Source organism: Equus asinus, chromosome 12 (genome assembly GCF_041296235.1).
Source record: "Equus asinus isolate D_3611 breed Donkey chromosome 12, EquAss-T2T_v2, whole genome shotgun sequence".
Lineage (NCBI taxonomy): Eukaryota > Metazoa > Chordata > Mammalia > Perissodactyla > Equidae > Equus > Equus asinus.
Genome location: NC_091801.1, coordinates 23,749,922 through 23,894,100, shown reverse-complemented (window position 1 = coordinate 23,894,100; position 144,179 = coordinate 23,749,922). Strand labels below are relative to the sequence as shown.

At 38.8% G+C, this 144,179-nt stretch overlaps 1 protein-coding gene across 1 annotated transcript; it reads left to right on the top strand.

Annotated features, from left to right (window-relative positions):
• Positions 1-41,888: 41,888 nt before the first annotated feature.
• On the top strand, positions 41,889-137,784 carry RAB2A (RAB2A, member RAS oncogene family). The gene is made up of 8 exons (XM_044780192.2): positions 41,889-42,025; positions 76,551-76,622; positions 86,220-86,287; positions 95,126-95,208; positions 95,641-95,733; positions 103,995-104,106; positions 134,117-134,185; positions 136,452-137,784. The coding sequence occupies exons 1-8, from the start codon at positions 41,980-41,982 to the stop codon at positions 136,545-136,547; spliced, it is 639 nt and encodes a 212-aa protein (XP_044636127.1). The 5' UTR covers positions 41,889-41,979; the 3' UTR covers positions 136,548-137,784.
• The last annotated feature ends 6,395 nt before the right edge of the window (positions 137,785-144,179 follow it).

Below are 144,179 nucleotides of genomic sequence, written 5' to 3'. Positions count from 1 at the left end.
CCTGTAGTACTGGCTCTCAGTCAGGGGCTGCATGGCACCTTCTCTCCAAGGGGACATTTAAAAATGTGTTGCATAATTTCAGTTGTCAGATGTCTTAGTTCATTTGTGCCGTCATAACAAAATACCACAGAATGAGTAGCTTGCAAACAACAGAAATTCATTTCTTATAGTTCCGAAAACTGGAAGTCCAAGATCAGAGTGACAGTGTGGCCAGGTGGCGGCCCTCTCCCAGTTGCAGACTTCTCACCATGTCTTCACATGGCAAAAGGGGCTGGGGAGTTCTGTGGGGCCTCCTTTGTAAGAGCACTAATCCCATTCATGAGGGCTCCACTCCCACGACCTAATCAGCTCCCAAAGGCCCCACCTTCTAACACTCACATTGGGCATCAGGATCCCAATATGTGAATTTGGGGGGCACAAATACTCAGACCATAGCATTAGATGACAAGGGGATCCTGCGGGCATGTTATGACTGAGGGTAAAGAATGCTAAATGTCCTGCAATCAGTGGAGCAATCCCACTCAAAATGCCAACAGCTGGGGCTGGCCCCGTGGCCAAGTGGTTGAGTTCGCGTGCTCTGCTGCAGGTGGCCCAGTGCTTCGTTGGTTCAAATCCTGGGCGTGGACATGGCACTGTTCATCAAACCACGCTGAGGCAGCGTCCCACATGCCGCAACTAGAAGGACCCACAACGAAGAATATACAACTATGTACTGGGGGGCTTTGGGGAGAAAAAGGAAAAAATAAAATCTTAAAAAAAAAAAATTCCCGACAGCTCCCTCGTTGAGAAAATTCTCTTGCAACACCATTCCAGCAATTCCTTGAGCCCACTGAGACCCCCAAGCTATTGACTCTACCACTTTGACATTCAATAGATACTTATTGAACACCCAATGTATAGGCCAGACTAGATGCAGATAGGCTGCATCCTGGCCATCACGGAATTTACATGGCAGTAGGGGAGGTAAAAATAGACCAGTAAACATAAATAAACAATATAACATCACATGGTGGGAAGTGCTTTGAAGAAAAATAAAGTAGGGTAAGGGGGCAGAGAATGATTTAGGAGAGGGGTGACTATTTTAGATAGGATGGTCATAGAAAACCTCTCTATAGACATTTGAATAAAGACTTGCATTGAGTAGGAGAGTGAACCACATAAAAATCAGTGAGAAGGGCATTTCAGGCAGAAGGAACAGCAGGTGCAAAGTCTCTGACTCTGAAGTTTGTCTGGCAAGTTGTAGGAACAAGGAGGCTGGAGCAGAATGAGCAAGGGGAAGAACGATAGGAAGTGAACATGGAGAATTAGCCAGTAGTTGGTCATGTAGAAACTTGTAGGTCACAATAAAGACTGAATTCGATATTAAATATGATGGAAAGGCCTTAGAAGACTTTAAGCAGGGAGTGACACAATCCCACTTAAATGTTTAAACAAGCAGTCTGTGGAAAAGAAACGGAAGGGACAAGGGTAGAAGTGGAAACCAAATTTAAAATGCCAAAGAGAGCACCTGATTAGCGGAATACATGTCATGTGCCTGCACCACAGCAGCCAGGGATGGAGAGAGCAAGAACCTGGCTTCCAAAGTGGAGGGTGAGTCGTGACTCTGCCAAATCTCACATGATGGCAGAATGTCCCCCAAACAGGAAGTGGGATCAGATCCTGAAATGACAAATGTCCACAACACGATAGACTTAAAAGGACTTGGTGACTAGATAAGGCAGAAAAGAGACAGAGAAGTGTACGGTGACAGCCAGGGTTCTGGCATTGGGGGTTGGGTAGATGGTGGTATTATTTATTCATCAAGGTAAGCAACACAGGAAGTAGAGCAGTTTTGAGGGCAAAAGTGTGAAGTTCCCTTTCAGTCATGTTAAGTAAGTTCAGAAGGGATGACACACATCTGGAACTCAGGGTATGGCTTAAGTGAGAGATACAGATGTGGAATCCTTGGTATTTAGGTGATAATTAAAGCTGTAAAAGTGAAGAAGACCTCAGGGAGAGTGTGAAGAAAGAGAATAGGAGATTTCTGAGTTCGGATGCTAGAAAACACCAAAGTTTAAGGGGTAGGCAAAGGAAATGAGAAGAAATAGTCAGAAGAACAGGAGACCGGAGAAAAAAAGAACCAGGGCCTTGTCAATAATGACAAATGCTCTGGAGAGAGCACCCCAGGAAGTCTGCCACAGTGCCTTGTATTTCCCGTAATAGAACACTTAACATGCTGTGTTTGAAGTACTTGCCTGAACCTCCCCCAGTAGCCTGTAAGCACCGTGAGGCCAGGAACTGTGTCAATTTTGGTCCACCGTTATGAACCAAAGGGCCCAACATTACGCTTGACTTATAGTGTCATTAAATAAATATTTGTTAAATTACCAAATGGATGACTGACCTGCGACTAAGCAGTCATTTATGGTCTTTGCCAGAGCATTTGCAGTGAAATGGTGAGATCAAGTCTAATCACAATAGGCTAAAACGTGAATGAAAAACGAGAAAATGGGGAAATCAAGCATGGAACTTTCTTCAAAGGAGGATAGGTAATTACAAGGTGCTCTAGTGTTTAGGTTGGTTCATTGTTTGTTTTCGTTTCTCTTTTTTAAAAAGAAGGGTGGACTTGAGCATATTCCTTCAGTGAGTAAAAGACTGGAGACGGGGAGGGGTTAAAAAGGAAGAAAGGGAAAATCATGGAGCAAGCTGTCTGAAAAGGTGAGAGGGTGGGATGGAGAGACAAGACAGAAGGGATAGTGGTGAACTAAAGAAAACGCAACTCTGATGCTTGAGGGAGAGAGTTTGCGTGGAAAAAGACAAAGGTAAGTTGATAGCTGTGGGGTCCAAAAATAGCAGGAATTTATGTTATCTATACTTAATTTTATCTATACTCTAGAAGACAAGGTGCAGGAGTTGAGGCCAACTACCAAGTTTAGAGAGACCAGTCCCCACAAGAGACCACTCTCACTTCTGACACTAATTACAAATATGGGAGGTTCCCCAAACCTCAGTCTCAATAATTCACTAGAAGGACTCGCAGAACTCACTGAAAGCTGTTGTACTCATGGTTACAGTTTATTACAATGAAAGACTACAGATTAAAATCAGCCAAGGGAAGAGACACATAGGGCAGAGGCCAGGAGGGTTCAAAGAGGGGACTTTAGTTGTCCTCTTCCCATTGAGGCATTGGACACATTTCCCTCCCAGCATAGATGTGTGACAGTACGCACAGAGTAAGGCCAACCAGGGAAGCTCACCCAAGCCGCTGGTGTTCAGTTTTATTGGGGGTCCATCACATACCGCCCATGTTGCTGACCTTTGGTCCAGCCCTTCCTGGAGGTCAGGCTATTACTGTCAGTCTGCAGTCCCTTCCAGAGACGAAACTGATATGCTGTGGTCCCAAGCCCCCAACACAAATCACGTTGTTAGACTTTTGGTGGCTTAAGCCCCCAGGAAAACAAAGACACTCCTATCAGGTATGACATTCTGAGCGCCTAGAGGTCACCTCCCAATAGCCGAGGGTGAAGGCCAGACCTCTCTTGGGGTAAAGTTAATTCTTCACTGCACACAGGTAATATGCTGATAAAGTGTGGAATGAAAAGAAGGACAGGAAGCTTGAGAAGAGTAAGGTCTCAAATAGTTAGGGAACAAAAAGAGAGTCAGAGACGGGAGTGCTATGTGACAACAGCATGGAGGCCAGCGGAGATCATTCAGCTTGGTCAGGAAGGAGTATTGACATGGTTGCTGTTCAGACGAGGTTCTCAGAATACAGCCAACCAGCTGTGCATTGCACTTTCTCACACTGTAATACAGATGAGATCCCTGGAGTTGTACCACACAGCGGTGCTGGTGCCTTTAGGTGGCTCATATAACAGGATACCACCTATTCCATAAGCACACCTGCTCCATAAGTCCACCTATTTCATAAGAAACATGGTTTATGGCTTGTCTGCTATAAATGGCAGGTTTAGCCAATTAAGTCCCAAATCACACCAACAGAGACTGACTCAGATCTACGAGCATTTCTTCAGAACCTACCAGGAGCAGCACAGGTGCTAGGCTCGGATTACAAAGATGAAAATTATAGGCTACCCACCTCAAATAGTTCACAGTCTAGCTAGGAAGATAGCACATAAACAACTTGGGGTTTTATAAAGGGAGCACAAAGTTTAACTAAAGAGAGAAAAAATTCACTATGGGATGAGGCATATATGATAAGGTTCAGAAAGCCATTCTTAAGACTGTTTTATTCACTACCATATCGCCAGCTCCAAGCCAAAACTGGCACATACCAGGCATGAATTGTGTGCATTTGTTAAGTGATTGAATGAATGAGCGAAATATTGCTAAACAATTAAATACATACACACATCGAAAATACAAGTAACAAAGACGTATAATTTAAATGTGGTAACATGGTCCATTTCCAGTGTCTGTGCCCAGTCCTCCCTCCCTAAAGAGTGTTAAAGTTCTTAGCCAGGGCTGGTTACATAAGAGTCTGTTCTGATGTGGGACCAGATCTTCCTCCTCCCAAGTCTGGTTTCCCGCTCTCTAATTTACAACTGAGTTCCGCGCTACTCTATTTCTGCTCTGTTATTATTGTTGCACAAGTCTGTACCAGGCAACAAACCGTGGACATGAAACTTCACTCAGACAAGAGGGTTCTGAACAAAGCCCCACTCCAGACAAATATCTTTTGCAAATGTTTTATGTAGCTTATATGAGAGATTTATAAGACACCCTAGATTTTAAGGAAATGAAATACTTTCTCACTTTGCATATCACCTAAAAAGACAGTTCCGAATGCGTACAAATCTTTTTCTGTGGCTGCGCAGTATACTCTAATGTTGATGTGCAAGGGATTGGGATCAGATAGATTTGGCCTAAAATCTTAAATTTGCCACTAAAATAAGGGTAACTTTGGAGATGTTACTAAGTTTTTAAATACGTGCTATAATGATATCTGTCTTAGGCTTGTGTTCTGCCTTCTAAGATTAGAAGGAAAGTAAGGAAAGGCCACCACTCCCACTAAAACAATGAGAAAACATTCTCCAAAAAAAAAGGGAAAAGAGGGGCCAGCCCAGTGGTCTAGGGGTTAAGTTCACACACTCCACTTCAATGGCCCAGGGTTCACCGGTTCAGATCCTGGGTGTGGACCTATGCACCGCTTATCAAGCCATGCTGTGGCAGGCACCTTACATATAAAATAGAGGAAGATGGGCACAGATGTTAGCTCAGGGCCAGACTTCCTCAGCAAAAAGAGGAGGATTGGCAGTGGATGTTAGCTCAGGGCTAATCTTCCTCAAAGAAAAACATGTATTTTTCTTTAAGACTACTGAAGAGCTGTGAATGCAGCAAAGTATAAAATAAATAAATTCCAGAGTTGGATGACCATTCTTAGGTGAGCAGGCATCGGCTGCTTTCATCCTTGGGTGCAATTGTCTAGTCTGGACAGGGATGAGCACAGGAGGGGCGGGTGGAGGTTGCTGCTGGGACAAGGAGAACTGAGGTGGACTAGAATCTGGAAGAGCCCAAAACTAAGATCTAGTCCTCCTTACTTTCTAATTCTCTCACAACAGACTTTGTTTGTGTTAACAGTGGTGTTGGAGGTGGAGGGCTAAGCTGGAAAGCAGAGAGAGAGAGATCTTGTACTCCTACAGCACTGAGATTCCAAAGCCTGCAGGGGGTGTAGGCTGGATCTCATTCTCAAAATAACTGAAAGCAGAGGTGAACAGAAACCAACTAAGGCAGCTAAACACCCCAACCCAGCAAAGTTCCTGATTAAATGATAGAGATCAGCCTCTCACCCAGGATGTCTGAAAGAGGAAAGAAGCAGCCCTTTGAGGGGGACGATATTATCTATTTTAAGCTTTCCTAGTTTTTTATATGCAATGTCTGGCACACAATAAAAAATGTTGAGACATGCAGAAAAATGTAAGCCATTATCAAGAGAAAAAAGTGGTAAATAGAAGCAGACCCACAGTTAAGCTAGGTGTTGGAATTAGCAGATAGAAACTTTAAAATAGCTACTATAAATACACTAAAGAATTAAAAGAAAAATATTGACAATATAAGAGAATTTTAAAATATAAACAGGGGGCCGGCCTGGTGGCAGAGTGGTTAAGTTCACATGCTCCGCTTTGGCAGCCCAGGGTTGGCAGGTTGAGATCCTGGGCACAGACCTATTCACTGCTCATCAAGCCAAGCTATGGCAGCATCCCATATACAAAATAGAGGAAGATTGGTTCAGATGTTAGCTCAGGGCCAATCTTCCTCAAGCAAAAAGGGGAAGATTGGCTCAGATGTTAGCTCAGGGCTGATCTTCCTCACATGCACACACACACATTATATATATATATATATGTATATATATATATATATATAAATGGAAACTATGAAAAATAATCAAATGGAAATCTAGTACTGAAAAATACAATATCGGAAATGAAGGCTTCGTTATACACACTTAAAAATAGAAAAGGCACAACAGAAGAAAGGGTTAGTGGAAATGAGACATGTCATTAGAAATTATCCAAGCTGAAAAAATGGGCAAAAATAACTAAATTTAAAAGAGCAGAGTGTTACAGGCCTGTGGGACAATATTAAACAGTCTACATAGAATTGAGATGACAGAAAGAGAAGATAGAAAGGATGAGGAAGGAGAAATGTCTGAATAAATAATGGCTGAAAATTTTCCAATATTGATGACGTCACTCACAAATCCAATAAACTCAGTGAATCCAAAGCAGAATAAATTAACAAACTATATCTATGCACATGAGTTAAATCAATGAGAATCAAAGACAAAGAGAAAATCTTGAAATCAGACAGAAAAGGAGACACATTACTTTCAGGAAAATAAAAATGAATACTCAACCATGCTAACCCTAGTCAAAAGAAAGCAAAAGTGGCTATTTTAATACCAAAGCAGAATTCAGAACAAAAAAGATTATTTGGGATAAAGAAGGTCAATTCATAATGATGAAGGGGTCAATTAAATAAGACAAATAACAATTCTAAACATGCATTTCCCTAATTATAGACAGCTTCAAAATACAAGAAGTAAAACTTATAGAAAAAAATAGAGAAACTGTACATTATTAAAATGAAAAGTTTTGTGCTCCAAAGGATACCATCACGTGAAAAGATAACCCATGGGATGGGAGAAAATATTTGCAAATTACATATCTCATAAGAGACTAGTATCAAGAATATATAGGGTCCAACTTGATGGCGCAGCGGTTAAGTTTGCAGTTCCGCTTTGGCGGCCCAGGGTTCGTCGGTTCGGATCCCGGGTGAGGACATGGCACCACTTGGCACACCATGCTGTGGCAGGCATCCCACATATAAAGTAGAGGAAGATGGGCATGGATGTTAGCTCAGGGCCAGTCTTCTTCAGCAAAAATGAGGAGGATTGGCAGCACTTAGCTCAGGGCTAATCTTCCTCAAAAAAAAAAAAGAATATATAAAGAACCCTTACAATTCAATAATAAAAAGACAAATAATCTGATTAAAATATGGGTAAATTATTTGAATAAACATTTCTCCAAAGAAGATATATAAAGGCCGATAAATACATTAAAAGATGCTTAACATCATTAGTTACTGAGGAAATGCAAATCAAAACCAAAATGAGATACTGCTTAATTCCCACTAGGATGGCTATAATCAAAATGGCAGATGATTACAAGTGTAGGAAAGGATGTGGAGAAATTGCTAGTGAGAATTTAGAATGGTACAGCCACTTTGGAAAATAGTTTGACAGTTTCTTAAAAAGTTAAACATAAAGTTACCATATGACCCAGCAATTCCACTCCTAGATATATACCCAAGAGATTTGAAAATATATGTCCACACAAAAACTAACACTTGACTGCTCATAGCAGCATTATTCATACTAGCCCAAAAGTGGAAGCAATCCAAATGTCCATCAACTGGTGAATAGATAAACAAAATGCGGTATATCCATACAATAAGTGTATTATTCAGGCAGAAAAATGATGAAGTACTGATATGTGCTACAATGCGGATGAACTTTGAAAGTGTTATGCTAAGTGAAAGAAAGCAGACACAAAATGCCACCTTTTATAGGATTTAATTTACATGAAATGTCCAGAATAGTGAATCCATGGAGACCAAAAGTAGATTAATGGTTGAAAGGTTCGGAGAGAATGGGGCAGGGAGAATAGAAGCGACTGCTAATGCATAATGAAAATGTTCTGGAATTAGATAGTGGATGCTTGCACACTTTGTGAGTATATTAAAATCCACTGAGTTGTACACTTTTTTTTTCTTTTTTAAGGATCGGCACCTGAGCTAACATCTGTTGCCAATCTTTTTTTTTCTCTTCGTCTTCTCCCCAAAGCACCTGCAGTACACAGTTGTATATTCTAGTTGTAGGTCCCTCTGGCTGTGCTTGAACTGTACACTTTAAAAGGGTAAACTTTACAGTCTGTAAATTACATCTCAATTTTAAAAAATGATAGAATTGTGAGGCGAATTAGAGAATCCACAATGGTAGTCAGACATTTCAATCTCCCTCACTCAATAGTTGATAGAACGAGCTGATAAAGAAGCAGCAAGATTAGAGCAGCCTGGAGCAACAGTGTCAAACAACTTAACCTCACTGACATTTATGGAGCACTGCAATCAAAAATAGCAAAATATCATATTTGAAAAGAAAAAGAGTCTCAATGACCTCAGTGTCCACCTTAAGAAACTATAAAAAGAAGAGCAAATGAAACCCAAAGAAAGCAGAAGAAAATAAATATTAAGATTAAAGCAGAAATCAATGAAACAATACCCATGGGATGGGAGAAAAACAATACACAAAAGTCAGTGAAATCAAAAGCTAGTTCTTTGAGATGAATAAAATTGATAAATCCAGACTGATCAGAAAAAAAGAAAAGACAAATTACTAATATTAGGAATGAGAGCGATTATATCATTATAGATTCTACAAATATTAAAAGGATAAAAGGGAATATTATGAAAATCTTATGCTAAAATTCAACAAATGAGATGAAATAGACAAATTGCTTGGATGACACAAACTACAAAACCCCTCTCAAGAAGAAATTGATGACCTGAGTGGATCTCTGTCTACTAAAGAAATTGCATTCATAGGTTAAAATCTGCCCACAAATCAAACTCCAGGCCCAGATAACTTCACTGGTGAATTCTATTAAACATTTAAGGAAAAAATGGTACCAATTCCACAGAAACGCTTCCAGAAAATTTAAGTGGAGGAAATCCTTGCTGTATGTGGCCAGCATTACCTTGATAACAAAATCAGACAAAGACATTACCAAAAAAAGAAAACTATAGGCCAATATCCCTCATGATATATGTGTAAAAATCCTTAACAAAATGTTAACAAATTGAATCCAACAATGTAAAAAAAAGTGCAACTGTCTTTATTCACAGATGCCTTCATCTATATAGAGCATTCAATAAAATCTACTAGAAAAGCTACTAGAACTAATAAGTGAATGTAGCAAGGTAGCAGAATATAAGATCAATATACAAAGATCAATGGTATATATTAGCAATAATTAGAAATTGAATTTTTAAAACACCATTTAAAAAACATCAAAAAATGTGAAATATTTAGGGGTAAAAGATATGAAAGACCTACACAACGAAAACTACAAATCATTACAGAGAGAAATTACAGAAAACCTAAATAAACGGTGAAAGATATCTTGTTTATGAATTGGAAAAATAAATGTTATTAGGATGCCAATTCTCCCCAAACTGATCCATACATTCAAACAATCTCAATCAAAGTCCAACCAGGCTTTTTTGGGATACAAATTGACAAGCTGATTCTAAAATTCACAAGGAAATGCAAAGAACTTAAAATAGCAAAAACAACCTTGAAAAAGAAAAGAAAATTTAGAGGACTAACCCAAGTCATTTCAAGACTTATTATAAAGCTCTATTAGTCAAGACAATGTGGTATTGTCATAAAGATCAACAAATAGATCAATAAAATAAAATAGAGATTCAAGAAATAGATCCACACATATATGAACAACTGATTTTTCACAAAGGCGCAAATGCATTGTTTCAAAGTAAATTTTCAATAAACATTTGTAATAGTAACAGTATCTTGCACTTCTTAATATCACCTCGAAAGAAACAAAGAGAGAGAGAGAGTAAGAGGCACACAGTTGGAAAGAAAAAAGTGAAACTGTCTTTATTTGCAGATAACATGATTGTGTACATAGACAACCATAAGGAATCAAAAATAAACTACTAGAACTAATCAGGAAATTTAACAAAGTCACAGAAGGCAAGGCCAATACTTAAAAATCTATTGGATTGCTATACACTAGAAAAATTTGGAAATTAAAAATACCTTTAAGAGGGCATAAAACACAAAACGCCTGGGAATAAATTTAAAGGAAGACATGCAAAATTTCTATGTTGAAAACAGTGCTAAGGGATGTACCAACTTCATGGATTGGAAGACTCGGTATTAAGATACCAACTCTTCTCAAATTGGTTTATAAATTCAACAAAGTCTCCATCAAAATACCGGCAGGTTTTTGTGTGCAAACTGACAAGATGATTCTAAAATTTATATGGCAATGAAAGGTACCTAGAATAGACAAAAACATGTTAAAGAAGGACAAAGTTGGAGAATTTCAAGATTTACTCTAAAGAAGCAGTAACTCAAAAATTTGGTGTTGAAATACAGATGAACAAGCAGATCAAAGGAACAGAAAGGAGAGTCCAGAAATAGACCCATTTACTGTCACTTGATGTTTGACGCTGATGTCAATACAGATCAACAGGTTAAGGAAGGAGTTTTCAATAAATGTAACTAGAGCAACTGAATTATCTGTATGGGGAAGAAAATGAGCCATGGACATTTACCTTCCACTACACACAAAAATTAAACAAATGAATCGCAGACCTAAATTTGAAAGATAAAAACTCTAACGGTTCTAGAACAAAATATCTACACAATCTTAAAGATCTACACAACCATAAAGATTACTTAGACAGGATACAAAGGCACTTGTCATATAAGAAAAAATTGTACATTGGATTTCATTAAAATTTAAAATTTTTCATCAAAAGACACCATTAACAAAATTACATGACAAGCCACATAGGAGAAAATATTTGCAATAAATAATATGATACATATAATATTAGCAAATATAATATATAAATATTATATATATACATAGACTCACACCCAGAATATATAAAGAACTCCTACAAATCAATAAAAAAGAAAACAACCAATCAAAAAGATAATGTGCAAAAGTCTGCTATAGACATTGCCCAAAGAAGATACCTGAATGGCCAATAGACATAATGAAAGGTCGTCAACAACATTAGTCACTAGGGAAATGCAAATTAAAGCCACCATGAGATGCTACTATATCCTCACCAGAAAGGCTCAAATGAAAAAGATTGAAAACGCCAAGAGTCGGCTAGGATGTGGAAGAACTGGAACTCTCACACATTGTTGATGAGAGTAAAATAACATAACCTCTTGGGAAAATTGAAAGTTTCTAATAAAGTTAAATACCCACTATCCTATCTCATAGGCTTATTGGGAAAACTAATAAATGACATGATGATGTAAGCACTTGGTTCACGGTAAATTTTCAATAAGCATTTGCAGTAGTAGCAGTATCTTGCATTTGTAAATATCTCCTCCAATGATAACTAAAACTTTTCTGACTGCCCAGAGTGTTGCTGTTTAACTGTTTCCTGACCACCACAGGTCGTTATACCGGCAGAGTGGGAAATTTGAGATCCTAAGTCAGTCTGCATTTGGGTAGACAATTATGGAAACTGGAACATCTAAATAAGTAGAACCAGTGTCATGACAACAGTTAATCAGTGAATTCGATGTATAAAGAAGAATGCATGTTTTTCTGTTAATTTTGATGCAGTTGTTTTGGTGGATATCAAGCATCTAACTTTTAGAGTGTTTTTACTTACCAAAACTTGTGTCAAGGACCCACTCCCCAGAGTATGCTCAAGAATGGGACGAAGGCGTAAAAGTCAGTGATATTTGGGGGCAGGGGCGGCCCTGTCGCCGAGTGGTTAAGCTCGCGTGCTCCACTTCGGCAGCCCAGGGTTTCACCGGTTCGGATCCTGGGTGCAGACATGGCACCTCTCATCAGGCCATGTTGAGGCGGCACCCACATAGCACAACCAGAAGGGCCTAAAACTAGAATGTACGACTATGTACTGGGGGGCTTCAGGGAGAAGAAGAAGAAGAAAAGAAGAGTGGCAACAGATGTTAGCTCATGTGCCTCTTTAAAAAAAAGTCAGTGATATTTGCTTCACATGTTACTTGGTAAAAAAAAAAAAAAAATTCACATTTTGACGCATTCAGATGGTCCCCCATGTCAACATATCTGCATCAAAATTTGTGCTTCCGTTCCAAAAGTATGCTGATAAGCCTCCACGGAGATTTACACTTTGTTACACTGTCCTGGTACTTAATAGAAATGCTTCTGCTGAATTGTGCTTGTCCAGTCCCTCTGCCTTGCCTAGAGAGATCCTTCAAGAAGCAGTTATTCAGATTCTCCCTATGTGTTTATCAGGGATGTTAGTGGAATGTTGTCCACTTTAGGAGGCACTGTTGGTACCCCACCCAGAGCTGTTCTCCAGGCTAGGGCACCCACCCGGGCAATCCATCCTTAGCTACCATGCATGTCCAAGCTGTACCCTTCTCCAGAAAACTGCTCTCACCGGCAAGAGTCTCCTCATCTGGAGCTGTCTGGGGGACAGCAGACCGCACCCTACCCCAGTGGCAGGACATAGCCAATGACCGCCAGATGTAAAGATGCAAAGGCCAGCCTCCTTGCCCCCAGGCAGGACAACTCTCAGGCTGCCGAGCCCCTCATGGGACCAGGCTGCCTTCAGCTGAAACCACCTCTTTGCTGGGTTCCTCCTCTGCTCCATCCTACTTCCCTCACTTCCTTCCAGCTTTCTTCTGAGAATTCTCCTTCACTAAATCATTTGTGCAGGAAACTCCATCTTAGACTCCACTTCTAGGGACCCGAACCTGAGACAGCCACTATATCATACAGTAATATCATACGCTAGGAGTGAGAGGATGGCGTTTTCCTCCTAGGTTTCAGTGCCGGGAAAAATTATGCTCCTTCAAAGTAGATTCTTTGTTTTTATCATTAACCCTCTGAATCTCCTAACTGAAAGTACTGTTTTTTTCTATTTTGGTTGCCATGAATCTTAGAACCACGTTTTCAACCCATTTCTATTATAGACCTGTCCTATACTATGTATTTCTGAGTAGCAACTTTAGATCTCAGCTTTATTTTACTGCTTCATGTTTTTTTCCTCTTTGTCATAATCCATCGATCGATATATGCTTTGGAACTAGATGGAATATAAACTTTAAAAGAAGTCACAGTCAGTTCCCTGATTCTTGTTTTGCACTCTGTATGAGACATCGCTGTTCCAGGCCTGCCCAGCTGTCAGTTCCCCTTCTTCCAGGTACAGCACTCTCAATTTTCCTTTTGGAATTGCAATATCTGAATTCAGTTCTTGTGGTTCAGCTATGCTCATTCCAATCCCTTATTCCAGGAGGCGGCCTGGCCTGACCAATCACGGATTCAAGCATCACAGTTCCCTGATTCCTAAGGGGGTCTGGGAACAGGAAAGTATAGGATCCAATTTAAGCCATGAGGTTCAATTCTGGGACTTCTGATGAGTTAATGGGGAGAGAACACCTTTCTTTTCCCTCAGTTCCCTCCTGCGGGTGCTGAGAAAATACAGCGTCAGCTTGAGGTGATTGTCAGCCTTCCATCCTTTCCCTACAAGGGTGAGCTGCATGAGATGGGGCTGAGGCTGAGAAAAGCAGAGAAGAGGGAAGGAGAGAGGTCTAAATGATGTCAGTTGGGCCCTCCTTCTTTTCAGTTACATGCTCTATTTCCTAAATCCAACAAATTGGATTTCTCTTACTTGCAACCAAAAGATTCCTGACCAATACACTAGCCATTGTGTATAATAACAAAGGCATGGAATTATAAAGTTATTTTGACCGTTAAAATCTACAAGGGACAATGGCTTTTTCTTGTGTAACTTGTTCTAACCTTCAAAAGGTCCAGGGATAAAAAGTTGTTTACAACCTACGTTTTAAGGCTTTGTGTGTGTCTCTCTTCCTTGTTACACAAATTTGAGAGCTGTGCTATACACTTCCTGGGAAAGTAGAATTCTTACAGCAATTGTTCCAGTTAGAATTGATTTTACAGCGTTCAAAATTTTAACAACAGTTTTCTGAGAGAAGAGTGACTTTGGGTACAATAGAGGATGTAGTTGAAAACTTCAACTAATGGGCCCAAGGGCATATCTTGGTGAAGAGAAGCATACATTTAAGGAGGGGTGATGACTGCTCCAGTCTCGATTTTCAAGGAGGACTAACGCATGGTGTTTCACCATCATGTTACACAGTCTCCATGGCTGCTTTGAATGGTACTAAAAGCTTTACCATTTCTATATTTTGTGTTCTCTGCTCATAAAGCCTTTATAGCCTGAGAATCAGAACCAAACACTTGGGCACTTTTTAAGGCTTTTTTCAGCTCATTCTTTAGGTGCTTGACCTCAAACTCGGATGGCCTGGGTTTCAAATCCATCACTACTATCCACTAATCCTGCGACCTTAGGAAAGGTATGTGGTCTCATCACGCTTAAATTTCCTTCTCTGTAAAATGTGGATAATCATGGCACCTGTCTCATAAGACTAAATGAGTTACTCTATCCAAAATGCTAAGAACAGTGCATAGCACACAGAAAGCACACAATAAATGTTAACTTTGAAAAGTATTAGTAAACTCAACACTGGCTTAAGGAAAACATAGCGGATTTTCACACAATTGAGAAGTCTTTGGCACAGCTGGATTCAGGAGGTGTAATGACATCATCAGAACCCGCTGTCTCCCCACCTCTTGGTTCTACTTTCTTCCATCTTCAGTGTCTGGCAGGCTTTGCTCCAGTCAGCCCCATACAGCTCCAGGCTCACCTCCTACCCGCACAGGGTAAACACACCAGCTGTCTTCCATGCAGCTCAAAAGAAGGGCCCAGAATTGAATCACATTAGGCCACTTCGGGTTACATGCCCATCGCTGTAGCCAGAGAGGATGGATATGATGCTCTGATTAACCCCTAGGTGATCCTTGAACCTGGGGTGGAATCAACTTACCTGGAACACATGTGCAGGAAGGGCAAGTGGGTGTATCCCCAAAGAATATATGGATTCTGTTACCAGAAGAAGGGAATGGATACTGGGCAGGTACAACTACACATGCCAATTCATCATTCGTGTACGTTTTTCTTGATTGATGTCTAATCACTGGAGTGGGAGGCTGCTTGGCTCCAATCAGCAGTGCTACCCTCATGCGTGAGGCAGAGTTTGATACTGGGGCCTGTCGTGGGTTGGGTTACCAGGATGGTGATTAGGGAATGCCTAAGGGATCAACACTGTGGAAGGGAGAAGATGGAAGCAGGTTAAGGCAAAGGGAGACGTCAGGAGTCTGAGTGGCAGCCTGAGCTGACACCCACCACCACAACCACAGGGAGCTCTGGAGCCATGGTGGCCCTTCACAGTAGTCCCAAGTTGGGGCGAGAGAGCCTGCCGTTATATCTGCCATCTATTAGTCACTAGATGCGTGCCACACTGGGACGGGGTGAGATCTTGGGCAAGGCAGCTCTCCTCAGCTGAGACAACTCCTAAAGGGGCTGATGGGGAGGGCTGGCTGAAGACATTACTCCCAGAAGCAGGGGCACAAACCCATTCTTCCTGAACGGGACTGGGGCAGTACATCAGAGACCACCACGGGGACACACAAGCAATGGTGGAGTGACAAAACTTTGTCCAGTTCCCCCAGATGTAGAGGGTACACTACATTAATAATGACTTTGTAAATGTTATCACCTAACGGTAAGAATGACCAGTTAAAATTACAAAGTTGACCAGAGGAAAATTTTGTTCTTTTGGCCCCTAGTGCCAAAACTTCTAGCCAGGGCTCTGCTTGGGGGCAATTTTTGTGGTGGGATCCTGTGGAATTCTGAGTCAGTCATAGATGGCAGCTATCTGGAACCTGGCTACCAATTTCAAGGGAATAAACATGAGCCAAGAGCGTCTGCAACCTGGAGGTATTTGATTCCTAAGGCTGGGGAGTGATGATCGGCTCTCAGGGCTTATGAGTAGAGCCAGCTCTCTGACTGAATTGTCTCTATCTCGACTGACACAGTATTTAGACAGAAAAGAAGCTTAATCTTTCCCTGTAACTCACAGATCTCTTGATTTCAACAGAAAACAATCAGGAACCCTCACAGCACACACACGGGTGTAGAGGGAAGCGATGAGACCTTAAGGCCGCGTTGGAACAACCACACCAAGGTGAAAATAAGCCTGTCTTCCCTTCAGCGTCCAGGTTTGTCATTACCTATGAATCACAGCAGGTGGCAGTGAAATTAATCACAAGAACAATTTTTTAAAGAAGCACTTGGTAAGAGACAGGGCTCGGAAGAAATGAACTTGTATGAGTAAGGAATGAACACCATTATCACTGGCAATGTAACACATTTGAAGCAGTGACTGGTCAGAAGGATAAGTGGGAAAAACATTCAGCGGATGAGCAAGTAAGACATAGAGTGACTAATCCTTAAGACTTTCAGGGTTCATGCATGAAGGTCTATAATAAGGCATTTGCAAATGGACTGCACTTTAGAGGTGAAAAATGATTCAACAGATGACTCACAAATCAATGAACCTGTGGCTTTACCAATATTTAGAATGCATTTTTGTTTAGGACAACGTTTCTCACTCAAGAGGTTTTTGTTGGTTGGTGAGTCTTTTTGTAATCAGAACAATTTAAGGACCTATATTTTCAAGTTGTCATAAATGTTCTTATAATTGCACATGACTGTGCACATAAATCTGCTCAATCAATTCAAAGCCTTGAATTTAAGGAATATAAACTCACCAGCACCAATTTTGAGTGTATGCTATTGAATCAGGATGGTTCAGGAGACATAGAGAAGACTGTAGTTAAAAGGAATTTGGAATCAGACAGACAGGTTCATTTCTCGGCTCTGCCACTTGCTAGCTATGTGGTTTGGGCACATTCCTTAATCTGTCTGAGCTTGTTGACCCATCTGTAAATGGAGATGACAGGAGTACCTATTATACAGATTATCACGTGTATTTAACGAGATAATGTGAGCCAAATGGTAGCACAGAGCCTGGAACATGGTAGCTGTCTGCTACACAGTAGCTCCTACAACTGACACTGCTGTTTTGCTGTCCTTGTTGTTGTTATGTTGTTGTGTTCTTTAACTTTTAACCTTTCACTTTTCAGGAAAATTGTCCCATCAGGGAAAGGAATTAAAACAAAGATCAGTTGTGAATCCTACTTTTTCTCTTTCTTTGCTTTCCCCCAGTGGTTGAGTGAAAGGAAGCTTGAGCACAGGGTCCTTCTCACCCAACAGATCTATCCTAAAGCCTAGGATAGATTCAGGAAACCCAACTGCCACCCAGGGTTTCTGATTAAATACCAGTGATGGGGTAGCCTCATCGTCATGTACCATGTGTGGGAGGCAAAGGGAAGTCCCTTCTCAGTCCTGTACCAGTTGCCAGATTGTGTGGTATAGAGGCTCATGGGCGCTCCACCACCAGCTGGACACCACTCCCTGACCGCTGTTTACCCAGGATTTTTCCTTTCATACACTCCAGATCGGCAGGAAGGAGATCTGTGTGACTTTTGCAGTGTGAGTTACTCTTCACCTCATTTCTTTTAGGACTCCAAACCTTCTGACATCAGCACAACATGGATTATGGGTACCATAAAACAAGTATTGACAACAAATAAATTTTAGAGTGGCTCATGGCAGTCACAGCATGATCTGCATGCCAATTCTGTCATCATTTACTATTTTCGCTGCTTCCTTTCCAGCAAATCCCAAAGCTACCTGTACTGCACGAGTGCTAAAGACTTGTCCAAGGTAAATTAACAAGTAAGTGGCTGAGCCAGGACTAGGCTCATGTAACTGAACAGCTAAAACAATGTTCATTTTTTTAAATCTAGCTTTATTGAGTTATAATTGACAAATGAAATTGTAAGATAGTTAAATTGATCTGATATACATATACATTGTGAAAGGATTCCTCCCATCTCATTAATACATCCGTCACCTCACATATTTGTATATATATATTTGCATGTAAGAGAGAGAACATTTAATTTCTACTCTCCTAGCAAATTTCAATTATACAAGACAGTGTTATCAACTGTAGTCACCATGATACTTTAGAGCCTCAGACCTTATATAGAACAATGTTCTTTCCACCATAGTTAGTTCATTTATTTATTTGACAGGCACAAACATACATCTGTGCTATATGTCAGACCCTGTGCTAGGAACTCAGGATATAAAAGTGAAAAATTAGTTCCCAATCTAGTAGGGAATTATTTGCCCTTTGTTTACTGCCACATATGTAAATAAATAAGTGCAATAAAGTATTTCAGATGCTATGATCAGAGTAAGACTGGGAAATTTGATTTTACCTGGAACATCAGAAAAGGCTTGGTAACAGAGGTGATTCTTGAGTCTTGAAGGATGAGTAAATGATCACTGGATGGATATTTTGTGTGAGGATGACAGAGAACACGTTCTAAGCAGACAGATCAGTTTCACAGTATCATGAGTATGCCCCAAACAGCCTCATGTGTCTAAGCAGCTGCAAACAGCTGGGTATAGCTATAGCCTATATGCGAAGGGAGACATTACATCAAAGCAGAGCAGGGCTAGAGATGGAGGGCTTTTAGTCATCCTGGGAATTTAGACTTTATCCTGTGGGCAGTCAGAGCAATTAAAGGATTTAAGCATTATCAGATTTGCATTTTAGAAGATGGATCTGGCAAAGCAGTAGAGATTGGACTGGGAGGGTAGGGGACAAGAGACAGAGGGTGGAGTTAATTACAACTGCCCAGACTCCAAATGGTGGGGTGGTTCAGACCATGGCAATCGCAGTGTGGTGGAAAAGTAGAGGAGACGCGAAAGATACTAGGAAGTGGAGACGTGGGAGGGAGGGGTACAGTATGGCTTCCAGCATTCTCCTTCGAGGGAATGGATAGAAGTTGGTATCCATTCACTGAAATGCGACTAAAAAAGATGACAGGGGAAATAATGAGATCAATTGCTTAAGGAATAAGTCAATGAAATGTTTAGCAGATAGTTATAAGGATCTGGAACTCAGGGGAGTTCTAGCCTGGAGCTACAGAATTGGGAATAATCATCTTGTAGATAATAGTTAGAGACAGGAGAATTGATGAGATCATCCAGAAAGGGCCTGCAGACCAATGTTTCTCAAAGCGTGATTCTCTCACCACACGCATGAGAATCATCTGCGGAGCCTGTGGAAATGAATTCCCAAGTTCAGTTCCAGACTTACTGAAGTCAAATTGTGAGGAAGAGACTCACTTGGTCTTCTGCATTATGAACAAAACGCCTCCAGAGATTCTAATGCACCTGGAGCTTACAGTTAAACACTGACATACAATGGTGTATTAATTAGTCAAGGTTGTCCAGAGAAAATGGAACCAGTGGGATATGTGTGCGTGTGTGTACACACATACAGATAGATGGGTAGACAGGTTATCTATCTATCTATAGAGATAGAGATAGTAATTATATAGATAGAGAGAGATGTATTTTAAGGAATTAGCATACGTGATAGTGAAGACTGGCAAGTCCAAAATCTGCAGGCTAGGCTGGTAGGCTAGAGATCCAGGGAAGAATTGGTGATGCAGCTTGAGTTCAAAGGCACTCTGCTGGCATAATTCTCTCTTCCTTGGGTAAGATGGATCTTTTTCTATTATGGCCTTCAACTGATTGGATAAGGCCCACCTACATTATGAAGGTAATCAATCTGCTTTAGTCAAAGTCTACTGATTTAAAAGTCAATCTCATCTAAAAAAAAATACCTCCACAGAAACATCTAGAATTACATTTGACCAAATCTCTGGGTACTGTGGCCTAGTTAAATTGGCACATGAAATTAACCATAGCAGGTGAGAAGGGAAAGAAGGGAAAAGGAAGAGAGTCAAAGAAAGAATGCTAATGGGCAACAACACTGAAGGCCAAGCAAAGCAAGAGAGAGCCAAGGCAGAGAAGGGCAAGGAGAGTGACCACAGAGATGCCAGGAGAACTAAAGAAACGGTGCTGCCAAAGCCACACACACACACAGACTAAGAGGTTAAACTGGCCAACAACGTTAAATGACTGAGAAAAATCAAGAAGATGAAAAGTGAAAAAACTCACTGGATTTGGGAAACAGGTATTTGGTGACATGCCAAGCAATTTCAGTGACGCAGTGAAGGTAAAAATTTGACTAAAGTTAAATGAAGAAGAAATCATTAAAAAGCAAACGCAAAGGTTACAACTAGAACTGGTGAGTGGAGAGGATTCTCATAGACTATTAGAAGAAGTATAAACAGCGTGAAATTTTACATCAAAAGTTTTTAATATGATCATACCATTTGACAGACCCATTGTACTTCTAGAAAATTATCCCAAGGAATTTTTTTTTTTTTTTGAGGAAGATTAGCCCTGAGCTAACTATTGCCAATCCTCCTCTTTTTGCTGAGGAAGACTGGCCCTGAGCTAACATCCGTGCCTATCTTCCTCTACTTTATATGTGGGACGCCTACCACAGCATGGTGTGCCAAGCGGTTCCATGTCCACACCCAGTCTCCGAACCAGCGAACACTGGGCTGCCGAAGCAGAACGTATGCACTTAACCACTGCGCCACCCAGCCGGCCCCCCAAGGAATTTTTTTTAAGTGGATTTTTGTTGATGGTGATGGAGTTGAGGGGTTCTTTTTTCTTTTTTTATATTATTTATTTACTTATTTATTCATTATTTATTTTGAGGAAGATTAGTCCTGAGTTAACATCTGCTGCCAATCCTCCTCTCTTTTGCTGAGGAAGACTGGCCCTGAGCTAACAGCCGTGCCCATATTCCTCTACTTATATGTGGGATGCCTGCCACAGCATGGCTTGACAAGCAGTGCATAGGTCTGCACCCGGGATCCGAACCAGAAAAGAGTAACGTGCGAACTTAACCACTGTGCCCCAGGCTGGCCCCAAGTTGAGGGTTTTTAAGAATGTATCAGAAGTGGGGCATCCAGACACAGAGATTGTGTTCTGGCAGGCTTGGCTGTTTAGGGAGAAAGTTATTAGAAAGCGACTCAGTTCAAGGACAGGGTTTTTTGTTTTGTTTGCTTTGCTTTTTATTTTAAAATGAGTCTTTCTGTCTGAGAAGAGTGAAAACAAGACGCCCATGTAATCAAGCACTGACATGATACTCCCTGAGAGACACCGTCAGGGAGCAGTGCGCGGAGCAAGTCCCAATTATGCTCAAAAGCCTTGATGACTCACCTCTCTCTGAACGACGCTTTCCATGATGCCGCCCCAATCTTTTGTTCAGTCGTTTTCCTCGGTACCCACCCACACATGCTCTGTGCTCTAGACAACAGTTACTCATCATCATTCCCAATCGCAGCCTGAACTCCTGCGCCACGCCTCTGCTCTGTTCCTTCCCTCTGGAACGCTTTCCCCATCCGTCTCTCTCCTCAAGTGAGAAGCATCGGTTAATCCCCTGCACTTTACAACAAGCCTGCACCTCTGTGACACTGTCATCTGGCTATACTGCCTTACAGTTGTCTCTGACTCCTCTCTCTCTCATTAATCTTGACTTCTTAGGCTCTTTATAGCCTCATAGCATGGAGCACAGTGCCTTACACATGTTTGTTGAATTTCACGGAAGATTGCATTGGATTGAGGGTGCCAAATCGTGGTACATGCATACGCTGGAATACGTGTACAGTGCACTGATTACTAAGATCATCTCTGTGGCCAAGCCTTTTCTGATGTTCCCAGATAAAGTCAAATTTTCCCAGTCTTACTCTGATCATAGCATCTGAAATACTTTATTGCACTTATTTATTTACATGTGTGGCAGTAAACAAATGGCAAATAATTCCCTACTAGATTGGGAACTAATTTTTCACTTTTATATCCTGAGTTCCTAGCACAGGGTCTGACATATAGTACAGACGTATGTTTGTGCCTGTTGAATAAACAAATGAATTAATTATGGTGGAAAGAACATTGTTCTATATAAGGTCTGAGGATCTAAAGTATAACATGGTGACTCTAGTTAATAACACTGTCTCATATAATTGAAATTTGCTAGGAGAGTCTAACTTAAATGTTCTCTCTCTCACACACAAATATATATATACATATGTGAAGTGATGGATGTGTTAGTTAACTAGATCAAAGGAATCCTTTCACAACATATACATATATCAAATCATCACAATGTATACTTCAAATATCTTACAATTTTATTTGTCAGTTATATCTCAATAAAGCTAGAGAAAAAAAAGAAAATTGTTCTAGGAATTGTTACATTAGTCTACATAATGGAAAAGCACAGAGACACAGCAAAAAATTGCCAAGAGAGTTGAATAATATTTACATTTTATCTTGAACAATCAGCAGGACTTCATCGGGTGGAGAAGTCAGGGAAGCATAATGCCAACCATCTAGGAAGTGTGAAAACACTGAGTAAGTAAAGAAGATGGAATATTCTGGGACTAGTGAAAAGTTGGGTATTGCTGAAGCATTATCCAGAAGGCAGGGGGTCAGCGATGGGAGGCTGAGAATGAGGGAGGACTGATTAGCAGCAGAAACTTGTAAATACAGTTTAAGATCTGATCCTGATAGGTTTCATGGACCATGATAAGAAATTTAGACTTATAGCTAATGTGTAGCAATCACAGATTTTTTTATTGTGATAAAAGACACGTCACATAAAATTTACTATTTTAACTAGCAGTCAGATTTTAAATATAGGAGTCACACGGTCAAATCTGATAAGCTACTAAAAGAATCTCAAGATAATATTATTAAAATATGAATTATAATATAGTATAATTTCTAAGTCAAAAAATAAAAATATCAAAAGTAAAATGAATAGCTCAGAGGTGTACCAGAAATGGGGGCGTGCTGCCAAGAGCCCTTCAAGGAAGGATGCACTGCCCAGCTGCAGGGTGCGCAGTCAGCAGACAGCCCACAGCTGTCAGCCACTTTGGAGTTGGCCTCAGCTACAGAGAGCCAACCTGCCTGAGGACATGCACTTCCCGGGTATGTTAGTTAGAGTTAGTCATATATATATATATATCATATATGACTACATATATATGTATATATGATCATATATATGTATCATATATGTATATGATATATGATATATAGAGACAGAGAGAGAGATTTATTATGAGGAATTGGCTCACATGATTATTGAGGCTGAGAAGTCCCATGATATGCCATCTGCAAGCTGGAGGCCCAGGAAAACCAGTGGTGTAAATTCCAGTCCAAATCAGAAGTCCTGAGAACCAGAGAAACTGATAACATAAGTCCCAGACCAAGTGCAAAAGACCAACGTCTGGGGCCGGCCCGGTGGCGCAGCAGTTAAGTTCACACATTCCACTTCAGTGGCCCAGGGTTCGCCGGTTCGGATCCCGGGTGCAGACATGGCACCGCTTGTCAAGCCATGCTGTGGTAGGCATCCCACATAGAAAGTAGAGGAAGATGGGCACGGATGTTAGCTCAGGGCCACTCTTCCTCAGCGAAAAAGAGGAGGATTGGCAGCAGATGTTAGCTCAGGGCTGATCTTCCTCAAAAAAAAAGACCAACGCCCCAACTCATCCAATCAGGCAAAAAGAGTGAATTCTCCCTTCCTCCAAATTTTTGGTCTGTTCAGGCCCTCAGCCGATGGGGTGATGCCCACCCGCATTGGGGAGGGCCATCTGCTTCACTCACTCCACCAATTCAAATGCTAATCTCACTCAGAAACACCCCCACAGACACACTAGAAATAATGTTTAGCCGAATATCTGGGCAACCCATGTCCCAGTCAAGTTGGTATAAAAAATTAACCATCACACTGGGGCAATGTCTCAGTCACTGGGGCTTCTTCAAAATCTTTAAATTGCATTTAAGATTCTGTTCCATAATGATTAGCAACAAACAAAAAGTCCTTGCTTTCATGAATCTTAGAGTCTATCGAGACAGAGAAAATAACACATACAAATATATAATTGCAAACAATGATGAGTACTGTGAAGGGACAGCTCACTGGACATGGCAGACTTTGGTGGCCCCAATGAACCACACCTCCTGGTATTTTGCCCTTGTGTAATCCCCTTCCACGTTGACACTGATTTGGCCATATGATTAATTTTGGCTATTGGGACATCACATACATGGTGCAAGCAGAGGTTTGATGAGTTCTTACTCAGTGGGACTAGACCTTTTGGAATGTACTTTCTTAGAATCTACTTGCCATTCTGTGAAGAAGCTCATCAACCACATGGTCCACGTGGAGGATAACCAAGGGCCCCAGCCAACCACCCCAGCTGAGCTCCCAGTAGGTAGCCAGTATGACAAACCAGCCTTGTGACTTTCCAGCTATCCCAACACCTCAGTCAAGACCACATGAAGCAGGAGAACCACCAGATCAACCAAAAGAATCATGGGACATAATGCCCTGTTAGTGTTTAAACCACCAAATATTGGGGTGGTTTCTAACACAGCAATAGATAACAAAAACGCAAGGCTATGAGAACAAAAATGGAAGGTCTTTTCCAGTCTGGAAAATCAGTAGGCCTTTCCAGAGGAATTGATGATTTACATGGACTCTGAAAGAAAAGTAAGAGTTATCTTCCAGACAGAGAGAGCAGTATGCAAAAAGGCCTGGAAGAAGATACATTCAAAACCAGAATGAAGGTCATTTTCTTACACATCTTCACCTAATTATGGAACATATAGGAAAGCAAACATATGTGTACACACATATTCTATTTATTTTATACAGCAATAGTACATTTAAGGAGATGAAAACCCAAAACTAAAACTGATATGTCTATTCTTATTACTACAGCCTTGCTATTATGAGCCATCTGTGACATGGACACATGGTGCTGGGACCATCTGTAATGTTCCTAATCTAATGGTTTAGACGGTGACTCACACTCTCATTAGGAGATATTAACACCTCAAAAAACATTTGTTGGAAATAGCAAAGTACTGATCCCTTCAGATACTATCAAGTGGCTATACTTTACGGCACATAAGAATAGGAAGAAAGGAAGCTAACACTCATTGAGTCTGTTCTATGGACCAGGACATTTATACATTCTTTGGATACCTTCTCTCATTAATCATCTCAGTAATCTCATGAAGTAGGTATTATTCCATTTTACTTATTAAAGAAAATACGGCTTTTAAAGTTTCATTAACTTACTCAAGATCACACAGCTCCAAAGCAGCAGAGCCAGCATTTAACCCCAGGCTCTGTTTCTAACCTCTATGATACCTACAGTAGCTGTTGTTGGTTGCCTCCCCTGCACCTACTTTCCCCTTCCTTCCAGATTTTTGTTCAGACGTCCATATCCTCCTGGCGTGTTTTGCCACACTGCCAAGCAATTTTCCAGTGCTCAGTGCACATTAACTGAGACACCTGGAGATAGCATCAGATCCCGCAGGTTAAGGACTCAGTCCCACCAGACTGCCCGCACTTCAGATGCCAATCAGAAGTTCCAGGGGCCACCTGTACTGCTGACTGACATGCCATAAATTGAAGTTCCCAGGACCCTCTTCTTGGATCTGATAATTTGCTAGAAGGGCTCACAAAGCTCAGGGAAACACTTAGAATTACCCTTTTATTTTAAAAGGATACTGCTCAAGAACAACCAAAGGGAACAGATGCACCCTCGGGGTGCATCACCTTCCCAGCACCTCCATGTGTTCACCAACCCAGAAGCTCATCAAATCTGTCGTTGTTGAGGGTAAAACTGATACATCTATTCTTGTAATAGAGCTTAATCTGCAGCACCTCCTCCCATTCCTAGAGGCTGGTGGCTGGGCCTGAAGTTCCAACTTTTTAATCAATAGACTTTCTGGTGACCAGCCCCATTCTGAGGCTATGTATGGACTCCACCTTAGGTCTCCTCATTAGCATAAACTACAATGTGGTCAAAAAGAGGCTCCTTATAAATAACAAAAGACACTCCTATCACTCAGGAAATTCCAAGCGTTTTTGGAGTTCTGTGCCAGGAACAGGGACAAAGACCAAATGTATTTCTTATTGTACCACACCTCCTCATGAAGCCAGTGAGATTCAAGGGCGGGCCTCTTTGTCTACAGCAGTATTTCTTAGCGGGAGGAGTAACTGCCAATTGGGGCTGGCCAGTTCTTTGCTCGGCAGGACTGTCCCATGCATCTTAGGATGTTTCGCATCCCTGATTTCTTCTGCAATCATTCTAACAACGCAAAATGCGCAGCACGCACCTGCATGCCAACGCTCTGCTTAAGAATGACTGGTCCTTAGGAAGTGAAGAGCCTCCTGCCAGTGACGGGTCGGGAACTTACCCAGTAGTTAGTAAGCCAACCATTGATGGAATTTCTCTGCCATACGGAACAGTCCAGGAATGGGAATGCAGCTTGGGTCAATGAGATGAAAGGGGAAGTGTGCTAGGCAGTTCTCTGAAGCGAGTATACCTGGAAGAAACAGCTTGTTTGCCCTGGACTTTTCTTGTATACTAGTGAGAACTGTCACTGCCAGCCTGAAGATCAAGCCCAACCCTGGAGCTAGGCAGAGCTGAAAAGCTCTTAGAAAGGCAGCTATGAACAACTGATCGCTCACTCATCTCTAGTTTTTCAGTTGAATAAGCCAATAAATCACCTTTATTCCTTAAGTCAATGAAGTTAAATAGTAAATCCCAAATGTTGGGCTTTCTGTTGTTTACTGAGACAAATATCCTATCCGATGATGCGGGGTCGGTGAGCTGAGGAGTCAAAAGAAAGATTTCTTGGACCCTCAAGCTCTGGCAGTAGTGCTCTTTTATTTAGACCATAGTGTGGAATAGCATGGGGACAGGACCCATGGGCAGTAAAGAGCTGCTGCCGCTGCTGCCATGAGGACAGGACCCATGGGCAGGAGGAGCTGCTGCTGCAAACATGGGTGGAGAGTAAGGCTAAATTTAAGGCATAGGTATGTGAGTTATCTCTTTACAAAACAAAGGAAAGAATATGGAAAAAGAGTTGGTAAAATGGTATCAGTGCCGGTAAGGTCTGGTTATTGGGTGGTCCTATAACTTTTGGCTAAGAATCAAACTGGATTAAGTAAATGGCAGAAGCCACTTCTTAAATATTATCTTTAGCTAAAGACAAAGGAGGATCTTGGGGGAGGGGGTCAGTTACGTGAGGCTGCCAGACAGTAAACAACTTAAGCCCTTGCCTTCCCCGTTAAGAGTTTCCAGAGATAAGGCCATCCCGCCTTCCTCCTGGTGCAGAGAGGGAGACACCCCCAACAGATGGAGACTTCCTTCACAAATGCAAATGTCTCTCATCAAAGGGCAAGCAAATTCCACTCCTCTGAGCCTCCTTCTCATCTGCAGTTTTCAAAAGTAACCAGCCCAAAATAATCCTCATCATCCGATATGGTATCTATTTTTAGGCTTTTACGTCCTACTATCTCTACTTAGAGTAAAGAACATGCCCATTTGGCTAGTGGCAGCAAAGGGCAGCACAAAGGCACAGATTTCAATTTCAATACTTTCCCAATTTTTTGTTCTCTACTTCAGCTTTTTTTCTGCATCTGCCTTCCTGTTCCTCCCTCTTCTCAATAGAAGAGACATTCGTTTTTCAGTCCAGGGTGAATTCTGTCACTTGCTCTCTTGGTACCTCCTCAGAGGTCTCTCTCCATCGTGCATCCTCCCTCTGTCTTGACTCTCCAGTCTCTCTCTGTCTACAGCTCTACACCCAAAGCACATACTATGCCCAGACCTCTTCCCTCAGTAACTCAGCCCTCACCTAGACGAACACACTTCTTTTCTTAATTAATTTTTATTCTTTTTAATTGAAGTATAAGTAACTTACAATATCCTATTAGTTTCAGGTGTATATCATGGCAATTCAGTATTTATATACATCACAAAATGCTCACCATGATAAGTCTAGTCACCATCTGTCACCATACAAAATTATTACAATATTATTAACTATATTCCCTTTGCTGTGCATTACATGCCCGTGACTTATTTATTTTATAAATGAAAGTTTGCATCTTTTAATCTCCTTCACCAGTTTCACCCACCCCTCCCAAACCCTCCCCACTCTGGTAACCACCAGTTTGTTTCCTGTATGTATGAGTCCATTTCTGTTTTGTTTTTTAGATTCCACATATACGTGAAATCATACAGAATTTTTCTTTCTCTGTCTGACTTATCTCACTTATCATAATACCCTCTAGGTCCATCCATGTTGTCGCAACCTAGGCAGTCAGCTCTTTGACATCAGTCCCAGGAATATTTTTTTGGCCCAATCTCCTCAGGCAAAGGTAATAAAAGCAAAAATAAATAAATGGGATTATAGCAAACTAAAAAGCTTTTGTAGGAAACCATCAAGAAAACAAAAAGGTAATCTATTGAATAGGAGAAGATATTTGCAAATTATACATCCTGTAAGAGGTTAATATCCAAAATATATAAAGAACTTACACAACTTAATATCGAAAAAACAAACAACCCAATTAGAAAATGGGCAGAGGACTTGAATAGACGATTTTTCAAAGAAGACATACAGATGGCCAACAGGAACATGAAAAATGCTCAGCATCACTAATGCGCTTCCTATCGTCTGTGGCACTTCCTTCACAGTGCTTCACTCCTTAAAAGTGCTGTCTTCCTCTCCTCCTCCACTTCCTCATGTTTGCACTTCCCTCCCCCGATTAATCCTTAAATGATTAATATCTGATTTGTGCCCCCAAATTCTCTAAAGAAACTGCACTGGTCATGTTCACTGATTAACTCCTAAATGATAAACCCAATAAGCATTTTCATCTTTCTGGTTTCTAACATTTCTCCTAAATAGATTAATTAATTCCTCCTTCAAATATTGCCCCTTCTTTGTGTCTGTTCTAGCACCCTCTGACACATAGGTTCTCAATCTGGGGTCCATGGATCACACAGATATGGATGGGGGGAACAACTGCATCTTTATTTTCATTAACTCTAACTGAAATTTAACATTTTCTTCAGTTATGATTGTTATCAACAAACCACAGTGGTATGAGCAGTGCTTATGGCTTTGTCACTAATAGAAATACGGATGCTTTCATCATACATACAATTGGTACAAATATCTTGTCATATCATTGATACTCATCCCAACTGCTAACTTATGGTCATTAGTAGACCTCTTGTTAGATCCTGATATTTAATATGTTAATAAAGGAGCACATACATTACTGTAACACAAATTTATTTTTGGAATATTTTAACAACAATTCTAATATAATTTAATTTTTCTGAAATCCCCTGTATTTCATTTTGTACTTTAAAATCATTATTCTGAGAAGGCATCATGAGGTTTACCAGATTGCTAAAGGGGTCTATTGCTAAAAGAAAACACCACTTAATATTTCCTGCCTAATTTTTTTTTAATCTCTCTGATTACTTCTTCTCAGTTCAATTTTGAAGCTCGTGTTACAGGACCCATGGTCTCATTTTTTTGGTAGCCTCAAAGCCACATGTGACTGACATTGTAGTAATGGTTTTTCCATCAAGGGTTCACATAACAACTTGGGCATGAGTTTGTACCCTAAGAGGTAATGCTGAAATTCAGCATATAATGATGACAGGCATGTGGTGACAATAGATGACATATGAGAGATTTGCATATCCTAGGCACTGCACCATAGCCCTATGACTTTGATATTATTTTCCCTATTTTACAGACTAAGAAACTGAAGTGCAGATGGAATCAATGGCTTGGCTAGGTCATATGGTCAGTAATTAATGAGACAGTGGGCTTAATATACTGCAAAATGAAGTTATAGGAGAAACTTAAAGATCCAGATGGGATCTCGGGGCCAGAACTTGATGGTAATTTGATTAAATTTGTTAAGGTATCCGAAGTGACTGTCCATCTGAAGGAGGTTTGGTCAGCCTCAGAGGTTTGAAAAGGAAGATCTCAGAGATAAAATTGGTGTTCTCTGTTGCAGTACTACTCAGGGGAGTTTTTCACTCGTCAAAGTCATCAGTACTTGGTTAAGGCCATTGCCCTCAGAGGCCAAACAGATATGCTATGCAGCTCAAAGTGAGACAAGAAGATGTGGTCAGACTGATGAAATGAGAGAGCAATGGAGCTGACGAAAGGCATTAATTAGGAGTCACAGGTTTTCTTCCCTGGAAAGATGGTCCCAAAAGTGAGATGGATGCCTAGTGTTCTCTTAGCTTAAAGTCATTAAATATTTCCGTACACTTTACTCTTTGTCCAGGATAAGAAAAAGCTAGTTGCATGGACTTTACATATTCCCGTCTCTGGGCCAGTGATTTCTCATTGCAATTAGACATTCTGCTTTTAAAAATCAGACTCATAAACTAGGTTAATATGAGTCCATTCCTGAAAGATGGATTCACTCTTGCTGTGCAGAGAAACCAGGTTTCTAAGCCTGATTTACTATATACACCATCCTGTGTGTTCCCTTGGGAGACTCAATATATCCCTTCTTCACGAACATAAAGCGTTCATCACTTCCTTGTGGAGGACAAATACGTTTTTCCTATATATTATATGCTGATGACTCTTAAATTTGTATGTGGAGGTCAGAACTCTCACCAGACCCATATAACCAGCTTCCAGCACTGCCACTTATCTGCTGTCACGACATGAGAAATTATTTAATCTCTTTAAGCCTCAGTCTCTTTCTCTATAAAACAAAGATTTTAAAATTTTTTTAAAAACTATCAGATTTGTTGTGAAGATTAGATGATTTAGGGTGGTTCGTTACACATTTCCAGTTCTATTAAACTTATAGGGAATTTAAACAATAACTGTCAGAGATTCAACAGATAAGCAGGTAGAGGGCATAAATATGTAACCTACAATAGAGGAACCACAAATGACTATCAGACACTTGAAACAGCCTTTGGCCCCAACAACAATACCAGCTATATTGTATTTCCATCTCTAGCTCACATCACCCCCCAAGCTTCAGACTCAAATGTCCAATTGCTCATTTGACGTCTCGACTTGGATGTCTCTGGCATCTCAGTGCAACATGTCCAAAACAGAATCTCTGATTCTCTCCCCTCTTTCCCACACACCTGCTCTTCTCCTACCTCAAGTGCAGTACCCTGTTCTTTAGGCAAAATACCTAGGAATTGTGCTTGATTGTTCTCCTTCCTGTCCTTCCATATACGCTACATCAGTGAGCTGGGCCTGGCTAGACCCTGGGGTCTTGGGTGGTGCCTGAACCCTCCCGGAAGCCAGAAGGGGAGTGACCTGGTGAAGTTCCTCAGGGAGTCAGGGTGGACGCATACTCTCCCTCTTGCCTCACAAAAAAATCCCACCCTTTCTGGCAATTCACGTCTCAAAACTACACCAGCAGAGCAGAAGAGAGAAAAGAACAAGTGTCTTGGGACCCTGATCTGCCCAGATACCCACCTGGATGATTTGGGGTGTCATTCTCTGGTTTCCACGGGCTGGGTGGCATTTTCCTCCTAACCCCACACACGCTCTTAGGCTCTCAGTCGTCCTCTTCTGGCTTCTGGGCCAGCCCTCCTTACACGCCTCCTCTCATAATTTCTGGTCCTCCACTTGTTACCAAATTTCAGGAGCCTCTCCTACGAGGTCAAAAAAGAAACCTAACCATCTCTGTACTTCAGCATTTGTGATATGCAAAGTGCTTTAAAGCACAGGAATCAGGGCAGGGCTCTCCTCTGAGTCCAAGACAGGCTCTGGGCCTGCTTCCTACTTCTTTTCAAAATGCATTCCTTCCCTGTAAGGAGTAGCTGCTTTTGGTGTGTTCTGTAAAGATTTTTTTACAGTTTAGTCCTCTATGACAGGATAATTTTTATTAATTTTATCAATCATCTTTATTGCTTTTCTTGCATATTCTGCTAATTTTTTATGAACTCTTTTTTTTTTTGTCTTTTTGGGTTTTTTTTTTTTTTTTTTGAGGAAGATTAGCCCTGAGCTAACTGCTGCCAATTTTCCTCTTTTTTCTGAGGAAGACTGGCCCAGAGCTAACATCCATGCCCATCTTCCTTTACTCTACATGTGGGATGCCTGTCACAGCATGGCATGACAAGCAGTGCTACGTCCGCACCTGGGATCCGAACCGGCAAACCCTGGGCTGCCAAAGCAGAACATACACGCTTAACCGCTGTGCCACAGGGCTGGCCCCAAGCTCTTTGATTTAATAAATAAGAATCTCTAGGTTTTTAATAAATAAATTAGGAGTCTGTAATTTCTTCTTAGCTTTAATTGAAGCATGACAGTTAAAATGGTGTATTAGAGCTGTGTCAAGTTTTTGAATAAACTTTCATTTTATTTATGTTTGAATTTTTCTTCCAAATCTTTTAAGATATATATTCTGAGTTGAAAAGCTCTATAGTAGGTACACCTTCCACTAACCTACATCATGTTCAGTGCTATCAGGCAGAAATCTAACGTGGTAGGTGGAAACCTAAAATTGTCCCCAAGATCTCCACTCCCTGGTGCACACACACCTTCTCCTAGTTGTTCATTCAAACGCTAACTTAGGTGCTGCTGTGAAGGGATTTTGCAGATGCAGTGAATGTCTCAAATTAACTGACTTCAAGATAGAGGTTGTCTTGGGTGGGCCGGACCTAATCAGTTGAGTCTTTAAAAGGGATGGGGCCATTCCTGACAAAGAGATTCAAAGCCCGAGAGATTAAAAATGAAGAGGATTCTCTATTGTTAGCTTTGAATAGGTAGTCAGCCATGTGGCAAAGAATGTAGGCAGCTTCTAGTTGCTGAGAGCATCTCCTGGCTGATAGACAGCAAGGAAACAGGGACCTCAGTTCTATATCTGCAAGAAACTGAATCCTGCTCCATCACGTGAGCTTGGAACAGGCCCCTAGCTCCAGATGAGAAGGCAGCTAAGCTGACGCCTTGATTTTAGCTGTGTGAGACCCTGAGTAGAGGACTCATACACACCACTCCCAGACTTCTGCCCTGCAGAATTGTAAGATGATAAATGGGCATTTTTTTGGCCACTAAATTTGTGGCATTTTATTACTCAGCAACAGAAAACTAATCCAGTAGGAAACGCTTATGTTGAGACAGGACCTCTGCGCCACAGGACGTGGTGTAAGTCAGCACAGTAGGAATTGTAGTATTCCTGGAAGCCTTTTCTACACTGGACAACTTGCAATAACTCAGCTACACACACGAGTGACTGAATAAATACATCCTGTGAAGCTAAATGTGCCCCCAACTCAACCAAAAAAAAATACCACAAGGGGAGGTCTGACAGATAGGAGGTCTGAGTAAAGAGAAAAAACAGAATTCACTAATTAAGGTTTAGATATCTTACTTTTGCAAATTTTACCAAAAAAAAAAAAAGGAAGTTGACCATGTGAGCACATTTGCCTTGGAAGGGGTTCATGCACATGAGGGACCCTGAGTTTAAGCTTCATTAGCTTCATGGGAAATCTCTTCATATATATATATATATACATGTATGTATCCCTATATATATATATACATATATACATATATGTATGTATCCCTAGCACCTGGCCTAGTACCAGGCATAGGAATGGCAGGTCTCAATTCTTTCTTATATGGCTACATTAAATTAATCTTTGAACAGTTGTTTACTTCAGTGACTTAGTGACTTCAAAATTTTCTTAAGTTGGGGCCAGCCTGTGGCCGAGTGGTTAAAGTTCCACGCACTCTGCTTTGGCAGCCCAGGACTCGCTGGTTCAGATCCTGGGTGCAGACCTATTCCACTCATCAGCCATGCTGTGCAGGCGTCCCACATACAAAATAGAGGAAGACTGGCACAGATGTTAGCTCAAGGCTAATCTTCTTCAAGCAAAAAGAGGAAGATTGCCAAAGGATGTTAGCTCAGGGCAAAAATTCCTCTCACAAAAAAAAAAAAAAAATTCTTAAATGAATTAATGTTAATTGAGGGATGCTGGCACACTGAGTCCACTTTCAATTTCTCATATCCAGGGTCACTTAGAATAAAACATATTGTATCGTTACTTCCTCATCTCTGCTTGTTTCCAAGAAAGAAAAGGTAAATAATTCAGCTTTTGTGTTTCAATTAGTAATTCAAGAACCTCAGTCTGTTCTTTTATAAATAAGCCAAATAGCTCATGGCAACGGCTCAGGTGAGTGAGACAAGCTCACATTTGGTGTTTGGATTTAGTGTCTTTTGGGGTAAAGTGAAAGGAGAACCTTCCAGAAATGCATTCAGTCAAGTCAAAGAGAGGAAGCAGGATCTTGTTGAAAGAGGTTTTGTCTATAATTGATTTTTCTAACGGAAAAATTAACAAAAAGTACAGTATATTAATGCTAACTAATCTTCTCTTTCTAACAGATGATTTTGTGTTAGTTTGTATCAAACGCAGTACAAAAAAATTAAAATATCCATTTACTAAGAGTGAAAAATGTCCTCCATTAAGTCTAGTAATGAAAACTTCAAGATAAGATTCCAAAATGACATAAGCCTACAGTTTTTCTAATAAAGACTACTAAATTACAGTACCAGAAAATACTGCTTTGAGGGAATAAGACGATCGGCAAACTTCTCCATGTTTACACCTTAAACTTGCTTAACCAAAAGCAGCGCTTCCCTATCTCTATTTAACATAGATTTTTTTAACCAGAAACTTAAAATGCATAATCAACTGCTATAATATCTGTATATAAGAGTTTTCACAGGTAGGAAAATATTGAGTTCCCATAAAATTATTCAGTGGAGAAAGCGGAAATAAATTGTCTACTCCATGGAACCAAATGAATCCTTACCGTCTTAGGATGGAAGCAAACAGCAACTCTTTCAAAATGCTTCTGGGAGGTGTTGTCATTGTATCCTATCCTCAAAACAATTGCTTTGAAATATATTTTTGAAAACTGAAAAATAGGTTTTCTCTTCCTTTGCCAACAGTAAAATAATTATTTTTCAGATTCTTTATCTGAAATACTGTTAAAAGTGCATACAACCAAAACCACAATAAACTTCTTTACAGACTAATCTATTTATAGTGAAATTTTCTTATAGATAGTCAGGCTGCATGAACCTGATTTGACCCTAAATACGTCTGATTTTAGACAATTATAAGATCCCTATTTTCACTTTTTGATCTCTTCCATTTGTTGTAGCCAGCTTCTAAGACGACTCCCAGACATCCCTCCCTCTTGTATTAATGCCCGTGTGTAGTCCCTTCCTACATTTCATCATAGTGGATACGTGGGACCAGCTGAATACAGCAGAAGTGATGGCAGGTGGCTTCCAAGGCTGGGTCATAAAAGTTGGTGAGGTTTTGGCCTGTGCTCTCTCTCTCATATCGCTCACCCTGGGAGAAATCAGCTCCTGTGTCATAAGGATACTCAAGCCGTCCAACGGGAGGTTTGTGTGGTAAAGAACTAAGGCCTCCTGCCAACAGCCATGGGAATGAACCATCTTGGAAGTAAATCCTCCGGCCCCTTCAGATGACAGCAACCCTGGCTGAAGGATTAACTGCAATCCCATGAGACACCTCAAGCCAGAACCACCCAGCTGAGCTGCTCCCAGATTTCTGATGCACAAAAATCATGTGAGAATATTTATTCCTGTTTTAAAGTTGTGCTGTACTTCCTCAGAACCTGTTTATTTGAAGAGCTTCTTGAGAATTGATCCTCAGATTCCTTAAATTGAGAAATCTAAAAGTGCAGTGACAATTCTTGGCACAAATCTAAATTAGACTTGTATGTTTTTAAGTGTGAGCCCTTAGATGTAATCTCAATTTTTGAAAAAGATTTAGTCTTTTAATAACAGCTTTTATTTTTAAAAATAAGAAAGTTTGGAAAAATTGACTCCTATTTTCTCCAGATTAGAAGCGAAATGTGATTCTGTGGTGGTAATTTTCCTCTCTCTCACTCCATATGTTGAAAATTCTGATAAGGAGGTTGTTAGAAGCAGAGATAGAGATTATGTGGGAGGGAGGGGAGGCAGAAGAAGTTGAAATGTGATCTCACAATTTGCTGCACCACTTATTTTCTAAGATCCCATCTCACACAAAAGACATCAGTGACAGAAGGTTTTCTCTGTCCATACCTTCCATTGGGACAGAGCTAACTTATCATTTTCTCAAAAATGGAGAGAAAACAGATTTCTCTTTATCAAAATTTAAAGACCTTTAGGGGTAAAAATTAAAATAAATTGAAGCACTTATGGGAGTAGTAAATGGTTCTGTCTTCAGCTCAATGTGAGGTATACTCCTCATGCATCCCCATTCTCATTCCAATTCCGACTTTCCCAAAACAGGAACACCTACCAATTAACACAAGGTGTAGAATATATTAAAGATAAATGGAGAGCACAGTTTAAAGCAATGGCATAGTCTAGTCTCTGTTGACAGAAAACCAACAATGCAGATAATAAAATATTATTAATATTTTAAACATTACTAGTATTACTAATATTATACGGTTCTGTAGGAGTTAGCCTTTTAATATACTTAGATTCTTTTGCAGAAAATCATTCACCCGCAATTTGGTACATGTGCGCCTTCCTAGTAATAATTTACTTTTCAGAGTGCGCTCACATCCACCTCCCAGCAATTCTATTATGTAAGCAACCAGAATTATTATCTCTATTGAACATATGACAAAAAATTTGAAGAGGACTTTCTCAAGGTCAGCTAGTTAGTGGGAGGGAAGAAACCACAACTCGGGTCTCCTGGAATCCAATAGTGGGCCTCTCTCCAGACCACTTTCTCTGCTGAAAACACTAGGCAAATTTTAAGGACTTAGAAAATTAGTTAATTTAAGAACTCTGTTCTGGCTTTTAACTCACTTTAAGTTTTTTATTAATTATTAATTCAAAACATTTTATGCAGCTATCTTTTTTAATCCACTATTTTATAAAATGAGCTTATTATTATTCCAATATTCACTGTTTCTCTGGTCCCTACACTTATGTAGGTCCCTTCTATTACTAATGATCAGTCCATTGGTAAAAAGAATAGCCTCCATATAAGAGAAAGCTTCTTCACCCACCTACGCAGACACCAAGTAAGGATGTGAGTGTGTGATCATTTGATTTTCTCTTCAAGTAAGCTTTTGAAAAATGAAGAGAAAGGAATGGAAGAAAGAAAACAGTCATTCTGCCTTTGACAAATGGTCAGAAATAGGTCATGAGTAGAAAAGTAAAACAGGGAATACTAAGTGCATTACCCAACTAGAGGATAAACGGCAGATCAGGTGGATAAGGCGAACAAAGTACAATGGAGAGGGCTGTTGAAGCATCTGAAATGACTAGGTTAAAGCAACAACTACGAAAGATAAGGCCCTTTAAGGCTCAGCTTAAATGGCTCTCCTTCCGTAAAATCTACCTAAAATCTACAAAATTTTGTCCTCTAAAATAACAGTCCCTCTCCTGTAGCCTTCAGCAGGCCAAAGCTCCTCATGACTTAGCACAAGGAGACTCTAATCTCCTTCAAGGCAGGGTCTTTGTTGGGCTCATTTAACTCCTACAGTTCTTAGTGGCAGGTTTGAGGTGGAGGACAGGGAGAGGACGAAGAGAAGGGGAAAGTGACTTTAATATTTATTTAACGTCCACTGTGAGCTTGACATTGTGCTAGACGCTTATGTCATCTCCTGAGGAAACTACGGCTTAGAGAGTTGAGTAATTTATCCAAGATCGCTCAATTCAGGATTTGAACCTAGTTCTTTCTTCCTCCAAAACTAGTCCTGAGCTTATCAGTAGTTGCTGGAAAATTAGTTCTGTCATAGTATTTAGAAATGGCTGAAAGAAGGCATTTCACAGTGGTTCTTAATTATTTGTGGGTCATGGACTCACGCAAGAATGTCTCCTATAAAATTACATATATGCAAATGCGTACAACATTTTGTATACCATTTCTGGAGGAGCACAGCGCCCCCAGAGTGCATTCAAGGACTGGCTATGGAAACCAAAATAAGGACCTATTTTACAGTATCCCAAGCTTCCCTTCTCCCATCCCATCCCACCCTTCCTCTCTTCCCACAGGCTGAGAGCAACCAAAACCAGAGAAAATTTAAACACATGAAAAGTTTGGTTGGGCGCAGTAAATGCAAATTTCCAACATAATACTGTAGTTAAAAATATCATGGAGAACTTAAATAAGGAGATTTTGGAGAATGTAGTCTTCCCATCTTTAAATTTCACAGTTATGACCTTCAGACCATATATGATGTAAGACTGAGAGATGAGGTTATCGGAATTCATTCCCAAGGGAGTGAAATAGCTGAAAACCAAACCGAATGGAAAAACCCCAGGATGTATCCTACCACTTAAGGGAAAAGAGGTTTCTTTCTGTCATTTTGTCTGAGGGATTTTTCTTGAAAAATGTTTTTGGATTTTGGGGGCTAAAAAAAATATTTAAAATGAAGTTTGTTTGGTTTTTATTTACACCCTGCATTGTTTCAAAGAGGATTTAAGACAGTATATAGGCTTAGAGAAAATATAACAATATATTATGAACTACATGTAGAAAAAAATAGGAGTCGGCTCCGTGACCGAGTGGTTAAGTTCCCGCGCTCTGCTTTGGCGGCCCAGGGTTTCACCAGTTTGGATCTTGGGTGTGAACATGGCACCACTCATCAAGCCACGCTGAGGCAGGGTCCCACATGCCACAACTAGAAGGACCCATAACTAAAAATATACAACTATATACTGGGGGGCTTTGGGGAGAAAAAGGAAAAATAAAATCTTTAAAAAAATAAACAATGAAAGTAGAGACACAAAATGGAGACAGGAATGGAGCTGATTTTTTTTTTTTTTTTTAAGGATTGGCACCTGGGCTAACAACTGTTGCCAACCTTTATTTTTTTTTTTCTGCTTTATTTCCCAAACTGTCCCCCGGTACATAGTTGTATATCTTAGTTGCAGGTCCTTCTAGTTGTGGGATGTGGGAGGCCGCCTCAACGTGGCCTGACAAGCGGCGCCATGTCCGCGCCCAGGATCCGAACCCTGGGCCGCCGCAGCGGAGCTCGCGAACTTAACCACTCGCCGGCCCCCTGGAGCTGATTTTAAAGCATAAATTTACATAATGATTAGGCCTGTACTCCCTCAAGGTAATTTAAACCAAATTATGCAGCACTAAGAGTTTTATGTATTAAGCATATATTTTTCATAACTTACAAAATATCTTCACATCCATTGGCTCATTTGATCCTAAATTGACTTTGTGAGTCAGTTATTATCTATATTTTCCAGATAAGGAAACGCAGGCTTGGAGAAGGACTTGAAAGTTGAATGCCTGCTCTTTTCATTAGATTATACTGCTATGCAGCAGCTGATCACTCCAATTCCTCTGCACGAATAAGTAAGACATCTCAGTTTTGTGCAAGGACAAATACATCTGACTCCTGTCATGGGAGAAGGATTAACACCTACATTACAGGTGCCTTTAGATCTGGAGGTTGGATAGACACAAAATCAAAGAACTTCAGACTTGGAACAGTCCCTTTAGGTAACGCTTAGCTCCTTCACTATATAGACGAGCGACCTGAAGCTCTAAGAGGCCAAATGATTTGTCAAAATCATCCAATCAGTTAGAGGTAGGGCCAAGAGCCAAAGCCAGGTTCCCTAAGTTCTTTTTTTACACACGTTGCCTCTGTAGCTTTACATCCATTTCTGTGATTTTTCACATACCCAATTCTGACCTTTCTCTTCAGTTTCCCTTGTGTCCACTGGGAAAAGTTCTATATGCATGTTGACATGGCTACAAGACCTTGTATGACCTGGCACCAGTGACTTTTTTCAGCTACTCACGTCCTCTAACAGGATGGGGATGCTCCTAACTTGTAAGGACGCTAGGCTTTTGTGTAACATCTTGAAAGAATTGTCTTGTTGAGGCTATGGGTAAAGGCCATACCTCTGAGAGTAGTAAGGAATTGAGTTTTTCCTCGAAGGAAGGGGCATCCTAGACATCTATCATTAGGAAAGACTTGAGTGAAGGTATTCAGATGGGAGGGACAAAATGGCCTCTAGAACCTGGAGACCTGGAGCAAGGACCTCCCCTCCTCCAAATGCAGAGTGGACCAGAATATGCAATTCCAGGTAAGTTTTCACCTCAAATTCTTGTGTACTATCCCTGAACCTTTAGTAAAATCCCTTCCAAATAGTCCAGAAAGAACCTGTGAATTAACACTTGGCAAGGCCATTCAAACCATGTAGCAACCAACCACAGCCAGCCAGGCATGAGGGTGTCAGCAGAACTACAGGGGAGATTACATGACAGAGAAGATTAGGCAACAGGAACCAGGATCAGTAAATCAGTCACTTTTCCCTTAGCAATGACTCTCCTTCCACTGACTCTCCTTCCATGGCCAAGATTAGAAGATATGAGTTAGTAAATGAGCTTCCTTATGTAACTGTAAATTCCCTGAACAGATCCACGAACTTTGCACATTGTTGCTCGTGCCTAAACTTCAGTTCCCTCCCCCAAACTTTGTCCTTTTGACAAACTCTTACTCATCATTCATATTCCTGGTTCAGATATCATCTTCTCTAGGTCACCCATCCTGACACTTAAACTAGCTCTGTCCTCTATCCCCTCTTCCAAAATCTGTGCTTCTTTACAGGGTCGGCCTTTAGCTGCAATGCCTAGGAACCCAGGAAACAGTACAAACTCAGTAAGCTTAGCTGAATGAACAAAAAAGTTACTTTGTTTTATTCTTTAAATATATTTTTCAACAGGTAATTCACGAACACTGCAAAAAATTTCAAACTGCACACGAAAAATTCGGTGAAAAGTAGGTCTTTCCTCCAACCCCATCCCCCTCCCTTGGTGCCAGTTGTCTCCTTTCAGATTGACTATGTACATACAGGTATCTAAGTGTATTCCTGTTGTTTTTATACATAACGGTAAAAAATATATTTTATATTTATATAATAAAATATAATTTATATATGTTATACATTACAGATACATTTCAGATCTTATATATAAAAATGCAAAATATAATAAATATAAACATATTTAAATATAAAAACATAAATATATATATAAATACATATTTATACACTGAGTCCTGTGCCTTGTTTTCGCTTAACATAAGCCAGGCTTTTCTCTGTTTCTAATTAAGAGCCCCGTAGTATTCCACTGTAGGGGGCACACCATGATGTACTTCACATCCCCTGCTTTATGGTTGCGAATTTACTAACAGTTCCACGTTCACTGCCAGGCCCGCGTGCCCAAACATAGAAACACATCGCCCTCCAACCCATCCCGTGTGGCTCCTGCTTTTGCAAACATCTTTCCAGGGGCCCAGGGCCGGGACCTGCGCCGGACGCGACCTCCGCCTTCCCTCTAGGGGCCCGCACCCCCACCGCAGGGCGGGAGGATGCGACCCCTCGAGGGTCCCGGCGACGGAAGCGAACCCTCCCGGCCCTCCGCCAGCATCTCGCGGCCGCCGGGGTCGCCCAGTCAAACGCGTCGGAACCACCGGCGCGCGGCCTCCCCAGGATTGGGGCAGACCTGCGGACGGGGCACGGCCGGCTCGGCGCGGGGCGGGGCTCTGGCCGGCGGGGCGCGGCCGGCGTGCGGGGCCCCTCCCCTTTCCGCCGGCGGTGCCGGCGGCCGCAGCACTTCCGGGTCGGTGCGGAGGCGGGGCGGCGGCGCCGCGGCGGCTGTTATTGTTCGACTGAACTGGGCCGGGCGCTGTCTCCGTCGGCTCTGCTGGTGTCAGTTTGTCCGGCTTCCTCTCTGTCCCTCATTCCCAGCGGCTGACGGCGACGGCGGCGGCGGGCGGGGCCTGGCGTTTCGAGGTCGAGCGGCGCCGGGGTGAGGGGCGCGGAGGAGGAGGAGCAGTAGCAGGAGGAGGAGCCGTGTGCCCTGGCACCGAGCGGCCGCGGCCATGGCGTACGCCTATCTCTTCAAGTACATCATCATCGGCGACACAGGTGAGGGCCCCGCGCGCGGCCCGGCGACTGTCGGCGGCCTCCGCGCCCGGGCTGAGGGGCAAACGGCGTCCGGCCGCGCCGCGGGCGCCGCCGCAGCCCGGCGCCTCCCTCCCGGCCGCGCCGCTCCATTTCCGCAGTGCTGGAGCTGGTGACGTGGGCACTGCGAGCGGCCGCGGCCTGGCCAGGCCGTCCGCCGCCCCCGCCCGGGCCGGCCCTGCAGCTGGGGGCCGCGCAGCCGTTTGCGACGCCCGATCTGGGACGCGTGTGACCCGAGGGGCGGCCCAGCCCAGGGCCAGCGGGGCCCGACGCAGATGATTGCGCTCCCTCGCCAGGGCCCCTCTCATGCGCCTCTCCCCTCTCGGCCGCCCCCGAGAGAGAGAAAAGGAGGCAGAGGAGCGCAGGAGGTGGGGGGGAGGAGGGTCCTAGGTGTCCTCAGCAGTCCCACCTTCTCCGATCTGCGCGCATCTGCCAAGGCCTGGGCAAAGCGCTGCCTGGTATGGGACAGCCAGCTCAGAAGGACAGAAGGAAACCTTAAAAAAAACACTATTATTTTTAACACCCTCGACTGCCAAGTCGGAAGAAGTCACATGCCATTAGTTGACGGCTGGGGAATCCTTTTCGAGGTCATTAAAGCATGAAAGAGTTCTGTCGGCTTTGCCACGTGTAAACTGCGGCTCTTTGATAGTAATGCAAGGCCGTTCAGTGCTCTGGGTGTGTGCTTGTGCGTGTGTTGGGCACACGATGTTTCAATGTGTCAAATCCGGGGTCACAACTGCCCATTTTCAGGTGACCTGATGTTCATTTGAAGTAGAAAGAACTTCAGTTATTCTTATTTAAAATAACACCCGAGTATTTTTCATAGATGAGTAAAACAAACTCATTGTAAAATATTTTTTAATACTTGTGATTTGGGCATGACTTTGAATCTAATAATAAAACTAAGGCTTGTTCAGGTGTTGCAACTATTAATATGCCGGAGTCTGATTTCAGTGAGGGCTCTTGCACAACTTCGGACCCTTTGCACAACTTTGGAAATGTAAGCAGCAGCTTGTGGTCGCACTAGTATTGCAGCAGATTCAATAAGTAACATGAGAAGCATGTTGATTGCTGCCTAAAAGAAAAACTTCCTGCTATAAATTCGGTTTTTCAGCAAGGTGTTTTTTTTCGTGTATGTCTAGGTGGAAACTGGATGGTTTTCTATGTAAAATTCTGGGTAAAGCAGTGCTTTGCAAGTGTTCAGTAGCAAATTTATATACTTTTTTAAATGCTGTGGCATATTTTGAAAGAAAGGAAGTAGGGTTCTAAAAGCTACTGGCAAATTTAGTTTTAAGCTGTAAAATCGAGATTGGAAAGGGAATTCACGTTAACTGTAGTATGAATGGGTTTGGGAAGTAGAGAGGAGTGATTATGAGCATTTCGCTGTAGTGAAGATTCAAGTTGTCCTTTGCAGGTTGCCTGCTTTCGGCTTCCGTATTGAGCATCTACTATAGGGAAAGTATTGTGCTGGGAGTGGTGGGTATTAACAAGTTGGTGCTCTGTTCTTTTGGAATTTGGCTCTTCCCGAAACATGGCTGTTAGGACGCTGTTCCTCTGCTCATGGTCTTTAGTTTAACCTTCAGGGAACTCCATTAGTTCAGCTCCTCTTTACTTTTCTAGCCTTCTTTCCCAGTATTAACTGTTCCCTACCTTGCTTCTCCCAGTGAGGCCCAGTGGCTGCTGTCTGTGCTTTTTCCTGGTCCCTGCTGCTCGCTCTGCTTGGAGTGCCTTCTCTGTGGAAATGCTGTCAGTCCTTCGGAGTCTGACCCAGTCGGCGGAAATGCTTTCAGAGTCAGCATACATTAAGCTCTTTTGATGTGTCAGGCTTTTCCTGGTGTCCTGGCTGGAACAGACTCCTCCTCCTCATCTGGATGTGTCTCACTTTGTATCATTCTTCTGGTATTGGTCCCGGCTGTTTTATAGATACTTGTGTAGGCCTCTCTGTCTGATTCTATACGTCTTGAGGGCAGAAAAAGTGTTTTGTATGTCTTTGTATTTTAGGAAGAGTCTAGTAGAAGGTAGGCCCTATACAGTTAATTAAATTAATGAAAGAAAAGCCAAACAGGCCACTATGTTCCTATTAATATACATTAATAACTTGACAGCACGATTTTTTTTTAGCCCAGTTCTGCCACTTGCTTACTGTTGACTTTGGCCAAAATTCTGTACCACGTTTCCTTGATTCAAAGTATACCCCTGCTTGTAAGATACACTTAATGTGGCCCTCCCCACAAAAGATGATATTAAATCATTAATGTATTTTATATTCTGATCTTTGAAAAAGTCCTAGTGTGAAAAATATGCATCTTAGAATGAAGGAAATCCCTACTTTTTCTGGTTCTCGCTTTCCCAGCCTATAAAAAAATCATTTGTAGCCTTTCATTTTCTCAGTAGAGAGATATAATGAGGACAAATGTGAAAATATCATGCACATTTTCCTTTTTGGAGTTTCCTCTTTCATAGAAGAGATTTTTTAAAACTTTTTACATGATCATGATGATACTATTGAAATATTTATTTTCTTACTGTATGACCAAATACAGTTAAAATATAGCTTTTAAATTTTTCATTGGTAGTGTCTTGTTCCTGAAAAATAATTTAGGAAAATGTGTCATTTAAATCTTGATATAAAGTGGAAATTGGTTTTTAACAAACCTGGCCTAATATCACGAGCAGATAATTATCAAGTGTAGAGGGAGACAAAAAATTGTAATAAACCTATAATTGTTGTTCCTAAAATTCTAGCATCTGCTTACCATTTTAATCTTAACACTGCCCCCGCGCGCCCCCCCCCCCCCCCCCCGTCACTCAACTAGGTACATAAAAGCACAAACCCTGTTGTATTCTATCTGAAATACCCCTTCTTGTCATGCCCCCCACCCCCTCAGAAAAATGAAAAGAAAGATTAGGTCAAAACTTTTTCACCTGACCAACTCTTATCTATCCATTCTTTTAAGATGGTAACAAACACTGCCACTCCTTATTGCGTTATACCCATCCCCTCTTCCTTCATTCTCTGATCCCCCTCTTCTCCCCACTTCCACACACATTTTTTTTTTTGCTTAAAATGTTTTGAGGATAAGCACTGTATAAGAAAATAAACAAGATCACCCTGGTTACGTTAGTTACATACTACTGTATCACCCAAATGTATTTTTTTACATTTTGTGTTTTGTTTTTTACTGAGGAAGATTTGCTCTGAACTAACATCTGTTGCCAATACTCTGCTTTCTTTTTTGGTTGAGGAAGATTCGCCATGAGCTAACCTGTGCCCATCTTCCTCTGATTTGTATGTGGGTTGCTGCCACAGCATGTCTGCCCAGTGATGTTGGTCTGCACCTGGGATCTGAACTTGCGAACCTGTGCTCCCAAAGAGGAGCACGCTGAACTTAACCACTCCGCCATGGGGCCAGCCCCTGAATGTATTTTTTTTATTGAGATATAATTGACATATAACATTGTGTTAGTTTTAGGTGTGCAATATCAGGGTTTGATATATGTATATACTGTGAAATGATTACCACAATAAGTTTAGTTAACATCCATCACCACAAATAGTTACACATTATTTTTCTTGTGATGAGAACTTTTTAGATTTACTCTCTTAGCAACTGTCAGCTATATAATATGGTATAGTTAACTATACTTGTTGTGCTGTACATTATATCCCCAGGACTTATTTTTCTTGTAACTGGAAGTTTGTACCTTTGACCACCTTCACCACATGCATTTTAAATGATCTTTTTGTTTGTTTATTTGGAAAGCTTTTGACTTTGTCCTAAATATAAAGGTAGGCCACTCAGTGTCAGAAAATTTTTTTTTTTTGGTGAGGAAGATTCACTCTGAGTTAACATGTGTTGCCAGTCTTCCTCATTTTTTTGCTTGAGAAAGATTAGCGCTGAGCTAACATCTTTGTCAGTCTTCCTCTAGTTTGTATGTGGATCACCACCACAGCATGGCTTAAGGAGCAGTGTAGGTCTGCACCCAGGAGCTGAACCCGCAACCCCAGGCTGTGGAGTGGAGCATGCCAAATTTAATCACTACACCATGGGGCCAGCCCCCAGGAATTTTTAATGGATGAGTGTGTGGGCCCTTGGGGGAGGTACTGCAAGGCTTTACCTGGAAGGTGATATTTGTGCTGAAATCAGAATGAACAGGAATTTGCCAGGTGGGCAAGGGGGAATGTCTGGTAGGTAGTTGGAAGTACATGTTTGCAACTCAATCCATCAATCTCACATATACTACTAGAGGTTTTAAAAAGAGAGAGAGAGATTGGGAAGTTAAAAATAGAGCCATAGTGTGGGCCATTTTATTGAAGACTTTGAGTGTAAAAGAGGAGGAAAGAGTGAGTGAGACCTTTAGAGTTGGTTGCAAGATCAGGTTGGCTGGTGTATGGGTGGGTGTTTATTAAGATGGGGAGACTTGAGGCTGGAAGGTTGAAAATACAAGAGAGAGGGCAGGAGCAACATCCTAGAAACCTGGGCAAGGAATGGCATTAGATTCTCTAGAGCTTTAGAGCTGTGACAGAAGGAAGACCTCTTCCTGTGGGACTCAAACAAGTTTCTTTAGGTTCTTGTGAATCACTTAGGGTATTTGTTTAAAAAAAAAAAATTCCATGGGCCAGCTTCCAGATATTTTGATTCACTAGATCTGAGGTGGAGCTCCTTGTTGTAAAACCTGAGGCCAGAAATACTAATCATTTTATTTAATTCTATAAGCAAGTTTGTTAGACTAGCTTCAGAAAACAAACAGTGGGAAAACAAACTGGGAAATTTGGGGGTAGACAAATTCCACTGAAGTTTTTGTATGGTTGGTTTTGGTGAGAGAGAGTGGCCCTGAGCTAACGTCTGTTGCCAATCTTCCTCTTTTTGCTTGAGCAAGATTGTCCCTGAGCTAACACCTGTGCCAATCTTCCTCTGTTTTGTGTGTGGGATGTCACCACAGCATGGCTTTATGAGCGGTGTGTAGGTCCACACCTGGGATCCAAACCTGCGATCCCCAGGCTGCCAAAGCTGAGTGCCTGAACCTAACCACTACGCCACTGGGCCGGCCCCTGAAGTTTTTTAAATTATGAAATATATCGTGCATATAAAAAACATATATATACAGTTGTGCGCCACGTAACGTTTTCGTTGATGACAGACCATGTGTACGGTGGTGGTCCCATAAGATTAGTACCACATAGGCTAGGTGTTAGTAAGTTTGTGTAAGTACGCTCTGTGATGTTTGCACGACGACAGAATTACCTTACAACGCATTTCCCAGAACCTGTCCCTGTCGTTAAGTGACACATGACTGTATATGATATGTATGCATAGGTTAATAGTATTATGGAACAGAAATCAATCAGACACCCTTGCTAAATGAATACAGATCGTCATCACATATGTCTCCCTCTTACCCAGGCTTCCACTAGCCTGAATTCTATATTAATCCTTCCTTTGCTTTTTTTCACAGTTCTGTCACTTATGCATCCCTAAATTGTATTGTTTAGTTTGCCTGTTTTTAGATGTATTTAGTTGTTTTATTAAAAGAGCTAAAAAATGTCTGAAACATACCTTTTAACATCATGTAAAATTTAGACAATATACTTCTGTTAAATTTAAATTTTTGCTTTATCATGTTATTTGTAGTCTTTCAACATTTTTGACTAGCCCTTCCTTTTTTCTTTCTCTCGTAACTGGTTTATTTGCTACTTGCTTCCCCTAATATTTCCATTGCCCCTGAGGCTTTATGTTGAACCAGAGAGGCCATGGCCCTGTTCTCATTCCTTTTTCCCTTTCTTAATCTCTCCTGGTGAACCTGCCTCCTCCTTGTCTCAAATAATGCCCCTCTCTTCTTTCTTAGTGCTCTTGTCCTTTTGTCCCCACTCCATTCCTGCTCCTGCTCCAACATGAAATTAATTTTCTTCACCTCCCTTACTTCTCCCCTCCCCCCTTTTATCTCACTAGCTCTCCTTCTCTTGCAGTAGCCAGTAATTTTGCTGTTTTATTTGAGCAGATCCTAATTTTACCAGCTCGGGTATTTCTCCCTCTCTCTGGCCCAGCTGTGCTTGCTCCATTTTGTTATTCTCTGCTCATCCTCAGTCTGTGAGGCTGTGTCCTTTGCTGCAAATGATGCAGCCACATGCTGACCTCCCTTGTCCCCTTTTCTAACTTTTCGTTTTCTACATGAAACTTTCCCGTTTGATTTCATCAGCCTTGTTTATTTGCAAGTTTTAAAATATTCTGCATTTTGGCTGTTATTCACTTGTAAGTAAAGGATGTGTGGCAAAAAAATGCTAGATTCCCTCTGCTATCCTACTCACATAGTAACATCCTTTTAATTCAACTCAGATGACTTGGGTCTCCTCCTAGGAGATGCTGTCTCAGTAGATCTGCAGTGAGTCCTGGACATCTATATGTTTTAAAAGCATTATTTGTAGTGACAGTACTAATACCAGTAGAGGCATTCCTCTGCTGGTCAGTCATGGGCCTTTTTTGCCTGATTATTTTTCTAAAATTGATTTTTTACTATTATCAGACTTTCTGCTGTCTGGGATTTTATTTAGGTAATCCCTAAGGTATATCCAGGCTGGATTTATATGAATTCTCTATCGCATTAACTTTTGGCACTATGTCTGTGTAGTAGATTCTCATGAAGAATTCTCCATACTTTTTCTAGTTCGCACACAGTATCAAAAGCTCTTTATCTTTTAATCCTTTAATAGATATGTGAGGTTACCGTTTTATAAATGAAGAAACTGAGCTGTGTCATTTGGGGCAAATTATTTATTTCTTCCCTCACCCCCACCACTTAATAAATGTTCTTTTTTTGTGTGTGTGCAAGGAGGATTGGCCCTGTACTGACATCTGTTGCCCAGGCCACCGAAGAAGAGTTCACGAACTTAACCACTGTGCTACCAGGCCAGCCCCGATAAGTGGTTTTTAGATGTATTTAGTTGTTTTGTTAAAAGAGCTAAAAAATGTTTTTCATAGCTGTGATGTAGCTCTTTAAGTTTCTCCCAGTTCTCTCTTCAAAATGTTCCCATTTTCAGGTGTAGCTGACAGTTACTGTGTTTCTGGTCAAATCTGAGGGAGAAAGGAAGAAAATAAGTATTGATGGATGTGTGCTGCATTGAAGTTCTTCAAGGCGAGACTGTGCCTGGCACAGTTAGCGCTTCAGAAAATGAAGAATCTGTGCTAAGTAGCCTCTGTTGTTGGCCAGTTTATTTCTCCTTATTTCAAAAAGGACATAAGGGCACTTACATTAAATTTTTTATAGTTTTTTAAATGCAAATAAGAGTATATTAATTTTGTATTGCTACCATAATAAACTGCCACACACTCAGCAGCTCAAATAGCACAAATTTATCATCTTCTAGCTCTTAAGTTCTATGTAAGTTTCTGTACGTGTCAGAAGTCTGGCATGTGTCTTGCTGGGCTAACATCAAGGTTTTAGCAGGGCTGGGTTCCCTTCTAGAGGATCCTTGCTCTTTCAGGTTGTTCGTAGAATATGGTTCCTTGCAGCTGTAGGGCTGAGATCTCCATTTTCTTGCTGGCTCTCATCTGAGGGCTGTTCCCACCTTCTAGAGTCCACCTACATACATTCCTTGGCCCATGGCCCCCTTTCTGCATCTTCAAAACCAGCACCCGTGGATCAAGTCCTTCTGGTGTTGCATCTTTCTGACTCTACTTGGGTCATCCCTTCTCTCTGCCTGACGCTGGGAAATGTTTTCTGCTTTTAAGGACTCCTGTGATTAGATTGGGTTTACCTGGATAATCCAGGATAATCTCCTCATCTCTAGGTCTGTAGTTTTAATCACATCTGCAAAGTCCCCTTTGCCACAAAGAGTAACATAGTCACAGGTTGCGGTGATCACGGTCTGTATGTCTTTGTGTGTGGGGAGGGTGTTATTCTGCCTACCATAGAGGGCTAAGGAGAAACAGTAAGATAGAAACAGTGAGTTGAAACAGTGCATTGAAACAGTAAGTTGAAGTCAGAAGCAACATTAATACTCCACCTTGTATACACCTTTTTGAAGTGGGCACTGTATTTAGCACTAAGCAGTGCAAAGAGAAAACCCCGCTCGTTTTCCTTAATTATAGTATCCATTACTTCTTTAAAAAGGGTATGCATACCGTATACTTAATTTTTCCTGATGCTGCATCTTGAAAGGCATTTTTCTTCTGATTCTTTTTTAAAAAGAATACAGTGTAATGTAGTGAAGGATGTGAATATACAAGTGGTGTATTTATACATGTAGGCCCTTTTCTAATAGTATATCTCCTTGAATCTGAACAGTAATATCCACGAGGAAGGCTCCATTTTACAGGTGAGGAAAGGGAGACCAATTGTCACATCACACAGCTAGTAACTGACCAAGCTGAAATTTGAACCCAGGTCTTTCTGACTCCAAAGTCCATGCTCTCTCTTCCATATCATACATATTTCTTTCTTTCTTTCTTTTTTTTTTTTTTTTTTGAGGAAGACTGGCCCTGAGCTAACATCCGTGCCTATCTTCCTCTACTTTATATGTGGGACGCTTACCACAGCATGGCTTGACAAGTGGTGCTTAGGTCCGCACCTGGGATCCTAACTGACGAACCCCAGGCTGCTGAAGCAGAATGTGCAAACTTAACCACTGTGCCACCGGGCCAGCCCCTGTATGATACATACTTCTTGATTCCCACAAATTCTATATCAGTCATCTTGTGTTGGCTTACCAACTGCTTGGTCTGTTGAGTTGCTGTGGGAGTACATAGGCTCTCAGTTTCCTTTACTAAACAAATACCACCTCCATTCATGCAAAAGAGGGCAGAACTACCCTATATAAAATAAGAATAAAGTCCTTGCTCTGCTTCTTACCAGCTATGTGACCTTAGGCAACCTCTTTCATCTCCCTGAGTCTCAGTGTCCTCATGTATAAAATGGAATGAATAGATGAGATAATTTGTGTAACGCTGACTTGAATAAGAAATGGTTAATATGTCACTTTTTATCCTACTTTTTGAATGTTTCTGTAATTTCCCTGTATGCACTTGAAAAGCTAACCCAGACTTGATCAGTGCTGAAAAGTGTTTGAGTAATGCTGTTCATAGCAAAAGTAATTTCTTTTGCCCTCCTAATATGATTTTTTTTCCCACATCCCTGCTTAGCTTGCTCATTTGTGGCCAGCTGATACTTGGAGGAGTCTGCTATCTTTGGCTTTAATTGTTTCTTTCCTAGCCTTTATTCGTGTTTTCTTGTACTTACCATATTCGTTTGCATCTAGATGTTTTATGAAAAGCTCCTTACTTTATCAGCATTGTTTTAACAAGATTCAAAGTTGTTTATCAAGATTCATTTTATTCCAGGTATCTATATTTTTAGTAACTTTACTTAGTGTAGTCTAATGACCATCCAAGTTCACTAATGATTTAGAAGGGCTCTAGGATTTTGTTCTAGAAAGGACCCTTTTGATTACAAGGAACAGAAGTCTACTCCAACTAGCTCCAGGTAAGAGGTTTTGATAAGAATTTAAAGAGTGCTCATAGGAATCCAGGAAAAACTGTAAATAAGTCTTGGGGAACTGGCTACTCTGAAATGTTGGTTTTCCTCCCATGGCTTTTCTCTTTCGACCCTTGAGATAATTAGGAATGTGTGTTTTTGGTTTTAAACATGTGTTGTCTTTTCTTTTTTAACAATCTTTTCATTATTGATTTCTGACGTTATTTCACTTAGGTAAGAGAATATAGATTGTGTGTATTGATTCTTCAGTGTTTGAGACTAATTTTGTAACCGAGTACTTGGTCAGTGTTTGTACATGTTCCACGTTTGCTTGAAAAGTGTATTCTGTGTACGTGGTGGGTTCAGGGTTCCACACATGTAGATCAGACTTGCTATTGGTGTGGGTCATGTCTTCTATATTCTTAATAGTCTTTTGAGTTTTGGGGTGAGATGTTAACACCTCCTATTATGACAATAGATTTTTTTTGTAGTTCTGTCAGATTGATTTTTTCCCTCAGTAAATTTGAAGGCTAATTTGTAAGGCGTATATGGGCTCAGGTCTTTACATCTTGCTGACAAGTTGATTATTCCTTTGTCATTAAGTTACCTCCACTTTTTACATAGTGTGGATTTGGTAATGTAGTTTTTGGTATTCAAGTGTTTGATATTAATTTTGAATGTTAACTTTTGGTTCATATTTGCCTAGTATGTACTTTTTTCATCCTCTCTCCTTTTTTCTTGGGAATCCGGTTTTTTGTCTGTGTTATTTAGGAAACAAACATTACAGATACAGTTGAAGCCCCTTGTAAATCTTTCACTTCTCTTCCTCCCTAGAGGTAACCATTCTTGTGAATTTTGTGTTTATTATTCCTGTGAAAGTTTCCTAACAATTACTACATATGTCTGTATGTATTTGCAAACAGTGCACAACGTTTTATGTAATTTTTTCAGTTTCATATTAATGGAATTTAACTGTACTTGCTCGGAAACTTTTTTGTTCAACATTATTTTGAAGGATTTATCTGTATTAATATATTTTGCTCCATTTCATTGATATTAATTGCTCGATTGGTTTAATTTTAATTATATTCTATTGTTTGTACCACAATTTTCCCATTCTTTTTACTTTAGAAAATGTTAGGGTGGGTTGTTTGTTGTGTCGTAGAAGACAGTACTGCGTAGATCATTCTCATGCCTGCCTCCTTGAACACATGTGCTAGAGTTCTGGAGGTACACCTTGAAGTGGAATGGCAGGTGGAAGGTGTACACATCTTCAGCTTTACTAGCTAATCTAAGTCACTCTCCAGAGTAGTTGTCAGTTGACTCTCATTGTTCTTTCAGCCTTATTGTGTTAACCCTTTTTTTTTTAAGGCCTGTGTTTTATATTTATATTTTTAAAAAATTCAATCTGAGTGGCTGTCTTTTACCAGGAGAATTTAATCATTGCCAAATTTGAATTTATTTCTACTATCGGGTCCCACCCTGGTTCAGTCACATGGGCAGGGATCAAGGCACAGGTCACAGGCATGTCCATTTGCCATGGGCTTTTGGATGAGGCAGGCACTTGTCCCACACAGGAAGCAGTGTGGTGATCACATTTCCCAAGCGTGTTAGTGTCACCTGTTCCTTGTCGGACAATGTAGAAAGAGTCTAATCAAAAGAGGATGTCTGGCACTAACTCTTACTTGTGCAAATAATTAATTTAAATACCTGAATTTTCTGTTTGTAAAATGTGTGTAGTACCTGCTAGTGCACCCTTTAGGGTTATTCACCAATGCTCTAGGTTTTTATTTTTTTCTCTAACTTTATAGCTGTCTTTGAAATCAAGTGTCAGTAATTTGTTTCCCTTCATTTATTTACAGTTGATGTGTCGGTGTAAGTGGTGTATTCATGCATTGCTCTTCTGCCCCCGGCATTGTTAAAATAGATGGTTGAACTTAAATACTTCTTGAGTATTTGTCCACCTTTGGCAGTAACTGCTATACATCTAGGAGGCAAATAATATATTATTCTAAATTCTCTCTGCTTATTTTAGCTTAGACAGCACTCTTGAAAATTTTCCAAGAGCCTAGACTGTCTTGATTAGTGTGGTGGCTCCTCTGCTTGTTACCTTAGTAAAGTTCAAACCTCTTCAACTTCAGTTTTCTCATCTAGAAAAAGAAAGTAGTAAAGCCTGGCTTATCTACCTCACAGGATGCTTGTGAGTTTGAAGTAAGCAGTGTGTACAGGTGCCTTGTAAGCTGCAAAGTGCTTTAGGAATAGTGATATCTGAGAGAGAATTTTTTTTTCTCTGAGGATCCTAAAATTAAGTTCATGGGGGAGGTCTTGCCTGTAGAAAAGCTATTCACTGTGCTGACTTCAATCTGTAATTACTTGAGTTGAAGGGAATAAGATCATGTGTTCATCTACAAGATGGTGGTTCTTTGATCGTGAAATTCTCTCTAGGGTCCATTAAAAAAAAGTCTTTTTCAATCTCAGATATCGTCATGGGCCTTCTGAGGTTGAGAAAAATATCCAGAAGGAGGTGCCCTTAGTCTTCAGGACAGGGGTGGGAAGGCCAGTAGTCGTCTTCTACCTTGATTTCTTCTACACTCACTCGGTACCTTGAGAGGCCTCTGGAATGATTTCTCTCAATTTTGAGCCCCTCTGGTGAGAAGCAGTTTTGTAGATCTACGGAAGTCTCAGTATAACTGAATCTCTGATCACAGGTTATCCTCTTACCTCTTTGGACACAGTATGGTTATTCAGTTTTAATCATTTCACAGGGCAAAGTAAAACTACATGTGTCCAAAATCACTTATGCTCAAAGCTCTGCTTAACTTGATACAAAAATTAATAAATAGGGAAATGAGTTGTTACAAATTAAAGCAGTAATAATTGTGTGCCTGGTGAATTGATTCACCAGTCCTTTATCTAAAGGTATTCATTACACTGTTTGAGGATAACCTTTGGTGTGAGGTGAAGAAATTCTCCTGGTTTCATAGCTTGGTGGATTTTTAACTGGCTGAGTAACTGTATCCATGCAGGGCTGCCCATGTAGGCAAGCTGGAGAGAGTATGCTGCTGCGTTCACTCTCTGGATTTTTTACATTTCACATTGGCAGCAACTTGGATAAAGTCCAATTTGATTGAAAGGGCTAATGTGTGGATTAAACCAGACAGAATCCAAAATGGTCTTGACAGGCAGAATGATTGGCTAAATTAGCAAAATGGAATTTAATAAAAATGGAATTAAAGCCTTATATTTACTTTAAAAACAACCATACAAATACAAGATGGAGGTCAGCTGGTTAAATAGCAGCACATGTCTAAAAACTTAAAGTTTTACCTGACTTGGTTTAGTATGAGTCAGATGAGTAATAAAGACAACAAAGGAATAAACGTGATGCTAGATTAGTAAAAGTATAACATACAGACAAGTTCTACTCTGTCAAGACTCAACTGCAATCCAGTTATGGAAACTCTTGTTTCAGAGGGACGTGTCCACATTGGAGTCTCTGCTCAAGAGACTGATCAGAGTGGTAAGAAGGCTCTATCAACTGTGATATTTTAGGAACGGTTGAAGTAGCAAACATTTTAACCTAAGAAAAGAGAAGATTTAAACGAGAATATAATAATGACTTTCAAATACTTAGGTAACTGTCATATAAAAGAGAGCTTCATATAAAAGAGAGCTTAAACTTATCCTTTGTGGCTTGTCACGAGCAAAACCAGGACCATGAGTAGAAGAGAGATTTGGACTCCCTGTGAGATGGAAAGAGCTTGTGAAGTGGTGAGTTGGTTTGTTACTGGAGCTTTTTTGGAGGCAGAGGTTTGGTTGACACATATTAGGGTTTGGAAGATGGAATTTATGCAAAAAGTAGAGAATTAGACTTGAGTTTTTTTTCTTTTTAAAGACATTTTGTATACTATGTGGACAGTCCTTGTGCTGGAGTTAGAAAATTGGGTGCCAGCCCTGTGGCACAGCGGTTAAGTTTGCACATTCCACTTCAGATCCCGGGTGCGGACGTGGCACCGTTTGCCAAGCCATGCTGTGGCAGGCGTCCCACATATAAAGTAGAGGAAGATAGGCATGGATGTTAGCTCAGGGCCAGTCTTCCTCAGCAAAATGAGGAGGATTGGCAGCAGATGTTAGCTCAGGGCTAATCTTCCTCAAAAGAAAAAAAAAAGAAAAATGAGCAAGACTGTCCCACTCTGAAGAGGAGACCAAATTGCCACAATAATTACAAGATAATATAATAGAGATATGTACAAAATACTAAAGGAACATGAAGAAGATTCATTCTAAAGAGTGAATGGCTCTTAACAGATTCAGATTTTCAGTAAACATTTATTTAGCACCTACTATATGCTGAGTACTGTGCTCTAGCTTTCATATATGTTCTCACAGTAATCCTAGGTAGCTATTGATCCCATTTTATAAATGATAAATCGTGTGTGACATGATCAGACAGAGTCTCATTTGTTTGAATAATTCTCCCCCTAATAATCCTGTAGAATGAGTTTGTGCTTTTGCCCCTATTTTTATATTTGTTATGTGTGGAGAACGGAGAATTGAGCTGAGCTCCTCATGATCTTTTATTTTGCCAAGAAGGTTGGATGACCTTATCCCAGGCATGTTATACAGTATGGCAGTATAGGATTTTTGTCAGGATTTTGTGGGGGCTTAAGAGTAAAGGAATCTTGGGACCATACTGTGAAGAGCTTTGTGTGGCACAGTTTAAAGAGTTGGTTTTTTATCCTCTGTGTAGCTTCAGAGAAGAAGCCTTATTCTCCATCTCTGAATGGGATAAATTTTTACCCTTAACTCAGATTTCTGACAGTAATTAATGAATCCTTTCTACTATTAGATCTTTTTTTCCTTCTTGGCCCTTTTCCCCAGTCCTTTCTGGCTTCAAGTTTCCTTTCTTAGAGAATTTCCCTGAAAAATGGAAAAATCATGTTGGATTTGAGTGTATGTGAATTTGCAGCCTTAGTCATGATCATGAGTAAGACTTGTTAAAAAGTACTACTGATTAGTATTCTTTAGTGGCTTTTAGGGGTTAAAAAAGGAAATTGAAATCTTCTATTTCACAATGCATTAGTTTACTTGCAGGCTTCCTTGTAATTTTCCTAGCAGACCAACATTTAATGTAACTATTTTTGGTCACACCAGAACTGTTGCTGCTTACTTAAATGCCATGTCACTATGGAGGTCATTGGATGAGGCCAGTAAAAGTATTGCTTATATAGTGTTTTGTGGTAAAATAGATCTTCTGAAACACTTTCATCTTTTTTTTCATAATGGCACAAGTGATAAATGCTCGTGGTAAAAAATGAAAATTAAATACTCTATTGCATTACATTAAGTATGGTAAACAATGGCTTGCATGTCCTTCCAGAAATTTTCCATACATCTCTAAGCCTGCACATGTGTGTGTCTGTCCCAGTCCCACCAATAGGATTATCCAATTAGTACTGTTCTACACCTTTATTTTTTTGCTTAAGGCTAAATCTTGGGTGTTTTAACATATCATTACATACAAATCTGTCTCATTCTTTTTAAACACCTGCATAGCTGAACCAGAATTCATTTAATCAGTTCCTGATTCTGTTAGTCCTGGTCTGTGGTAGCAAACAGCAGAAACCTACTATGGTTAACTTAAGCAGAAGAAGATTTTATTGGAAAGATTGGATGTTCCACGGAATTGATGGGAAGGCAGCATAATCAAGCTTGAAAATGGCAGAACCAAGAAAGGCAAGGCACAGCTAAATTCCAGCTGTCAGCCAGATGTGCCAGTGGTCTCTCATCTTCAGTGTTGTCACCATGTCTTCTCTCTTGACAGTCCTTAATACTGGAGCATTCCTTCACTGTTCCATATTCTGGACAAGAACATCTCATTGGCTTAGCCTACATCACATGTTTGTACCCTAGCTGCCAGGGAGCTCAAAGAAGGGTGCTCTGTGCTAGGTTGCCAGAAACAACAAATGTTGTCCTACACCTGTTAATAAATATTGTTATACACAGTGCTGTGGTAAACATTCTTGTGCATTTGTGTAAGAAGTAAAATTTGTGGGTCAACTAAGATTTACATTTTGCCTTTTGATAAGATACTGCCAAACTACCTTCCATTAAAAATATGAATTTAGAAAGAATACTTAGAGGCTGGCCTGATGGCATAGTGGTTAAGTTCATGCGCTCTGCTTTGGCAGCCCAGGGTTCGTAGGTTCGGATCCCAGATGCAAACCTGGCACCGCTTGTCAAGCCACACTGTGGCAGCATCTCACATAAAATAGAGGAAGATTGGCACATTGTTAGCTCAGCAATGGTGTTCCTCAAGCAAAAAAAAAAAAAAAAAAAGAATAATTTTGAGCATGGTATATATCTCATGTACTTAAATTCAACAGGCTAATCTCAACATCAGTTGTCTCTGTTGACTGATGCCTAGTCTATGTTTGGAAATTTTGCAGTTTGATTTAGTTACTGTTATCATGTACTTCCTTGGCCTCTTATTAATTTAATCTGGCAGTTGCATGAAATAGTTCTTTTTGCTTACAGCCCTTAACTTTGATACCCATTTATATCATAACCTACTACTTAGGGATCATGTACAATACATTTATTTTATAATAATTATATTGTACATTTACATCCAAACAGCTTCTTCCCTTCCACAGCATCATGAAAAAGTACCTGCTTCAAGTACTTCGTTGAAATGTGTTTCTGAGATGCTGCAGTTTTTATCTGGAATCTTTGCTTATGAAAGGATTAGGGAAATGCTTAAAGTGTGTTAATATACTTGATATATGCATATTTTGTGTGTGTTAGGAAGCTTGGCCCTGAGCTAACATCTGTTGCCAATCTTCCTCTCTCTTTTTTCTTTTCTCCTAAAAGCCCCAGTACATAGTTGTGTAATCTAATTGTAGGTCATTCTAGTTCTTCTGTGTGGGATGCCACCACAGCCTGGCCTGATGAACAGTGTGTAGGTCCACGCCCAGGATCTGAACTGGCAAACCCTGGGCCACCAAAGCCGAGTGTGTGAGCTTAACCACTTGGTGAGGGGGCCGGCCCCTATACCTGATGTATTAACTGGAACATTATCGTTTGGGAGAAAGTCAGTGTTGAGGAAATAATATTCGTTTTTTAAACCTTCTTCTTTCATTAAATTTCTGCACTGTCAGAGTCATTTAGCTTATAGAATATCCCCTTCTTCCCTGCTGCTGATACCTGGAAAGTGAGATAACGTTCTTTCTAATTAGGAGAGGTTTTGGGTACAAATAGTAATGTGTATCTGAGAAGAACAAAATCGGGAGGTTGAGTGGTATAGTGAAAAAAATATGATTTACAATCAAAAACCCAATTTTGAGTTTCAATTCTGCCTCTTACTGTGTTAACTTGAGGCATATCACTTAAGCCTCAATTCCTTCATCTTTAAAATGAAGTTCTCATTCCTGCTTTACTGATCTCACAGGCTTACTGTTATGGTCAAATAAGATTGTGTATGAAGAGGGAGCGTATTTTTACCTTCCAGCTGTCAAAAGCCATGCAGATATTCTAAATGAGACAAGACAATGTTAGCATAACCTTGATTATAGGACTCTACAGCTGCAATGAAAAAGAAATATTTCTCTATATTGAAGTGGTCCTTTGGGTATTTGGCAGGTAGCATGTAGTCTAGCTGTTCTAAGCTGAGTAATTGGAAATATACCAAGTGGAAACAGAATAACCATGTTTTGAACTTAACCTGTACTATGGTGAAATATATCTGCAGTATTTTCAGTTATTTGTCTGTCATACCAAACATGTAGTGGCTTCAGATTAGTTGTAGCTGGAAAACTAAACTGAAGAGGATTGGACACTGAAACCAGCATTCTAGTTGGTTGTATCTAGGGCAGTGGTTCTCAAACTTTAGCACATATCAGAATCATCTGGAAAGCTTGGTAAAACACAGATTGCAGAGCTCCACCCCAAAGTTTCTGATTCATTGAATCTCGGGTGGGGCTGATAATTTGCATTCTTACAGGTTTCCAGATAATGCTGATGCTGCTGGTGGGGGGACCACACTTTGAGCATCAGTGCTGTAGGAAAACATATAATTTATCATCCAAGCTGATCCATACTTGATCAGAACGACAGGAGTAACTGAGCTTGCCTCTATACAGGGGTCATCCTAATTTTATATAATGGAAAAATCTTTTTACAAAGAGATTTATGTAATAGAATTGTCACCTGGTGGGATGACTCATGGTACCCAAGTTGTGTTTATTTATTTATGTTAAATTGCTAAAGATGATTCAGTCAGATTTTTCCTTTGATTCCTGTCCTTGAAAATGTTAACTAAAAGAGTATAGAAGTATTCTAGATTCTTCAGCTGATTTATTTTCTCACGAATGCTAGCAAAAATATTGTAGATGAGTTCTTTTATTGGATATGCAGTCAGATTAGATACTAGACAGTAATTTCCAAGTTTGTTTTTTACAAGACACAGCAATAGGTACATATAATGTTGCAAGCCAGGGTTAAGATAGGTGTGTAAGTGCATATGTTTCTCTAAAACAAAAGTTTCCAAACAGTACTTATCCTAACTTTGTGTAGTACATATAGTCTAATATTTGCTGTTTTATTCTAGTTCTTCTTCTTCTTCTTCTTCTTTTTTTTTTTTTTTGGTGAGGAAGATTAGCCATGAGCTAATATCTGTTGCCAGTCTTCTTTATCTTCTTCTTTTTTTTTTTCTTGAGGAAGATTGTCCCTGACTAACATCTGTGCCAGTCTTCCTCTGTTTTATATGTAGGTTGCCACCATAGCATGGCTTGATGAGCAGTGTGTAGGTCACGCCCAGGATCCAAACGCCTAACCCTAGGCCACCAAAGTAGAACGTGCAAACTTAAACACCACACCGTCCTCTAGTTCATTTTTTTTCATGCTAGTTGTGATCCACCAAATCAATTTCATGACCTAACTGGTTACAGCCTACTGTCTAAAAAACACAGCACAGAGGATCTTTATGATTCCAGCAAACTGTGACATTCTAAGATTCTGAGAGCTGGTTAGCCTTCAGTTTTCATCATTCTGATTCTTCTCAAACACTCTAGCTGTTTTCTACCATTAAAACAAACCAGTGGGAGAAAGTCCCAAGAGTTGGGAGGAAGAAAGGAAAGAAATGCTATTTTTACCACATTCTGCTGCCTTACTTGCTATTAGATTTAATAGTCTGTCATTTGTTTCCTATGAAAATTAGCAAATGCTCCATTTTATTTTCTAATTTTAAAAAATTTAAATTGCTCTAACTTTTTATTTGTGAAAATATTGCACTAAAGAAAGACAAACTAGGTCTTTCCTAAGAAAATCTAAACTCAGCTTATATTCGGAAACCCTCAACCTCACCAAATTAAATTTGGTTTATCTTAGTGAAGGATGTCTTAGTCATACTAGTTGTATCAGTCAGAGTCTAACTAGGAGACAGAAACCACAAGGAATTTGAACAGAGAAAGTCTAATGGAAAGAATCATTAACTTCACTATGGGATTAGAGTAAGGGAGAATTAATGCGAGAAGATAAAGAGACTTCTCAAGAATATGGTAACAGCAGATAGAGGGCACGGCCACCACCCCTGAGACTGAGGCAGCGTGTGGCAGGAAGGAACCCATCTGGTATCCAGACCTCTTTGGAGGAACATGGCTAAGGCCCACTGGATGGCCAAGAATGTCACTGAGGGGCCATGAAGGGTTGGAAAGCTAGCTGCCATCTGTGTCCTGTGGGAAGCCTTGCCTGGGGTGGTGCTGTGCCTGGGAACTCCATGAGAAGCCTTCTGAAGGAATGCTGAGGGCAGTTGACCACAGAGAGGTGTGAGTGCTGCCGTCTGCTGACAGTTCGTATCATGCCAGCTGGCAAGGGAGAAATATTCTCTCGAGCAGGGCAGTGAAGGTTTGGAGGCACTTGGTTGGGAACTGACACACTAGTGTACTCACTAGAGAGCTGAACTTTTCAAAGGAGAGTGACACTTAATTTAGGGGCACATAATATCAGGGATGCAATTCTAACTTAGCACAGTCCCCTTTTCATTCTCTAGCATCATTTTCCTGTCTAAAAAATCCACTGTTGAATAAAGTTTTTTTAAGAAACTGATTTTTTGGTTTTTAGAGATTGGCACCTGAGCTAACATCTGTTGCCAGTCTTATTTTTTTTCCTTCTTTCTTTCCCTTCTTCTTCTCCCCAAAGCCCCCCAGTACATAGTTGTATATTCTAGTTGTGAGTGCCTCTTGTTGTGCTGTGCGGGACGCCGCCTCAGCATGGTCTGATGAGCGGTACCATGTCCGCACACAGGATCTGAACTGGCGAAACCCTGGGCCGCCGAAGCGGAGCGTGCGAACTTAACCACTCGGTCACGGGACCGGCCCCTGATTTTTTTTTTTTTAATGTAGACTAGATTTGACATTATGTAGAAAAGACTAATCTGTCACTTTATGATCTTTTCAGTGAGCCTGTGATAACATTAATTCAGCATTCACTGAGCATCTACTTTCTAAGCCAAGCCAAAGTGCAAGGTGGTTTTTGAAATACAAAAAGGTGAATCTTACTTGTAAGGGAGGAAGGTAGATCTTTAAACTGATAATAAAAGTATAATGTTTGATAAGTGCTTAATAAAGTCTGTGTAGAGTACTGTGGTCTTAGCGCGGGGTTAAGTGTCAGCCTACCTTTAGGCATTGGGGAAGGAAAAAGCAGCATAGACTTATCTCTTATTCTCTACATACTATCTCTTTTATTTCTCAAAATAGCCTTATGAATAAGGCAGTTGGTATGATTGCCATGATATAAAGAAGCAAACAAGGTCTAGAGACCTGAAACAACTTTTTCTACTAGTGACACACACAGGATCCAAATCGAATCCAGTAAGTTTGTTGTCTCTTAAATCTGTGGTGTACTTTGAAATGCCAAAGGCTATAATAGTGAAAGTTTACCAAATGTAAAACAAAACACTGGGTACTACTATGAAGGATTTAAAAAGTGAGTTAGATATGTACCTGCCCTTAAGGGCCTTATGGCAGTGCTGGTAGAATGTCATAAGGGCTCTGATTGAGACACTGGCTAAAGCTTGGAATGTCATAGGATCCGGAGTGACTGTCCTCCTTGGAAAACTTAGGGTAAGGTGGCATTTGAGCTGGTTCTTAAAACTGGGTAGGGTTTAAAAAAAAAAAATAGAGTAGGGTTTAGACAAGTAGAAATGGTAAATAATCAAAATGTAAAATAGAACAGAAAGGTAGTTGTCATTTGTTGAGCATCTGCTAAGTCCCACACCTTGTACCTTCCTAAGTATACTGTCCAGTTTGGTTGTAGTAAAGACTCTCTGTCAGACAGTTAGTGGAAATAAAGCTAGAAAGAGAAATTCATTAAATGTTGGACCTAGGCAGGTACTAGATTGTGACAGGTTAAAGTAGAGTTTGAACTTTATTCCATAGACTTTAGAAAAGATTGAAATTTCTAAAGGAAAGAGTACAGGACTGGAGTTATGATTAAATTAGAAACTATATGTATACACACACACAGACATATACATGTATGAATACATATTCGTATTACAATACAGTGGCAGAGACATACTAGATGTTAAATGTAATCCTTTCCTTCTATCTTCTTTTCTCATCCATCCCTGGTGCAATCATATGTAGGACAGATTAGAAAGCTGGGATGTAGTTAGATGGTAATTACAGTGGTCCAGGTGGGAGGTAATAAAGGCCTTATCTAAGACAATTGTAGTGAAATGAAGAGGAGGTTACTGGTGAGAGTTGAAATTAACAGGGTTTAGGGAAGGATGTTGTAGGGAGTGAAAAAATTAAAGAAGGAGGTAATTTTCAGGCACTTTTCCATTCCAGAAGAGTACATACTTCAAAAACAGGCTCTTTTTCAGTTATTTTTTAAATATGAAAGTAATGAATACACATGATAAATTTAAAACACTCTAGAAGGGCAGAAGATTGGATACGGGGCAGGGGGTTAAAGATGACATCATGCAAAGAGAAACAGGTGAGGGGAGACACAGAGGTTAAAACTTTGGTAAGGTCCACTCTCCAAAGGAGTGGGCTACTCATAGTGGCTTCCTTCTGAAGAGTATAGTATGGAAAGGGAAGGAAAAAAGAGTTACTTTACGGTGGAGAAACCTTACAAACTACCTCAACCAGGTGATAGTCGAGGTTAACATCAGCAGTAATAACAGTCATGTTGATAATGTGTATACTTGTTACGATGTGATCGATGAAAATCATACTCCATCTCTGGTCTTCCTCCCAGATACCCATAACTCCAGTCAGTCATGGGGGGAAAAATCAGACAAATCCCAATTGAGGGACATTCTGAGATACACCTGACCAGTACTCTTCAAAACTGTCAAGGTCATCAAAAACAAAGTCTGGGAAACGATCCCAGCCAAGGGGAGCCTAAGGAGACATGACAGCCAAATATAATGAGGTATCCTGGATGGGATCCTGGGACAGAAAAAGACATTAGGTATAAACTAAGGGAAAAAAATAAAAACTTTGGGGGAGGTAAAAACAGAGGTTTCAGAATGAATGCAGGGTAAGCAATAAACTTAAGGCTTCCCCGCTCACCGTTGGGTGTCCGTCATAGGTGGTTAGCAATTAGTGGCTAAATAGTCTGGTTGGAGCTCTTCCTAAGCCTGTTTTTTAAAATGAATTTTACCCTGCAGTGAGGCTTGGCTTCTTCAGATCTGTTGGTCTGAGCTCAGGTCTAGATTTCGTTTCCTGGAGTTTGTGCCACACCCAGGGTGAGGGAGATCATCACAGAAGCCTATCAGTATTCCTGTCAGTATTCTTTCCTACTCCAGCATTTACAACAGAGGATGTTGTTGAAACTCAACAATGATATTGATTATTTTATACACACACACAACTGGAAAGGCTCCATATTTAAAAACCAGAAGAATTCTTAACTCACTGTGCAAAGGTGGGTGAGTATTATGGAAGCTTTCTAGAGGTATGGCAGTTAAGTTTTAAAGATAAGTAGCTAAGTGGACAAAAAGTCACTGAGTATTGTGCAAAGACCCGATGTGTAAGAAATGCTGGTCTAATGAATCAGAGACTTTTAGCTGAGGTTATCGCTTTACTCATTTTGTGGTTTTGGTTTCATCCTAGAAGTCTTTTAGTACTTGGGGTACTGTCATATTGTAAAACAAAGATACGGAAATAGTATTGGGTGATTTGTATCAGTGGAAGGAGGGCTGGTTCTCCACATCTTCCTGCTTCCTTTTCATTTTATTGATTCTTTAGCACCTCTCTCAGCCTTGTCAGCATACTTGATTCTTCAGCAACTCTTTCAGCCTTCCAGTTTAAGGAAAAAGATGTCTTATGTTCTTAAAGCTACATCTTCTTTGGAACTTTCTTTAATTTCTTTCTTTTTATTACTAAGATCAGTGCCTGGAATATAGTGAGCATTCATTCAAATATTTTTTGAGGACCGTCTTTTCCCTTCCCTCCTAGCCTTCACTGACAGATTTCTCAAATAAATGATCTATATTCCCTGTTTCCTTTTCTCTTACCACTCTCTCTTAATATTCTGGTGTTTGAGTCACTTTACTGATTACAATAGGAATTATTATAGACAAGTTAACAGGACTAGGAGACTAACAACGTAAAAGTCTAAAGAGAAGGAGGACTGAAAGATGACTCTTGGTAAGTGTGTTGGTTTCCTCGGGCTGCCGTAACAAATTATCACGGACTTGTTTTAGGGCCTAAAACAATAAAAATCTGTTCTCTTACACTTCTGGAGGCCAGAAGTCTGAAATGCAGGTATCGGTAGGGCCGTGCTCCCTCTGAAGGCTCCAGAGATGATCCTTTCTTGCCTCTTCCAGCTTCCAGTGGTTCCAAGAGTTCCTTGGCTTCTGGCAGCATCATTCCAGTCTCTACCTCTGTCTTCACATGGCCGTCTGCCCTCTGTGTATCTGTCCTTGTCTCCCCCTGCCTTTCTCTTTTAAGGACGTTGTCGTTGGATTTAGGCCACAACATAAATCCAGGCTGATCTCATCTTGAAATCCTTAGTTACATCTGCAAAGATCATTTTCCCAAGTAAGGTCACATTCACAGGTTCTAGGGGTTAGGACTTGGACATAGGTCTTTGGGGGCCGCTCTTCAGCCTTCTACAGGAAGCCTCCAGATGAGTATCTAATTGAAGTAATTGAGAGGATTGCTATCTTAGATGTGAGGGGGCATTGTGTGGAAAACCAACAGCATAAAAACAAATCTGAATTCATTTTATTTCAAAAAAATTATAGATTTAAAAGAAAATATAGAAGGTGCATGTTTTCTTCAATTAATTTTTAGAAATATGTATTTAAAAATTTGAACTCAAGGTCAGATGGGTCTGGTTGGAGATTTTGCTCCTCAAATATATTCATCTTGAAGAATCCTCAACATTTTTATTAAAATTTTTGAATTTGCAAAATTCAGAATTTTTGCATTTGAGCCTTATGATATTCCTTTGAAGTAGGAACACTATATTTTCTTTTTCCCATTTTGCAGATGTGGAAATGGAGCTCGGTTTCTATAACGAATTTGTCTGAGGTCATAGGTCATGAAACAGTACAGATGGATTTGAACACTGCTGTTACAACTGTAAAGCTTGTATTCTTTCTGATATACCATGCTGAATTTATTAATTTCTTATTTAAAAGGAGCAGACTTTATTGTTTTTTCATGTTTTGCATGTTTCTGAATTTGGAATGTTAGCACGAAGAATAAACTTTTCTATGCAAAATAAGCTAATAATATTTAAACCAACTCGCCAAATCTTTATATGATCTGTGTTTGAGATCTGTCAGTTCTTTGGTATGACTTTAAAACATACAGTTCTTCAGTGAATTACTTTCAGTCATGAGATAGGTCGTTCATTAATGAACCTTTTGTTACATTTTGTTTTTGAGGACCAAATATAGTAGATGACAGTATGAAGCCATGATTTCAGAATGATAGTTGGACAAAACTTTCCTTCAGGCGTTAGGAATTGGCCCTGGTATTTTTCATACCTCTGCTTTTTCATATATTTTAAATTAAAGCTGTTTGTCTTGCAATTTTAAAAATAGAGCCATCACCATTTTTGTGTGTGTCTGTTTGAGGAACATTCACCCTGAGCTAACATCTGTGCCAGTCTTCCTCTTCTTTGTATGTGGGACGCCTCCACAGCATGGCTGATGAATGGACTAGGTCTGCACCCGGGATCTGAACCTGCAAACCCCAGGCTGCTGAAGCACAGCACATGGAACTTTAACTACTCGGCCACAGGGCTGGCCCCTGTCTCACCAACTTTTTAAAATTATCTTTAACTTGGTGGGAGCCCATTTAGGACTAGGAAGATAAACTTGAGTAGAACACCTAGTACTTATGCCAGTTTTTCTTGTGGAGAAGGAACATAACCTAAAAATCACTGGGAGGCTTATTAATTAGATTCTTGTGCCCAACCAAAGACTTACTGAATCAAAATCTCTGGGGTGGGGCTTTAGGAATCTGCATTTTTAGTGAGTGTTACTTGTAATTGTTTGGCATTGATGTTGTATTTAGATACTCAGTTCTCACCACAACACTGTGTCCAACTGAGGACAGTCAGTGACTTGGACCCTCAATAAAGGAAGAAGGTAAGGTGACTTCATGGTAGAAACGCTGTTACCAGCATTATTAAGTGTAATTTGTATTAATTAAAGAGTGGTGGAATAGCCAAAGCAATCTTGAGAAAGAAGAACAAAGCTGGAGTCACTACACTCCCTGATTTTAAACTATACTGCAAAGCTGTAGTAATCAAAATAGTATGGTATTGGCATAAAAACAGACACATAGATCAATGGAACAGAATAGAGAACCCAGAAATAAACCCAGGCATATATGGTCAATTAATTTATGACAAGGGAGCCAAGAATATATAATGGGGAAAGGACAGTCTCTTCACTAAATGGTACTGGGAAAATTGGAAAGCCACATGCAAAAGAATGAAACTGGACCGCTGTCTTACACCATACACAAAAGCCAACTCAGAATGGGTTAAAGACTTCAATGTAAGACCTGAAACCATAAGACTCCTAGAAGTAAATATAGGGAGTAAACTCCTTGACCTTGGTCTTGGAGATGATTTTTTTGGATCTGACTCCAAAAGTAAAGGCAACAAAAGCAAAAATAAGTGGGATTACATCAAAATAAAAAGCTTCTACCCGGCAAAGGAAACACAGAGGTCAGTGGTTTATCCAAGGTTACCCACGTAGTGCTTTTAACCATTACGTGGTGCTGAGAGTTCAGTCAGAGTCTCTGGGAGCGAGACCTGATACAGATTTGGGGACTTTTTTTTTTTCAAAGATCACAAACTTCTAATGGGTAGAAAGTGATTGGGAGTGGGAGCTCCTTCACGCAGGATGGTCAGGGAAGGCGCCTGTGTGATGAGAAGCCAGCCCATGGGAGTCCGTCTGCATGGAGAGAGGGGAGAGGAGGTGTGAAGGCCTTGCAGCTTCTGGGTAGAGAATGAAAACCAGTGGTAGGAGATGGATTTGGAGAGGTCACTTTTATGTTTGTTGTTTCTGTTTAATTCTACGATTATAGAACAAATATGTGCTTTTATAAAGGAAACATCTTTTTTGCTGGTTCCCCTCTTCATACACCTTTAAATACCATCTTATGCTGACAACTCTTAATTTCTAACTCCAACTTGAATATCCTTTCTGAAGTCTAGACTCATATATCCAATTGCCTACTCAACTTTACCACCTGGATGTCTAATAAACTTCTCAACTCAAAATAACCTAACTGGAACTGATGGTCTTTCCTGCTCTACCTACAATTTTCCCCATCTCATTGATCGTTCCATTTGATCAAGCAGAAATGCTGGAGCAATATTTAACATACTTCTCCTTCTTTCAAAACTCGTATCCACACTCTCAACAAATTCTCTTGCCTCTGTTTCAAAATGTATGCAGAATTCAATCACTTGGAACCCCCTCCATAACTACTGCCCTAGTCCAAGACACCATTTCTTGCCTCATGGAGAAAGCCTCCTTAATTGATTTCTTTGCTTCTGCTCTCATCTGCTTCTACTTCTCATACTGCTTCTACTTGTAGATTGTTCTCACTGTAGCAGCCAGAGTGATTATTTTAGAATTTAAGTCAAATTATATTACTCCTCTGCTCAAGACCCTTCAGTGAATCTCTTATTTAATCAGAAGTAAATTTAAAAAGTCCTGCGAGGTCTGCGTGATTAGGCCCCTGTGATTCCTGTGACCTCAGCGCCTGAGGGCATGACTCTTAAGAATGCCTTCTGAGCCTTAGCCACATTGGCCACATTACAGTTTCTCCAACACATCCCACCTTACAGTTTTTCCTGTTTCCTCAGCCTAGAGTGTTTTCTCAGCTATCCAGCTGCCTATTTTCTTACCCCCTTCAAGTCTTTACTTAAGTCTCACCTTCTCAGTGAGAGACCACCTCCTTTAAATACCACATCCTTCCCCTTTCCCCCAACATTCCAGGTCACATATCCTTACTCTGCTCTGCTTTTTCTCTGTACTATAGCATTTAACACCCTGAAACTAACAAGCCCTGTTTGTCTCTCTGTTTCTCTCTCTGTATATATGCATACATACAAACATGCACACTCATTTTAAAAAAAGGGCTGTTCTTTGTCTCTTTCTCCTCACTCCACAAGGGCAGGGACTTTGTTTTTATTCTTTACTAATATATTCCAGTTGCTTAGCCTTAAAACATATTAGATACTTCTAGAAGGATTGAATTTTGGCAAGCATTGGAGGTACATGTGATTACACTGAAAATGAATAAAACAGGGTTCCTATTTTAGGGAGCTTAAAGTGTAAACAGACGTTATTAATAAGTGATAGTAGTATTGAGAGTAGTAACAAACATTTGTTGAATTCTTCATTGAATTTTACCATGTGCCAAAGACTGTCTTACACAATTAATGCATTAACTTATTTAATATTCCTAGTGAATGTATGAAATAGGTATTATTATTATTATCCTACTTTTTATAGATTAGGAAATTGGGGCACTGAAAGGGTAAATAATTTGAGGTTCTATTGATGGTGATTGGCAAGGCTGGCATTGGAACCCAAGGAGTATGGCTTCAGAGTCAGAAATCTTAACCACTATGCTATAGTGTTCTTAGAATTAAATGAGGTGACTTATATAAATTGCTTAAAACAATGTCTGGCACAAGAGAAACTTATATATATGTTTTATCTGTTCTTGGGAATCATTTTTAATATTTCAAAGTTCTTGAGAGTATAGTCATAATGTGAAAATATTCATTGGCCATTTAGAAAACTGTTAAATTATCTTTTCTAAGTTGTCTCCTTCAGGAAAATCAACATATTTGACTATTGTTCTCTCTGAAAATAAAGGATGATCAGTTGCAAGTCCTGTAAAATATGTAGGATTTCATCAAGTATGTGAAAATATTGGAGCACTGCTTCAATTCCATGTAATGCCATTGATGAATGAGGATCTGATATTTAGACTAATAAACAGCAAAAGAAGAGGAAAGATATGGAGGATGCTTTTAAAGAACTATTTGAAAATCAAGGATTAGGAGAGGCTGTTGGGAAAATTGGTGAAAGAAACCTTGGAGATTTTTTCCAATTTTACTTTATACTATAAAAAGAGCAAATATTAAAGGATGTCCTGCCAAGTGTGCATATTGCTAAAAACCCTCTAACTTATTCAACATTTCTTGTATTCTTTGTTCAAGAGGGTGTATTTGTAATTACAAATTAAGCTTTATTGTGTGTAAAATTTATTTTAATATTATTTAGGTTTTTGTAAGAAGTCCAATGAAAGGTTTTTGATTCCTATTTACAATGAAATTTTGGTCCCCATTTTAATGGTTTCCTTTTAGAGCCTTATTTTTTTCTCCCAGAAGATAAAGGGAAATTATTTAAAGGACCTCAGATTTGGTCAGAAGTTTACTCATTTCTTGTGCTGAAATTACTATTTTGTCTATGCAAGATGTTGCAAATAATCCTATATTCCAAAAATCCATTTAAAAATCTACCCTCAATTTTGAGCATTTTTCAAATTTAGAAAACATGGCATTTTGATTAAAGATCTCCTTTCTTTCTTTTTTAAAGATTGGCACGTGAGCTAACAACTGTTGCCAGTCTTTTTTTTCTTCTTCTTCTCCCCGAAGCCCCCCCCCCCCCCCGGGGACATAGTTGTATATTCTAGTTGTGAGTGCCTCTGGTTGTGCTGTGTGGGACGCCACCTCAGCATGGCTTGATGAGCGGTGCCGTGTCTGCAGCCAGGATCCAAACCAGTGAAACCCTGGGCTGCCGAAGCAGAGCGCGAGAACTTAACCACTCAGCCACAGACCCGGCCCCAAAGATCTCCTTTCTGCATGTCTGACCAATGATACAGGTTAGATAGAAGTTCTCAAAAGCCCATGCGTTAGTCTTGTGGAGTTAGCTACTTGATCTGAGCATTGATGTTCCTTGAAGCTGTTGAACTAAGACTTGCGTTTAACTTGAACATAGAGAGAGGTGACTCATTTAATTGTTTTAACTGTGTAGAGGTCGTAATACATATAAAAGAGCACTTAAAAACCAGCCTAATACATAATGGAGTTAAACCACAAGTGCTCATAGATTTTAAAATTCAGTAAAAATTGTCTTCAAGTTTCAAATTAGCATGCTCAATCATAAGATAAGGATTAGCTTTTTTTCTGGAAGTGCAGATCTGTTTGAGATCGAACGTAGCATTTGTTGACATTGTTTTTGCTGTATTCCAACACAAGAATCTGACCTATACTTTGGTAAAATGGAGAGAAAAATCCTCTATGTTGTTTCACATCGTTTTACTGTGCTTTGTGGCCTGATGGAGCCATTGTTTTCTGTTTAGATTTAAACAGACCTTCAACTGTTAACTTTAAATCCACTCAGTAAAAAGAAAACATTGTTAAAATTTTAAAGCTAAGTAATATAGTAAATCGTCAGGTCTAAGTAGCAGAGTTAGAAAGGAGCTTAGTGATTGTCTGGCTCACTTATCTGTACATAGAGTAAAATTATATCCAAGAAATGAAATGATTTGTACAAAGTCGCCTTGGTTAAATCCCTCCCAGGCAGCCATCTTCCAGAGATAGACATACTGAGACAAATTCAGAATTAGCTATATGTGCAAATTTTCTCTTCTTTTGAATCAACAACTAGGACTTTTTTTGTAGTAAGATAGGAGGCAGGACAGAAGGAGGTTTTTATAACACTTGCTTTCTATCTGTTTTGTGCTGGAGATTTGGTGCTGAACATAATCTCTATCTTAATGGAGCTCATGTTCCATTGAGGGTCGCATTGTATTGTGGGAGAGCCTATAAAGCATTATGATACGGTTGATCAGTAAAATTAATAGCTTTTATTTGAGGGTCTTTTCTCTTCTACGTGCTGTACTTTTTGTGTGGTGGTGGTTGTCTGTGTCAGTGTTGAACTAGAGAAGAACAACCAGTAGGGTATATGTGTGTATAGATAAGAGATTGAGTTCAGTTGATTTACTAATGTACGTGATTGTGGAGGCTGGATAAGCAAATCTGAAACCCACAGAGCAGGCTGTAACTCTTAGGCCTGGTCAAAGTTGCTGTCCACTGGTGGAATGATTTCTTCTCTGAGAGAAGCCTAGGTCCTGCCTTGAAGGCATTTCAACTAGTTGAATCTGGCTCACCCAGATTATCTAGAAATCTCATTTATTTAAAGTCAACTGATTATGGACTTTAATTATATCTACCACCTGCCTTCACAGAAACACCCAGATTAGTGTTTGATTGAATAACTGGGGAGGGGCCAAGGCAAGTTGATGCATCCAAAAAACTGTCATGTTGTTTTCATTTTTTTCTTTATGTATATTATGCCTATAGAAAAAGGCACATTTCCTAAATGCAGCTCAAAGAACTTTTATAAACTGGACACATTTAGGTAACCAGCACTGTACAGGGGCCCTTTTACACTTATTTCGTTTGAGTCTTAAAACAATTCATTGAGGTATCTGAGTTTTCCTCATTTTATAGATAGGATTTTGAGGCCCAGAAAGGTCAGATACCTTGCCCCATGACACAGCTAGTAAGTGACAGAGCTGGAATTCTAACCAGGGTTTTGAGGCTTGTGTGGACTATTATGGAAGCCCAAGGTAACATTAATTGTGCATGGGGATTGATAGACTCTTTGGAGCAAGAAAGCTTCACTGAAGAGGCCATAGGAATCCCTAAGCTGGATCTTAAAGCATGAGTTTAGGTTTGCCAAGGAGTAAAACATTCCTTGGTAAGAGGTCCCAGGGAAAGAATATGGTGTCATTTCAGAAGACAGGAGATGGTTTGTTATGCTTAACTTTAGGGTCTTTAGGCTGTGGTTGTGTTTATATGATTTATTGGAATAACAATTTTTCAGCCCAAATTCAAAGAACCTTGTTTACAATTTTGAGGAGCTTGGATTCTATATTTTAAGCAATATAACATGAGAGTGAGTTACTCATCTGTGTTTTAGCAGAAATTTTCCCAGTGGTTTATAAAATAGATTGGAAAAAGGACGAAGGACGAAGGCAGAAAAATCATGTCTTACTGAGAACCAGAACTAGAACACTAAGGATTAAGAGGAGGGAAGAGCAGGGAATTTAAGAAGACTTTTCTGAGAGAATTGATGAGATTGGTAAACCATTAGATGTAGATGATGAAGAAAGGGAATTAAGGATATTGTGATTTTTCTTGTTGGGGTGATCTGTTGGGAAGCAGTTTCAGAGATAAGGAAATACTGAAGGAGAAGCTGAGTTTGTTCTGAGTTGTTGATTGGGAAGATGGTAGGCAGGAGAATGCAGAAGAATGCATTAGGTTTTGGAAGTTTGAGTTCCGGGCCTGAAGGAATTAAAGTGGACGTATTCAGTAGGCATTTGGAAATAAGGAGAGTGAAGTTAAGATGTGGCTGGAGAGATAGATTTGATACTCATTGGCTGATTTATAAAAGTAGGTGAGACTGTAGGACTGCATTAGTTCTCTCAGGTGAAAAGAAAAGGTAACCAAAGACGGGATGGTGGGGAAAACCTCCAGTACTTAAGACTTGCGTGGAAGAAGAGGAGCAGTTGTCACAGAATTAAGAAACCAAGGAGGTAGTTATAGTCTCGTAAACCAAAAGAGATCATTTTCAAGGAGGTTGTAGGCAGATGAACTATATAGATATAGTTTATGAGCCCAAATAGATCATATTTCTGGACTAGATGAGATGAGGACTGAGAAAAGGCTAGCTAATTCAATTTGGCAATTTGGAAAAGCATTGGTGATTGTGAGCCAGACACCCCAAGTGTTTGGAAACAAGTTTATCTAGAATTAAAATAATAGAAATCAACAAATACTGAATAAGATAAACTATCTGTAAATATCACCAACCCTAACAATGGTCAATAGATATGTAATGAAGGAGACTTGCGAAACACCACAGTGGCACTTGAATATTTTCTCCGCCTTTCAAGATACAATTAAGGGCTGGCCCGTGGTCGAGTGGTTAAGTTCTCGTACTCCACTTCAGCGGCCCAGGGTTTCACTGGTTTGGATCCTGGGCGCGGACATGGCACCACTCATCAGACCATGTTGAGGTGGCATCCCACATGCCACAACTAGAAGGACCCACAACTAAAAAAATATACAACTATGTACTGGGGGGATTTGGGGAGAAAAAGCAAAAAATATATAGATGTAACAACAACAAAAAGATACATTGATTACCTGAAGAAAGAATATAGAGTTTTGAAAGTGAAGAACCAAAGAGTCAGTAAGCATTTTCTCTATTTAACCAGCATTCGGTCAGAATAAGTGGTATTGATATTACTGGAGCAATGTGTATTCTGTTGTAAGATACGAAAGGGTTTTCACTTAAATGATTATTAGATTGTTAGATGATTCTTCAGGTCCCTCAGTAAAATCTGTGATTTCTAATTATAGTTTTTTCTGTGCCATATGGGAAAATTTTGGACATTGAAAATGGAAATGAAAAGACACAGAGGAATCTTAAATGCACATTACTAAGTGAAAGAGGCCAATCTGAAAGGTTATATGTTGTACAATTCCAGCTATATGACATTCTGGAAAAGGCAAAACTGTGGAGACAGTGAAAAGATTAGTGGTTGCCAGGGGTTGGGGTAAGGGAGGGACTGAGGCAGAGCATAGGGGATTTTTAGGGCAGTGAAACAATTCTGTATGATACTATAATGGTGGATACATTATGCATTTATCAAAACCCATAGAATGTACAGCACCAAGAATGAACCCTAATGTAAACTATGGACTTTGAGTGATGACAATGTGTCAGTGTAAATTCGATTGTAACAAGTGTTACAACTGGATGCTGATATTGGAGGAGGCTGTGCTCATGTGGGGTGGGGAGTATATGGGAACTTGCTGTGCTTTCTGCTCACTTTTGCTGTGAACCTAAAACTGCTCTTAAAAATAAAGTATATTTTAAAAAAGAAAGAACTGAAGATTCATATGTCAGTTGTTCACCTATTTTATACTTTCATTCTTTGTTTTTACTTTCACACTTTTTAAAAACTAATTTTCCTTTCTATCCTAGACCTGAAAGACTACTCAAAGGAGTTTAGAAATCTGATAAAATGAGTTTGACTTCGTGCCTTTTGTAGTGTAGAAAGGAATTATGGATAAAAGAAAGAGAAGAAAACTAAGGTCAAATGTTACGAAATTCCAGTTTATTTTCAGTTAACTAGAATCTTAAAACATTCAAAAAACTTTGAACAAATAAAATATTTCCTGAAATATATATATACACACACAGAACATTTCTTTGATTTGTTACTGGGCATTTTGACAATCTTTATAACATTTGTGATGTTTGACAGTAGGGCCAATCATTCAGCAAAGTTGTGAAGTGCCTTATCGCTGCCATAAAACAGACAGCAAGTCAGAAGATATTCATTGCCCTTCTCTCATTGAGTTTATAATCTAGAAGACGTCGAACAGCTTTCAAGCATCACTTCAGAAAGCCCTTCTCCAGCCCTTCTGTCTAAATTAAGTCTCTTTTGTTATGCTTCCTTGTAGCACTTTATTCTCTTCTTTCAAATGGCAGTTATTATAATTACTTCAAATTACAGTTTATGTAGATTTGGGTATTCATTCTGTTTAATTTCTCTACCTGTGCTAGATTGTAAGGAAGGAAACAGCTCCATTTTCCACACGATTGTATCTTCAGGTCCCTAGTGCAGTGCATAGTTAGCGTTCAGTAAAGACTCATGGAGTCAATGGGTGAAGGAGTGAATGATGACTGCCTCTAGAGTTCTGTAGAAGTGCAGAATGCTGTCAAGTACGCAGACTTGGTCTAGAGTGAGGATAAGGGCCTGAATGCATAGGAAGGTGGTGTGTTCAGTATGCACTTCTCCTCAGAGGGCAAGCAGGGTGAATATAGAACATTTGCCCTTCGTTTAGAAATGTGGAAGCTATTCGTGACCTTAACAACGTGAAATTTGGTGTTATAGTGAAGGAATGCAATTCGTTACAGTTGATCCTGAAATGAATTAGCCAGATGATACAGCAGCAAGTAGCTTTTCCCAGAAAAGTAGATCCCAAACACTAACTGCTACCTTATTTGTCTGCTTGTTTGTTGTGTGTAGGAGAGTAAGATAAGCTATAAAAAGAGGAAATTACTATGTTTTAAAATTTTCTCACTACTACACAAAACACAAAAGTGCATGAACACTTAACTGCATGAGTACTGTGGTAGAGGCTACTGGGAGGACCTGGTTGGTTGTTTTCTAGGGGTTGCTGCCACTTTTATCTTTCAGATTGAAAAATGTTGAATTAATAAGAAAGGATGGCAAGGGTGTTTTGGATTGGTTAACACCCTTCACTTAAATCATCAGTCCTCTAATTTCCCAGGAAGTTAGAGCACTGAGAAATCATGGGAGATGGTTTACAGAGCACCAGAAACCCTGGCTGCTTCTTTTCCATGTGCTTTTATAAAATGTTTTCTTAATCTGTGACTTTTGTCTCTTAATTTTTTTTTTTTTTTTACTTTCAGGTGTTGGTAAATCATGCTTATTGCTACAGTTTACAGACAAGAGGTTTCAGCCAGTGCATGACCTAACTATTGGTAAGTTTTATAAAAGAGATGGGAAGCATTTGAAAGTTTTGGGTAGTGGAAATGGCATGTGCTTGAGGGTCCGTTCTATTAGTGATGAGTCAAAAAATAATGAAACTAGACTTGTTGCTGTGCAGAGTTTAGTCTCCATTGCTTTTTAAAAATATAGTAAAAATCATGTTACCTGACTGTGTAGAGGTGGTTGGAGCGCAGGAAGACATTAATATTTTGATTGTATTTAATGATGAAACAAATGATTGGGTGACAATGCAGCATATGGGTAAGAAGAGAGACTCTAGACCAGCTTGCCAGAGTTCAAGTCAAGGCTCTGCCACTAACCAGGTGGGCAAGCGACTTGACCACTTAATGCCTTAGTTTCTTTATCTGTGAAATGAGAATAATAGTAGTTCCAATCTCACAGAGTTAGTGTGAACAACAAATGAGTCGATAAACATGAAGCACTGGAACAATGCCTGGTGACATGGTAAAGGCTTAGGCTTACCTATAATTATTAATTGAGAAAAACTACCATCAGGCATTTTTTAGTTTTCTCAATTGTGAAGAATAAATGAAATAGTTACTAGCAAGGAATAATCGACAAATATTAGCTATTATTATTAGTGATATTACTCATTAATAGCAAAAGTATAAAATTAAAATGAGTGAAAAACTAAAAACTTTTAAGAATATGTTTTGGGTCCTTATTTGTTAAACAACTATATTTATATCCTGAAAGCTAAAGAATCTAGCTGAATTACTCTTCCATGGCTGTAGCCCATTAACAACTAGAAACTAGTCAACTGTGAAGAAATAAGGTAATTGGAAATCCAGTTAGACTTTACAACTGATAGCTTGATATGTTTTTTTCAGCCGGTGACCACTTATTTTCCATGAATACTGTTAACTCACTGTGACAAGCAAGTTGATTCTCATGTGCTGTGTAAAATACCAAATCAAAGATAGAGTTTATGAATCAAATTATTAGATCGATTAATAGTTTTCAAGCAAGCCACATGTACTTTGAAGACTCAAGTCTTTCCTTAGTGGCTACTGTCAATAAGAGTATTCAGATTCCATTTTAATTTTGCTAGTTTTAAGTCTACGCAATAATGCTGGGTAAAACAGGTACTACTGGTTCATGCTGGTCTTCGTGGTATAGTATAACTTTGGTGAGCTCATTTTTGTGTAGGATCTGCTCTTTGCCCAATAGGTCTGAACCTTGATAGCTATCTCTTAGGCATCACTCAGTTCTGAGATAACTAGCCAAACAGTTGTTTTTAGGATAGAGTATAAACAAAAATGTCTCCTTTTTCATTGAAGCTTTCATATAAATTTCTAAGTTGTTACATCACACCTGATGGAGAGGTTGGGCCTGAGCCTGGGATGAGAGACTGACTTAGGCTGTACTTGTGGAGAGAGAGAAAGGAGTAGACCAAAGGGAGTTGTCTGGAAAACTGTAACTCACGCAGCTCTACCACCTGGCTTCACTCTGGATTTGTGGGTGGGAGGCACCATGTCTTCTCTTCTCTCTTGGCCTGGGTTAACTGGTGTCTTCCATGGCTCAAGCCCCAACCCCCGCCTGACGGGCCCACTGCTTCTGAGCTCTGGTAACCCTGGTTTCTCTCTTGGTCCCCCCAGCCTAGGCATGGTAGCAGCTTCCTGCTGTTACTAATCTCTGAGTTGCTTTACCATCTCTTCTTTGGGCTTCTTAGCTCTTCCTTTACTATAACCAATTCTCTACTTTAAATTCCCTTTGTTTTAAATACTTAAGTATGGTTTTTGTTTCTCTGGTTGGACCCTGACTGCTATACCTTATGACATCCATCACAACAATTTATTTTTCAGACATAAAAACAATTTAGCAGGTCAGTAGCACATATTTTTTAAAGGAACATTGAAGTGTTTGCTAAAATAGGTTTAAGACAGTGTATTGATTCTGCTGCCTACTTGCCTTTGCCTGATGAATAGAAGAAGATAAAAAAGTTAAGGTTGGGTCATGACTGAGAAGTTTTAGTGACAGAGAAGAGTTAATAAAAGACCGTAAAAAGTGAGGAAAGACTCTATGAAATATTCCTTACCCTTTGACTACTATCTCAGTGAGACTTGTTATGATATGGATCAAAGTAGTAGTTTATAAATAGCTTCCTGGATACAACTACATTGAAGGTGCAGACTAGTCTTGCTACTCAAAGGATGGTTCAAGGGCCATTGCACTGGACTAGCATAAGTATATGTGGGAGCTTGTTTAGGAATCTACTGAATCAGATTCTGCATTTGAACAGGATCTCCAGGTGATTCATATGAACATTAAAGTGTGAGAAGCGTTGGAACAGTGGCTTTTAAGTACTGATTACCCAGGTAGAAATATGTTTTATATTGTTGACCTCATGCACACATGTGAGCACACCCACACACACATCCTGACATCTCACTTCCTTTACTTCACTTCCTCCTGTGATCTTGCTTCCACTTTGTCTCAGCTACTCATTCTGATAGTCACACCCAGAATCTTGTCATTGCCAGTATTTGTAACCACTCCAGAATCTCAGTTTCGTGCATCTGGCTGTTTGACTATCCCTCTCATCCTTCTAATGCACACCCTCTAGCTCCTAATGTTAACGATTTATTTACTCCATCAGACATGTAATCCATTGATGTACCATTTTCACTCTCTCCATTTTCACTCTCACCCCTCTCAAGTTCTTACTTCCCTCCTTGTCCATCTTTACTTCTAACTACTATAATGATGTCATTATAATCACTCCTCCATGCACCCTCAACCCACTTGTCCCCTTTCTTCCTTCATCATACTCTTGTGGCTAACACCTAGGTTAGATTCAACTATATTTACTCCATGCCTGCATGGAGAAAAACACAGAGGCATGCTAGCTGGTCTCATTGTAATTCCTTGGATACTAACTTCTAACTGCCCAACAATCACACTTTATTTCCAGTCCAGTCACTTTTTCCTGTATAACTATCTTATACTTTCTTGCAGTTTAAGCATGCGGCACCTAACTTGTCTTCACTCTTAGATGAAAACCTTGGTTTCTATTTCACTCAGAAAATAGAGGCAAATAGAAGAGCATTTTCACAGGTTTCCACCACCATGTAGACCCACCTACGTGCATTGTGCCCAAAACTCAGCCTTCTCCTTGCTAATCTGGATGAACTCTTAATTTGCAAAGCCTGCTCAAGAACAGTGCTTCAGCAGGTTTTTTTCTTTCAAGTATCAATTTTTTCCCTTTTTGATGGTAATTTTTTATGACTTTATTTTCTTTTCCAGCTTTCAATCCTTTTCTCTCCTTTTAGCAAAAGTCCTCAGAAAGAATTGTCCTTATTTTTTTTTTTTTTTAAAGATTTTATTTTTTCATTTTTCTCCCCAAGGCCCCCTGGTACATAGTTGTGTATTCTTCGTTGTGGGTTCTTCTAGTTGTGGCATGTGGGACGCTGCCTCAGCGTGGTCTGACGAGCAGTGCCATGTCCGCGCCCAGGATTCGAACTAACGAAACACTGGGCCGCCTGCAGCGGAGCGCACGAACTTAACCACTCGGCCACGGGGCCAGCCCCGAATTGTCCTTATTTTTTATCTCTCATTGTTCTAAACCTACTCCAACTAGGGCTTTCTCCTTCAATGTATACATATTCAGCTGCTTACTTAACGTCTCTTCTCTTGTATGTCTAATTGGCATCTCAAACTGAACACATCCCAAATAGCTCCAGATCTTTTTTCCTCCCAGATCCTCACAACTATACATCTACACACACACACAGACACACCCCCATACCCTTCCTCTTGCCTAGATTTATTTTTCTCCTTAACTTTTTATACAAGTAAATATAAATGAACATTGTCTCTCACCCATATAAAGTGAACTTGTCTCATGACAGCAGAGTTACCTGTTTTGTTCATTGCTGTATCTCCAGCACCTGAAAACATACAAGGACTCTATAAATATTGCTGAATTAATATACTGTCTCTCTGGAGGGAAAGCTTTATAAAGCAACATTTAATGTTACAGTGCTTAGTGTATGCATCCTTTTAATGCTATTCAGTTACGTTGTTTACAAATAATTCTAGTTACAGCCCACTAATTCTCACCACATTTATTTCACTACCTGCTAATGGACACACTGGTCTGGAGGCCAAGCCATTTATATGTTGATTCCACCTTCCTGCCTATTTCCCCCACTTCCTTAACCCAGTCAACATATAAGCAGTGACTACTAGGAGTGAAAGTAGACTTTTGGGAAAAAGGTGGCAGAATTGAAGCATCATTTCTTCTGTTAGGCTCCCCACAGGAGATCTGTTAAAAATACACCTATTTGGTGTTCAATTTTCTGATAACTTGAGTTATCTAGAATTACATTGCCAAGAACAGGAAGATAGCTTAAAAGACGTCGTGTGAACATCTAATGTAGATCACACAAAGTCTGTGTACCTGAATCTTAAAATGTAAGTGTATTTTTCTGACAGGGCATGGTCAGTATGAAAACATTGTAAATATCCAGAGAAAGTTAAACTCCCTGTCTAACTTGCCTTTGGCCCTCCAGTAGCCACTGTGGTGAGTTTGGCCTGTGTATCTCCTTCTAGAGTTTTTAAACATATTCATCAACACACAGCTGTTCTAAATTTGTGCTTCCTCCACCAATGTACTATAGTACCCATTCTCATCACCCTTGCCTCTACTACAGCTTATTAATGTTTTTAATATTTGTGAATTGGAGAGGGGAAAATGGTTATTTTACTTTTTAGTTCCTTAATTTTTGGTGAGGCTGAGCATTTTTTATACGTTTAAGAACCACTTTTGTGTCTTCTAATTACTTGTTTACATTTTTCCCCCTTCTACTACTAGTTTTCTTTGGTCAATCCATTGACATTTTCCTTTGTCTTTGAAGCCTTACTAAGGAAGGCTCCTCAGTGCACAAATTATGTACATATTCTGTTAAATATTCTTCTAATACTATAAATTTGTACTCTATCTGGTATATGGTCATGTATATGATTTTCTATAATCGCTTTATAGCTTGTGGCCCCACACAAATAAGCCTGTCTTTCTTTTCTATTTGAATTGTCACCTTTGTCATATGCTAAATCTCCTTGTTAGTGAGCATGTTTGGGGACTCTCAGATCTATTCGATTTCTGGGTTGGTTTTTTTTTTTTTTTGTATTTCATAAGGTAGTATCACACTATGGTATTCGTAGTAACTTTGTGGTATACTTAATATATGATTGGCATTTTTCCTTTTCTAAGTTTTCTTGATTATTCTTGTGCATGTTCTGTCGGGTGAACTTTCATCTCAGTTTGCCAAGTTGCAAAGTTTTTGGTGAGGCTTTTAAAATTTGGTAAGAATTTTAGTAAGTTTATGAGTTAAAGGGGCATGCTCAGTGGTGCAGCAGTTAAGTTCGCATGTTCCGCTTCGGTGACCCAGGATTCGCCAGTTCTGATCCCTGGTGCAGATCTACACACCACTTGTCAAGCCATGCTCTGGCAGGTGTCCCACATATAAAGTAGAGGAAGATGGGCTTGGATGTTAGCTCAGGGCCAGTCTTCCTCAGCAAAAAGAGGAGGATTGACAGCAGATGTTAGCTCAGAGCTAATCTTCCTCAAAAAAAATAAAAATAATAAAAATAAATTTATGAGTTAATTTAGAGAGTTTATGTTTTTATTATATTGAGATTACCTATTTATATACATAATATGTGTTTTCCTGTATTCCAGCTTTCTAAGTGCTCTTCTGTAAAGTTTTAAAATTTTCTTTATACAGCCTTATGCTTATCTTGTTTGTTTTGGTAGTTTATAGATTTTGTTGCTATTGTGAATTGGGTTTTTTCCACCATTATTGTTGTTAAATTATTTTGCACGTTCTAAGTAGATAGTTTGGTCTTATCTGTAAGTCATAATTTTTTCCTTAGCTAATATTTATACCGTTTAGCTTTGTTCTTGTAATTTATGATCAAAATCTTAAGAACAATTTAAAATTGAGGATGTCTGTTGTAATCTTTTTTTTTTCAGTGTAATTTGAATTCCTCTGATGTTTTACCTTTTACTATGGTATTTCCTGTTTATTTTTCATAAAAAATTAAGGAAATTTCTTTTTTATGTCTAGTTTTCCCTTTGATTCTAGAATTAGGAAAATCAAACCTTCTTCCTACAAGGCTCTGTTTTGAACCTCTGCAGTGTCTGGGTTGCAGGAGCAGGTCCGTATGTTCTCATACTGGTCTAAGGAAGGCCCAGCCTGACTCTTGGCTTCATAGCCAGCTATGCTCTCTGCTGTAGCAGCCCCACCTGGGGGAAGGAGCGACATTCTGCTTCTTACTATGCAGGGATGATAATGATTTAGAGACATTTAGAAAATAGGTATTGAGGGCCGGCCCCATGGCGGAGTGATTAAGTTCGCGTGCTCCGCTTCGGTGGCCCAGGGTTACGCCGGTTCGGATCCTGGGCGCGGACAGGGCACCGTTCATCAGGCCGTGTTGAGGCAGTGTCCCACATGCCACAACTAGAAGGACCTACCACTAGAATATACAACTAGGTACTGGGGGGATTTGGGGAGAAAAAAAGAAAATATGTATTTACATTGAGAGTATTTTGTTCTGGAAGGTTTGAAGTGAATAACACCTTAAAAAATAAGCGTCACTCCCTGACAATGTTAGGTAAATCAGGCCTTGCCTTTGGCTCCACAGACAATTTGTCTGGCAGCCACATTGTCTCTTAATTGAAAATGTATCTGGGAAAAGAGCCTCAAGGGCATTGGGGATCACGCTTTATCTCATAAAAAAAAGCCTTTCTAAAAGGGATTCTCAAGCGTATATATATATACTTAATGAAAAAGATTTAAAATGTTTAAAAATCTAGAAGAGAATTCAGGTTTGGGAGTTTTTTTTTTATGTTTCCAAGCCTTCCAGGACACTAGCTTCAGTATTTTCTTTTGCCACATAGAATACAAAGGTAAAACCTGCGTTGAACCCAGTTATGAGAAGGTAGATGGGAAAGAGTTAGGTTTCTGAAGCTGAAATTGAATTCTGTCTGTTTTTATTTCATTTGATAGGAAAACAGAAATCATAGTTTTTTAGTAATCAGTAGTACTTGTCAATTTTTCCTTTTGACATCTGTATTTTTCTTTCTACTGTTATTCTTTATCTCGTTCCTGATTCTTTATCTTGTTCCTGGATAATGCAGTAGCCTTTTAACTAGTTTCTTTGCCTCTCATTTTTTTATTCTCTGTCCTCATCCTCTTGGTAAGTGAAGTTAAAACATCAATTTTATTATGACGTTTCTCTGCTTTACAAACAGTCCTGATTTTCGTATAACATTTCTTTAAAATTGGATAAATTTTTAGAGGCAAAATCTTTGTTTAAAGATGTTAGGCTTTAGCAACCTCTGTCTGCTTCTTGGAATAAAGAGATAAATATATCAAAATCCAGTTATGGCTAAGTTAAATGAAAGTTAATATATTAGAATATCTGCAGTTTCATATAGAACCCACAGGAGGGTGGCCGCTTGGACTTGAGAATGGGCAGGAATGGAGCATCTTAGAGGCCAGGAAGCAGGACAGCCCTGCAGCAGAGACGGTCGTAGCCTTTCATCTGCTAGGATGAAATGGTTGCAAATCAATTTTAGCATCTTTATCCCTCTGCTCAGGATGTCACTTCCAGAGAAAGAGCATCTGCTTGCCCTTGTTTGCCTTGCCTGCCTACCCTTGGTTATCAGTCAAGGGTCTGTTTCTAATTTGTAGTTGTTTATTGTCAAATTTGACATTATGCATTGGATTGAAGAAATCTTGAATCCCAGTGAGCAGTGCCGATGCTTTTGGATTGTGGTTAAAAGCCCATCCATGCCAGTGGAAGGAAAAATAGGATTTCTCGCTCCAGTTTATGGCTAGAAACAATTCATGAAAAGGCTTCCACTTTGTCAAATATCTTACTGGTATGTAGAATTTTGTAGTTTAGTACATTCCTTTTAAATCCTGGATATTTCAAAGAACATTTGTCCTGTATTCAGCCATTGGTTTCTTTCCTCAACTACTCTCATTTTCATGTCATTGATGGTAATCTGGTGGATGATTGTTTTGTGTGTCTCTCCACCACATGGCGCAGAATATATATGAATATATGTATGTGGACAGGTAGATGTGTAAATGTTGTCATGGTTTTGCACTGCATAATTTTATAATTTTGCATTTTTTACTCTAGTACATCATGACTCCTGGATCTTTTCTCTCTAGCTTTCCTGTATTGCTATGTCTGAGAAACATATCATTAATTTCTTGGTGTCGCCTATGCCCCTAGGATGGAACAGGTACTAAAATGTAAAGTAAAAACTCCGTCAGGTTACATATCATGGGAAGACAAATTACCTTTCTATCTCACCCTTCTAATCACAGTTGGGAGAATTATAAGAGATGCTGAAATGTAATTCTGACCCTGGGCGATTTGCCCTTCCTTGGGCAACTAGAAGCTGTTTTTCTGCCAAGATGACATCTGGTTTCTGGAGACCATGTGTGTCTTCCCTTCACTCTGACTCTGATCTAAATACTGATAGAACACACTTCAAGCCGTAATGATTTGATACATTATAAGTGATAGACTTCTTTCAGAGTCTTTTTACCAGCTGTTTGCTGTTCTGAAGTTATCCCCTTTTTCTTCTCCTATTTTGATGATTGAATGAGTACTTTCAAAAGAGATGATAAATGCAAAGAAAAAAGCCAAAGTAGTAAACTTAAAAGTGTAAAGTTTGTATTTCCTTTGACCTGCAATCCTGTTTCCTGTAATTTGCCTAAAACCATAAGTTGAAAAATGTATGCAGAAAGTACATTTCAACAACTACTTAGTGAAAATTTGAGAATGCTCTAAATTTGTAGCAGCAGAGTACCATTTTAGTAAAGAGTGTGTGTGTCTATATATACACATAACAAACACACACACACAGGAATATTAGGGGACATCAAAAATAATGATATGGTTTTATATATTTATTGATTTGCAAAGATATTTGTGATTATGGAATAATGTCTGTGACATATTACTGACTGAAAAGCACATTGCAGAACAGCATTTGTATGTTCCCATTTATGTAAAATTGTGTACTTATTTCTCCATGTGTATTTCTTCATGGAGCAGTGTCTGGAAGTATGTTTAAACAGTGGTTATCTCTAGTGGGCAGAGTTGGAGATTTCTTCCTACTTGATAACGTATACTGGGAACCAAAACTATGATGTTGAAATTCATCTATTCCTTTTTCTGATTTTTATACCACATTAATAATTTTAAAGAAATTGTAATATTTGTTAATAATTATGGTTCTTGAATCTAATTTCTAGTTGTTTTTATATTACTGAGCCTGCGAAACATGAAGACTGCAGTTGACTTCCTGACTATACTAGACTTGAATATCTTAGTGTTTTAGTTATATCCTTAACTTAGGTCTTCTTAGCACCTCTGCCTTAGCTTACACATTTTCTAAGGATAGGAGCTGTAATTGTTAAAGTTTGTCTATGTGTCACCTGGCATAGCGTGTCCTGGAAATAAACATCCTTTTTTTAATATTTAAATGTGAAATATTATCCCACTAGTTTGTGTAACAAATCATTTTCTACTCTATTCAGGTGTAGAGTTTGGTGCTCGAATGATAACTATTGATGGAAAACAGATAAAACTTCAGATATGGGATACGGTAAGTATAGCAAAAATACATTGTATGACCTCAATAAAGTTCTTTTATAAAAGTAAATTGTATGGTTGTTTTGTTTTAATGTTATTTATGCCTGTTACGGTTTATTAGAGACTAATACCCCTGCAGTCATGAGATGAAATGTAAAGGTTAGTTTTTCTTATGCAGTGTTTGGAACAGATACACCCCAGGTGTTGGGTATTGGTGAACATTTCTGAGTGAATACCAGGCTATGTGGTCTAAACAGAAATGCTCAAGAAACTATGTTTTTTAAGAAAACAAGTAGCATTTCCTAAAGTACACATAGGAAGTAAAATATGAATGTCAGTACCATAGAGTCACTTGATCTGACAGCTTATTAATTTATTTAAAAAGTTTGAGTTAGTCCTAACCACTTGAAGCCACCTTGCTCCCAATCCTATTTCCATCATTTACATTCATTGAGTGCCTGTTACGTGCCATGCTATGTAAGCTTTAATGGCAGTTTCTCATCTGAACCACAGAACGTGAATTTAAGAGACTATTTTCTCTATTCTCCCATCTTAGTTGCATAAGAAAAGTTACTTTAATATATACAGTGGATGCCTTAAGATAGCAGTTCTCAAACCTTTTTGCTCTCAGAATCTCTTGATACTTTGAAAAATTAGTGAGAACCCCAAAGAGCCTTTGCTTACAGGGCTTATAGCTATCAGTATTTACCATATTAGAAATTAAAACTGAGAAACTTATTCGATACTTAGTTATTAATTCATTTGAAAATAACCATAAACTCATTGTATGTTAGGATAAACAATGTAATTTTTATGGAAATTAAATGTAGTTTTCCAAAACAAAAGCCAAAACTATATTTTTGTAGTAAGAGAAATGTCATATTGGTACATTTTGAAAAATCTCTTTACTGTTTCGTTAAGACAGCTGGATTCTCATATCTGCTTCTGCCTTGAGTCTTTGTGTTGTTTAGCTGAAATATATGAGGCAAATACAGTCTCACACAAATAGATGGTTGGGAAATAGAGGACCTCATGGACCCTGAAAGAGTCTCAGGAGTTCCCGGGGGTCCTGGGGTCCCCCTTTGAGAACCACTGTCTTAGGGCAATTATGACTTAATTCTTCATGGAACCCCAGTTGAGAAAAAGCAAAAGGTTTCCTTTTATGACAAACAGGATATTCTCTAAACTACTAAATGAAATATAAAACATGTGGAATTTTATCATCATATAACCCTGGTCTTTTTTCCTCTACTCACTCAGTCTTAGTTGTTCATCTGTCATGTATAATAGCTATGGAAGGAAAGAACCTTGGAAAATATTTGGTCTCACAAACTGGATTCCCAAGAGGACCAAGCAAGTTGCTGAAGGCTGTGTAGGTTTCCTGCTACTTCCTGCGTGTCACACAGTCAGCCCTGAAATGGAAAACCCTAAATCTCTAGCTTGTTTGCTCTCTCCCAGAGTTATGCCTTGGAATCTAGGTTCTTGTGCTTTCGTGTCTCCTTTTTGTCAGTGAAGATTTGTACTTGTACTGTTTCTTAGGGTTTCCCCCCTTGAGCCTGTAGCATCTAATAACTTTTTTGGTTTATATTCTCTCAGGCCACATGATTTCAAAACTGCATGAAAATGAGAAAAATATGCAAAGTCGTTTTTTCCCTAGAGGTTTAAAATTAATGATCTCCAAACCAAAAGGAAGTATTTTCTACTTCTGTATTAAAAGAGTTTCTCTTGCTTTCTTAGCTAATAAACTTGTGCAACGCACATCTTTCAGTGCAGTGGGGTGGGAACAAAACTACTTGCTCTTCTTTAATAAACATGTTTTTCATACCTTGTACTTTGCATAAATACTTGCTTTGCTTGAAGTAATTTTTTCCCCTTTTCCATTTAAGACCGGCACAGATGTCAACTCTTGTGGAGCCTCTCTGACCCCCATGGGAAAGCTGATCCTACCCATAATAGTTTTTGCATATTTCTGTTATAGCTCTGATCCCGTTGTTACATGGTTTTTTGTTCACATATCTACCCTCCTTAGAGTAAACATCATAAGGGAAAGGACCATCTATTTCTTATTCAACTTTGTATCTTGTATTCTTAGTTTACTGACTGATAGACTCTTTAGTAAATTTTCTTGAATGAATGAGTAAAGCATCTCATTCTGTCTAAGTGACTTTAGGATCATTGGATGTGTTCAAGAGACATCATCCCCTAAAGTACATGGTTTCAAAAGGAAAGATTAATATAGTAGTGAAAATTATGTGATTTTTTAAGACACAAACCACCTCAATGTGGTTTATTCTGATTTATTCAATTGTTTTTCTGTCCTTAAGGTGCTCCCTTAAGTAATCCCCCTCCCCCTTTTTGAAACTTGAACAAGTCATGCCTTCCCCAGTTGTTTCCTTTATAGGTTAACTAGTCATGCCTTCTTTTATTAAGAGCCTTTTTTTCCCTTAGCTTATGAGTTGATTGTTTTACACTGCAGTGATCTTTTGAAAGAAATATATAATAATTAGTTATACTGGACAGCATGAAGGGGAAATAGGAAAAAAACTCTTGTTCACACTTCCTCTAGAAGGGCACAGGGATATTTTTCTTTCCTCTGTATCTAAAAGGGGAGAGACTGTGGAGCCTTTGAAGACATGACCCCCAAAAAAGAATTGCAGAGCTTCTGCATGGAGGATGCTAGGAACCAGTGGTCTGCTCCGGATTTTAAGGAATATTCACAAAAGTCTGTTACTACTTTTGAAAGTTATTTCTTGAGTCTCTCTGCCTTATAGGTTTTCCTATTAATATCATTAGTTTTCTTCTTACCTAACTTCAAAAACTCTTTAGTAGACATTATGTGACATACGTTGTGGTTAGTTCCACATTTAGTTTATATCTGAGTGAAACACTGTCCCATATTCTTAACGTTTTGCAGTGTGTCTATACATTTGGATAGCAAGCCACATTTTTAGTAGCAAGGGTCATGGTCTATTCTTGGTTCAGGACATTTATAAAACCATCCTTCAGGGGAAAATTTGCCAAATGTTAAGGTTTGTTTCATCAGCCTTAAAGAAATGACATTTTTTTCCCCAATGACTAAGTCTCAGTATCTTAGGATGTTTGTCATCTGTTGTATACCCATTTCCATTCACACACACACACAAAATAAGTAAAATAAGGTGTTTTCCTTGCAAAATTTCCGCATTAACCATCTTTGCTTTCTTTTGAAAATACTAAGTATAGCCAGCCCTGGTGGCCTAGTGGTTAAGATTCACTGCTCTCACTGCAGCAGCCCAGGTTCGTTTCCCAGTCAGGAACCAGACCACCTGTCTGTCAGTTGTCATACTATAGCAGCTGTGTGTTGCTGTGATGCTGAAAGCGGTACCCCGGTATTTCAGATACCACCAGGGTTATCCATGGTAGACAGGTTTCAGTGGAGTTAGCTTCCAGACTAAGACAGCCTGTGAAGAAGGACCTGGCCGTCTACTCCCGAAAAACGTGGCCATGAAAACCCTATGAATAGTGGGGGAGCATTGTCTGATACAGCACCAGAAGGTGAGAGGAATGGGCAAAAAGACCAGGTAGGGTTCCACTCTCCTGTACAGAGGGTCCTTAAGAGTCGGAATCAACTCCACAGCACTAACGACAAAAGTATATCTGCCAGCAGATGCTCCCTGGAGGCCTTGCTGAAAGCAGTGATAACGGTATATCAGTGCCTCCCTCAAAGCATTTTCCCTTGACTCTGTAACTTTTTTTCCTCTTATCAGAAGTCAAATGTGTGATATTCTTGGTCTCTGTCAGGATAAGTCGAAGAAACGTAAGTTGTACCCAGTTCTTGTTCATTGACTGATGGAAGAAGGGTGGAAGAAGTCCATTCTCACTCTGAGACCCTCATCCAGCCTTTACTCACCCTTTTCTATTCTTACTCATCTTTCACTTTTTGTCACTTTTTCACTTGCCTTCCCAGCATATCCAAATAAATTTTATCCTCCACCATGTATCTGCCCAACTTGCTAGAAATATTTTTATTTTAGATTTACAAATGTTTCCCATCAAATAACAGTAAAACTATGTAAAAGAAAATCATGTTAAACTTACGTGCTAAAAGTAGCTTTTCAGCAAATCACAGGCATTTTTTGGTCCTTTGTAAACTTGTGTCAATTTATACCCAACTTTTTACCAAAAAAGAAAAAAGGAATATTTTTATATATCGATGGAGCAGTAAGGATGGATGACCAGAATTCAGCGAGGCTAGGAAAAGGGCCTGGAACCAAACCCTGGGAGACAATCCTGCCTCTGCCACTCTTCTCTGCTCCCATCCCCCCAGTCCCAAGAGTTGAGAGGCTTTTGGAGGTCCAACTGCTTTGCCTCCTTCAGCTGCTGTATGAACCACCTTTTCTTGAACAACCCACTGGGACAGGAAACTGTCAGCCATTTCATTCTACTTGATGTTTACCTCCTCCTTGTGGTCTTCAGTTTCTCTTATATGGCAGCATTAAAAGAATGTGAAGTCTGCGATCACATCCCCTTAAGTCTTTTTGGCAAAATAAATATTCTTAAATTCTTTAAAGCTTTCAGCATCTGCTGATGTTTCTGGATATTTACAAGACTTGTTTCTCTTCTCAGGATCTACGTTAGTTTCTATAGAAGACTCCCTTAAAAGGCCTAGAATTAAATAGCCCAGGTTGACTTTTTCTCCGTCCTTGCTGTGGACACTGAGGCAGCCTAAAAATCACTTTGATTCTTACTAATCTTACTGTCATCCAAAACAGAAGTCTTGTTCACACATGTAGATTTCAAAATCTTTTTCCTCGATGATAGCAGTTCCTTGATCACGGTCTCGATTTTTAAGTTGAATCTGTTTAGTAAAGTACTTGAGATTTCACGCTGGACAAGTTATTTGGCTACTTGGAAATCCTTTTTTTTCCTGTTAGTTCTTAGCTGAGTTTTATATAGCTGGAGTTAGATAAATGACTAACAATGAAAGTAAGAGGGGTTATGCATTATTGATTCTCACAAATCTTAATTTTCTAACTTTATTGGCTCTTTGGGATCAATCAAGATAACATATTTGAGTGCCTACTATAAATATACTTTAGTATTCTGAGTTAGGCTATCCCACAAGGAGAGCTAAAGAGGAAAAAGATAAGCGTTTGAGCAGTGTGTTCATTTATCTAATCAATAGTATTAGAACCAAATGATCACATGAAAGTGGTTTTGGATCTGTGAGGAAGAAAGGGTAAGTAGGGGCTGTGGTAGACAAGCTTCCTTGCTTTGTGAGAGATTTAGGGGGCTTGAACTCGTCCTCAGAGGGAGCAGAAATTGGATTGGTGTAGGGAGGGGGAAATCGTTTCTCAGGCAAAGAGTTAAATGGAGGCACAAAAGCAGGAATATTCAGAATATATGCAGGATATCAGTAGGAAAAACATCTGCTGCATGAACAAGACTTTCATTGAATAAGAAGATAAAATTCTAGAGTAACAAATAGAGGTCAGATTCCCAAGAGCTTAGGATTTAAATTCAGGGTATTTAGAGATTTTTGAGAATAGCTTAATGAGTGTGAAGTTTTATGGTATCAAGGTAACAGGAGAGGAAGAGGAATTAAGTTGCCAGCCCAGTTAGTACAAAAATTATCAGCAGAAAGACTTGGACACATGGGGAAGCCAGTTTCGGGGAATCTTTATTTATCTGGCAATTGAAAGTAAGTTTTAAAGATGTGGAGCAAAGAATTAAGTTTATGTGATCTAGCAATCTTCACGTGGACAATGAGGGTCTATAAGGCTGCTTTTTTCACAGATGTTCTGTGATTCTGATTTTAATACTAAACATCACTAAAAATGACTATGCTCATTATCTCTTGAGGCCTGCTTACTCTGTTCTACTTTTTTGCATATCTGGGTATCTTGCTGATTTTTTCGCAGAAATCAGACAGCTATATTGTGAGCAATAAGTTCATAGTCCACTCTAGCCTCCCCTAAACAAGTTTTTCTTGTGCTCCTCACTTAACCAGTCATTCTTGTTTCATTAAATGCATTTTTCTTTATACCATCAGATACTATTATGAGTGCCTTACTACGAAGAATTCTATACCTATTCAGTTTCAAGCTTCTAAAGTCTCTTTAAGCCAGCACCTTATAGTGAAGAGGATCAAAAATAACATCTGTGTTTCCTAAGTTGACATTCTTTTTCATTTAAAACAATATAAGGTGGCCGGCCCTGTGGCCGAGTGGTTAAGTTCACACACACTCCACCTCGGTGGCCCGGGGTTTCGCCAGTTCAAATCCTGGGTGTGGACTTGACACCGCTCGTCAGGCTATGCTGAGGCGGCATCCCACATGTCACAACTAGAAGGACCCAAAACTAAAAATACGTAACTATGTACCGGGGGGCTTTTGCAGAAAAAGGAAAAATAAAATCTTTAAAAAAAAATAAAAATAAAACAATATACGTCAGGCACAGTTTGGACAGGTTTTTATTAAAGTGCTTTTTAAAAACTAGATTACTCTTTGCTTTAGTATGATCAAGATAATTAACCATTGAGCTAGCTTCATGCAGTTAGTTTTTATTTAACTGTTTGTTTATAGTTGGAGAATACGTAATAAAACACTTTATTGGGCAGGATTTATTTTAATGCTACCAGTGACATTAACGAAGATACTCAGCCAGAGTGTGGGATATTTTTCCTACAAGTCAAGTCTCAAAAATATGGAAACCATTCTGAATACTGATCTTTGCTTATTATAAAGTAATCATAGATTTTAAGATGTATAGGTACATTCATAGTCCTCACTTAGAATGTGTGGGTTTTTTATTTGCTTGAATTTCTGTTTGATTTTGTGATGATGGGCAAAACCCAGATTCAGTGGATTCAGAATAAAGTGATGAATTATGTATGTTATTTCCATATGACAACGTTTGTTCTTGTAAAACTATTTGGAAGGAATGGGAATGATATATAGATGTGTGCTTTTCTCCCTTTTCTAAGTTTATTTTCCCTTTTACTATTTCTTATCTGGGCTGTGAACGCTGAAGTGTCAGATCTTACAGTGGTATTCCTCCAGCAAATGTATTCGTTTTAACTCATCCCACAGGATATCCTGGCATGGTTGTTTTAAAGGACTGTCACCTTTGCTCGATATCTGGGCATGGGAGATACAAGAGCTCTAAACCTGATTCTTATTTTGAAATATTTATCTTTTTGTATTATTTACCACAGAAGCTTACCTTGGTATATATAATTCAGAATAAATTGAATGTCTTAAAAATGTAGTCTTCAGTTTTCCTTGCTGAGCAATTAAAGAATTCCCATAATGTTTGCATTTTGAACTTGGGTTAGAAAGGACTTTTTTTTGAAAGATGTCTCAATAAATTATATGAAAATAGTTTTAATTGGTTTCATGCTTCCAACTAGTATCATCTAGGTTTTAACCTCAAACCATGTGAAATGAATTGGCTATTTTTATAGCCCTTTTATGTGATGACTTTCTCAGTATCTAATTTAGTGTAAGACATGCTAAGTGCCAGAGTTGCTTGTGAGTTACCGAGTGGGTCTACTCTTTGGTTTCCACATAGGAGAAGTTATTTTTACTGAATCTTCGCATGTTAGGATTTACTGGTGTCCGCTCATTTAGGTGGGATGGGGTAATGACCATTTTGTGCATTTGACTAAGACATTATGATTCATCTTTTCACTCAGCAGGCTTTTTCTGCATGCTTGCTGTGTGCCACACCCAGTGCTAGGCACTGGAGGTGGGGTGCATAGGAGGGAGGGAGTATAGTGGGGGGACCAATAAGAACAAGGAATTACAGAGTTTTGAGTGTTACAGCAGGGCAGAACCTGAGCTGTCTGTATGTTCTGGAGGTGGGAAGGGCTTAATATTTACACTGGAAGATTAGAACTCAGAACATACAAATAAGAGTATTTTTCAAGAAGTTAATAGATTTTGAATACAAAAATTGTGAAAACTGGCTTTATGTTTACTTAATTTACATGCTTTTTTTCTCGAAGGTAGAAAAGTGATTAAAAATGAAAAAGTATTTTTGATAAGAACTGTCTCAATTTTAAACTCAGGCATATCCCTCACCAGCCTTTCTTAAACCAAACATTAATGCCTCCAGTAAAAGAAATTAACTGATTTTGTATAATCTCTGAATTCTGTTTTCATAAGTGGATATAAAGATGACTTTACATCCTGTTGCCTTTTGACAAGCATTATATATCAAATAGAAAATTGATTAAGTGTGGAGAAAAAATTATATAAATTAAATTCAGAACCGTTTTCTGTTTTTCATAATAAAATGATTGCTCAAAGAATTCCATCTGATGACTGTTGAAAGCTCACTGCAGTTTATGATATAACTGATAAAATCTGCATCCTTGGCCTTCCAACAACCTTTACACCAGCAGATGGTGGGCGTAAAGATGTCATTCATCATTTATTTACAATGGACTTTATTTATTCTAGTGTCAACAGCTGCCCCAGGGAGTGGGTTATTGAATTCAAATGTGAGGCTCTGGGTTATTTGCTTCCTTTCAAATTTGTCTTCAGAGCTTAGTTGCTAGGAGTCCATTCTGGTTTCTAATAATGATTCATGTATTGTGAAGCCATTCAGTAAATTGGGTTGTCAGGGATTGCCAAAAAAGGTTTAGAGGTCTCGTTTGTGGGGGGTGTGGGGGAGGGATCGTATGTGCCTCTGGTTGACTTGAGCAGTAGTGGTATTATGTGACTTTTTCCTAAGGCTGGTGAAGTTAGGCTTACTTCTTTTCCTTTATGTACTCATTCGCTACCTGCCCATTTTCTATGTATGAATAGTGAGAAAATGTAGAGGACAGTTTGTTAAAGGAAATTCTCAACCTTTTCTTTCCTCACAGGCAGGGCAAGAGTCCTTTCGTTCCATCACGAGGTCATATTACAGAGGTGCAGCAGGGGCTTTACTAGTGTATGATATTACAAGGTGAGAACTTGGAAATTTTTCAGTTCAGTGGTCAATGCAGAGAATTTTTCTAAATAAATATGGTTACCAGTAATGAAAGTATAGCTTTGTCTTTATGCCTCTTTGCCTTTAAAACTTGTGTTTTGAATTAAATTTAAATTTACCATAGAAATCTGCAACTAAATTATTTTTTTATATGAATAAGCACCTCTAAGTTGATCGATTTGGTAATATTATTTATACATTGGAATTTTCTAAAATGAGGCAAAGTTTAATTTCGAAACTGAACTGTAATTAGTGAATCCTAAATCTGGATACTGTACTTGAAATCTGTTTCTCATTACGTAAGGGGATACATAAAAATAATCATCTTTAATGGAATATATACTGTTCATTGTACCCTACTAGGGGAAATGCTTTGAAAATAGTAATCAGATTATCGTTTATGTTTAGGAGAGATACATTCAACCACTTGACAACCTGGTTAGAAGATGCCCGCCAGCATTCCAATTCCAACATGGTCATTATGCTTATTGGAAATAAAAGGTAAAAAGACTAATGTAGAGGTTTTTTGCATTGATGAAGACTGGATAGCTATTTATGTGATAACTGTTAAAGTGCTTATCTTGTACATTTGTCCAAATGTAAGTTACTGATTTCTTACATTATAGAATTTTGAAAATCCTAAGATGTTTCTTTTAGTTTTTAAAATATAATAAGCTTTGTTGGAAATTATTATTAGAAATAGTTTTTGTTGGAAGATATACTTTAAAAAATAATCTGAAGATAGGTCATTATTAAATATTATCCAGATTGTTTTAAATACTTGGCAGTAGAAATAAGTATCTATGCAGAACTCAGAAAAGTATTTTTTCTCTTTTTCAAGACATAATGTGCATGAGTTAATACAATACCTAGATTTATCAGATGTATTCTACTTAAAGTCCTTAAACACTTTTAATATCGTTTAGTAGATATCACGTTAATACTTTTAAGCTTATCTCTAAGGCTTTATATTAGTGTCATCCTAATGTTGCTTCTTCAATCTTATTTCGCTTTCTATCTTTAGAGAACGTTATCTGCAGTGAATGTTCTTGTGATCTACGTTTAAAATGATAGTACATGGGAAAACAGTTTCTTGGCCATAGTTTCTATAAACTTTCAAGAATGGGAAAGTTTTCACTAACATTAGTAGAAAATTACAGTGGTAACAAAATTAGTATTTTTAAAATGCTAGACAATTTATTCGTTCTTTAAGTTTATAAAATAGTATTAAAAGATAATGTTTTTAGAAAGGTAAAATCATGACTCATGATAGAGAACACGTCAGCGCTTTTATGTATCTCATTAATTGAGGGAACCACTAAAATATCACAGTCAGTTCAAAAGAGAACTCAAAATACCACACGTTTATAATCAAATAAGGAATGCTGAAATAAACTTACGAATGGATGCAAAACCAAACAGTGTCCATAGGATGATAATTGTAGTCCACGGGGTACAGTTTACATTTCTGTGACAAGGATTATTTGCAGTATTACCTGTCTGGCACAAGTCAATTTCTGATCTCTACAATCTTTGAAAATTTGTGGGGTGCAGTTAAAGCAGTGCTTAGAAGGAGATTATAACACTCAATACTTGTATTAGGAAAAAGTTTCAAATCATTAATCTAAGCTTTGATTTTAAGATTAAAATTAGAAAGATGAGAGCAAGTTAAACCCAAGGTAAGCAAAAAAGGAGGTAATAAAAAGAAAACCAATGAAACCAAAAGCTAGTTCTTAGAAGATAAGTAAAATAGATACTGATCATGAAAAAAGAAGATACTTGTTACCAATATCAGGAATAAAAGAGCAAGACTACTACAGATCCTTCAGATGTTAAAAGGATAATAAGAGAATACTGTAAACAAAATAAGTAAATGGATTGGGGAGATGATCAAAGGGTACAAACTTGCAGTTAAAAGATTAATAAGTTCTGGAGAACCTTACAGACTGTCGTGATTATAGTTAACAATCCTGTATTACATACTTGAAAATTGCTAAGAGACTAGATCTTAAATGTACTCACTACAAAATGAAATGGTACTTATGTGATGCGATGGAGGTGTTAGCTGCACTACGGTCGTAATCGTATTGTTATGTAAATGAATCAAATGAGCACATAGTACTCTTTACTTATGTAGTGTTATAGGTCAGATGTATCTCAGTAAGAAATAAATAATCCCTAAACAATTAAATCCCTAAATTAAATCCCTAAACAATTAAAAAATATGTATATTTTCTTCACAGCTATTTGATTCCCCAACTCTAAGCTGTAGTTACCATGGTCTTCCTAAACTTCCTCTATTAGATGACTGCTTTCTTATCCGTAGAGTCATTAAATCCAAAAAAAACAACCTAAATAAATGGAGAGATGTACCACGTTCAGGGATCAGAAAACTAACTATTTTTGAGATATCAGTTCTTCCAAAATTGGTCTAAAGATTCATTGTAATCCCAATCTCAGAATTCTTCAGGCTTTTTTTAGAAGGAAGAAATGACAAGCTGATTTATTGGGTTCACTAATACTGATTTCAAAATTTATTATAAAGCTACTGTAATCAGTTTAGTCAACTGTTAGCATAGATAGACATAGATCAGTGGAACAAAGTGAGAAGTCAAGAAGTAGATCCTACATATATGGTCAGTTAATTTTTGGGCAAAGGTGCCAAGGCAGTTCAGTGAAGGAAAGGGTAATCTTTTCATGAAATGGTGCTGAAGCAATTGAATAGCCATGTGCAGAAAAATGAACGTTGACCCTTACTTCACACCATAAACAAAAATTAACTGGAAGTGGATAATAGACCTATATGTAAGAGCTAAAAGTATTTTAAAAATTCTAGAAGAAAACATAAAATTTTAGTGACTCTCATTTTGTCAGACATTTCTTAAATAGGACAGAAAAAGCATAAAAGGTGAAAAAGTCAATAAATTATACTTCAACAAAATTTAAAACTTTTGCTCTTCAAAGGACAGTTCCAAAAATGAAAAGGCAAGCTACAGACTAGGAGAAAATATTTGCACGACATATGTCCAACAAAAGATTTGTATCTAGAATATATGAAGAATTCCTACAATTCATTGATAAAAAGACAACCCAATTTTTAAAAATGAGCAAAAGATCTGAACCAGCATTTCACTAAATAAGATATGTACATGGCAAGTAAGCACATGATAAATAACAGCACTAATCACGAGGGAAATGCAGGTTAAAACCTCAGTGATATACTAGGACACACTCACTGAAATGGCTAAAATTAAAAAGATTAGCATACCAAGTGTTGGCGAGGATCTGGAGGAACTGAAACTGTTACACAGCTGGTGGGGATATAAAATGATACAACCACTTTGCAAAACATTTCGGTAGTTTCTTTAGAAAGTAAAAATGAATCTGTGATACCATCAAGCTATTTCATTCCTAGGCATTTACCCAAGAGAAATGTGTTTTCATATGTCCACACAAAGAATTATACACACATGTTCATAGCAGCTTTATTTGTAATAGTCCAAAAGAGGAAATGACCAAAATTTTAATTAACAAGTGAATGGATAAATTGTGACATAGCCATACAATGGAATACCTCTCTGCAATAAAGAGGAATGAGCTATTGATAAATGCAGCAGAGTGGCTAAATCTCAAAATAATTGTGCTGAGTGAAAAAACCCAGACAAAAAAGAAGGCATACTGTGTGATTCCATCCATTTATATAAAATCATAGGAAGTACAGACTAATCTATAGTGTCAGAAAGCAGATCATTAGTTGCCTAGGGTACAGAGGAGAGGAAAGGATGGGTTACAGTAAGATATGAGACAAGTTTTGGGAGGCTGATGGCTTCACAGGTATGCATATGTCAAACTCATCAAATTTTATATGACATGTGCAGTTCTTTTGATGTCAGTTATACCGCAGTAAAGCTGTAAAAGAAAAGAAACAGTAAGATAGCAAATAACAATGTACTGTATAGATTTGATTTCACAAAGTGTTATTTTAATAGAAATGGACATTTGCTATTAAGAAAAAATACTTATGTGACATTTCCATTGCAAAAGACCTACTATTGATTACTTCTTTGTAACTAGAAGTGTATATTATCTTGAAGTTCACTCAAGGCTTTTCTTGTTTACTCTTTCCTCATTTAAATCATCTCACTAATAATACCTTTTAGGATTAAGGCTATTGGAGTGAAGCTTTCATCTTTGTAATATGGAAGTATTCATACTACCTCTCAATGGTGATGTGTGAAAAAATAACGAGGAGAATATTTTGAGAATAAAGAGAATTTTCTTACTTTTATCTTACCAGTGTTTTCCTTGTGTCTGAAACATGGTGGGTAGCACCTCACTGGTGGCTTAAAATTGCTTGCTGCCCATGAGGAGCTTATAGTTCAAGTGTGAAAAGGAAAAGCAAAGTATGGTATATTCAAGAGGTGTTTCTAATGATTATCGATGGGTGGCCCTTATAGTTAGGAGTATAGTAGTTGTGGAAAGACATTTTAAGGAAGAAAAGAAAAAGGAGAAAAGAATGTATGATATCCAAAGAGCGAATGGAAGCAAACAGAGAGAAATGAGGTGATTGTTATTAGATAAGGTGAATTGGGGTAGACTTGGAAACAGGGAGTAAGCAATTTTGGAATTGGATGCATTAAGCAGTGGGGAGCCAGTGAAAGGATTTGAGAAGGGCAGTGACCTAGTCAGAGTGACAGATGACACAGATTTTTCTTACTATGGCATTTCAAATTGGTTATACAAGAAATAGAAAGCAGAGTCTACAAAGATGAAGGGTTTTTTTTTCTATGCTACTTTTTCTCCCCAAATCCCCCCGGTACATAGTTGTGTATTTTAGTTGTGGGTCCTTCTAGTTGTGGCACATGGGATGCCGCCTCAGCATGGCCTGATGAGTGGTGCCATGTCTGCGCCCAGGTTCCGAACCAGTGAAACCCTGGGCCGCTGCAGTGGAGTACTTGAACTGAACCACTCAGCCGCAGGGCCGGCCCCAAGATGAAGGTTTTTAATAGTCAAGGATTATGATACAAACCCTAAACAAAAAGGGGGTATAAATTAAGAGAATGGTTTAGGAAAGAAAAGATATTTAAGTTATAAAAGCAACTTAAGTGGGATTAATGGAGGTGAAAAGTCAAAGACAGTAAATAATGATTTTATGCCTGGAAAACTGAGGAAACAAAGTAGAGTGATAAAGCAGAAAGATCATGAATACTAACGTGCCACTTCCTTTTTTTGAAGTCCCTCAAACATTCTGGTCCATAACCCTCTTTGCTAAGATAACATTTGTAAATGCTAATATAGAGATACTGGTAGTGAAAACTGGGAATAACTTTAAATATCCTAAAATAAGGGATTGTTTAAATAAAATGTGGCATGTGCATAAAATGAGATAAAGGGTTGTTAAGGGAAAGTATTTTCTTGAAGATTTTGTGTAATCCAAAGTTAATTTTCCCTTAAGAATGATTGTCAGATAAGGGGGTGTGAATTCCAGGAGCATGCTACCACATGACTGTTGCCAGCACACCCCCCACTCCCCCCCAACATGTCTTCACTCCTACTAGAATGTAAGTTCCATGAGGCCAGGGGGGTTTGGATTTTTGTCTGTTTTGTTGAGTGGTCTGTCCCAAGATCCAGGAAAGGGCTTGGCACACAGGAAGCCCTCAGATTATAGGTGGATAAATTATCCTTGCCCAGTTATGCTATAATGTTTGCAAACCGTTTGCATTAACATTTTTGTTTTGTTTTGTTTTATCCCTAATTTGTGTAATTTTGATTTGCATAAAATAGTACCATTCTTTACCATGCACTCAATAACAATAATACCGTAAAAGACTGCAAAATGACATGGGAAAATGATCCATGATATAGTCCGTGAAAAAAGCAAAATACGAGTAGTGTGTATGAGTATATTCTAGTAGGGAGGAAACAGACAATAATAGTGAATGAGTAATATAGAACTATATTCACCAAGATGTTAATTATCTATATAGGAAGTACAATGATGGGTAGTTTTTTTTCTTTGTATTTGACAAGAAGTTCTTCGATATAGTCAATTATTAGACAAGGTAATCACTGAAAAAAACGTTTTAACAGTACAGTATAGCACAGTGGTCTGGATGGAATCACTCTACCAGCACTTCCTAGAGCAGGAGCTTGGATGCTTTACTTAACCTCTTTGTTCCTGAGTTTCATCTGTCAAGTGAACTAAATGAGATAATCCGTGTAAAACACGTCACACAGTACCTGGTTCATACTGTTACTCTTATCATCGAACAGTAAGGAAATGGTTAAGTGAATTGTGATATATCCACTTAATGGGATATTATAATTAGTCACTAAAAATGATATTTCTGGAAAGGATGTAATGACATAGATACTAATATTAAGTGAAGAAAATTAGGACACAAAGTTAAAGATATAGCATGATTATGAATATATGTAAAACAAAGTCACTTTTGGGTAGAAAAATGGGACTAAGAGGAAAGAAATTAAAAGTAAGTCACTTTTAGGTTGACTACCCTACTTAAAAAAGTAACCTCCTTCCTCACTCTAGAGCTCCTGATTCTGCTTACTCTGCTCTTCCACGTACCACTTTCAAACACATTATAGCCTTTACTCATCTAATATATTGTTTGTCTGTCTCCTACTAGAATATACCCTTTTTTGTCTGGCTTGTTCATTTTTTTGTTTTTTGGTTTTTTTTTGAGGAAGATTAGCTCTGAGCTAACTACTGCCAATCTTCCTCCTTTTTTTCTTTTTTGCTGAGGAAGACTGGCCCTGAGCTAACATCCTTGCCCATCTTCCTCTGCTTTATATGTGGGATGTCTACCACAGCATGGCTTTTGCCAAGCAGTGCCATCTCTACACCCGGGATCCAAACCGGCAAACCCCGGGCCACCAAGAAGCAGAACATGCACACTTAACCACTGCACCACCGGGCTGGCCCCTGGCTTGTTCATTAATACTGCCCAAATGCCTACTGAAATTCCTGGCTTATAAAAGGCATTCAGTAAATATTTGTGGAACAAATGAATGACTTCCTTTTCTTGGATTTGTCTGTATTTTGTAATTTAATGAGGATGCTAATAAGCATTTATTAAACTTTCTAATACTCAGCTAAAGGCAGATTAACATAAATGTGTGATAACATTCACATTCATCAGACTGGCAAATATTAACAAGTGTGATCTTACCACATGTTGGTGAAAGTGTGATGCAATGGGAACTTTCAGACATCTCTCGTAAGAGTATCAGTTATACAACTGTTTTGGAAAGCCGTGTTGTACTACGTATGTATTCAAGTTCAGTGGCTTTTTGATTTGACCTAAAATAAACATATTTTACATCATGACCTAGTAAATAAATTATGACATAACAAAAATTCCATGAAACAGTGGGTGATACATTCTGATATTTTCTATTCTATTTCTTTTTTAAAAAAGCCTGATTATGACTTAGTAAAGTGGTTTTACAATTCGCTGAGTCATGGCATAGTTTGAAAAATAATACTTTGGAAAAATTTGGCACATGTACAGAGAAAAATCTATAAAATTATCATTGTAACAATATTTATAATAAAAAATTGTAGATAACTTTATCAAATGAAGAATTTAAGTTTTAAATTAAAAATACAATTTAAAAAATTATGTGGCATTCATTCAATAGGGTATAATACAGTAAAAAAAAATTAAGAAACTAGATATACATATATTGTGTGGAAGAACATAAAGTTGACCAAAATTAACAGCTTGTAAAATGACAGCTACATCTGAATTTTTTTAAACATCCAAAAAACCCTCTCTATTGTGTGGCTGTAAACATGAGTATAAATATGAAAACATGCATGAGAATGAAAATATCAAATGCAGAGTAGTGGTTCCCTTTGAGGTCAGATGTAAGTTGATGAGATCAGAAACAGACAGACACACAGGAGGCACTTCAAGTGGTAGCTATTGATTTTATTTCTCAACAGAAAAGAAATCTGGTAAAAATCTATCAAAGTAATATGCATCGAGGCTAGATGGAACTACATGGGTATTATATTATTCTCCATCCTTTTCTGTGTGCTTGAAATATTTTATAATAAAGTTTTAGAATTTTTACAATAACATACACTTGAAGGAGACTGCTACTTTCCCCCCTACCTTACTAATACAATTCCAATATGATAGAAATGAATACTACACATTCATCCAAAGTTTCCAGCTTAGACTTTTGTTTCTCTCTTTCTTCTTCTATTAACAGTTTTACTGGGACTTGAACCAACAGGGATTAATAATCTAATTAATGTTTCTTTAATAATTTGGATTTTATGAAGCAATTTCCTACAGCTTCTGAGAATTGTATGGCTTATTTTTTTAGTCACATTCATAGAAACTCAGTCTAGCTGAAGGATGAGGGAGACTAGTGTAGTTCTGCTCTCTCAAATTATTTTGAATAAAATGGCTCCCTTCTTTGGGAACCCATTATACTCAAAGGCATGGTGTTGGGCTAGATGTTCCATTCAGGTTTCTACTAGTTTTAGCGTTCCAGGACTCTAACTCAGAATCTTTCTTCTGTTGGATTGTTAGCTCTTTGAAACTAAGCGGTGTGCTCTAAACATTTTGATCCTTATAATACCCAGAATAATGTAGTTGATTATTATGTGTTAAAAATTAATTGAAAGAATGCTCCACACAACTTTGAATCTCATGGTACACTTTTCACAGATGCCCCCATTTCTAAGGTGTTGGTTAATAACATGGCCCTTTCTTTCCCACATTTAGTGACTTAGAATCGAGAAGAGAAGTAAAAAAAGAAGAAGGTGAAGCTTTTGCACGAGAACATGGTCTTATCTTTATGGAGACTTCTGCTAAGACTGCTTCCAATGTAGAAGAGGTAAATAAGAGGCATTTCTAAATGTTGATCATCTTTTTACTCAATAGAAATGTTTTATAGATCTTAATATTTATTTCTTGGTATGTCTTCCTTAAGCCTTTTCATCACTGATGGTCTTTGAATATCATAAAGTAGGAAAATTTCTTCCCTGTGAAATGCCTTGTGGCATTCATCTTATATCAGACGCTTAAATTATATTCTGAGCCTTCTCTTCAAGCCAAAATGCTTTAACACATCTTTGTATATATTTTCGCTAAAATCTTTTTTAGTTGCATGAGAGGGGAAAAAAGAACACTAACTAAATTTGGAAGTGTTTCAAGACACTAAACATTTGTAGCTATTTGTGTTTACTTCTGCTTCAATAGGGAAAGTATTATATTACTGCTATGTAACATTATACAAAGCATGGGAATTCTGCCATCTTTAATAGATAAAATTTGTCTTATCTCAGTTATTTCCATTGATCAACCTGACGTGTTGGAATTTCTGAATGCATTGTGTTCTTTTGTGCTTCATGTGTTCGGATATAGTATTCATATACTACACATAGATGAGTAGACAGTTAATCCTCTCTAAGGTAAATGTGTGAGTACACTGTGTTTTATAAAAAGCAGAAATGAGGCTAAGAAAATAGTTTTCCCAGAGTAATGCTGTAGTTCCCACCCTCTGGATAAGAATCTTAAAAACAGCTCCAGAAAAGGATTCTAGAAAACAAATGATTAAAGAATCATATTGTTCTCAGGCCAGCCTGGTGGTGTAGTGGTTAAGTTCACATGCTCCGCTTCAGCAGCCCAAGGTTCACAAGTTTGGATCCTGGGTGCGAACCTACACACCGCTCATCAAGCCATGCTGTGGCGGTGTCCCATTAACAAAGTAGAGGTAGATTGGCACAGATGTTAGCTCAGGGACCATCTTCCTCAAGCAAAAAGGAAGATTGGCAACAGATGTTAGCTCAGGGCCAGTCTTCATCACACACGCAAAAAATAATAAGTATCATCATATTTGTTCTAAGGATAGCAGAGGACGAGGTCCTAGGCAGCAGCTAGCACTGTGCCTTTGAAATAGTAAACAGTGAGTAAATATTTATTAAGAATGATAGTTGGAGCTCTTCTAATTAACCCTTAAACCTACAAATTGACTACAGTAATTCAACAGCATTGGTATTTTCACTGAAGAATTCTTTCTTAGGTAAGATATTATATTTATCTCTACTTGATAAGGTGCTCTGGGATTGTCCTTAATGCATTTCCTGCAAGCAACTACCTGTTGTTGCCAATAATTACAACTTGATAACATCTGAGAGTAATGTTTCACTTCATACAGCAATCCCAGAGAGAAATGCATTCTGTCCCTTTTTTCAACTCAATATAGATATATGAAGCTGCTTGTTCCCAAGGAAAGCACTCTTTTATTAGAGGTGTTGTATTTAAAACCACAGGGACCAACATGTTGTGAGGAATTCAAGACATCTGAAACATATCTTTATTGATTATTGACAATAGTTTTTCTCATTGATTTTGAGAATCATAAAGCCAAAATTGTCCATATTTTAATAAAGAACCATACTATGAAGTCAGATGACAAGGCATCAAACTACTGGAAAATAATCCTAGATTTCTAGTTCTGTCTTTAATGCCTTTGTGTTCATTTTTCTTATTCTTAACAAATAACAGTAGGTGTTTATTTGTAAGTAGCAAATTACTGTTGTCTTTTGGCTGAACATTTAAATGAAATATATTCCATTAATGTTTTGGCAGCACTTATTACAAAAATTCTGTATCTGGTTAATAATAAAAATAATTGTTTAAATTTGATCTGGGCAGGAATTTCCCGTACTCATGAGAGAACAGCATTTTACTTAATCATGTAAATTAATTTGCCTCTCAGAAGCCAAGGATATTGAGAAATAATCTTTTTAAAGGATTCATAGACATTACATAATATAATCATTCATGAGATTTTAGCTAAAAGCTAAAAATATTTCATCATAAAGTATTTTAAGAAGGTGGAGGACCATTCTGTGATCCAAAGAGGATGAAATCAAACTTGAACCTCTTTACACAACTCAGGAACTGGTTGAACATGAAAATAATAACCAAAGGACTCCTGCATCTGGGAAGATGGAGTAGGCTTACTTTCACCTATTCCTTCTGGTAAGTACAACTAAAACTATGAACATTACATATAAAACAACTACAAGAGACTCTGAAGGGAAGAGAAGAAGGCCAACCAGCTGGAGACCTTGGGACTCGAGGAATGATGCAGCAGTTATTTTCCTTGGTGTTCTTGTTGCCTTGTATAACTCAGATTGGGTGCTGGAGAAACTGGTAACCTAGAAAGACCAACAAGTGCAAGAAAAACAAAAAAGCCTACACTCTAGCCAAAGGACCAAGAAAGGCACAGCCTAGCAAGACAGAAAGCCTTTAGAAGATAACCATTTTACTATAGCCAAACATCACAGAAACAGTTATGGCAGTGCTTCCACTATGAGCTGGCTCTAATGAGGCTCTCCCGTGCTCATCATTTCCCTCTAAGAGTGGTGCCAGAGCAAGCCAGCTAAAGCTTAGATTTAAATAAGATCCAGAGTCTCATAATACAGTGCCCAAAATGTCCAGGTTCCAGTCACTCTGATTGATCGATTTTGATTCAGTCAATCAAAATCACTCTTCATACCTAGTACCAGGAAGATCTTAAACTGAATGGGAAAAAAAAATTCCATAAATGCCAACAGCAAGATTACAGAGATCTTAGAATTATCTGTCAAAGATTTTTTAGCAACCATCTTAAAAATGCCTCAACAATTAGGAGCATGCTTGAAACAAATGAAAATAGTCTCAGCAAAACAAATACAAGACAAAAAGAAGAACCAGATGGAAACTTTAGAACTGAAAAATACAATAACTCAAATAATAAACTCAGTGGATGGGATCAACAGCAGAATGAAGGGGACAGAGGAAAGAAATAATGAACTGGATTACAGAACAATAGAAACTACTCAGTCTAAACTACAAAGAGAAAATAGACTAAAGAAAGGAACAGTGCCTCGGGTACCTGTGGAACTATAACAAAAGTTCTAATGTGTCTTCAGAGTCTTAGAAGGAAAAAAGAAAGAAGATGGCTCTGAAAAAGTACTCAAAGAAATAATGACTGGAAACTTCCCAAATGTGGCAGAAGATATAAACCTACAGATTGAAGAAACTGAGCCAACTACAAACAGGATAAACCCAAACAAATCCATATGAAGACAAACTTCTGTCAATAGTCAAATCTCTGAAAGCTAAAGACAAAGAAAAAATCTTGAAAGTAGTGAAAAACAACACCTTAACAATTTGAATGACAGCAGATTTCTCCTTAGAATCCATGGAAGCTGGAAGGAAATAACACAACATTTTTCAAGAGCTGAAAGAAAAGACCTTTCAGCCCAAAATGCTAGAACCGACAGAAATATCTTTCAGGAATGAAGGGAAATCAATACATTCTCAGATGAAAGAAAACTAAGAATTTATCAATAGCACATCTACCATATAAAAGAATGGCTAAAGGAAGTTATCTAATAGAAATGAAATGATAAAAAAAGAATCTTGGAAGAAGAAACACTATTCAATAACCAAAAGTATGGATTATTACAATAGACTTTTTTTCTTAAAACTTTTGAGTCTTGTAAATTATGGCTGACAAGTGAAGCAAAACTGTTGTGTTGTCTGATGTGGTTCTCAGTGTACATACAGGAAATGCCATAAACCATGGTGGAGAAAGGGACATCAGAGGAGGTAGGATTTCTGCATTTCACCTGATAGGTAAAATGACAACACTAGTAGGCTGTGATAAGATACATGTATATAATGCAATACTTGAAGCAACTACTAAAACATATACAAAGAGATACACTAAAAAACAATAGAGAAATCAATATAGAATCCTAAAAATTGTTCAATTAACTCTCAGAAAGGCAGGAAAAAAAGTAAAATAAAATGGCAGACTAAGGTCCTCACATAGCAATAATTACATGAAATGTAAGTGGTCTAAATACACCAATCAAAACACAGAGTTTGTCAGAGAGGATTAAAAAAAGTGATCCAGCTATATGATGTCTACAAGAAATTCACTTTAAATATAACAGTACAGGCAGGTTGAAAATAAAATGACAGGAAAAGATATGTCATGCAAACAATCAAAAGAAGGTAGGATTGGCTCTATTAATATCAGATAAAGTAGGCTTAAGAGCAAAGGAAATTGCCAGAGACTGAGTGGGACATGATTTAATAATGAAAGGTCCTCCAGGAAGTCATAGCCATCCTAAATGTGTACACACTAAACAACAGAGCTGTAAGAAACGTGAAGGAAAAACCATATAAAAGAAGCACATGGAACTGGTGGTATCAGCGTCATGGTGGAGTGAGCTTTCCCAGTAATCTCTCCCCTCCACCATAAGACAAAAAAGACATTCATACCCCAACAGAGGACATCCAAGCACAACACAAAAGACATCTGAGAGGGGCCGGCTTCGTGGCCAAGTGGTGGAGTTCGCGTGCTCTGCTGCGGCTGCCCAGGGTTCTGATCCTGGGCGCGGACATGACACCACTCATCAGGCCACATTGAGGTGGCATCCCACGTCCCACAGCTGGAAGGACCTGTAACTAAGATGTGCAACTGTGTATGGGGCCGGGGGGAGGGGGTGTTGGGGAGAAAAGCAGAAAAAAAAAATAGACATCTGAGAGACCCACGCAGCCAGACAACAGAGGGCAGAGAGGCCGTAGCCCCCATCTGAGGAGGTGGAATGAGAGAAGAGAAAACTTCACTCTCTGTCTGAAAGACTGGCATCCAGGACCATGGGTAGCTTCCAAGAGGGAAGGAACGGAAGAGGGGACGTTCGTTCTCAAGAACAAAGATCCCCAAGGGCCCTCGCAGCATAGAGGAAAGGCCCTAGCGAGGTGAAAGCTAATGCAAAGGTTACCTTGTCAAGCCAGCACCCCAGGAGAGCAGATAGTGGGCAGAATGAGAAAATCCCAAGAGCACACGAAATAAAGTGCCCCTCCCCCTGACCCACTCAGTGCTGGCTCTGGTCCCTTGGATCTCTGCAGAATGCAGAGGGCTCAGAATACGTGGCTCTTGACCACCACCCAGTGGCGATAGGTGGTAACTGTGACCAAATAATACCACAAAGCACAAAAAACAGAGCCACACTCTCTAGCAGTATCAAAAATTATATTAAGTCTCAAGACCAGGGAGAAAATGACAAGTAGCCAGAAATCAGTCCTGAGGACACAGGAATATGTGATCTAAATGGCAAGAGAATTCAAAATAGCTATCATCAAAAAACTCAACGAGTTAAAAGAGAATGTAGAGAAACAATTCAGTGAGTTCAGGAGCTACTTCACAAAAGAAATTGAAACTATAAAGAAGAATGAATCAGAAATAATGGAGATGAAAGACATAACAGAACAGATAAAACAAAATATGAATTCCCTGAACACTTGAGCAGACATCGTAGAGGAGCGAATCAGCATAATCGAGGATAGATATGTTGAAATGCTCCAGATAGAGGAGAGAGAACTAAGACTATGAAGAACTAAGAAATGAAGAAGGTCTCCAAGAAATATCCAACTCGATGAGGAAATGCAACATAAGAATTATAGGTATTCCAGAGGGAGAAGAGAAGGAGAATGGAGTAGAAAGCTTGTTCAAAGAAATAATAGCAGAGAACTTCCCAAACCTAGAGAAGGAGATGGAAATCCATGTGGAAGAGGCTACCAGATCTCCTAAATATATCCATGTAACAAGACCTACTGCAAGGCATATAGTAATGAAACTGGCAAAAGTGAATGACAAGAAAAACACTAAGGGCAGCAAGGCTGAAGAAAATAACCTACAAAGGAACCGCTATCAGGCCTTCAGCAGGTTTCTCTGCAGAAATCTTACAGGCCAGGAGAGACTGGAATGACATATTCAGATCTTTGAAGGACAAAAACTTTCAGCCAAGAATACTCTATCCAGCAAAAATATTCTTCAGATATGGAGAAATGAAAACTTTCCCAGATAAACAAGAGCTAAGGGAGTTCGTAGCCATGAGAACCCCCCTACAAGAAATCCTCAAGAAGGCACTCATACCTGAAAAAAAAAAAAAAATGGATAAAGGGGTTACAAAGCACAGAGTAAAGAGATAAATAGGTAGACAAAATCAGAAACCTATAGCTGTACATTAGAACAGATTAGCAAATACTCAAGTATAGCATTAAAGATAAAGGGAAGGAAAACACCAAAAACAAAGATAATCTTGTCATTTTAATCGTAAATTCACAACACAAGATGGAATAAGATGTGAGAAAAACTCAGGGGAGGGAAGAGGAAAGGGTCTAAATTGGTTTAGTCTAAGGAAATAAGAGGCCATCAGAAAGTGGACTATCTTATCTATGAGATTTTGAATAAAAACCTCATCGTAACCACTAAACATAAAAAGCACAACAGAGACACAAATAATAAATGAGAAAACAAAGAAACACAACGTAAAAATCTACATAACTCAATTGGGAGACTTAAATACACAGGAGAAGAAACAAAGGAAATGCAGGAGAACCAGAAAACAAGTGATAAAATGCCAGCATTGAGCCTTCATATATCAATAATCACCCTAAACATAAATGGATTGAATTCTCCACTTAAAAGACACATAGTGGTGAGATGGGTTAAAGAACAAGACCCAACAATATGCTGCCTCCAGGCAACACATCTCAGATCCGTCGACAAACACAGGCTCAGAGTGAGGGGATGGAAGATGATACTTCAAGATAATGGCAAACAAAAGAAAGCAAGTGTCATGATACTTATATCAGACAAAGTAGACTTCAAGATAGGTAAAGAGGGGCAATTTTTATGATTAAAGGGACACTCCATCAAGAAGACATAACATTTATAAATATCTGTGCACCCAACACGGGCACCGAAGTACATAAAGTGCCTATTAACAAATCTAAAAGAAGATGCTAATAATAAAATAATAATAGTAGGGGACCTCAACACTCCACTCACATCAATCCATAGATCATCCAGACAGAAAATCAAGAAGGAAACAGCAGAATTAAATGAAAAACTAGACCAGTTGGACTTAATAGACATATGTAGAACACTCCATCCAAAAGCAGCAGAATACACATTCCTCTCAAATGCACATGGAACATTCTCAAGGATAGACCATATGTTGTGAAACAAGGCAAGCTTCAAAAATTTAAGAAGATTGAAATAATAAGTATCTTTTCCGATCACAACGCTATGAAGCTAGAAATTAATTACAAGAAAAAAAGCTGAGAAAGGGAGAAGAATGTGGAGACTAACCAGCATGCTATTGAATAAGCAATGGATCATTGAAGAAATTAAAGGAGAAAGAAAAAAAAAATCTGGAGACAAATGAAACTGAAAACATACCATACCAACTCATACAGGATGCAGCAAAAGGCATATTAAGGGAAATTGATCGCACTACAGGCTCACCTTAACAATGAGAAAAGTCCAATCTAAGCAATCTTAAACTATACCTAACTGAATTAGAAAAAGAACAAACAAAGCCCAAAGTCAGCAGAAGGAGAGAAATAATAAAAATCAGAGCAGAAATAAATGCTATTGAAACAAAAAAGGCAGTAGAAAGGATCAATGAAACAGAGCTGGTTCTCTGAGAAGATAAACAAAATTGACAAAGCCCAGCCAGACGTACAAAGGAAAAAAGAGAGAAAGCTCAGATAAAATTAGAAATGAAAGAGGAGAAATAACGACGGATACCACAGAAGTATAATGGATTATAACAGTGCTACAAAAAGATATATGCCAACAAAATGGACAATCTAGAGGAAATGGATAAACTCTTAGACTCTTACAACCTCCCAAAGCTGAACCAAGAAGAAATAGATAATCTGAATAGAGCAATCACAAGTAAAGAGATTGAAGCAGTAATCAAAATCATCCCAAAAAATAAAAGCCTAGGACCAGACCACTTCATTGGAGAACTCAACCAAACTTTCAGAGAGGATTTAATACCTGTCCTTCTCAAGCTATTCCCAAACATTAGGGAAGATGGAACACTTCCTAATGCATTCTACAAGGACAACGTCACTGTGATACCAAACCCTGACAAGGACAACACACAAAAGGAAAACTACAGGCCAATATCACTGATGAACATAGATGCAAAAATCCTCAACAAAATATTGGCATCCCGAATACAGCAATACATTAGAAAGATCCTACAATTATGATCAAATGGGATTTATACCAGGGACACTGGGATGGTTCAACATCTGCAAATCAATCAGTGATACACCACATCAACAAAATGAGAGGTCAAAACCACATGATCATCTCAATAGCTGCAGAGAAAGCATTTGACAAGCTCCAACAGCCATTTATGATAAAAACTCTTAAAATGGGGATAGAAGGAAATTAACTCAACGTAATAAAGGCCATGTATGACAAACCCACAGCCAAAATCATACTCAATGGGCAAAAACTGAATGCCATCCCCCTGAGAACAGGAACAAGACAAGGGTGCCCACTCTTACCACTCTTATTCAACATAGTACTGGAGGTTTTGGCCAGAGCAGTTAGGCAAGAGAAAGGAATAAAAGCAATCCAAATAGGGAGTGAAGAAGAGAAACTCTCACTGTTTGCAGACAACATGATCTTATGTATGGAAAACCCTAAAGAATCCATTGGAAAACTGCTAGAAATGATCAACAACAACAGTAAAGTGGCAGGGTACAAAATCAACTTAAAAAATTCCATTGCATTTCTGTACTCTAATAATGAACTTAAGAAAGAACTCAAGAATACAATTGCATTTGCAATTGCAACTAAAAGAATAAAGTACCTAGGAATAAATGTAACCAAGGAGGTGAAGGACTTATAAGTTGAAAACTATAAGACATTATTGAAAGAAATAGATGATGACATAAAGAGATGTAAAGAGATTCCATGCACATGGTTTGGAAGAATAAACATAGTTAAAATGTCCATACTACCCAAAGTAATCTACAGATTCAGTACAATCCCAATCAGAATCCCTATGACATTCTTCCTGGAAATAGAACAAGGAATCCTAAAATTCATGTGGGGCAACCAAAGACCCTGAACTGATAAAGCGATCCTGAGAAAAAAGAACAAAGCTGGAGACATCACAATCCCTGACTTCAAAATGTACTACAAAGCCATAGTGATCAAAACAACATGGTACTGGTACAAAACCAGGCACACAGATCAGTGGAACAGAACTGAAAGTCCAGAAATAAAACCACATATCTACGGACAGCTAATCTTCAACAGAGGAGCTAAGAACATACGATGGAGAAAAGAGAGTCTCTTCAATAAATGGTTTTGGGAAAACTGGACAGCCACATGCAAAAGAATGAAAGTAGACCATTATCTCATGCCATACACAAAAATAAACTCAAAATGAATCAAAGACTTGAAGGTAAGTCCTGAAACCATAAAACTCCTGGAAGATAATACAAGTAGTACACTCTTTGACGTCGGACTTGAAAGGATCTTTTCAAATACCATGTCTTCTCAGACAAGGGAAACAAAAGGAAAAATAAACAAGTGACAGTTCATCAAACTAAAGAGCTTCTGCAAGGCAAAAGAAACTAGGATCAAAACAAAAAGACAACCCACCAATTGGGAGAAAATATTTGCAAATCATATATCTGACAAGGGGTTAATCTGCATAATATATAAGGAACTCACACAACTGAACAACAAAAAAAAAACAGCCTGATAAAAAAATGGGCAGAGGATATAAACAGACATTTTTCCAAAGAAGATATGCAGATGACCAATAAACTCATGAAAAGATGTTCAACATCACTAATCATCAGGGAAATGCAAATCAAAACTACACTAAGATATCACCTTACACCTGTTAAAGTGGCTGTAATCACTAAGACTGAAAATAACAAAAGGGAACCCACGTACACTGCTGGTGGGAATGCAAACTGGTGCAGCCACTATGGAAAACAGTATGGAGATTCATCAAAAAACTAAAAATAGAACTACTATATGACCCACCTATCCCACTACTGGGTATCTACCCAAACAACTTGAAATCAAGAATCCAAAGTAACATATGTACCCCTATGCAGCACTGTTCACAACAGCCAAGACACGGAAACAATCCAAGTGCCCATTGACCAATGATTGGATAAAGAAGATGTGGTATATATATACAGTGGTATACTACTCAGCATAAAAAAGACAAAATCATCCCATTTGCAACAACGTGGATGGACCTGGAGGGAATTATGCTAAGTGAAATAAGCCAGACTGAGAAAGACAAATACCACGTGATTTCACTCATATGTCGAGTATAAACAAACACATGGACAAAGAAAACAGTTCAGTGGTTACCAGGGGAAGGGGGATGGGGAGTGGGCACAGGGGGTGAAGGGGGTAACAGTCAAGAAATAATTTACAACTAAAATTTCACAATGATGTAAACTATTATGAACTCATTTAAAAAATGCAAAAAACAAACCAAATAGAACCAATGAAATTATTAAACTAGACAGTGGAAGTAAGCTAGAATCAATAACAATCTCCAGCTATGATTGTGGATTTGTCTACTTTCCTTTTCAGTTCTGTTGGTTCCATTATCAATAACAGATAAGTGGAAAAATCTCCAGAGACCTGGAACTAAACGATACACTTCTGAATAATCTGTGTCAAGTGAGAAGTCTCAAAGGAAATTTAAAAATATATTTAACTGAATGAAAATGAAAATACAACATCAGAATTTGTAAGAAACAGGTAATGCAATGCAGAAAGGGAAATTTATAGCATTAAATGTGTACATTAGAAAAGAAGAAAAGTCTCAAATGAGTTCCCACCTGAAGAACCCGAAGCAAAATAAATCCAAAGCAAACTGAAGGAAGGAAATAATAAAGATAAGAGCAGCAATCGGTGAAATTGAAAACAGGAAAAAAACAATAGGGAAAATCAGTGGTGGAAAAAACTGGGTTTTTTTAAAGGTCAATAAAATTGACAAACATCGAGCAAGACTGACAAAAAAGCAAAGAGAGAAGGCAAAAATTACCATTATCAGGAACAAAACAGAAGATACAACTACAGATTCTACAGACATCAAAGGAATAATGCATAAATATGATAAATTAGATGAAGTGGACAAAAAATACAAACCTAAAGAACACAAACTACCATATCACCTAATGTGAAAGAGTATTTGAATAACCTTGACTATTGAGGAAATTTAATTAATAATTTTTAAATTCCCCAAAAATGAAGTCTCTAGGCCCAGATGGTTTCACTGAAGAATTCTACCAGACATTTAAAGAATGAACACCAGTTCTGTACAATCTTTTCCAGAAAATATAAGAGATGGAACATTTCCCTGTTTATCTTATGAAGCTGTTATTACCCTGGTACCAAAATGAAAGAAAGTACAAAAAAAGAAAAGTACAATGGGATAGCTCTTTGTTGATAGATAAGCTAAAATTCTCAACAAAATGTCAGCAAATAGAATTTCAGCAATATATGAAATCATATACATGTACATATATGGGATGTATTCCAGGGATACAAGGCTGGTTCAATATTTAGAAACCAAGTACTATAATCTGTCACTTTAATAGGGTAAAGAAGAAAGATCCACATCATAGCAGTGAACACAGAAAAATCATGTGACAAAATTCAATACCCATACATGTTTAAAAACTTTGAAAATAATAGGAATTGTGGAGGACTTTTTTAGCTTGTTAAAGAGCATCTACAAAGGGGCTGGCCTGGTAGCATAGCAGTTAAGTTCACACACCCTGCTTTGGCGGCCCAGGGTTCACCGGTTTGGATCCTGGGCATGGACCTAGGACCACTTATCAAGCCATGCTGTGGCAGGCATCCCACATATAAAATAGAGGAAGATGGGCATGGATCTTAGCTCAGGGCCGATCTTCCTCAGGAGAAAGAGGAGTATTGACAGTGGCTGTTAGCTCAGGGTCAGTCTTCCTCAAAATATAATAATGATAATAAATAAAGAGCATCTACAAGAAAACCTCCAGCTAACATTATACTTAATGGTGAAAGGCTAAATGCGTTCGATCAGGAACGAGGCAAGGATGTTTTCTCTCACCGTTACTCAACGTGTTGGTGGAAGTTCCAGCAATTGCAATAAAGCAAGAAAAGGAAATAATGGCACACAAATCATAAAGGAAGAAATTAAACTTTTCATTTGTGGATGACGTGATTGTCTCTGTAGGAAATCCCAAGGAATTTATCAAAAAAAAACCCATCTGGATCTAGTAAGTGAGTTTAAGCAAGGTTACAGGATACAAGACAAATATATTAAAATCTTTATATTTCTAGGTACTAGCAATGAACACCAAAACTTGAAATACAGTACCATCTGTAATTAACACAAAATAAAATGAAACACCTAGGTATAAATCTAAAAGTACAGGACATGTATGCTGAAAACTACAAAAAGCTGATGAAAGAAGTTAAGGAACATCTAAATAAATGGAGAGACATACTATGTTCATTGTTTGGAATACTCAACCTATTAAAAATGTCACTTCTTCACAAATTGATATACAGGTCTAACTCAATTCCTATCAAAATTCCAGTAAGATTTTTTAGTAGATATCTGGCAATATTGTTATAAAATATATATGGAGAGGCAAAGAAAGTAGAGTAGCTAAAACAACTTTGAAAAAGAATAAAATAGGAGTCATCACTCTGATTTCAAGTCTTATGTAGCTACAAGTCATCAAGACTGTGTGATATTAGTGAAAGGGTAGATACATATATCAGTGGAACAAGAATAGAGAACCTATAAATAGACCCATACAAATATGTCCAGCTGATTTTTAACAAAGGTGCAAAAACAATTCATGCAGGAAGATAGCCATTTCAGTAAATGGTGCTCTATCAGTTGGACATCCATAGGCAAAAAAAAATGAACCTGTCTCACACCTTATACAATAACTAACTCAAACAGATCATGGAGTTAAATGTAAAATGTTAAACTATTTATCTTTTAGGGAAAAAACAGGAGAAAATCTTCAGGATCTGGTACTAAGCATGCTTGTCACTAAAAGTGTGATCTATAAGAGGAAAACTTGATAAATTAGCCTTTAAAATCTTTTGCTCTTTGAATGATCCTGGTAAGAGGATGAAAAGACACCCTACAGACTGGGAGAAAATACTTGCAAAGCAAATATCCAGCAAAGGACTAGTATCTAGAATAGAGAATTCTCAGAACTCGATAATAATAAAAACAAACAATCCAATTAGAAAATGGGCAAAAAACATGGGCACACATTTCATCGAAGAGTATGTACAAATGGCAAATAAGCACTTGAAAAGATATTCATTATCACTAGCCATTAGAGAAATGCAAATTAAGACCTCCATGAAATATTTACTGCATGTCTGTCAGAATGGCTAAAATAAAAAATAATGACAACAACAAATGCTGGCAAGGACGTGGAGAAACTAGATAACTCATACATTGCTAGTGGGAATGTAAAGTGATATAGCCACTTTGCAAAACAGTTTGGCAGTTTCTTTAAAAAACTAGACACGCAGCTACCATATGACCTAGCACTTGCACCCTGGGCATTTATCCCAGAGAAATGAAGACTTATGTTCACACAAAAACCCATACACAGATGTTCATAGCGACTTTATTCATAAATAGCAAAACACCGGGAATAACCCGTATGTCTTTGAACGCATGAATGGTTAGACAAAGAATAGTACATTCACACTGTAGAGTGCTACTCAACAGTAAAACAGGACAGACTATTGATGCAAGCAACAACCTGGATGAATCTCCAGAAATCTATGCTTAGTGAATAAAATCAATCCCAAAAGGTTGCGTGCTGTGTGATTCTACTTTTATGACTTTCTTGAGATGGCAAAATTAAGAGAAATGCAGAAATGATTGGTCATTGCCAGTGTTAAGGAGGGTTTCAGGGTAAAAGGGACGTGGATGTGGTTTTAAAAAGACAACTTGAGGGATCCTTATGGTAATGGAAATGTTCTGTATCCTCTTTCAGTATTTTGATTGTAACAAGGTACTCTGCATTTCCATGGTATCACTATTGGGGGAAACTAGGTAAATGATGAACAGGATCTCTCTGTATTCTCTTACCTGCATGTGAATCTATAATTATCTCAAAAAGTTTGATCAAAACACAATAATAATAACCACATACAAACAACTTAAACTAATTAAATTTAACCCATTCTTTAAGATTCCAGTGGCAATTAAAAAAAATTAAAATTTAGGGGCTGGCCCTGTGGCCTAGTGGTTAAGTTTGGTGCTCTCCACTTCGGCGGCCCAGGTTCAGTTCCTGGGCAGAGACATACATCTCTCATTGGCAGCCATGCTGTGGCAGCAACCCACATGTAAAAAATAGATGAAGATTGGCACAGATGTTAGCTCGGGGCAGATCTTCTTCAAGCAAGAAGAAGAAGAAGAAGAAGAAGAAGAAGAAGAAGAAGAATGGCAACAGATTAGCCCAAAGCGAATCTTCCTCAGCAAAAACAAATAAATAAAAACGCATAAATAAAAATTAAGGATTAAGAAGCTTCACAATTGTGCTATAATAAAATAGTAACATGAGAATATAGAATATAGTTATAAAAGCTTAAATGGTATTTTTTGAATTCATGAAGAACATGGAATTTCTTTTTCAAATTGTTAAGTAATTTTTTGTTAAGTATGGCTCTTTCATGAGTCTCTGTCACATTTCTGCACAGAGAAAATTTTTATACAACAATCGGGTCCCTCCATGCTAAATGTTATGTGTCTAGCATATGCCTAACAAATCACAGAGTTACTGTTGAGAGTTTTATTATGCATAGACTTTCTTAAGATTCTCAGAAGTAGCTGAAGATGAAATCATACTAATATTCAGGAAAAAGACAAGTAGACTAGATGGAATAAGAAAGACTTGGTTGGAAGATAATGATGAGTTTTACATTTAGCTAAGCAACTAAGGGAATAACTCTAAAAATGGGCTAAACATGAGATGTTTTGCACTTTAATGTTTAAACTACTATTTTTTTAAAAACAAAACAAACTGAGTTCATTCATGACCTCTATTCATGTCAGGCTTTTAAATGCAATTAAGTACATCATTAAGTAAACAGCATTTGTATGACAGTACATGTTTATCCATTAGTTTATTTTTCTACATTACCTGTATTAAAACATTTTAGTAGGCTCACAATAAAATTGATGGAACTGCTATTTTAAATCAATTTAAACAGTGTCACTATTTTAAAAAATAAACCCACAGATGCATCATCTGGCTTTAGAAGTTATCACCATTTTGACATTTTGACAATCTTGTTTTATTATGCCCTGTTTTTTAAGCAAAATTCCAGAAATAGTTTTCCTGTAAATATTTCAATAGCAATAATTTTATAAAATATAACCATGATACTATTATTATACCTAACAAACTAGCAGTAATTCCTTAATATTATCTGATATCAAGTCTGAATAGCATCCTTTTCGTTTCATTCAGCAATTAATGTTGGAAAACAAGTACTTTATTTTTTTCTTTGGGGTCTGGGAAGACTAACAAAAGGTGTGCTTTCTACTTTGAGAAGGGGAAAGAAGGAGAACTAAGCCAGTATTTATCCAGGCATCTGCCTCGTGATAAGCACTCAACACCAGTTCCTGTGGCAGAAGAGCCGAGACCTCAATGGGAAACTATACAGCTCATAAAATTACAATGTACTGTCCCCAGGATTTAAGCAAGAGTTAGCCTGCTAGAATTAGGTCTGAGGAGGAATCATGATGAAGTACAAGAGATCAGTATGTTAGTTTTACAGGTTCCATGGATTCTTGATAGTGACATAGACTTGGGGTTGGAGAAAATAGGAATTAATTTCAGAGAAGTTTGCTCTAAGTGCTGAACCTTATGTTTTTGCTTTCTAAGGACGTGGATTTGCTTAATTATGCCATCCTCCATGGGAGAGGCAGTTTAGCACAGTGGTTAGAAAATCTGGCTATGGGCTCTGATAGGAGTTTACCCTCAGCTTGCTGCCTGAACTTGGAGGAACCTCCTTTGGGAGAGCTGATCGATGAGGAGTTAAAAGAGTAAGGTATCGTAATGATGCATCCTGATCGTCCAGTGAGATGCTGGTCGGTGTTTGGGCAGTTCACAGAAGGTCATTGTTCTCTTTTTGTATAATCTGTTGAGAATTTCACAATTCCTAACCAATCCTTGGCTCTTGTGTGTAGAGAAGAAGTTGGAGGACCCCTGTATTAAAAAAAAGTCTCTTAAAAGCCATTTTTTAGATATAAGTTGTTTAAGATAATTATGTTAAAAGATAGAATAATTTATATGAATGCCAGTGCCCTGATTATGGACCATCTGACTAAGGGTTCCTTTTAGAGATTTAAAACTGCATGATTTTTCATTAAGGTTAAACCTAACTGGTATGTTGATGATTCTTTTCTGTTTAGAGAATCTGTTTCCTTTTGCTCTTGTGCCGTAGTCTGTTTTTATATTTTAACCAAGATCTAGTGACTGTATACAAGTAGAGACCATGAAGTTTAACTCTTGTATTTCCGTGTAAGAGACTGGATAATTTGTAGCATAAGATAACACCATTTTTCTACCATTAGTTGAGTTGTTGCTGGAAATAGGTTTGCTGTTAACCTGTGGATCTACTGATTTACTCAGCTTAATGATTTCATCCATGAAGAAACTATTGAAGGGAAGAAGAGTCCAAGTGATGTTAGAGAAAAATGCACAGGATAACTCCCACAACAAAGAATTACGTAGCCTAAAATGTCAGTAGTATCAAGGTTGAGACATACTGAGCTGGGATAATAGGATACAATTAAAATCAACGAAGTGAAGCATCAACAACTTAGCATAATACATGAGTCCTCTTTATTCATTTAGTAGTAGGTGAGATGGTGTATGATTTTGATCTTAAAAACTTATGACTCCACTTCTATTTCATGGGCTGTCTCTGATCTGTGAATTCTACAGTGAATATCCTCACCGGTTTCAGCATCTTCCTGGTGATGATGAACCTGGATCCAAGTTCATTATATTCCTAAACCATACTGACCTCCTCCTCCTTTCCACTGCAGGCACCCACCAACTCCCTTCAGCAGTGCTCTACTTATAATGTCCTGAACTTTCTGTTTTTCTTTAACTATAGCCTCTGATGCGCCAACTGTTCTTCTCTCACCTGAATTTATGCTGCTGATCTTTAACTGGCATCATAAGTAAAAAATGGCACCCAAGACTGTACTTTCAAATTCTTGTGTTTTTTTTTAAATGATTTTCTGAAGAGCATAAAAATAAAATGATACCCTAGTCCGCCTAAACTAGATATTACTTACAGTGGTAAGAATTTCTCAGATAAAATCTACCATTTAGTGAGATACAGTTTTATATTTATAAAATCATACGTAATGTTAATACCACACACACACACATACATTTATTGTATACACACAAATACAGAAAGCTTTCTCCATATAAACCCTCTCTGTATTAGCGGACTACTATGGTATGCAAGTATTATGTTTTAAGTATATTTGTTTCCAAACTATAAGTTATTATTTCCAAGTTGCAAGTTATAATAAGGGAATTTACCCTCCTATGAAGTGGATTTTAAGCGTTTCATACAACTTGGGATGGCTCCAAACATGCTGTTGTCATTTATCCTTTTTCTTATTCACGGAGGAAGTACACCCATAACTGTGATAGAAGTACACTCCAGAGTTCATCTCCTAAATGTCAATGAAATCAAAAAGCCAGTTTCAACCAAAATATTCTTGTCTCTGTGCTATCTCCATAGTAATAGGAGACCAGAACTCATTCTTTACATTTTCAATTCCCATTACTGATTTTTTAAATGTAATATTTGGATGCTAAACACATATTTGAGAGCATAGCATATAGGGGGAAAAACCCATCTATTTAGTTGCCTGTCATTTATTCAAGTAATATTTATGCTGAACGTGCAGAGCATTTGTAGTGTCATCACATTTTATATTAGGAAAAGGAAGTTTGGTCTCTTTTACCTCTGGTTGACAAAAAAGAAAACAATTATTTTGACCTCCATTTTACTAAAGATTCTGCTGATGAGGAAATAAGAATTGACTATGTGACCTGCAATAAATATTTTTGAATATTAGTTTTGACTTCCATTTTCAACTGAGACTTGAAGGTCACTGAAGACCCCAAGATATCATGTCTGTGTGGTTAACTATCCTGGCTCTCCATCGGATACACGCCTCCTCAGCTGCCACCCTCTGGCAGTTTATTCCAGAACCACAACTTTGTTTAGTGTCCTACTCAGCAGGGTTCCAGGAAGATCTGTCCTCTGTGGTCTGTCCTGTGACAGACTGAGGACTTGGTATGAAGATTAAGAGGCGCTCACTCTCCTCTCACTGGAATTGGTGATCTCAGTTGCTCACATGTGGTATCAGCATTTAGAAGAGTGTCTCGTAAGTGGAAAATTTCTTTCAGAAGTATTTTCGAACATGTCAAGTACCTGAAATAATAATGCTGTCGTATATTCGTATGGGACTTTGTCAGAGTTCTTTTACATAGATTATCCCCATTTTCCAGATGTTTCAGTTTTCCATCCGTTTCCCTTTGTATTGTGCACACAGTAGAGAATAGCAGTACTGAAGATTATTCTGTCCTTTGAGAAGCATTAATTAAAATGATCACTTCTGCATAGGGTTCTGTGGTCAAATAAGTTTAGGAGGAGCTGGAGTATATCCTGCTTTTAGAAAAACAGAATTCACAATAGTATATTAGTTTCTCAGAACCCACTGTTAAGAAACTTGTCGACTTTTATTTAGGCCCAGAGGTTTCCAAGTATGATTGAGTCATTTCCCCAAAAAATGCAATTCAGGGTGGGGTGTATGTAACATCTGAAGGATTGATGTCTCTCTTACTTTGCTTTTTCTCTTACTTCATGGTAACATATAGGTTGCAGTGGGGAGTGTGGAGACTACTTGCTTCTTAAGCTTAGGATATCTCCTAAAAATTTTTTTTCTTTCCAGATCGATTGTATTTAGAACAGTGCTTCTCAAATATTAATGTGCACTCACATCTCCTAGGAATCCTGTTAAAATGCAGATTCTTCTTTGGCAGGTCTGAGATGTGGCCTGAAAGTCTGCATCTGAAACCAGCTCTTAAGTGATGTCGATGCTGCTGATCCTGGGCTCCCTCTGAGGAGTATAAAGGCTGTGAAGGCCGGTCAGCTCTGTCACCCAGCAGAAGAATCTGGCAGAACGCTGTCCTTCCCCGTCTCCTCAGAGACAGTATTCCTTTAAACCTCCTCATCATCTTTGTTTCCTCCTCTACTGATTCTTGACTCTCAGCCTGTAATAATCAAGTTTCAACCATCTTGAAAATAAAAATCTGTCATTCCCAGTTCTCCTGGATATGTTCTCTTCTAGCTTCTAGTAATATCTAGCTCCATTTCCTTTTCACACCTCAGCTCATAGTCCAATTCTCCCACATGGCCAGGGTCATCCTGGACCCCCCTAATTGCCTCATCTAACTAATGCTTTTCTGTTCTTCCCTTCAGCCCTCCCTTCGGGTTGTTTGATACTTGGGACTACTCTTCTATAAACTTTGTTTTTCCTTAGCTCCATGATACCATTTTTTCCTCTTTCTTTGTGTCTCTCTAGTCTTCCCAGACTTCTTTACCAGCTCTTTTTTCCAGGTTGAAATGTCACCTAAACCCGTGACTTCAGAGACCCTTCTTAGGCTGCGTGTTCAGCCGCACTTTGAGCTCTGCTGCCTGGACAGCTCTGCGTGCGTGGTCCTCCAGCCCTCCCGGTTAAAGGACTGAACTGATAGCCCTTTTCCACTCTAGTCTGTAAATCTTCAATGTCCTGTATCCTCGAGCCTTGCCATTCCCCTGCCCCTTACAGCCATTTGTGCAGTTAGCATGTATCACTTTCCACTTGTCTGGTCATTTCTACCTGTTAAATCTTTCTCCAAGTTCTCTTCCATAATTGTCCCCTGATTGGATTCCCTGTCTTCATTTTTCAGTCCTCTCCACTGTTGCCTGTGAGATCTTTGTAAAAATGAAAATTGAATGTCCCTCTCCAGTTTTATTAAAACCATGTAGTGGTTCCGCACAGCTTCCGAATCAAACTCCTTAGCTTGGAAGATGAATCCCTTTATTTGCCAACCCCACCCCGCCGCCCCCCCCCCCCCACACACACACACACTGTGCTCTCCATCTTAAACTAAGAGCTCGTCAGCTGGGTAGTGCTCTTTACCCCCATCCACAGCAAGTGTTCTCTGCACTTGAAATGCCCTTTGTTCCTACCTGATCCTTCAAGGATGTAGTCAAGTCTAATACTTCCTCTTGGAATGCCATGACACATGACACACCCTCGTTGCCCCCCTTCACCACCAACCACCACAGATGTGCACACTGTCAGAATGTATATGCTCTCTTCTCTGTATTCATTCCTGTGTCATCCTGGGCATGAATTTATCTTAGTGCGCTCTCCTTACACTTGTTTTTCATGTCGGCTCCCCATAGGGTAGAACTCCTTGAAAACACAGACTGTTTTTTCCATCTCTGCACCCCCAACATGTAGCACAGTTTCTCCCCCACACAGTAGATAACAAATTTTTGAATGATTATATATAAACGAATGGTTACTTCAGCCTTGCTCCTCTTCCTTCAATGTTGAATCAGGTTATGCTTTGGTCCCACTTTTTAACATGTAGATGAGATTCCGTCCTAAACCTTCTTTGCCCTAAGCACTCTAAGACCTATGAGATTTGTGAAAACCCAGATGAACAGATTGTCTCCTGCTTTGATAGGAGCTTCCTCCAGTAGATGCCTGGGGTCCATGTGGTTTGAAAAGGTTTTTTTAGACCCAGGAATAACTGTGGCAAAAATTATGGCAGGCCAGGTAGGGGAAGTGCTCCTTCCCAAAAGCCTCATGCCAATTTGTTGAAGATTTCAAGAAGTGATGTATTTCTGTAATTCCTTCCCAATTTTCCTCTGTGTATTTTCCTTCTAAATTCAAATTGATTTTCTTAGAGTTGGACACTGCCAAAATTTATAGTTTTGTATTCCAAGACCTAAAGATGGTTGTGTTGTGAATAATGGTTAAACTTGCCATTTGCCCAAACAGTCGTTACTTTGTCATATATTCTTCTCCATCTCTTAGCCATGTGATGGCTTATTTTTCCCTATATATATCAATTTTACTTAAAATTAGGACTGGAAATTTATGTGAAACCAGAAAAATATATAAACATCAAAAACTTTTGAGGCTGAAGTCTAGTAATTAAAAAATATCTTAAACTCTTGAGAAATCTTAGCTGGAAATTCCTGGCTTAGCTGCTATAGTACTAAAGATAGAGCCAATATATAGCTGAAAATACAGCCAGCCAACCCCAGAACAAAGTGCAGTGACCTGCCAAGCCCTCTAAACCAACAGGTTTAGTGGGTTTCTATGTCTGGGGGAAAACATGACTCGATAGGACTTTAGTGACTAAGAAGGCCACCAGTTTCAAGGCCCCTTGCTAATACTTGTGTACTCTCTCAGTACTTGAAAATCTACAGTCTTAATTTGCATAGAGAGGACATCTTACTTGCCTTGGGCTGTGTTTTAAGTGGTGGAACAGGTGTTTTTATAAAGCTGGAATGTGGCTGTAAACTGAAGGCTTAAATCTGATCTGACCTTATCAGGCTTCCAGGTCCCTTGAGGAGAGCTTAGTTTAATGTACTGCTCTCTTCCACAGATGGGAAGATTTTGCTGACTAGCATTAGCTTCTCCACCCCTTATTTGGCCATCACCCTAGGGAACTTCAAGGATGATTCAAACCAAAGTAACTTTGAAAGTTGCCTCCATTTTCTCTACTTCAGGGTAGCTAAACATCACAAAAGAAGATCGTGCTGATACATGCATATCACTCACTCAACACACTTGCACATTTGTCTATAGTGTATATCCACATATAGGTGCACAATTATATAGATCACCAACTACCAAGATGCATGCGACTTAAGCATTAGAATTCCATGTGTCTAAAAGAAACTCTTCATTCCCTCCTTGAAACCTGATTTTCCTTTTTTATTTATCTCAATTCACAGCATACTTCAGTCACCTAAGCCAAAAGTAGAGTCATCCTTAAACTTACCACTCTCACCCTATTATTTACCAAGCCCTGTTAATTTCTCCAAAGCAGATATTAAGTTTGATCTTTGTTTTCCATTCTTATTGCCGCTGTTTTAATTTGTCAGGCCTTATTTCTTTTTTTTTCTTTTTTTTTTTTTCTTTTGTTGGTGAGGGAGATTGGCTCTGAGCTAACATCTGTGCCAGTCTTCCTCTATTTTGCATGGGGGATGCCTGCACAGCGTGGCTCGGTGAGCACTGTGTGTGTGGGTCCACACCAGGGATGCAAACCTGTGAACCTCGGGCTTCTGAAATGGAGCGCACAAATTTAACCATTACACCGCCAGGCTGTTCCAGGCCTTCATGTCTTACCTGGATTATTGCTGTAGACTCCTTACTGGCCTCCCTCTTGCCAGCCTTGCCTCCTTATAATTCATCCTCTAAACTCTCCTCTGATTTTGTTCCCCACCTGCTTCCCACCTTTTCAGGGCTCTTTGATGTCTCTTGGGCCGCCTTTCTAACCTCACCTCACATGCCTGCCTGTCCCCAGCTTCCAGTGTAACTGAGCTTAAAATCTGTCCCTCTGTCCACAATGCTGTTTCCTCCCCTTAATTTTCCTAATAAATGAGTAGGCGCTTGCTTATGCTTCAGGCCCGCACTCACAGGGCCTTCTCTCTTGACAGTTTTTTATCGGCAGACGTGCTCATGCCACATTATTCCTCTCAACAACTTTGTAGAAGTTTTCATGCTACCACATCCTTGAGTTAAAGACATTCATATTTACCTGAGTATGCTCAGTGCCTGGTACAAATCAAGTACTCAGTACATGATTGTTGAATGGAAGAACTAAATTACTAAGGAATTAGACATATCTGTGTGTTACCTCTGACAGAAAGTAGGAACAGGAAATTCTTAAATACTGTGTAATCCCCAAACCTTTCTCATCTAAAGTTCTGGTTTCTTCCTTGTTTAATTTCCCTGGTAAAATTGATCACCGTTTGTTTAGGCCACCTCCTTTCCTTCTTAATAAGCATTCAGGTGATGTTAACTTTTGTAAAGGGAAGGAAGGACACAAAGGATGTAAATAATCACACATATTATGTACTTCCAAAAATAATCCTAGAAATCAAAAATAATTTCTAGCTGGAAGCTTTTTGAAGGATGTAAGAAGTGTGTGCTTTTTATGTTCAATTTTAACTGCAACATGAACAAAATAAATGAAAATTCCTTTGAGTTGTGTTAAAGATAAGTGATCCTAATAAAAGGAAGATGAATGTGGTGGGTAGAATGTTAATCCTGCCGCTCCTGCTTCTGCTACAGTTGTGCGTGGTTTTGGACAGGTCGTTTCTCCTTTTGCAGCTCAGTCCTGTCTATGAAATTATAGATGGCTAGATTTCAGAGGCCCTCCTTCTTCTAATGAAACATAGGAAACTCTGTATGAAGGAAAGAAAAGCAGAACGGCTCTACTTTGGAATTGGGGGTACCGTGCAAAATGAGGGGGAGAGAGGAGGAAATGGTTCTCCCTCCGCCGGGCTCTCCCTGTTTCCTACCTCGTCCCCCAGAGGTGGTCCTGCAGGATTTCCATGAAGTACAATTTGAAAGACACTGTATTGGATCGTGTGTGTATGAGTACTCTTATACTGAAGCTAAATCAGATGGAATCAGACATTTTAAAGTCACAGAATTTCAAGGAGTTTTGTATTTAAACTGCTTAATCTGGAATTCTAGTCTAATGTTCTTTTCGTGAGACTTTCCTATCTTTTATTTTTTCATGCTCCCCAAACCCCCCAGCACATAGTTGTATGTTTTAGTTGTGGGTCCTTCTGGTTGTGGCATGTGGGACGCCGCCTCAACGTGGCCTGACGAGCGGTACCATGTCCGCGCCCAGGATCCGAACCAGCAAAATCCTGGGCCGCCGAAGTGGAGCCTGCGAACTTAACCACTGGGCCATGGGGCTGGCCCCAAGACTTTCCTATCTTTGCATAATATTTAAGTCTCAATATATTTTATTCTTTAGGGTTTTCTGTACACATTATGTGTTGCTAATTTACTTTTTTACGGTTTAGTTTTATTTATTAAGATATTTTAATTCACCAAAGAGCATCAGTCACTGTTCCTCTCCTTTAGTCTGTACGTTTCAGGGCACATTCACAGTTAGCACCTGCACCTTGTTCTGTTGCTCACCACGTCACTGCGTGCGTACACTCATGACCATGAAAGCTAACTTGCACTGAGGACTTGTACGTGCCGAGCAGTGTTCTCAGTGCTTTACTTTCATGCACCCCACAATTCTGTGAAGTAGGCACCATTAGTACCCTCATTTCACAGAGAGGTTAAGCAGCTGGTCCAGAGCAACACGTCTAATAAGAGGTGGCACTGGGGTTTGAGCCTGGACAGTCTGATTCTAGAGCCCCACCCTTAGCCATTCTGCTAATCTTATAGGTATAACTGCATCCCACAAACATAAATTTTCTTGAAAGCAAATGAAAGAAAGATTAAAATTAATTTTCTTATTTTTATACATATTTTGAATTTCTTTTCAGAAATAATGAAAACCTATGTAAATCACTTAGCATTGTGACTGGCCCATAGTAAGTACTTAGTAAATACTGGTTATTAGTAGCCTCAGCAATTGGGCACCTGTAATGACCATGGCATCGATTAGCAATTGAGAAGAAAAGTAAACAGCATTCCAGTTACTGGTGTTTCCCAGCTCTAAGGGAAAACTAGTGCCACTTATTTTACAGCGCGCTTTGCTCTCTAGCATCTGAGCAAGGTGTCCAGATGAAACTAAGATACTTTGTCATTTTCAATTCTTACCTAACAAATGCTGTCATTTTTATCTTGCCACCAGGTGGCAGCATATTACATAAGGAAATAACGTAAACGTTGTAGGCAGAGAATTTCAGTATTTTGCCTTAAAAACTGTTAGGCCATAATAAGAATAAAATATTACTGCCTGTTTCGCTTTGCCTCTGTCCACTCTCATCAGCTGTGAAGGCCCTCTTCGCATGTTGTTTCCGGCCTGCAGCCAGACCTGCCTCAGTCCTGCCCTGCACACCGTCTCCCTCTGTCAATCAGTGCACCGAGTTTATTTTTCCTGCATCTTACGGAGATTTAAGCCTTTGTGCTTAGATTCCTCCAACCAAATTGTGTTAGTTCAGCAACAGAAAGAACTATACCCTCCTGTTCCTGTATCTTACTTAGTACTTAGAGGAAATCTAAGTACCAAATCTGTGGTAGCGATTTAATAGGTGCCCTTGGGTAAACGAGACATGATAGGTAGGATACACCGGCGTGTGTGTTTGCTGACCGTTTATTTGAATTACAATGCATTTATAGTTCTTCGTGGTTATGTTTATTTTAATTTGTGCTATAGAAGTCCCTGAAGATTCACTTAAGTTTAGGTATTATCAGGACCATTCAGATAACTACTGCCGAGAGTTGAAAGATGAGTGTCTGAGGTGGAAGGCAATTAATGGCTAATGAAGGTAAAGGACTGAACATGGCAATTAATCAAAGTAGGGCAGAGTGGAGCGGGGAGCTAATGGTAAAATGAGGGAGTCAGGCCGCTGACACTGGAGTGGAGCGCTGCGTGGGAAAGCAAGAGGCTCACCAAGTTAGGTTGGCTGCTGGGAAATCTGTTTATACGTTGTAATCGTGCACCTGCCTAGATGGTGTTTGTTTCACAGCGCTAATAATGAAATCCTTTGACATCAGTTCTCAGCAAATTTTTTTCCTATTCTATAACCTGTTATTAATATTCAGATTTGACTATATTTGAAATGTAGAGATGAATATAATGTTCCTACTTGTAGTTCTAACTTATGTGCCACAAAATCTGCAATGATCTTTAGGATGGCATGTTTTAAAAAATATTGTATTTAAAATATATATATATATATATATATATATATATAGTATTAGGGCCAGCCTGGTGGCACAGTGGTTAAGTTCGCACGTTCTGCTTTGGCAGCCCAGGGCTCGCCGATTTGGATCCTGGTGTGGACCTATGCACCCTTGTCAAGCCATGCTGTGGCAGGCGTCCCACATATAAAGTAGAGGAAGATGGGCATGGATGTTAGCTCAGGGCCAGTCTTCCTCAGCCAAAAGAAGAGGATTGGTGGTGGATGTTAGCTCAGGGCTAATGTTCCTCAAAAATAAAATAAAATAAAATAAAAATTAAGCTTAAAATATATACATATATATTGTATTAACTAATGCTAAAAATTTTCTGTAAGTATACCATCGGCTTGATTCATTTTTCTGATATTAAGGAAATAACTATTCCAGATAATTTCCGAGGTTACAAAATCTTACCCTGGTAAACATCAAAACTTGTAAGAATGATGATGGAAGCATTTCCGAAATGTATTTTAGATTATGTTAAACGGCAGATACAGAGCCCCTCTCTCCTTGATGAGTTGGACCATCGTCATTAACACTTGCACTCTGCCATCAGGAGCTGTGAGATGTCTGCACAAGTCTGCTGCTCCCACAGCTGCTGCCCCCATTGCCTCTTGCGCACTGCACATGCCCACCCATCCCACTTATCGCTCACACGGACACACCCCTCACACATGCGCTCTCCTTCCTCCTCCTCATGATTCACTTCTATAGCCTAGAAAACAGAAAAAGTAAAACTCGTTAAAATTATGTCTGAAATTGGAAGGAATTTCGAGTTGAAACTGTCCTATTAAAGCATGAGCTTTAGTGTAAAAGCTTTGTAGTATCTATGTAGTTAATTTGTTGCTGATTTCCTCATTTTTTTCTGTGTTCTAGAGGTATTTCAGATTGTTGCCTCTCTACCTTGAAAAATATATATGGGGATTGATTTTTAGAGACTAGAGTGAAATGAGCGATTAAAGAAAATTCTAGCCAAATATTTTAACAGATACGTCTTTCAAAGTTCTTGAAATGCTTTGTGGCTTTAGTGGACAGGTGTCGTCTGTGACACCCAAGGCTCTTATCTTAGACGTTTCATTTGATCCCTAATAAGCCTTTTAACATTATTTGGCTAATGTTTCATTATATTTGAGTACTCAGCAATTTCAGTCCATAGCTACACGTTTTTAAAGCAGGTGTACTAATGTCTACATTTGTCACATTAGGTTTTAAACTGAGGGTTTCTTAAAATTGATTATTAATTACTTAATATACATTAAATATTAATTTTTTTGCTATGGTGTAGATAAAACAATCATTTGTATAGTATCCTCTCTATAATATGGTAAGAGGAGTGGAAAATATTTTATTTCATTGTCTTTAATATGTAATCAGAAAGTTGGATGACAACTAAGTGTAGCATTGTCCAAAGACTATATCGTTGAGATGGTAGGAATTATAAGAGAAAATGTAACCATTTGTTATATTTCAATTGTAATGAAATTAATTGCATGTCTTTACAATATAAAATACCTCTTAAGTCCATTGGGTACAACTGTTCTTAAAGGTGCTTAATAAAATATGAAGTACTATTTAAGTAATAAAATTAATAGTGACTTGGACAATTTTATATAACATAACTTTCTTATGCCAATTTTTAAAGTGATTCATCAACAAATTAGCAAAAAGTCGATTTATTACATAAATTGGTATATTTAATAATGACATATAATATGAATGCTTATTTATATAAAGTTGTAACTCACTTATGGGAGTAGTTCTGTCTAACGTTCTCGTGAAATGTACCCATGTGGGTGCCCCTGTAAGGAATTCCAGCCCCTTAAGTTTATGAATTTGTTGACTTCAGTATTTAGTTAGCCTGGTTTCTAAGTCCATCATCATAATTGACATGTTATTGGAAATAAAGTTGTTTTTTCTTGTTTGTAAGGATAACTTCAATTTTGAGGAATGTGAATCAATTCAGAGTTGGCTGAAAGCCAATTTCTCTTTCACTTTAACTCCAGCACACACACATGAAAAGCACACTTGCTTCCTAAGTGCCTTGCGAATCTGCAGTGATTAATTCTTCTCATTATTTTGCTGCAAATTCTCATGACCCTCTCTGATGATTCGATCAGCCACTTAGAGTTTATGCATATTCATATCTCTGTGCTCCTGCTGCACCGTTCACGTCTCCTTCCCTGACTGGTGTGTTCTTGGTGCGGTAATTGAGCTGCAGTAGATTGATTACTCTGGGGAGCTGTAAGGCCTTTAAAGGTGAAAACATATCAGTCCTGTTAATTAGGAAACAAAAGCTCTGGTGGCAAGTTCAGCAGTCAAATGTTTCCAGTGTAGAAAAGACGAAAGGTATGATTTGTTCCTCTCCATAAACCCTGTTTACTTTACAAATGTTGAATTGTCTGTATCAGTGGTAGATAGCTTTCTTTTATGAATTTTCATAGAATGCTAATTGAAGAGGACCTGACTTATAATATTAATGCTTTTATCTGTGATCTCTCAAATCTGATAGTCTAGCACCTGAGTTTATATACACCTTCTGTAGCATTGGCAATATTTGTATAAAATATCTTAATTTACATAAATATCAAATGCCTGTGTATTAATTTTGGTATTCAGGGACTTCGTTTGGTCACAGTGTTCTAACATTAATTTTTTGTCAGTGCTGTATGGGAAAAGGGTGAGACTTTATTCAACATGGCATAGAAGTTGAGCTGCCTTTTATCTCTTTATCATAAGCATCCTTTGGTTCTTTCTCTCTTAAACTGTGTATTAAATAATACATTGTCCTGGCTAAAAGGATCCTGTGTGGCACAGTGGCCTCCAAAAGTAAGCCACTGTCAATATGGAAGTTTATGCCGTTTATCTAGTTGACAAGGTTTTCTAATGCATGTTCTCACGTTATGTTATCTCCCACCCATCATGAATTTTTCTTTTGAGATATAATTCACATACCATAAAATTTGCCCTTTTAAAGGCTGCAGTTCACTGGGTTTTAGTATAGTCACAAAGTTCTGCGACCATCACCGTTATCTGATTCCAGAACATTTTCATCACCCCAAAGAGAAACTCCAGACTCATACGCTGTCACGTTCCATTCCCCCCTTCCCCTAGCCCCTGGCAACCAGTAATCTACTATTTCTCTCTATGGATTGACCTCTTCAGGACACTTCCTATACAGTCATGCATTGCTTAACCAGGGGGATTCGTTCTGAGAAATGTGTCGTTAGGTGATTTCATCATTGTGCAAACATCATAGAGTGTATCTACACAAACCTGCGTGGTATAGCCTACAACACACCTAGGCTGTTTGGTACTGATCTCGTGGGACCACCGTCATATATGCAGTTTGTCATTGACTGAAACATCGTTATGGGGCACGCGACTATAAATGGAATTGTACTATATGTGGTCTTCTATGTCTGACTTTTACCTAGCATAATGTTTTCATGGTTCATCCACACTGTAGCATGAATTGGTACTTCATTTTTTTTATGGCTGAATAATATTCCATTATATGGTTGTGCCATGTTTTGGTTTTCATTCACTTGATGAACATTTGTGTTGTTTCCACTTTTTGGCTATTGGCGCTAATAATGCTAATAAGCATTCACATAAATCTTTCCCTTGGTCTTGATCTTAGGGGGAAAGTTTTCAGTCTTCACCACTGGGTATGATGTTAGCTGTGGTTTTTTCTTGGATGCTGTTTATCAGGTTGAGGAAGTTGCCTTCTAGTCCTACTTTATTGAGTATTTTTGTGGTGAAATGTTGGATTTTGTCAAATGCTTTTTCTGCATCTGTTGAAATGATTGTGTGGTTTTTATCCTTTATTAATATGGTGTATCACATTGGTTGATTTTCTTATGTTGAACGTTATGATATTCTATAGAGCTTTTGTATAATGTTCTTGCATCGTTTTGGTTTTAAAATAATTTGAACCAATTTCTCTGCCTTGTATTTCAGGCGTTTATTAATACAGCAAAAGAGATTTATGAAAAAATCCAAGAAGGAGTCTTTGACATTAATAACGAGGTATGTACATATTAATATTATTGGCTAATATTAATTTAGAATTGAATTTTAATTACTAATTGCAGTCATTATTTTGTATTTTTTTAATTCCTAAAATGGATCTATGATGGCAGTTACCACATTAGTTTATAACCGTTCAACTGAAAATTTTTTATATGTTGTATAATAGTTAAATGTTTATGTTTTAGTAGAGCATCACTTTATCTGTGAAAACAGATTAAAGTGACCCTATCCATTTATTGCCAGCAATGCAAAATAATATAAATCCTCCAAAGAAAGAACAACCTCCATTTTCATCCACACATCCATATGGTGTCATCTGCTTTGGGGAATGATTTCTAGTGTGTAAATGCATGTACTGTGTTACTAATGCAAGATGTTCTCTCTCTTGTCTGGTATGAAAGAGGGAAATACCCAATTTGGAAATTACTCCCAGTATAGCATAGCATGTTTTCAGGAGACTAAATTAATACATGTAATTGGTAATTGGCGCTGGTGGGTTTTTTTTTGTTTTTTTGGGTTTTTTTGTAAAACTATTTTGAGCCAGTTTTGATCAACATGATTAGGATAAAATGTAAAGCTTTGAAGCATGTAATTCAGAGTATTTATCGGAAGTCATCATTTTGACCTAAATCCTCACTATGCATTTATCCTTATTTGTTTCAGAACATTTATGTGAGTAAAACATATTATTTACTTCTACGTAAATATTTTGCCATTTTCTATTAAGACTTTTTGCTTCCAAGAGAAAAACCCTCATTCCTCCCGAATTACCGTTAAGAAAGCGTTGGGTTGGGAGGCCGTTGCACGTGTTTCTCTTGGCCTGCACATGAACAGGGCTCTTTATTATTTGCCTCAATATTCTTTGCTAAAACAGACAACATTTTGCCTGATGTTTCCAAAAAGTACTTGATTTTCTGATTTCTTTGAATTTGGAGTAATATCATTTCTAAATCCTATCTTCAAGGCTTATGTGGCAGTAGATCTCGAGTTAATTTAAAGGCGACACCATTCAGACTAATGCCATATAAATTGAACAGTAATTGGGCCTCTCTTTCAAAGGGCACGTTCATTGTTTCTGTCTGGTTTCATATAGTAGCTGACTGCTTTACTGTGCCTGGTGCGGCTGTGATTGTAATGTGCTGTCAGGAGCCAACAGGCCGTGCAATTTATTTGGCCTAATGCCAAGCCTGACTCCTTGATTCCTCAAGAAGTTGCTACCAGCCCAGAGGGGGCAAAACCAATGAGCCATAGGGCATGCTTTTTATTAAAGAGGAGTCAAAAGAGCGAAAAGAAACCACATCAGCTGCTGTCAATACTGAGCTAGTGCCAGAAACCCCAAGGCTACTACTGTTGCAGAACGACTGCCAAGCGCTATAAATCTGAGATTTACTGTGACGTAAAGTTTCCTTAAGAGCTTAATTTCTGAAGCTACTGTATTACTTTTCTCAAAGTGTTGTATTTTTAGGTAAAATCCACTTGAGGGAGTGAGGGTTAAGACATAAGTGTGAGTTTGATGAATGAAAGAACTACTCTGTGTGTGGGTTCTTGGCAAGCTGCCCTGTCTTTGGGGATCATAGAAATTATTGATGACACAGAACACTCATGTGCCCTTAGCCTGTACAGCTGATTCAACATGGAACAGAAATGCTGCCGAGAGAGAAGATTTTACGTCGCATTAAAGCAGCATAGCCTTTGCCTATTTTGATACTTTAAAGATTACTTGCAACAATTGTTTTAAACAGTTTCTCCTTTGTGAGAATTCCCTGAAAAGCAGCGCTATCCAGTTTCTGTTTACCCAGTGCCTGGTATGATAAAGAATTATTTTCAGAAGTACTTCCACAGTATTGTTTTTAAAAGGAAGGAACATCCCCTACGAGATACTGTTTTAATCGTTGGAAAAATCTGTCTAATACATATTTTTCTGAGTTGTTTGGTAAAATTACACGGGGGGCCGGCCCAGTGGCACAGTGGTTGGTTTGCACGCACACTCCACTTTGGCGGCCCAGGGTTCACGGGTTGCCATCCCAGGCGCAGATCAAGGCACTGCTTGTCAAGGCATGTGGCGGCAGCGTCCCACAGATAAAATAGAGGAGGATGAGCACACTGTTAGTGCAGGGCCAGCCTTCTGCACCAAACAAAAAGGGGGGGGGGGGGGATAAATCAATATAGTTCGTTAAAAAAAAAGAAATGCGTTTTTAAAATTTAGTTAAACTATGCTATCTGATTGGATCCAGTTACGTATTTTTTTTCTCTTTCATTTCAGGCAAATGGCATTAAAATTGGCCCTCAGCATGCTGCTACTAATGCCACACACGCAGGCAATCAGGGAGGACAGCAGGCCGGGGGAGGCTGCTGTTGAATCCGTTTTTACTGTCTCGCTGCCCACATGGGGCTACTCACTTACTCCTTCACCCTCTCCTCCTGCTCAGCTGAGACATGAAACTATTCGAAATGGCTTTATGTCACAGAAGACTTTAATCCTTCGAATTCTTGTATAACTTTGAATAAATGGTTAATGTTCACTTAAAAAGACAGATTTTGGAGATTGTATTCATATCTATTTGCATTTGATTTCTAGGTCAATTGATGTGATTATTTTTGTTAAATGTTGTCTTGTGCCCTTCCCTACGAACTGAATTGTATTAAACACTACAAAGTCATCTTGAGTATTTTAAATTGGTTTGTGTAGTTAGGTTTCCCAACACCTGTGGTTACCTAATGTTTAATATTATAGAACTGTCCTCAGAAAGTTTGTCAATTTTCAAGGCTATAAGGAAAAACAGAAGGACTCTTTTAATTCTATATTTATCATTACTTTCTGTATATATAGTTTAATAACCTGCTTGGGTGTAATTTGCCAAGCTTGAATTCTTTAATGCATTTGCATAAATTCTATACCATTTAGAGCTTAAAGCTACAGAAGCATTGTTAGGAATTGCTTGGACACTGAATTTTAAACTTTTTGACATTGTTAACGAGCATGTTCATCTTTTCTTGTCACTAGTTCAAGAAAAATATGCTTAATGTACATTACTAAAGACTATGTATGTGTTAACCTGTTTTACTGCCAAAAGTTTGCTATTTGTCCACAATTTCTTTAAGACCTGTTCAGAAGAGGATTTGTTTGCCTTAACAAATACTGTTGGGTAAAAACACAGTATAATGAGTGAAATGGGTGCACGCAGGAACAGCCTACACCTGAGTGACTCCAAGAAGAAGGGATGTCCACGCTACGCGTAGATGGCACGTTATGAGGACTTTAATCTTTCCTTAAACACAATAATGTTTTCTTTTTCTTTTATCCACATGATTTCTAAGTATATTTTTCATGCAGGACAGTTTTTCAACCTTGATGTACAGTGACTGTGTAAAATTTTTCTTTCAGTGGCAACCTATAATCTTTAAAATATGGTAAGCATCTTGTCTGTTTTGAAAGGGATATGACAATAAACCTACCAGATGGAAAATCCTGTTAAAAAGTAGACAAGCTTTAGTAATTTACTCAGTGTGGTGGTTTTATCCTTTTTTTTCTTTCTCTCCCTTGGTCTATAATGAAATTGTTATAGCAGTGCAAAAATAAAGTCCTATGTATAAAAGTGTCCTTTTTTTATTATGACCACATCACTTTTTAAAGATGTGTTTTTTTGGTCCATCCACAGCTCTTACACGTATTTAAGCATATTTTTTTAAAGGGTCAGAATGTTCAACACTTGCCCTTTTTAAAAATTTTGCGAAAATATGAGACAACTCTTCACAATACCAAAATTCTTTCTGTTACTGATGATGTGAGTATTTTCCACTCCTCAGCCAGCACAAAAGCACATTTTAACCATGAGAAAGCTTTATAATAAGTTCTCAGTATGAAACTAACCACTTTCACTTCACTCGCTGACTTCAACTCTCTGCAGTCTTCCCGGAAGATTCAGCAATGCTGTGTCAAAGCCTGGACACGACTTGTGGGAAATCACCTAGTGCATCTTAATTTGGCTTTGACTAGCTCCTGGAGGGCAGAGGGAAGGGTGAGAGGGAATCGAGTTTCTTGAATATTTTTATTATACACTTTTTCTTCCTTAAAGCGGTCATATCAAATTCACTGATCTTACTCCTCGCTCTCTTCAGTGACGTAGGAAAAGTTAAGACAACTAGGACTTGGTCTGCGCTATACCGAGAAGAGGATGACTCTTTGCAAATGGTTGTTTTTAAACTGCTGTTAACTTTTCCAGACGGTTAATGTTTATTTTCCATGCTGTCTCCCTTAATTCTTTTATAAATCAAGTATAAGAAGAGAAACTAATGGTACAGCAAACCAGCACATGTATTTTAATGCCCTAAGAAAAGATGGAGCTCTCAAATTACAGCTCCTACCGCAGCATCCGTCATCTGCTTGGTCTCGGGCAGCAGGGCCGAGTAGTGGACGTCTCTGTAGTTGTCACCACTCTCTCTACAAGTCTCATCTCCCGTGAAAGAATATACGGGATTTACGTCAGCTGACAAGGCAGCGTTACCGTCTGGTTTCTACGCTGTGCTCATTTTATTATCCCTATCACAAATAATGTACCATTGGCACCTGTAATTGAATCTTTAATATTGTGTCTGAGTCTAATTGATCTTTGATCAATTTTTGTAGCAGCTGTAGACATGTTTTAAGAGCTAGAAAATCAGTCACTAAAAAAATAAATACAACTTTTAATGTCTCAAGATGTAACATTCCGAAGTTGTAATCTTCAAAAAGTCAGTGTTACTGTTTGTCTTCTGAATTTAAGACAATTGAATTGAGGAAATTTTTGAAAGAGTAGCATATAATTAGACACACAATTCAAACAATATGTGGGAGCTAAACTGGATCTTCATACACAGTTTGTTTTTAATTTTAAAATAGCCTGTTAGCAGGAAAATAGTCCCTGTTGAATCTTCTAATAGTCAAGAGGATAGGAATGTAAATGATACTGAAATGTGTCTAATCACTCAAAAAGTGATCTATATCTGGCTTTGGGACATATTAAATATTCTCTCATATGTAGTAAAGCCCCATCTAAGCTCAGTACTGAGGTTGGCAGCATAGGGTTTGACTGTTTGAACTAAAAATTAATACAAAAAGATAACCCTGTTTCATAATAAACAAGATTGACTATACATAGACAAACCAACGTACTTGTGTTTCTTAGAAGAAAGGGTTTACATGTGCTTTGGTGTTCAAATGAAAATAGATCCCAAGCCCGTAGGAAGCTTCTCCTTGCATTGATGTATACTAGATATTGGCACTTGGTTCAAGTCATGATGGGAAACGTTCAAGTGCCAGTGTGTATATTTAGTATTCATTAGATTTACAAAACCGTGAATCCAACTCTCGAAAATTGAAGAACATGAGACCAAAATCCTCATAGAAAATGGAAGAAGACAAGTCAATGAAAAGAAGATATAGAAATGTCTCTCAAATATATTTTAGAAATTCAAGCATAGAGAAATGCAAATTAAAACTGATAAACCATTTCTCACCTGTGAGGGTAGAAGAAAGTTAAAAGTTTGTCAACATTCCATTGGTGAAACACTCTCCTGTTGCTGGTGGAAGTGCAGACTGGTACTGCCTTTCTGGAGAGGAACGTGGCAATACCTAATAAAACCAAATAGACTCACTCGTTGACCCAGCAGTCTCACTTTTAGGAAAATGCCCTGATCATCCCTCCAACAATGCAAAAGCACGTGTGCACAAGGTTGCTCGCTGCAGCATTGCTTGTAAATGCAAAATAATGGGACGTAATCTAAAATCTATACATAAGAGAGTTCAGTAGACTATGGTACACGGTGGAGTCCTACACAGGGGTGAAAAGTATGAGGAAAAGCTCTGTGAGCTCATGCCATGATTTCCAGGATATATTGTTAAGTGAGAAAAGCAAAGTGCAAGAGTGCCTACGGTTTAACTTCCTTCATGTAATAAATATCTGCCCATCTGTGCAAAAGAAACACAGGAAGAATAAACTAGAAATTAATGAGACTGGTTACCTACAGAGGGTAAGTCCAGAGTGCAAAGTAAGGAGGATTGGGAATGGGGTATTTGGGCTAAGTGACACCTCGCTCAGATACATTTTTATTTAACTCTTTTCTCAGAATTCTAGTAATGTTCCACATACTCCAAAAAAGAAGAAATTAAAATCAACCATGGTGTGCAGGGAACTCAAAACGAAATAGAAACTGAGCAAACCTACCTAAATTACAAATGAGTGACATTACCACACTGAAGGGGTCCAAAAAAACCAGGGCTGGCCCGGTGACGCAGCAGTTAAGTGCACACGTTCCACTTCGTCGGCCCAGGGTTCACCAGTTCGGATCCTGGGTGCAGACATGGCACTGCTTGGCAAGCCATGCTGTGGCAGGCGTCCCACATATAAAGTAGAGGAAAATGGTCAGAGATGTTAGCTCAGGGCCAGTCTTCCTCAACAAAAAGAGGAGGGTTGGCAGCAGTTAGCTCAGGGCTAATCTTCCTCAACAAAAAAGAAAAAAAAGCAACTTTGGAAAAGGGGATTTTTGACTGTATAATGTAAAGCTAAAGATGAACTGTACACAAATATACTCCGGCTAGTAAAGGGATGTGGCTTAGCAATTCTAAAAATGCCTTTTGCATGTTAAGCAAATAAATATATAGTGGACAATGAAAGATCCATAATGAAAGCAAAGCTTCTCATTATTGAGAAAGTAGTTACAAATAAAAGTTGGGAAAGTCTAGAATGAACCCTGTGGTGTTGGATTGGAATTGGAAGTGTTAGAACTCATGGCTTTTCTGTGTACAGATGGATGAGAAATACAGAAAGCAGAACGTATGAGTATACATACATGCTTTGTCTACTGAGAGGGGCTAAAAGCAAAAACACCGTGGGACCGGTGAGCACAGCTAGTGCTCAGTTATTGGTTTCTAAATACCATTCTCATAAAGGGAACTAGCGCTTCTTGGAGAAATGATTGATTTCAGGGCTGGGGCAGGAAAATCAGAAAACGAGCCTGGAACACCTTGTGATGCCAAAAAGGGAAGAGTCCGTAAAATGGTGGGGCCGGGGGAGCATAACAAAGGACACAGGAGGAGCCAACTTGTTGCTTTTGATGGCCAACTCTGGGACGATTTGAAAAAATAACTAATGCTATCAATGGATTGTAAACCATGAAATAAAATATCCATGATGTAAATAAATGATTGAAGAAATAAATGGGGCAAGGGAGCACATTTCCTCACAGGAGGATACCAGTTACTAGAGGTAGAAGGCATGATGTCATCAGGAAATCATTCAACACCACAGTAATTATTAACGATGGGAATCATTAGTGAGAGCTAAATGCAGTGGGCAAAAGCGTGACAAGAAAAAAGACGTGTGCTTTGTCTCAGTGTATCCCCACAAGGCACTATCACAGAAGGAAAAATACCGACTTGGTTAACTTGACATCACCTTCCTCAGGTGACCAGTAAGACATGAGGCCATCATGTGCCAACTAATGGGATGCACTGAGAAGGGCGCAGTTCTGTGGGATTCTTGCCAAAAATGGAAGCTAATCATTAGGAAACCTCAGAGAAACCCAAATTGAGGACCATCCTACAACGTAAGTGTCCAGTACTCTTCAAAAATGGAGAGTCATTTGACAAAAAGATAAAGAATAAGGAACTGTCACAAACTGGAGGAGACAAGGAGATGGGACAACTAAATGCAGTGTGAAATGCTAGAGGAGGGTTTCGCTGAAGGAGGGGCACCGGGGGCTTCTCTGCTACGAGCAAAGTTCTGTTTCTTGACCTGAGTGGGAGTTACGTGGATATTGCTTTCTAATTCTTTAAACTATACCTATGCATTTTGTGCACTTTCTTGTAAATAAGATTGTCTTCATTAAACAAAGAAACATGCTGCCTTATGAGTTGCCCTCAAAACTTAAATGTGTCAAGTTTACCTTATCCCTTGTTTTGGGTTGAATTGTGTCCCTCTCAAAAAATATATGCTGAACTCCTAACCCCCAGTACCTCAGAATTTGTCTGTTTTGGAAATAGGATCATTGCAGATGTAATTAGTTGGGATGCAGTCATACTGGAGTAGGGCGAGCCCCTACTCAGTATGGCTGGTGTCCTTGTAAGTAGATAGCCGTGTGAAGACACAGAGGCACACAGGGAGAAGGCCAGTGACCACGAGGCCCGAGACTGAAGTCATGCAGCCTCCAACGAAGGAAGGCCAAAGATGGCCAGCAAACTGGCAGCAGCTAGGAGGGAGCGAGGAAGGCTTCCTCTCCGGGTTGCGGAGGGAGCACAGCCCTGCTGACATCGGGACTTCGGGCTTCTAACCTCCAGAACTGTGAAAGAATAAGTTTCTGTTGTTTTAAGCCACGCAGTTTGTGGCACTTTGTTATGGCCACCCTAGGAAATTAATACATCCCTTATACCCTATGAATGAAGACACTTTTGAATAGGTTGTCTGTGTACCTTCAGTGAAATGCGGTGTTGAAGTCGTGGGTGTATGGGAGGGTGGCAGCGGCTTCACTGCCCACACACGTCGAGCTCATCCTCAGAGCAAAGTTAATCTCTAGGAGTATTCTTTTTGCATCCTCCTGCCTCAGAATAACTTAGTTTACTCATCAAGTTACTATTCAGAATATGAAATATTGGTCCATAGAGGTTTTATGAGAAATCATAGATACAACACACATAGGACTTTCTTGATACAACACTAAAGATAGAATTTTTAATGTCACTGACGCCCTGACGTCAGTTTAAAACTGAAGCAGGTGTCAAATGTATACAAGTGTGATCTTATGACAATTATGATGATGACAATGAAAGTGGAGATATAACACAAATTCTAGAAATATCCTTCCTGTTGTGGGAATAAGCCAGTAAGAACAAATCAAAACGTGGGTGCAAGCTGACTAAGAGGGGTTGTGTTTTGGGTTTGAGATACTGAAATCATTCACGGTAATTTGAATATTGCTAACAAAGTACAGAGCGTTGAGGACAAGAGTGAGGTCGACTAGCCAGAGGCTGAGAGACTCACTAGGGAGAAGATTCCAGTCTTCTTATGTTTGACAATTAATTTTGCATTAAAATAGCCACATACCAGGTGCCAGGAACCGCTGCTGCAGAGAATTCACATTCACAAGAACTGAGTAAACGGCCGGAGTCTTTCACATGCGCCAAGGTGTGCATTGCGAGCTGCCCAGGTCCAAGGTATGCGTACCTTGTTCTATGCCTTTCCCTGAAGCGGGTGGAGATTTATGTCGAAGCACTGATACTCAGCATCCTCTGCAATCAGTATCATAAAAGCGTTTACTAAGGACTGTGATCGTAGATGGTTCTTCCGGGGCTGTGGCCACAAAGTTATTTATTCTTGGGACTTGTCCTATGGAAACTTACCATCTAAAAAGAGCATAAGTTTATTTCATGTGACCAGCCACTATACGATGGGTGAGGTATTTATGCAGGTGATGTGCATTTCGAGGGTGAAAACGAGGATTATTATACAATGTTGTATTAGTTTGCTAGGACTGCCGTAACAAAGTATTGTAATCTGAGTGGCTTAAACAACAGAAACTGATTGTCTCACAGTTCTGGCGGCCAGAAGTCCGAAATCAAGGTGTCGGCAGGGTGGGTCCCATCTGAGGGCTGTGAGGGAGGGATCTTTTCCAGGCGTCTCCTTGGCTTGTAGACGGCCATCTCATCCGTGTGTCTTTTCCCATCGTCTTCCCTTTCTGTGTGTCTTCATATCAAAATTTTGGCTTTTTATAAGGACGCCAGTCCGTACTGGACGATGGCCCCCCAATGACCTCATTTTAACTAGATTGTCTCTGTAAAGATTCTATCTCCAAATAACATCACATTCTGCAGTGCTGGGGTTTAGGATTTCAACATGAATTTGGGAGAGGGGACAAAGTTCAGCCTGTAACAAATATGGTCATGGAATATGGATTTTAGAGGGTAAGAAAGGAAAGCACTTGGCGCTTTAATCAGCCCAGTGTGTGTTTGTGATGAAGC

Coding starts and splice junctions, on each gene's coding strand:
- RAB2A (XM_044780192.2), top strand. CDS start 41,980: ATGGCGTACGCCTATCTCTTCAAGTACATCATCATCGGCGACACAG. Junction 86,288..95,125: donor AACTTCAGATATGGGATACG/GTAAGTATAGCA, acceptor CTTTCCTCACAG/GCAGGGCAAGAGTCCTTTCG. Junction 95,734..103,994: donor ATGCTTATTGGAAATAAAAG/GTAAAAAGACTA, acceptor TCCCACATTTAG/TGACTTAGAATCGAGAAGAG.